General features: G+C 34.2%; 1 protein-coding gene across 1 annotated transcript; it reads left to right on the forward strand.

Moving 5' to 3' along the window:
* The first annotated feature begins 10,874 nt into the window (after window positions 1-10,874).
* Window positions 10,875-78,933, forward strand: LOC124538991 (titin-like). Its single transcript, XM_047116287.1, has 8 exons — window positions 10,875-10,966; window positions 11,806-11,974; window positions 35,219-35,330; window positions 36,331-36,410; window positions 37,134-37,267; window positions 38,444-38,646; window positions 69,240-69,336; window positions 76,300-78,933. Exons 1-8 carry the CDS (start codon window positions 10,900-10,902, stop codon window positions 76,410-76,412), a joined length of 975 nt encoding a protein of 324 aa, XP_046972243.1. The 5' UTR covers window positions 10,875-10,899; the 3' UTR covers window positions 76,413-78,933.
* The last annotated feature ends 65,246 nt before the right edge of the window (window positions 78,934-144,179 follow it).

The raw sequence follows: 144,179 nt of genomic DNA on the forward strand, positions 1-144,179 counted from the left end.
AATCTTTAGGCGCTAAACATAACCAAAGTTATTTTAATTTTTCTAATGATATAATCGCGGTATTATCATAGATAGATTTCTTTTAAATATTAAATCTCACTGCACTTCATTGAATAAGTCTCTACCGTTTCATTGTATTTTAATCGATTGAGTCTTAATACTCTTAGTCTTAATACGGTAATAGCAAGGTGACCTATTTTATTATCTGTGATAATAGCCAGTTCTGTTTTAATAAACGTGTTCAACATCAAGAAACTTGGTCATGAATTAGACCCGAAATACTCTGAGACAAGAATCGATCGCCCCATTTTGGATTTGACTTAAACTTTACATGAATGTGAGCTGAGATGGCCCAGTGGTTAGAACGCGTGCATCTTAACCGATGATTGCGGGTTTAAACCCAGGCAAGCACCACCATGTATATGTGCTTAACTTGTGTTTATAATTCATCTCGTGCTTGGCGGTGAAGGAAAACATCGTGAGGAAACCTGCATGTGTCTAATTTCATCGAAATTCTGCCACATCTGCATTCCATCAACCCGCATTGGAACAGCGTGGTGGAATATGTTTCAAGCCCTCTCCTTAATGGAAGAGGAAGCCTTATCCCAGCAGCGGTATTTTTACAGGCTGTAACTTTACTTTTACATCGCGAAACCTAGGTGAAACATATAGAATGCCTAAAAGAGAACTTAGTACTGATGATTTCCTTAGATGTTATAATTGTTATGCTGTATAAAGTTATTCTGCTAACACTTCAAAGGTCTTTCTAATTCCACAGGAGATTATTGTATACAAATATATGAACACTGCACTTAGTTGGACTCAGAGAAATGTAAATCGAATATGATCTGAGAGTGCTAGGGCATAGTATCAACTTAACAGCTTATCTTCACTTCCTGGTATAGCCTTAACCAAGTAAATATATTATCTTATCAATCTCTACCTCTCAAATGAGTTAATCTGTTTTCTAATGAAAAATTGATATAAAAACAAAAAAAGTTTAAATTTTCAGACCCAGAATTTGAATCTGGAACTCGAGATGTGCAGTTATAAAATAAATAATAAGTTAATACTAGATTACTAGAGGATCACACAAATTCGTGTTTGTTCAATAGATTTTTAAAAATTTCGAAGCGTTAGACATATTTTGCTTTTAATGATATGTCATTGTAAACCGACAACGTCCGTTCGCACGATTTGCATTTGTTTTTTTTAGACAGATAGCGACACTCTCTACGCGGCCAGTAACTTCATCTCTCTAAAATTAAATTCTTTGTTAAATCATAGCAATTTAATAAATTGCAATCAAGAATCCTCTTTCTACATATCTACGACTGGCGCTCTCCAAAATGACACTATCGTCCCATATTCTCTAGGACATAAATTTGCTTACGCTATAGATATATAACATGTTTACTTGGTGGTTTTGCGAAAACATATCTGGCTTGGTAATACTTACGTTCGACATGTTCTACCGCCAATGCTAATCGTTTCTATATTTGTTTTCTAGGTTGAAAGGTGAGTAAACCAGTATAATTAGAGCTACAAAAGACATTAGAACTTAGTTCATAAAAATGTTGGCTTATTGGCGATACAGGGATTGGTTATTATTTCTTACAGCGCTAAGTTAGCAGTGTATTGGTGATGTTTATATTTCTGACATATATTATGTAAAACTATTTATTATCAAATTATATTATGGCGTGCACATAGTTATTTTGTACGATGTCGTGCCAAATAATCCTTACATAAGATAACATGAAAAATAATACTCTTGATTAAAAATGGTATGTTGCACGAAGTTGCAGACTCGAAAATATAGTTCACCTCAATTGTATATTATAATACTTATCAGAAACTTTCTACTGGTTTATATAGGACAAAAAAAGTTTTTTATCTAATTAGTTTAAACATTATGAAATTTCAAATGAGAACTAATTAGATAATTATTAAATAGAAAAATTCTAACCGAACCTCTAAAGTTTTTCCCCTAAAACTAAAATACTAAAATGTCCCTAACGCTGCTCAATTGGTTTTCACTTTTTTTAAGGAGACAGAGTAAAAGAAATAGAGGAAAATTATCGCTTAGTTTTATTTATTTTCTATCACTATCAGACCAATGGTCGTTGAGAAAAAACTAATAGGTATAATTATGTTTATTCATAGAAAAATATATTTTCAATTTTACAAATACGTAACATATTCGAATTCCCATAATACAATTCATATGTATTCGATAAGAAAAGTTTGAATGTCGTACGATGTGGACGGCCTCATATGAATAAACGTACTGTCATTCAAAATAACTTTTTCCTTCGAGAAGGAAGTTTCAAATCTGATGAACGAACGTGAAAGGGTTGAGCTCTCAAGAGACGGTTTACAAACATGACCCAATGCTTTGAGGTTTTGCACAATGCAATTTCCATAGAATCAAAATTTAAAAATATCGGATAGATTAAGGTGAGAAGTTATAAAGGTCAAACTTTCTTGGATTATTGTCCTTTTTTATAATTGAATTTATAAAATTATATTATCACTTAAAGTTATTAGTAAGTAATTGTTATTAAAGAACCTATATGAACAAATAATACATTGATTTAGATTCAAAATTGTTAAAGTTAATATTAAGGTTGGTATGCATGTAAGGCGTATGTTTTAAAACAATGAAATATGAAGCTTCAATAAAACAATCAAGTATTTGCATAACATAATTGTTTATCTGTAAAAAACACCCGCTAGACCCAAACCGATAAGTTATTTAGATGGATAGCTTATTGAAAAATGATAACTGAAATTTAAATCATTTTATATCATTATCAACACCATGTTCCACCTTAGGAATTAATACGACATGTCATTTATACTAGCACCTCTAATTGCACTGGTTTGCTGACCCTTTAAAACATAAGTCAATAATGCTAAGTATGGCTGATTGGCTGTAGACTATGGAAGAATCGAGAACCAACAGCCTAGATGGCCCAGTGGTTAGAATGCGTACATATTAACCGATGATTGCGGGTACAAACCCAGGCACTCATCACTAAATTTTCATGTGTCACCAAACCGCATTGGAACAGCGTGCTGGAATTTGTTGTAAAACTACTTCCCAAAGGGAGAGGAGGCCTTGGCTCAGCTGTGGGAAAATGACTGGCCGTTTATGATGATGATGATGTACAACATGTAACAACTATATGTGATAACCATGACGGCCTCACTAGAAAAAAAATATATTTAAAAAAACACAAATAAAACGGTTATATAAAGCGTTAGGGCTTATAATTTAAATGTCACGGGGATTATAACGTTCCACAATTCATCCGTGAAAGCGTAGCAGCTTTTAATTGGATATATAACTTGGCATAGAATTTTTATAAGCGAATGGCAGTGTGGTGGCTAGCTTGTAGAGTTTTATATTGTGTGTTTCAGAGTTTGAATCAATCCTTAGTGGATTATTTTTCTTTGAGCTTTGATCTCTCTTTGGTCGTATTTAATGCCTTTTTTTTGGCCTATGAAAACAAGTACAAGAATATTACACCTGTGTTTATGTACTTATGCAGTTTAATAGTTCCTGTGCAGTTGGTTTTCTGAGAAATTGTGTTGTTGCAATCACCAGCCATGATGTTTTTTATAGCAGATATTTCGAACTGTTGAACTGTTTATGAGGTTAGTTGTCGTTATGTAGTGGCGTGTAAGAACCAAAGTTAATTAAATAATAACCTGCTCATTGAATTTTAATTATGTTTATTCATACGGTAATGAATACTAACATCATTTATTTTAAATACATTTATGTTTATTTTTTTAATAGCTTAAAGAGGTTTGATTACATTTTGTAATTTATTATTAATTTGTTATTCCTTGCCACTTCTTTTGTTATACGTATTCTTCCTGAATATTTCTAAAATGATTGCTGATCATTATTAGAGTATTAGGCAATTGTATAAAAGTTATTCGTAATATACAAATTCTCTAGTTAAACTCTGGTTAATATTTGGAAATTCAATCTGCGTTTATACTTGTTGCTTTGTTATTGACGAAGTGAGTTGTTTCGAATATAAGTGGTTTAAATTCTATAGACACGAACAAGCGTTACTCAACATATTCGTTAAATTACTGAACGTGCCACAAATTAGAACGAGTTGCGGTTTCAGTGCAAGCGAGTTTTGAACTACCTACATACGAGTACATTCAATGGAAATACGTATGTGTTATAACTTGTTTATATACAATACAAGAGCCGAGATGGATCAGTGGTTAAAGCGAATCTTAACCGATGATTGCGGGTTCAAACCTAGACAAGTACCACTGAATGTTCATGCGCTTAAATTGTGGTATGTGGGTGGAATATGCTCCTTACCTTCTCTTCAAAGAGGGTTGAGACTTTAGCCCAGCTTTGGGAATTTTACAGGCATTTAGTATATATATTACTATAATATGTACAATACAGATTTGAATAACAGTAAAAAGGTGAAAAGTATTGGTGCTAATATTAAAACCTGTCCTAATTTTAACTGTATTGTCAATTTGTTAGGGTTTTGTGCGAACCCGTTTGTGTAGGTACCAACATACATATATTATACCGTCAAGCAGCAATCCTTACTTATCGTGTTTCCGTTTGAAGGGAGAGAGTCACTCTAACTATAGACACATGACATAACATCTGTGTTCCCAATGTTGGTGGCGCATTGGTGATCCAAGTAATGATCAATATTCGTTATAGCGCCAATGACTATCATCATTGGTAACCACTTATCATCTATCTATAAAAAAAACAAAAGAATTGCGCATCAGTTGAACGGTTCGAGCGAGGAATGGCAGAGAGTAAGCGTCCGTATTTTTTGAAGTTAGCGGTTCCTCTTGCCTCCAGCGCTTAGGCTACTTTATTCCGCTCTTTGATTTGCCGCTACACCGGGCTAAGTCCGCCAAAACTTTTCCATCTGCTACAAATTATAAGGAAAAGCAAAAGACGGGGTGGTTATGGGGTAAACACACAATATGAACATTATGTTTATTTAATATCTAAATCAGTCTGTAGTCTGTGTCAGTAACGGGCGTGACTATTTGGTATTATTTTAACCCCAAAATGCATACTGTGAATGCACCATTTTTGAGTCATCACAATGTTTACATTTTTTCAAAGAAAGTCAAAAACGAAACATAAGAATTTTATTAAAAAAAAATATTGTTTTTTCTTTCTGATTTATAAAAACGATTAAACATTATAACGTACAAGGTTTTCTAAATTTCTGAAAAATGTTTTATTTAAATATTAGCCACCAGCAAGAAGCTTAGTCATCTATTTCTCTTATGAAATACATTAGACTGGTAACATGCCATTTATAACATGTTTACATATATATGTAACTAAACATATATTTACTGTATAATATATGATTCATTCTCAGTTAAAGTAAAGTTAATAAAAAAATTCAACATATTATACAACTACCTTATTTCTATCTATCTATATATTTTTGATATGACGAGAACTTCATCTCCCCCAGAGAATTAGAATTGAGATTGCACAAGAAAATGCTAATAGCATTATTGCCTCTCTTTCAAACAAGAATTTTATTTTAGTCAAAGAAAAAAGTTATTGTTGTAACCTAAGTCCATAATGCATCAGCTGCCTGTGAAAGTACCGTCAAAATCGATCCAGTCAACCTACAGACCCGCCGGAACTAACAAAAAAAAATTATAAAAAAAATATACATATTTTGCTATCTGTACCGTTCACACATACATAATTATGCATTTAGTAAAAAGGGGTAATTTTAATATTACAAACAGACACTCACACATATGTATACATTATATTAGTAAATTCAATGTACACATATGTGTGAGTCTATTATTTAGTAGTATAATACACACACACACACACACACACACACACACACACACACACACACACAGACACACACATGTATACGTATAATACACGATTCAAGATAAATAAATAGCATATTTATATTATAAAATAGAATACAATCGTACGCTGTACAATTCCAGCCTATAGATCTTTGAATACGACTTACAAATAACACATTAGCCTAATAGCGTTTTCCGCCGCGCCCTTTTCCTGCACGATCCCAGGCCGAATGTCACAATTACACATGTAATACCACGATGAAATAGACTTCGTAAATTATATTATTACAACGTATCACACCCTTACGAATTCACTAAAGACTCGTTCACATCAATCATTACTTTTTTTTTTTGATATTCTTCTTATTTTATATGCAGTAGTCGCCTGCAGCTTCACTGGTGTTTAAGGGTGGCGGTTGAAATTTTATAGGCAAAAGGGGTTAAAAAGCCTAGCCCATTTCCTTTCTTGGAGATCAAGTTTGCTTCATACCAAATTTCATCGAATTCGGTTCAGCGGTTTAGTCGTAAAAGAGCGACAGATAAACAGAGTTTCACATTTATAATATTACAAATATTACTATTTCATGTAAACAAAAAAGTATATTTAAGATCCATGTTAAAATATTTATTTATAAATAAGACGTATGATAATACAGACTCTACAAAAGACTAAAACGTACGCAAAATTTGTAATTACATTGTTATGTCTATGGATAAAGACACATAAGTTACTAAGGTTTTTAAGTAGAATTTATATTATGAAACTGGCGCTTGCTTTTCCTAAGAATTATTACAATCATTTGAAACATAATTACTAGAGTTATGTGACATAAAGGTGCTGTTTAAAGTATAGTAATTATTTCAACTTTAGTACTAATTCTAGCTGTCTACTCAGTAGATAAACTTTTTCAACATTTAAAAAATACAAAGTCATGTTAGTTAATACCTACAATTACTTAATTAATATATCCTGCTTGGAAATCAACAGGTATTAACTCCACGCTTTTTATCATCTATAAAATCTTGTATCGAATAATGTGCTTTTTTTACCAATGAATTTTTTACAAACGATTTGAATTTACAAAACGGCAAAGTTAAACATATTCTACCGCCAAACAGTTCCCAATATACATATGTATTCCGGTATAAATAATGTATGATACAGTTTAACTACAGGCACAAGGACCATAATAGTTAACTATATACTTAGTTCCCAAGGTGAAATATTCATGTAAGGAATGGTTAATATCTCTTACGCTTATGCTTTTGGTTAGACCTATCAAGTGGCCAATTTGCTCATCCACTATATACATGAGTTATAAAAGTAAAAAAGTAAAGTACCAGCCTGTAAATTTCCCAATGTTGGGATAATACTCCACAAATAATAAACAGGAAACATATTCCACCACGCTGTTCCAATGCGGTGGAATGCACATGTAACAGAATTTCGATGAAATGTGACACATACAGGTTTCCTTACGATGTTTTCCTTCACCGCCGAGCACGAGATGAATTATAAACATAAATTAAGCACATATATATATAGTGGTGCTTGCCTGGGTTTGAACCTGCAATCATCGGTTAAGATCCATGCGTTCTAACTGGGCCATCTCAGCTTACATAAGTTATATATATAATAATTAATTAAACCTCACAGTTATTCACCGTTATTAATTACTGTAAACGCACCCTTATCTGACCGAGGCGAATCGAAAATATCGTCGAATAAAAAAATATAGTAGGTTTGTATTTCATTTCTAATTACGCAAATTATATTTAACTTGAGTGCCTGTTATATTCGTATATTTATGTACTTTATATATTACTTATATAATATTTATATTCATACAATTATTCTGTGACTTCATATAGAATTTCTTGGATACATGATTATTTATCTCATCCTTAGTTTATTAGTATTTAAGTAGGTAAATATTTATATGCATTATTATGTTATGAAGTCTTTCAGCGTTAAGAGCCTGTCAGAATGATTTTCGGCATGTTCATATTTTGATCAATTATTATTTTACATTTAGTAAAATAATCAAATTCAATCGTTAAAAAATCTTATTGGACGGTTTGAGTTTAGATTGTTAAGCATTGTAAAGAAAGTTTAATCGATACATTTATTTTAAGTTGACTTTATTATTTAGATACGCAAAATTTTCAAAACTTCACGCTTATCAAGTGTATAACTTGAGAACACTGAAATTTCATTTATTGAATCATAAATTTGCTTAGAATTTCATTTATCGAATCATATATATTTTTAATCAAATCGTTTTATACTAATCCACAATAACCTAGTTCTTTATTTAAAAACAAATATAGAAACTATATTTAAAGAAAAAGTATAAAAATATATTTACAGTATGTTACATTTTTGTACGTAAATTGAAACACAGAACAATGGGGCCATTACGTATATTCACAGCCTTTGTCATACGAAATTATTTTTCAATACAATAAAAAAGTATTGCAACGATTATATGATGTTGCCAATCGTAATAATTGTAGTAATTTTACATATAAATACTTTGTTCGTGATTAATGATGATTTAAATTCAAGTATTGAAATTAAACATAATGTATTTAATGAATGAGTGGTTTATTATAATTTTAACACTTGTAACCTTTTTGCAAGTTTATTTGGAAATTTCGAACTACATTAAAACCTTTTTAGTATTTTATTGAACTTTTTTTATAAATCGTATTTGTACTAAGGTCTTTGAGGTCGCCAATTATGATTCATTGTATGTTAAGTGTGTATATATATAAAAGAAGCAATTCAACACTTTGTTTTTTTTTGCGGTTTCATGCGTCAAGATCTCAATACCGTCAACAGAATAGCCCCGTGTGGGGTGATTTGCATTTGTACAACGAACCACTTTTTTACCGTCTTAAGGACTGCTGATGGCTGTCATTGCTACGAATCAGATGAGTCTCGGGACTACCTTTATCTTTCCCTCTTATTCAGGCTTCAAAGACCCGTAGAAAGATTACAATATTGACCCATTTTATGGTACCATATCACTATAGCACTCAAGTGCTTCCGCTATTTTAAAGTGTCACCTACACTGAGCGTTCTGACTAAGGATACGAGATTGTGACGTCTCTTAGTGCTGCTATAGACTTCCAATATGTTAATGATCTTTGCTAACATGCATTACACGTATGCCTGAACAAGGAAGAAGCTGTCAAACTTATTTTAATATCTGATGACTGATCTAACAAATATAGAAATTATAAATGCTAAGTACCTTTTTTTTACATTAACAACATGTCAATTTTCACTGCTAGGCTCTCCCTTTAAGGAGATTTTAGAATAAATAAATAAATAAATAAATAAATATGAGACAACATCACATACATTACTCTGATCCCAATGTAAGTAGCTGAAGCACTTGTGTTATGGAAATCAGAAGTAACGACGGTACCACAAACACCCAGACCCAAGATAACATAGAAAACTAATGGTAATCTACATCTACTCGGCCGGGAATCGAACCCGGGACCTCAGAGACCCATGAAAACCGGTGTACACACCACTCGACCATGGAGGTCGTCAAAATATATACGACGCTGTTCCAATGCGGGTTGGTGGAATACACAAGTGGCAGAATATCGATGAAATTAGACACATGCAGGTTTCCTCGTGATGTTTTCCATCGCCGAGCTCGAGATGTATTATAAACATTAAATTAAGCACATGAATATTCAATAGTGCTTTCTTGGGTTTGAACCCGCAATCATTGGTTAAAATGCACGCGTTCTAACTACTGGGCCATCTCGGCTCCAAGTACATATTTAGAGTAAATATAGCTTACTATACAGGTTTTTTAAGTCTTACCTGAAGCGCCGCAACGAGTAGAAATAAAGAAAATTACGATAATCGATTCGATCTATTTATAGCGTATCTACTCCACTTTCTTTATTAAAATTGACTGTAAGCTACGTGATATTTACACATGCTGCGTTCATATCAAGAATGTTGCGACCTATTTTACGTTGAATATGAATTTATAAATATTAGTGCATGCTTAAAATATTTAACTTATTTTGTAAACCAATAAATAAAAGGACACAAAGTTTATTTGTTTTGATATTTTATTTATATTATATATCAAAAATCAGAATATACTTTATTCAAGTAGGCTTTTATGAATCGTCATCTATTTAATATTAAGCGAAGCTACCTTCTTAATTATTAATTAAGGTTATGCAGATACTACCGAGACGGACCGGTAAGAAACTCTTTTCCGACATTGAAAAATAGAAAGTCATCTTCATTAAGTACGATTATATATATATATATGTAATATCCGGCCAGGAAGTCAACTAGTATTAGCTTCATGCTTTTTTGTCATCTATATAATCTTACATTGAATAATATGCCGTATTTACAAATATATTTTTCGCTTTATTAGGACTAAAACACAAATTCACAAACGACAATCAGTTATATATAAATACTCTAGTCACTAATAGAGTATTTTTCGCTTCTTTCCCTTAGGGAGTGTTTGACGAACATTTTTTGGAGAATAACTTTCTTCTTTGGTTTTGATGAGCGAAATTTGGAGGTAGTCTTTAAATACTATATTTATGCAAAAAAAATGTCGCTGAAGTCTGTCAGAAAATAATTCCAATAAATTTGGGTGCACGTTATGCTTTTATTACAAAACTTTCATTTGTTTTTAGGGAAGATATCCTTTTACTCTAGTATTTGAATCAGAGTTCCATATTTGAATCACATCACATACATCACATCATCAGCCTTGTTGTTGTCCACTGCTGGACATAGGCCTCTCCAAGCGCACGCCACTGTGGTCTTTCTCCGGCTACTCGCATCCAGCTCCTGCCTGCCGCCTCACTCATATCGTCACTCCATCGTGCCTGAGGACGTCCTACACTACGTTTGCCGAGACGCGGTCTCCACTCTAGAACACGTTTTCCCCAACATATTTGAATGGTAGATAAATATTCCGTTTCTGTTGCAGAGAGCCTGCTGAGCGGGTAGGATGCAGCGGCATGCACCTCATCGTGCTGCTAATGGCGCTGCTCTCGAGGGCGGTCGCCCCCCACTTACACGTAACGAGTGAGCATTAGCTTTCAATTTACTTTAAACTGTTTACATATTTTGGATAAATTATCTTTTTTTTTATATGGGCCATCAGTAAGTGGTTCATCATCATCATCATCATCAGCCCGTTTTTGTCCACTGCTGGACATAGGCCTCTCCCAGTGCACGCCACTGTGGTCTTTCTCCGGCTACTCGCATCCAGCTCCTGCCTGCCGCCTTGCGTATATCGTCACTCCACCGTGCCTAAGGACGTCCACTACGTTTGCCGAGACGCGGTCTCCACTCTAGAACACGTTTTCCCCAACGGTTGTCGTTTCTACGACAAATATGACTAGCCCACTGCCACTTCAGCTTACTAATCCTGTGGGCTATGTCGATGACTTGTGGTTACCACCACCCATAGACAATAGCGCTTTGAAAAATATTAACCATTCCTTATATCGTTTGGAACTAAGATGTTATATCCCTTGTGTCTATTGTTACACTGACTCACTCATCCTTCAAACCGGATCACAACAATACAGAGTACTGTTGTTTGTCGGTAGAATATCTGATGAGTAGGTGTCCAAGTACCTAATTGACGGTTCAAATATAACGCTCAAATAACTTTGGATACACTATTTCAATACTGAATATTTCAGAATGGGTTGAATTCCATATAACTTTATAATTCCAAATCCCGAATGTCAAAGGGAGTAATAAAATTGTATCGGCAAATTCAACGCCCACGATAGCTGACTAAAACTATTCAAGACTAATTCTATTCAATCTTCCAACCCTCACATATCTGACAACTATATCAACGAATTTCTGTTACCATTAATATTCATATCATAATCCTCCCGTTGTTTCAGCGCCGGCCTCTGACTCAACATATCTGGTGGCGAGCACAATGCCTCCGACTGTATTCAGTGTGCCAATGTCGCCTCGTCGAATGTCAGTCAGACGGGGCAAGGCGGATTCACCGATGTTGAATTACATATTCGACTCGTATGCCACTAGCAATAAGCACTTTCATGACAAGTAAGTATGTTATCATATGTACAGTCAGATTAAGAAAACCTTCGTAAGTTTTCAAATTCATTCCTTTATCGAGTCTAAAACTCTTAGTACCTTTTGAATCTAAACATCAAACCATTGCGACGTTATATGTAATTCCACCGATCGGTGAAGCAGATTATCGCTCATACTGAGCACACGAAAATAGATCTTAAGGTGACGAACCTTTTCTTACCCCGACTATACATATAAACTTTATTACTGGGTGACAATGGATTTGATAGATTATTACTAAGACATTTAAATATTTTTTTCAATACATATAATTTTGAAATTATTTGACAATTTGACAGAGATTTATTCGATTATTTACTAAAATATTTGTATCTCTTTTTTGCTCTGACACGAATAGATACTAATTTATTTAATAAATTATCATACCAAATTACGTTAAACTAAGCAAGCTTGAACTCTAAAAAAAGCTGCTCTTGCCCCAATACGCAATCGAAGCCTCGGGTGCTCACAAGTAATAAAATCCTAAAACGAGTCCACTCTCAGGAACACACAAATACATCCAGAAGAAAAACATGATGTATAAAAAGGGGTATTGCATAATTTGTCACCTTGTTTAGCATGACTTTAAATGCACGTTTACACAAATTATATTATATAACATATAGTATATTTTGTAAATAGCTTCTCAGAAGTGACGAACTGTGGATATTACAGCGCTTGAATTAATTACTCTTCTCGGAAGACACGTTTCGGTCAAGAGAACAGTTTGTTTTTACTGCTCATATCATACATGTTTTTATAGGTATTTCGCTGAATTATATATAACATATTATATGTATGTTTTACATGTTATATTTTCATTTTTAACTAAAAATTAGCTATAGTAATTATATTCAAAAATTTGAATTTGGAAATTTTAAAATGATGATTTTTTTATTTGTTTGTGTAATATTGATAACTGTCACTAAAAGTTAAAACAGGTTATTTTTTATGCATTAAATGAATATTATTCTTACGTATTAGTATTGCTATAAATAAATATTATGCTGAATTTGCTAAAAGATACCTAAGAAAACGAACTACATAAGTCAAAGGTGAAATATTTAGTTTATTTAGCAACTGAGGAAACGGAAATTCCGAGCAAGATATGTCTCAACGAAAATTCTACCGTATTTATCTACAAATAATAAACAAAATAATATTTTCAATTGAAACGGCGTAAAGGATTCAATGTGTTTTCACCTATAAAGTCATTGAAAAACTTTAACATATCGAGGCTTTATTTGCATAGGAAACCTCTTTTGTTAACCAGCAATAAAAAAATGTTGACTTCGAATATTAAAAAAAAAAATTCTATTTGACGTTTTATCTACGATATAATTGATTATACATATACAAACTATTTTGTCGTCTACCTCGTTGTTGAAGTAGCTAGCATGTAAATATGCATATCCCGAGGTACTGGGATTAACCCCGGTTCGGACCAATCAAAATGTATTGAATTTGACTGTTATGAATTTCATAGTAGCATTCCGAAGATTAAAGTTTGTGTGCTTGGTAGTTGTTAGTATTGTTCTGTGCCTTGGAAAGGCTGCTAAGCCTTTGGTCTTGCGCTTGAACTTTCTCGGAAAGCACGCTAAGACGTTAGACGTTAAGCCTCCTTTCGGTTCTATTTGATTATAGCAGTAAATGAACAGAAGCTACATCTGTATCTTGGCACACATTTGAGAACTATTAATGATATATTCTCTAGCATTAACTAGAGGCCCCAATTTCAGTAATATATAGAAGAAGGGAACAATGGATGAATTTGTGTTAATGACGATATGGCTGGAAAGAATAGTCAGACAGGGAAGTATGGAAGAAGAAGTTAAGTTGGGATAAAGGAATGACTTTATAATAGATGATCTATGGAAAATTGAATTGTAGATAAATCTTTCTCTAATTTCAATATAATTATTTAAACCCCAGAGAACTCCAAGGAGTATATATTCTAGAAGTCCCTAGTCGTGATGACCGATTTTCCGATTCCGACTTCGGGTCCGCTCGCATGTCGGCAATCTAACGATCTCGACGACCTCGAGAATAGGCACGTTCTCTGTTACCGCTTAAAGAGTTGCCCAAGCGTCCCGCTAGAGGGAAGCGTGGGAATTTTTTAACGGTTATTTTTATCGTTACAGTTTGTACGTGTGAAGTGTTTGCGTTTAGGTATCTTCAGCGTAGGAAGTGCAGCTCGCTCCGGCGTGTTCGATTGTTCCGTGTGTGTGCGTGTGTTGTTTGTGTCGGGCAGTTAAGGATTGTTTGATTGGGGTAAGTACCAGTGTTACATTCCTTTTTTGCTAGGACTAGGCACACACCTCTGTTATCACCGTAACAGAGCCACACTAAATTCATTTAGGGCTACATTAATACACAACTCCCTGCCCTCTGGGCAGGGAGACGTTAAGAACCCCCGCGGCCACCATGGCCGATACCACCCCACACCCGCTTGAGGGCCTCCTGGCCTATCTCAGGGCTCATCACCCTGAGATCCTGGCAGGCTACGCCCAACAAGCCGCACCAGTGGTCCATCTGGACCAACCGGCCTCCCCGGACCCGAGACCGGACTCCCCCTACCTCTCATCCCAGGAGATGGAGGTAGGCTCTTCCGATTCTGACATTTCAGACGGCTTTAAAACCGTCTCTAATAAGAAAAAAAGAACCAAGCGGAAGGCAGCCTCCCGCAAGGTATCTCCCCCTCCTAAGAGGGTTCAGCAGGAGAGGAGCAAGTCACGCTCCCCCCTGCGCCCTAGCACCCCCACCCCGCCCAGGCCGACACCCGCAACGGGTGTGTCCGCGCCCAGCAGCGAGCCAGCTAGGCAGCCAGCTCAACAGCCGGCCAGCCAAACAGCTGACGCTGCCTCCCGCGCGGAACGCCGCCTCAAGGCGCCGCCCCCGGTTTTCATCCAGGACAAGGCAGCCTGGGAGAACGTTTCTTCGGAGATCTCTGCAAAGAGAATCCGATACACTAAGGCTAAGAATACCGCACAAGGTATCAAAGTCCAAGTGCCCACGTCAGACGACCATAGGCGTCTGACCGCACATCTGAGAGCCAGGAACATCGGCTTCCACTCTTACGCCCTCGAAGAGGAGAGGCAGTTGCGCGTAGTAATACGCGGACTCCCGAGGGAACTCAGCACTGAGTTCATCCTCGGCGAGCTAAAGGCCGACAACCTTCCGGTGCGCGAAGTACATCGTATGTACAACGCGACCACTAAGAAGGCGCTCGACCTCGTGCTAGTCGTCCTTGACCTCTCTCCAGAGGCCAAGAAAATTTTTAACATCCGATCCGTCGGCCACCTCTCGGGTGTAGCCGTCGAAGTGCCTCGCAACAGAGGCGCACCGGGACAGTGTCATCGCTGTCAGTTATACGGGCACTCCGCCCGTAACTGCTTTGCCCGGCCTAGGTGCGTCAAGTGCCTAGGTGACCATGGTACGAAGGACTGCCCCCGCAAGGAGCGCAATCCGGATGTACCACCGGAATGTGTCTTGTGTCAGACACAAGGACACCCGGCCAACTACCGAGGCTGCTCCAGAGCACCTCGACGTAGGGCCAGCGGTAGGCCCCAGGCGAGGCGAGCGCCCGCGCAACCCGCGCAGGCGACTAAGACCCCGCCTACCCCCGCACCCCTACCCCTTGTTAACGCCTGGGACAAGCCCCTGCCTATGGTGCAGAAAACTGCACCACAGCAGGCGCCGACCCCCAGGCCTCAGCAGGCCCCCAAGGCCCCTAAGGCCCCAGCCGCCCCCGCTGTACACAGCGGCAGCATCGCAGACGACCTTAAACTCGTCTGCGACTTCGTAGGGGCTTTCAACCCTAACGAACTCAGAGCACTCGCAGGTAAACTGCGAGCTGCTAATAATAGCCCCCAGGCGCGACTGCAAGCGACAGTCGAGCACGCCGGGCTCATCGACGCCATATGGCGTTACTCAGTCCCCTCCCAACTGCTTTACTAATGGCAGTCCCAGCAGGTAGGCTCAAACCCCGCTCGATAAGCATTGCTACGTTTAATGCAAACGGCCTTAAACAGCAAATGCAACTAGTTCGCGATTTCGTAACCGCGCACCAAACCGACTTCCTTTTAGTGCAAGAGTCGTTTTTAAAACCGAGCATACGCGATCCGAAAATCGCTAATTATAAAATCATTCGTAACGATAGGGTCACTGCCCTCGGGGGCACGCTTATTTATTATAGGAGGTCGCTACATTGCACCCCTATGGACCCGCCGCCGCTTAGCAACATCGAAGCGTCTGTATGTCAGGTGGCAATGACCGGTCATCGACCTATCATTATCGCCTCGGTATATCTCTCTCCTACTAAATTATTGTTAGAAAGCGACATTAGCGCGCTCCTTGCAATGGGTGATTCGGTCATTCTGGCCGGAGACCTTAACTGTAAGCACCCTAGGTGGCACTCTAGAGTACTTAATAGAAACGGTACCATACTAGATGGTCTGACCGCCCTCTCTAAATTCAATTTTGAAATTTTAGCCCCTACAACCCCGACTCGCTTTCCGTTTCTTAACAGAAACGATTGCGACAGAGCAGATGTTTTAGACATTGCTATTTTTAATAATGTGGCGCTCCGCTTGCGCTCCATACATACCATACCCGAGTTAGACTCGGATCATAGACCAGTTATGATACAACTAGGACCTGATCCCACGCCTAATATACAAACTAAGTCGATTATCGATTGGAAAAAACTCTCAGAGCAATTCCAATCGATAGATTCGCCCGCGTTAGATTCGATACCAGACGTAATAGACACGGTAGATGATGCTAAGTCGGCGACGGCTATAGTAACACAATATATCCGCGACGCGATAGATAATAGTACTAGGGAGATTCCCGTGCAACCAGACGGTCGCTGGGAGCTCCCTAGGTCACTAAGAGATTTAATCAACCGACGTAACGCGGCTAATAGAGCCCACGACTCTTGCCCTTCGTACGCGAATAAAAAACGACTCTGGGACCTGCAACGAAAGGTTAGAACCCGAGTTGCAGAGTTCGGAGGCACGCGATGGGACAGACATCTAAGTGAGCTAACACCGTCTCACTTAGCTTACTGGTCCCTTTCAAAAACTTTTAAAATCGATACGGTATCGGACTTACCACCCTTGATCCGACCCGACAATACAGTTGCATTTGACGACTGCGATAAGGCCGAGTGCTTAGCTAGCAACATCGAGAACCAATGTTCCCCTAGCTCACTCCCCTGTGACCCCGAGCACCTTGCGAAAGTTGACTCGACGGTAACACAGCTACTCAATCGCCCCCTTAGTGACGAGCCCATCACCCCGACCACACTAGATGAGGTGAAAAAGATAGTGCACGATCTACATGCGAAAAAGTCCCCTGGACCGGATCGCATCTCTAACAAGGTAATTAAATACTTACCTGCTCAGATTCTTTGCTTATTAGTAGCAATTTTCAACGCTCTAAGCGCTTGGTTCCGAATGTGGCGGATTGAAATCAATCCCGATAAAAGTACCGCTGTCTACTTTCATCGAGGTAATAGATTCTTTGACACCGGGCGTGCTCGCCCGGGGTCAATAACCTTAAACGACAAGCCTATTCCCTGGCGTCGAGTAGTCAAATACTTAGGCGTCACACTAGATCGGAAGCTAACTTTTACACCTCATATCACGAACACAAGGAACAAAGCACTCTTTGTTCTAAGTAGACTATATCCGATGCTATGCAAGCATAGTAAACTGTCCCTTAGACATAAGGTGACACTATACAAAGCATGCATCCGTCCCATTCTCACATACGCTAGTGTAGCTTTCGCACACACTAGCGATCATAACATAGTCCGTTTACAGGCCGTACAGAATCGAAGCTTGCGTATGATGACCGGTTGCCCGTTCTACATGCGCAACGTCGATCTGCACAGAGACCTAGGACTCGACTCCATCACGAAAGTGATGAAAGAAATATCGATAAGATATTTCGATAAAGCATCGAGTCATCCCAACCCGCTCATACTCAATACGAGCAAGTATAGCCCTCAGTGGCACGCCAATGCGATGCATAGACGTCCTAAGGACGTACTATGCGCCCCCGTCGATGCTATTACATCGGCGAACTCTAACTGTCCCACCTACACAGTCAACACACACCGACCCCGCCGGCGGGGTCGAGGTCCCTCTTACGTTATTCACCGTCCGCGCTTAGGCGCGTGACGGTTATCCGAGCACACACTGTCCTCCCTCCAGACGTCGACGGCGTCCTAAGCCGAGGTCCGGCCTCACAGGAGGCACCCTTAGGACGCGCGTACTCTGAGCCCTTCAGTGGGCTCTCATCATCCGGCAGAGTCTTCTGTGACTTGCCACCCCGCCCGGTGACGCTGTAGAGGCCACTCTGGCCAACAGTAACAGACAATTCGAAAAAAAAAAAAAAAAAAAAAAAAAAAAAAAAAAAAAAAAAAAAAAATCGTGATGACCAAAATTGATCAAAAATGTATTATAATCACACAGTTATTTTAAAATAAGTTGATTTTTGTTTAAGATATTGTGTAAATTATGTATATTATAATGATCAGAAACACATTAGAAATCAATATATCTACCTATAGATACCTAACAATTTTGAAAAATGACGTCATTAGGGTAATATTTTGTTTACACTTTACTTAGAAACAAATTCTATATAAACAGACCGTTCCTACCGAGAACTTAAACTGTCAAAACAGCCAATGAGTAATAAATCTATACAAAAATACGGTCAACTGTAAGCCGGTTTCGCTTGTTGAAGGTTCCGTACTATTTTATTCGCATGGGTATTTATAGACCTAACTTTATTTTTAAGTACTAAGTCAACACGACTATTTGAGAACAAATAATACCCCCGTGGTACTATAGTACTTATGTATGTGAAATGATTTTGAAATCTAAAATAATAGGCTTTAAAGTTTTCGTTGTGCTCTCTGACACTTTTTAGATCTATATTTACAAATATGTCACGTCTTCCATATTTTACATCTACATAATTTATATAAAGTACACGTAACATGTAACACAAGATATACACATTCGGATATATATTTTATTCGTTGTGGTATTGGAGGTTGATCTTTCATTCGAAGACGCGCCCCTTAACCCTATATTATCGTTATGAATTAGTGTGAGTGACCCTCTTGCTGTAGTAACTGAATGTTAGAATATAAACAAAATGTATAAGGATAATGAGGATGTATAGCCGAGATGGCCCAGTAGTTAGAACGCGTGCATCTTAACCAATGATTACGGGTTCAAACCCACGCATGCACAACTGAATTTTCATGCTTCATGTGAGTTTGTAATTCATTTCGTGCTCGGCGGTGAAATAAAACATTGTCTGGAAACCTGCGTGTGTACCAGCCCGCATTAGAGCAGCGTGGTGGAATATGCTACGAATCGTCACCTCAAATAAAACGGAGGCCTTAGCCCAGCAAAGTCAAAATCAAAGTCCAAAATCTTTATTCAATATGGAAGTGTTACAGTTGCTTTTTGACTGTCTAAAATCTACCACCGGTTCAGAAATGAACATCTCCGACCTGAGAAAAACCGACGAAAGAAACTCAGTGGGATTTTTTTTTAATTATTTTGAATTGTTTTTTTTTGTAACACATCTGCAAACATTCGGTACTGAATTTACTGGTAGAGCACGCTTTTAGGATTAAGTCCGCTTCCTGTGCTTTACATAATTTGTACTCTTAATTAAACTATTTATTAAATTAGCATAATTTTATTCCATGCTAATTTTATTTATATTGACAGAGGTAGAGAGTCCGTTTTTTCATTGTATATACGAAACCCTAAAAAGTTTTCTTATGATTGCTATGTTTAGAAATAGGGAAGACTAACCAAAACAAATATTTGATTTCGTAAACGCAAAATTAAATATCTATTGCGTGAAACCATAAAAAAAGTATTTGTAATTTCAATAAAAGTAACACGATATTTTGAATATTTTGAAGTTTGCTTTCTATATATAATAAATTATTTACATATTTTGTAACTCATTTTATTTTCCTTTTTTAAATCTATGTTTAAATTTATAGAATTGTAATGTATTGAAAACTTATTATTAGGCCTGTAATTGGAACAGCCCGCATTATAACAGCGTGGTGGAATATGTTCTAAAACCTTCTCGAAGGGCCAGCAGTAAGAAATTTACAGGCTGTTGTTGTTATTGTTGTTGTTGTATGCCTTTAATTACTTTATGTTGAGTGATATGTATTTAATTATACAAATATATATTATTCTAAATTGCTTTCCTGTTAGTATTTTATGGAAACCCCTTACTGAGTGCCATCGAATAATTATTATTCTTCGTCAAACAATAAAATCATTAATATTATTGTTCGGTTCGAAGGCGAGTGAGTCAATGTTATTACAGGCTAAAGGGGCATAATTCATAGTTTCCCAAGTTACGAGAATAAAATACATACTTGTGCACCAATATTTCAACTTAATAAACTCTTTCCTTTTTTTATGGAATAGGTTGGCGGACGAGTATATGGGGGACCTGATGGTAAGTGGTCACCATCACCCATAGACAATGACGCTGTAAGAAATATTAACTATTCTTTACATCGTCAATACACCACCTACCTTGGGAACTAAGATGCTATGTCCCTTGTGCCTGTAGTTACACTGGCTCACTCACCCTTCAAACCGGAACACAACACAACAATACTGCGTATTGTTGTTTAGCCGTAGAATATCTGATGAATTGGTGCTACCTACCACCAAGTAAGTCCTGGGATCCGATTCTGCATTATAAATTAACGTCTGCCAAGGATGATTATCGTTGAAATACTATATATACTATTAAATTTAATTTTTTAAATTACTTCATAATAATTAAATAACTATTATTTGAATACGATAATAACACACTAAATAACTGACAGCATCTCGATTATGCACGTGACATTGCGTAATGCTAAAGTTTGCTCAGAACAGCATCATAACAAATTAGCTTCGTAGTAACTTTGAGGCCTTTTTAAAACTATTGATTTTAACTGTAAAAAGTTGGGTACATCGTATTTTTTAACAGTACTCAGATTCCGCAGAATATTTTGAACTTGAATACAGCTTTATTTACAACTAATACTAAAAGTAAAATAACAAATAAGACATATCATACAGTACAAGATTATACAAGTCAAAGAGCTTGATGGTTATATTCGTTAACTGTCATATTGAATATATAAAAAGAAAATTTGGTTTTGATGAGAAAAGAATAACTACCGTTTCTCTTACACCAGTACTTCTCGGTTAAAACATTCCTAACCGGTGGGAGCTAGTATTATATATTAAGTTTTTTTTGTTTTTAGTGAGTGCTTAATTTAACATTTAAATAATAGCAAATAATTCATTCAATGAGAAAATTTATAAAATGGGCGACACTGAAAAACATCAATAGACTCCCCATTTCCTAGGCTGTCTACCAATTTTAAATAAAAAAAAAAAAAAAAAATTTTCTTAGTAACGTAATTTTGCTATCATCAAATATATAGGATAACATAAGTGGTATATAAAAATAAATTCATTCGCTTCTATTCGTGTAACATAAAACCCTATATCAAATAATTCGCTTTTCGACTCACAATTTCCATCCACTATGTTACTGTGTAAAAATCATCCTTTTTTACTAAACTAAATACAGTTATTACTGTTATATACCTATTTTATACCTAAAAAAGAAACGTTTTCAATTTTAATGTCCTTTAGTAAAATATTTGTATAGAGAGTAGAGTTAGGCAAGTACATTTACTAGGTATATAATAATTTATTATGACGCTCACAATTATACCTTCTAGCGTTGGATCTCCTACTAAGAAGATTATTCAACCACGCTGCATAATATTTTTTAATTTTGATTCAAACTAGCTTATGAACCCGTGACGTTATCCAATTTAAAGTCTACGACAAAAAATCTTCTAAAACTTGTATAAAACTTTTTGGTCAAATATTACCCACTCAGGGTAACAAAATGTTGCATATTCGCCCTATGGGATCAAAAAATTTTTGTATATCTGTTATATCATGTATTTGTACAGTACTGACGCTTGCGCTGATAAGTCTTAGTGTGTGTGAGGCTAATGTTAAAATGAGGATAGCAATACAAAGAACACAAATTACTTTATATTTGTTAAAGCACATTGATTAAATTAATATGGGCGCGCCTTCGTGAGTGATCAGATTTATATTGGGTATAAATGTCATCGATTTAGTATCTTAATTACGATTGGTCAATTTCTAAGGTATTGTGAGTTGGAAATTGTGATAAAATTTGGTATATTAGTAAAGTGACGAACAGGTCACTTCATGGTATTTTGTTACCAATGTCATTGGTGCTGTAAGAAATATTAAGCAAATGACATCGCCAACGCCCACCAACCTTGGCAACTTGGATGCTATGTTCGTGTACAGGCTCACTTTTCAAATCCTAACACATCATAATCCTTTGGCTTTTGTACATTTACTTTGTGTTAGAGCTTTGTGCTCACTGGATTAGTAAAGACCCCTCCCATATGACCAATTCTACTACTAAACAATACTCGAGAAATTTTCAATTTAATTTTCTTGTAATAGTAAGAATTTAAGTTGTAATGTATGTTACACAAAAGGGCTTGTTTAAAGTATAATTACAAGTAATTCCAGCTAATACTAACTCACGAGATCCATTTCACGCTCTAATAGCGAACAATTTCAAACACCCTGCGGAGTTGTACAAGATACATTTACCTTTTTATCTAGTATGTATTTTTTCTTATAATATACCTTAAATCGAACGAAAAGATATTTCTTTTAAAGCGCTTCTTATTGGTTCAATTATTTATACATAATACATAATTGTATAGCATTTTTTTATTATGTAGGATGGCGGACGAGCAAATTGGCAACATGATGGTAGGTGATCAACAACAGCCTGTAAATTTCCCACTGCTGGGCTAAGACCTCACCTCCTTTCGAGGAAAAGATTTGGAACTATTCCACCACACGGTTCCAATGCAAGTTGGTGGAATACACATGTGGCAGAATTTCTATGAAATTAGGCACATGCAGGTTTCCTCACGACGTTTTCTTTCACTGCCAAGCACGAAATTAATTATAAACACAAATTAAGCACATAAACAATCAGTGATATCTGTCGCAATCATCGATTAAGCTGCACGCGTTTTAACCACTGAGCTATCTCGGGTCGAGAAAGTAGGTGGTCACCACCGCCCATAGACAAGCCTTTTTAAAAGATTTATTAACAATTCCTTGCATCACCTATTCGCTACCAACCCTGGGAGTTATGATGATATGTCCCTTGTGCATAATGGTTCACACATCCTTCAAACCCAGAACAAAACAATACTGGGTACTGTTGTTTTGTGGTAGAATATCTGATAAGTGGTGGCTAGTACCACCCTACCTTTTTTGTACATCTGAAATTGTAGGGAATTACTTACTTTTCGTCTCATCTCTGTATAAATCGCAAAATACAATTGAACTCTTTGCAATCTCTGGGTGTCGTAATAACCCTGCATATTCTTCTTACTATTTTCTGTATTGAATGCATCGATCCAAGCCCAATGTTTTTTTTATGGTATTTATATGGTGGCAATTTGGCAGGAGGCTCAAACGGGCATGATAGCATACTAGATAAACTAATCCACCAGCAAATATAAAAAAAGAATTGACGTCACAAGTACTAGGAATCGAAAATCAGCTTCGAACTTTGGAACTACGAAAATATTCTAGCAATTCAGATTTCATTCCCTTGGTCGAATTCAATTTCCGTTATGAAAAGATAAACATACTTCATGCATATTTACACGAAGAATATAGCTTTTGTTGTCGTACGGATTTTGAAATACTATTTATTTGTTATACTAGCTATACCCGCGACTATGCGTGTTGGAATTTAACAAAAAGGTTATTGTTCAATTCGCAGTTTTATTATAACTTATTAATTCTGTATTAGGCAGCTTTTGTGACATTAAGTCAATGGGAGGCACCCGATTTCGCACGATACATGACAGTTATTGAATATTGCAGCGTGACCTTATTTACTATTCTGAAATAATAGTGGCCTAAGTAGTCCTTATTACATCAGTTATATGCCAGTGAAAGTCCCGTCAAAATCTATCCAGCCGTTCCAGACATTTTAAAATTTGAGTGTAAATGAATTGATTGAGTGTAAATTAATCAAAATAACATTTTTTACCATTTGGTCTGTGTGCCTGTCTGTTTTTTCCGGCTAAGCTCTTTTGAGCTAACCAATTTTGACTTCATTTTAACCGGCAGGTAGCTGATATAATAAGGATTAATTAAGACTATAACAACTTTTTTTGTTAAATACAAGCGCGCGTAAAGTCGCGGGATCAACTTCTACTAATATATATCGCACAAGACTCACATATAACGTATGTATTTCACTGCGACATGTTTATCTAACCCTGAAATATACAAAGATATTTGTTTCTCTATGTTGGCTAAGAAAATTGACTCTTGGATCGGTTCGATTTGAAGATCGAAGGGAACTATATCTCAACATTTTTATACCTGAAGTATTATGAAAACAATGTAAGTGCTTTCCAGCGTTCATATTGCTTTAACAACTTTGAGTAGTTTTAAAATATTGCTTTGGACTCTGTATACAGAAAAGGAAATATAAAATATAAGTCTATATAAGGCCGCTGATCCCGAGGTTCTCAGTTCAAGCCCCAGATCGGATCGATAAAGGTTTTTCGGTTTGTTGGAAAAATCTCAATAACAGAATTAGAAATCATTCCGGTCGTGCTGCTTTTTCCATTCAATCGGATTATAAGAATGAGAGAGAAGATATACCACCAGTGTTTACACAAACTTATGCTTTTTAGTGTGTCCTGCGTTGGCTGGTTCCTTTGACACCACATGTGGCCACATTGACAACAATAGGCCAGCATGATATCATCATCATTAACGCCATTTATCGGTGCAGATCGTAACACCCACTTTCACACACAAATAATTTCTTAGTGAAGAGATAGCCCAGGGAAGCACCAATGAATTTTCATGTTCTAAATATGTGGTTTATAATTCGTTTCGAGGTCGGCGGTGAAGCCTGCTTGTGTATAATTTCAAAGAAATTGATCATCATGGTATTTCACTAAGAAGGTCCAATCCTGGTTGCTCATAAAATTCTCAAACGGAGAGGAGGCCTTAGCCCAGCAGTAGGAAATTTACAGACTGTTATTATTATTACTACTTCTTAGTATGTATTGTTATTACAGATTGAAGATTGCCAATAAAAATATTCCACTTATCCATATTCACAATTTTCACAGTCAGTCAGAGAACAATGTAATACTTTTGTGTAACATAGATAGATAAAATGGTGTCACAGTGAGTTTGGATGCATTTCATACAAGGCGTTGAAGACGAATACACGAATATGTTAAAATAATAATCCTTTGAAGTAACTTCCATAAGGAGCTGGTACATTGTAGTTGAAAACTCGAATTCGCCAACAAAAGTTTTACGCTAACGAGAATTGAAACTTACCGTAATTATATTTTAACATAAAACATTTTCAACGAACAATTCGTGTTTTGTTTTTCAATTTTAAAATAACAGAAGACATCTAAGTTATAACTATGTTGGATTTTATTATGATATTCAGTCCCTGATCGAATAATTTGTATATATTTTTTTGGAGTTCTAATTTTTATAATCAGAAAAGAAAGAAGTTCTTTTATTAGAGTGAATGAGGTGATCTTTCCTCTCTTTCTATTAATTTTATCTTTATTATACGTCTTTATGGAATACTTTTTAAACTTTGTTTTGTTGTTGTTTTAATCAATGTTTTTCTACTAGCGTATTTTTGTAGTGATAACTTCTTATGAGAACGTACACCGCTGCGTTACGTAACGCGTTACTGCCAGTCCATCTGTCTTCTCTTTCTCTTATGTATAATACAGCGATGCGGGCTCTTTCTCTCTCCCTCTTACATACAGCGCTATCCGTATTTCGGTCAATTCACGTTCTGTTGTCCCGAGGCGCAAACTATTTTTATTTGAAGTCTTTAACAAACAGTTTGCATACGCGTGTAATACTTTCGGCGTTCGTTTTATTTCAAAAAATAATATTTGTATAAACTACACAAGTTTTCAGCATTGACTGGAGTAATATATTGTTCATTCAATAATAAAAGTTACAAAACTTTTCCCTTTAAGTAGTCGTAGAGTGTTCAAAGTTTGTTGTATTCATTGCGTTACCGTTTCTCATGAAATAAAGTAAATTCGCTGTCAGACTTGCTGTAATAAGCGATGAGCGGATGCCTGGTGTCTGGTTTACGTGTTTCAGTTTGAAGTGAGCCAGTGAAAATCAGGCACAAGAAATTTGACATCTTATATTCCAACGTTATTAGTGAATTGATGATTGCATCTTACAGTATCATTTCTTGTTATTGCGTGTAATTAATGTTTCATATTTCTTACAGCGCCATTGTCTATGGGTGGGGAATACTTACTAACAGGTGGCCCATTTGCCAACCCACGCAAATAAATAAAAATAACAACAATATTTCAGCGTAACGTGCAATTATTTTTCGTTACTACTTATTATATACAGTTACATAACGTGCGAACCACACGTTTCGTAAGTGTACTTTTGTGAAGTAAAGTCTAATCCACACTGAATAACAAATCGGATGATTTTCTTTTTGAATTAATATATATATATAGAGATATCTATTAATATATTAATTATATTAATGCGACAGTAAGTCTTTCTAACTCTGATATTTTTTCACATTTAAAATACTCAACTGATTTTGATAAAACTTGGTGTGAAGTAAACTTTATTCCATATATCTTGGCTACTAAACTCTAAAAGGACTACAAAAAGTCACAGGTGACCACTAGTTGTGTATATTTTTAATATATGTTCATATTTGTATATATTTAAGCATTTAATTTTATTAATTCAAACCTATTTATTTTGTGAGGAGAAGATTTGGAACAAAATTATGTCCCAAACCTTCTCCTCTAAAGGGAAAGGAGGTCTTAGCCCAGCAGTGGGAAATTTACAGACTGTTGTTGTTATTAATTCTTATGTTAATAAAGATGTGTTGTGTATATACATTATACAGGCATTAAAAAACTCATAGAGATTTTTTGATACATAGCTGAATTTCTGATATACGTCGTGAAAATCACGCTGTATAAATCCAAAATGAATATTAAAATATAATTTATTCAAGTTGGATATTAGATGGTAGCACAGTTAGACCGTCATTTTATGAAATTAATTATAAAGTACCGTCGCTGTAATTTGCAGTGCAGTCTTGGCCTTAAATATGCATTATATCGTTATTGTAGATAGTATTAAGCGTAAAAATGTTTTAATTTAAAATAATTTTAATAAGACATTAAATAGAAACAGAAGCGATCCCGGTAATTACAGGCCTATTTCAATACTCCCATCCTTAAGTAAAATTTTCGAAAAAATTATTTTAAATCAACTTCTCGTCCATTTCGGTACAAATGCTATTTTTCATGGTGAGCAATTCGGTTTTAGAAGAGGTCGCTCGACAACTGATGCGGGAATTGCGCTTCTCAAACATATTTACGATGCTTGGGAGAAATCACAGAACGCTATTGGAGTATTCTGTGATTTATCTAAAGCATTCGATTGTGTAGAACACGAAACGCTTCTTTATAAGCTCAAATATTACGGTGTTAAAGGTAAAGCTCTTGATCTCATCGCTTCATATTTAAGTCAAAGAATCCAGCAAGTTTTCATTAATGGAATAAAGTCTTCTGGATCTACGTTAAAAATGGGAGTTCCACAAGGTTCAATTTTGGGTCCCTTTCTATTCCTAGTATATATAAATGATCTTCCTTTCTAGGTTAAGGGTATTTGTGATATAGTGTTGTTTGCTGACGATACTTCGCTGATTTTTAAGGTTGACAGGAAAAAAAATGACTATGACGATGTGAACGGTGCATTATCACAGATACACAATTGGTTTACGGTAAATAATTTAGTTTTGAATGCTCAAAAAACAAAATGTGTAGTTTTTACCCTACCTAATGTTAGCAAGCAAAATTATAATATATCTTTAAATGGTGACCGTCTTGAAGTAGCTGATACTACGGTGTTTTTAGGAATAGAATTGGATTCCAGACTTCAGTGGACTTCTCATTTATCATCCCTAACAGGAAGACTCAGCTCCGCAACATACGCGGTTAGAAAAGTTAGACAACTAACTGATATTGATACCGCTCGTTTAGTTTATTTTGGTTATTTTCACAGTATTATGTCATATGGCATATTACTTTGGGGTAACGCTGCAGATATTGAATCTGTCTTTATTTTACAAAAGAGAGCAATTCGGTTTATTTATAATCTTGGAGCTAGAGACTCTCTTCGGGATGTTTTTAACAGAGTAGGAATACTTACTGTTGCGTCGCAATATATTTACAACAATATCATGTATATTCACAGTAACATTGATCACTTTGATAAAATCAGTGATAATCATTGTATATGCACTAGAAGTAAGGATCAACTTATAACGCCAAGTTTCCGACTCCGCAAAGTCAATGGATCCTTCTTGGGGCAAGGTATCCGTTTCTATAATAAAATTCCGCAGAAATTTTTAACTTTGCCGTTTAGTAAATTCAAATCGTTTGTTAAAAATACATTGGTAGAAAAAGCATACTATTCGATACAAGATTTTGTAGATGATAAAAAAGCGTGGAGTTAATACCTGTTGACTTCCAAGCAGGATACATTAATTGAAATAATTGTATTTAATTAACATGACGTTGTATTTTTGAAATGTTAAAAAAGAGTAACTACTGAGTTTCTTGCCGGTTCTTCTCGGTAGAATCTACTTTCCGAACCGGTGGTAGCTTCACTTAATTGTAAAATGACGATTCAAAAGTGCTTATAAAAGCCTACTTGAATAAAGTTTATTTTGATTTTGATTTTGAAAAAATAATATTATATTTCTTTTCGATTTTAGGAAATCGTGTGAACGTAACTTTTACGTTTTAAGAAGCCATTCTAACTATTTACAGCTTGCAGGGCTATGTTTAACCTATTGGAGGGCCTGGGCATATTAAGATTATATGACGACCTCCATGGTCGAGTAGTGTGTACACCGGTTTTCATGGATACGCCACTCTGAGGTCCTAGGTTCGATTTCCGGCCGAGTCGATGTAGATTACCATTAGTTTTCTATGTTGTCTTGGGTCTGGGTGTTTGTGGTACCGTCGTTCCTTCTAATTTCTATAACACAAGTGCTTCAACTACTTACATTGGGATCAGAGTAATGTATGTGATGTTGTCTCATATTATTTATATTATGGGGCCCGTATGACTTAAACAGAACAGAACATAGATACTGAAAGTAGATAAACAAGTTTATAGATTTATTTTTGTTTATTTCTGTCTGTTTGTTCCGGCTAATCTCTGGAACGGCTGGATCGATTTTGACTGGACTTTCACTGGCAGAAAACTGATATAATAGGTCGTAACTTAGGCTACAATAATGCTTTTTTTTTGTTAAATTGAAACGCATACAAGGTCGCGGGCACAGCTAGTATATCATCTATTTTTTCAAATTAATATCCATATAACTATGAAAAAGTACCGCGTTACAAAAAAACACGTTAATATCTGTTTTTATAAACTCATTTCAAGTAAATATTTCGTTATTATATTCACGTCTAAAACTATTTTTGCATTTGAAAAGCAATGTAATACATGTTGAATTCATGAAAGAAACAAAAAAAATACGTTTTCATATTAAAATATTTCCTCCCTAACAGTTGAATTATGCAGTCGTCTCTTAAAAGAATTTTTCTTCGAGTCGACAAACAAGGCCGCATTTATTTCAATTTTTGTTTTTATAATTTAATTAAAGTTTATATACTATAGGTGGTAAGATGTATGCAAACCCATCTGCTTATGTACCACCATGTATTCAACCCCAAAAACAATTATATTGGTGTTGTATTCTGCTTGAGGGATGTATGATTACAACTACAGTCTAAAGGGATAAAACATCTTAGTTTTTAAGGTTGGTGGGGTATTGGTGTTGCGTGGAAAGGCTTCTCGCGGCGCCGACGTCATTGAGCATTGGTGACCAGTTATCAGATAGTATTCCTACTTATAAAAAAAATACAATACATTTTAGTCTCAGACAGAAATATATCAAAGAAGGAAGCCTTTCTTCCTGTCGAATAGACGATCCGGGATTGACCAGTGTTTATGTTAAATTAATCTTAAACGAGGCAACGTTACGACTTGATGTGCTTAGTTGTTTGTGTTTGTAATATATGTTAATATTGGACTCAATGCTAAATAACATCATGAATAAATCAACATTTGTCAGATGAATTTCTACGAACAAGCCATATTAGAGAATGTTTTTGTGTAATAAGTTCCCAAATTGCGAGGAAAAATTTGTCCAATAGTTGGACGTTTGTTAGATCAAACTTTGGCTAACAAATAATATTCTACATAAATAAAATTTTCGAATAATTGCAAGGAAAAAATTGTCCAATAGTTGGACGTTTGTTGGATTAAACTTTGGCAAACAAACAATATCTGCATAAATAAAATACCGAGTAAGAATAAGTAATTATTAATTGTAATTCCTGAAATTCTACTTCAAATATTAACTCCGACAAAATAAATAGAAATGTTTGGAAACACACCGTAAAGTAAGCGACTCCACGATTATTAGTCACGCTAGTTGGTAATTAAAAGTTAAACTATACATTATTGAACCTTGAAAATTTTTGCCATTTTTGTACGAACTTCGAACATTTTTAAAGTATGTCACAGTATCGAAAATTAATGCTAATTTATAACGTTACGGAAATAATATTTTTTATGTTTCAGGTTATAATTAATGTACTCCTTTAGAATTATGTACAAATTATGTTGAGCATCAAGATCCAAGAGTCGAGATGGCCCAGTGGTTAGAACGCGTGCATCTTAACCGATGATTGCGGGTTCAAATCCAGGCAAGCACCGCTGATTCATGTGCTTAATTTGCCTTTATAATTCATCTCGTGCTCAGCGGTGAAGGAAAACATCGTGAGGAAACCTGCATGTGACAAATTTCATAGAAGTTCTGCCACATGTGTATTCCACCAACCCGCATTGGAACAGCGTGGTGGAATATGTTCCAAAAACCTTCTCCTCAAAGGGAGAGGAGGCCTTTAGCCCAGCAGTGGGAATTTACAAGCTGTTGTTGTTGTTGTTGTTGTCAAGATCCGCTTAACGGAATGTTTTGTCTCTGCATAGACATATCCAGAGAAAAAACATTCTTATTTATTAAATGAAATCAAATGTATTTCAGTTTCGGCAAAGTTCTTTTCAAATAATCAGATTAACATTGATGATATATTGTAAGTACAATTGTTTTTCAATCAGTCCTGTGATGGAACTGGAGCCTAAATATTGACGACATTTTCCTTTCAAAAATATTCACGTAATAAAATAAATAATATTTCTTTTTTTATTTAGTCTAAATATCCCTTTGAATTTATGATAAAGCATTATATTTAAAGTTAAGGTTATTAAATCTGACAAAGTTAATAGACTATATTGTCTGTAATATTGGTCAAGAGAGTTAGTTCGTAAGATATAAGGCTCCAATTCATTGGTTCAAGTTTCAACTTTCTTACGACAAAGACTATTTTTCTGAAGACAAATCCTCATTCGCAGCCCTAAGTCTGGAAATTAGGAGTGTTTACAATCCCGTGTCTTGTCAAGCACGTACACTTTTTGAACTTTTCGCCTTATCTCGGTTGCGTTGGGAAGCAAGTCCAAAGTAACCGGAAAATCTCTTCTTACACCATACTATTTTACTTACTCGCTGACTGTTTAAATTTATATACAGTAAATCAAAGTACTAATAGCAGTCGATTGTATTGTTAATTAGTAGAAGGAATTAAACGATATTATGACATTTGAAGGTGATATATTCTTATGGGAGGCTTCGTTACGTAACGCGTTACGGCGCCAATCTGTCTAAAGTAAAAAGTAAAGTAACAGCCGGTAAATTTCCCACTGCTGGGATATGGCCTCCTCTTCCATTAAGGAGAGGGTTTGGAACATATTACACCACGCTGTTCCAATGCGAGTTTGTGGAATACTAATGTGGCAAATTTTCGATGAAATTAGATAGAGGTTTCCTCACGATGTTTACCTTAACCGCCGAACGCGAGATGAATTATAAACACAAATTAAGCACCTATATATAGTGGTTCTTGCCTGGGTTTGAACCCGCAATCATTGCTTAAGATGCACGCGTTTTAACTACTGGGCCCTCTCGGCTCTCCAATCTGACTAGCATCCTCTTAAACATACGTTATCGATTAGTTTAAGCATTACTCTTGAAAGTCCCAATTAGTAAACGTTTTTTTTTTTATTTGTTAAAGATATGCTTTTATACTTTAAGTTACTGCAGTGAAGATAAGTTTATTCGAAAAGAAACAATTAATTCAACGTAAATAGCGTCGCTGAGTTTCAAGTTTGTTTTAACATTATTAGTTTGATTGTACTTTCCAATTATGTCGCGGTAATAATTCAACACGACAGGTACAATAGGGATTATCTAATTTTTAAAACAGTTGTATGTAATTTTATATACAATCCATTATTTAAATTTTAGTTTCCATATTGAAATCATCATCATCATCAGCCCGTTTTTGTCCACTGCTGGACATAGGCCTCCCCAAGTGAACGCCACTGCGGTCTTTCTCCTGCTACTCGCATCCAGCTCCTGCCTGCCGCCTTGCGTAAATCGTCACTCCTCATATCGTCAAATTGAAATAACCATTACAAAAATAAAAATATTAATAAAAAGAAGAACCGACTTCAAACAAAACACTATTTTAAAACAAATATATATGCACTAAAAAGTAATAAGAATAATTACATATCCAACATATTTTTTAGAGTCCTCCTAGGTAAAATGATATGAAAAACATTAGACTTCTTAAAAGTCGATTTACGGATTTACGACAAAAAAAAAACGGTCCACCCAGTTAAAAGATATGAGGTAACAGACATAAAAAAAAACAGACGAATTGGTAACCTCCTCCTTTTTGAAGTCGGTTGAAAATAAAATTAGTACATAATCACAGCCTTCGAGTTATTATATTCAACAGTTACATAGAACGTATACCGTTAAATCCAGGCAGGTTTAGCATACGTAAATATTAGATATTATTAACGTTTGCCAGTCAGGCACAAGTGCCAGATGGGATGACCACTCAGAAATGAGCTCGGCTGCTGTTCCAATATCCATTAGAACTACTGTAATAAGACCGATGTTAATGAGAGAATTAATTCATCATTTGCAATTAAAATATCCAGTGTCTCTCCTGAAGACTTTTATGTTAAGACCTACTTACTTTTTACTGATAGTAAATTGATCTTGGAAAGTGTTTCTAACTCTTTTAATGTTTAATAAAATTGTAAATGTACATTTGTATGCACAAAGGTATATTATAATTAGTTCATGGATACTAGCAAACCTTGAGAATTAAATGATTGCCTCTTGGCTATTTCATTATAATATAGAAAATTGTATGGCGTTACAGTACGACACAAATTAGACGTAGCATCGGAAAATGCAATGAAATGAAAATTAAAAGCGATAACGACCAATAGAAATAGCTTCCTATCGCGCCATTCGACGCTATTCGTCGCTATAGATTCTCGCATCAATTCAACCCGAGAAAACTAGTGCATGTAAATTGACGAATGAATTAGGTCATATGATATTACAAGTTATTACGTTTGTGTAAATATCATATTCACATTCGGATGTGATCGGTTTTAGGAATTCATGCCGAAGCTATATCTTAGTTGTGTCGTATTATGCATGAATAGACGAAAACTGCCTGTATTTCTCTCGACGCTTTTTCTCAGGTCAGAGTAATTACATTTCCGAATGGGTTTTTACTTTGAATAAATTTGACTACCAATAATGTGTAATGCAATGAATAAATTAAATAGAATTTAAATTTAGAATTTGGCCATGCAATCACATTCTATTTTATTAGTAAAAATAATTATAATATACTAATTTAATAATAAATTATGTCTCAAATATTAAAATCACATATGAAATTCTATATATAATACGATTCTTTCATGTCCTCATTCCATACCAAAAAAATAATCCTTAAAAAATCTCTAAAATTCTATAAAAACTTCAAAAAAAAAACGTAGTTTCGTTTTTTTTTAGTGTAGTGAACTAAAGATAAAAATTATATCTAGGAAACCACTAGACCGAATTTAATGAAACTTACATGTTCCCTAGGTTGTAGTGTACTCAACTTATATTAAAAAAAATATTATCTGACGACTTTTAGTTTTCGAGAAATTCGTGGACAAATATACAAACATACATTTATTAAGCACACGTGCTTGGAAGTCCAAATGGATCATCATACACAAATATAATTTAATTCTAACAGTACATAAATACATGTCGAGCTGATAACCTCCTTTCTTTAAAAGTCGGATAAAGTACTGAACGTTATTTATGTTTTAATATAGCTTAATGAACAGAAGATATGGATCTCGACAGTCACCAAGGTCACATAAGTAGAAACTAGTAGAATAGTTTTCAAGTACTTAAAGTAGCTCTAACATAAGTTAACGATGAAAATCTATGAGGGTACTTGTTTGTATGATATTTGATATATATCCAATCAACATTGGAGGTACCGGGTGCGATTCCCGACCGAGTCGATTGAAAAAAAAAAGTTCATTAATTTTCTATGTGTATTGGGTCCCGGGGAGTCCCACACCCCCCCTACTTTCCATCACTTGGGGGAAACGCGTAATGCGTTCTCCAGCGACAAAAAAAGGGTCTGGGTGTTTGTGGCACCGATATACTTCTGATTTTTCATAACACAAGTTCTTTAGCTACATACTTACATTGGGATCGGAGTAATGTATGTGATGTGTCATATGTATTTATTTATTTTATCTTGGAATAAATATTCGAATAAGTCTTCACTAGCCTATATCCTGCTGGGTCATTAAATTGTTAGCATTATCGCATATTCATAATTTAAATTACATCGGAAATTGAGTTCTATTTTTAAATGCAAAGTAATCAAAGTTGCTTGGATAAAAGCGCGTTGTGACGTAAAATTTACGTTTATATTACAAAATATAACGTTTGTGTACATTGTTGCAGATTTAAAGCGCCATCGTTTGAAGGCGACTTGGATTCAGACGCTTCTATAGATGCGGACACAGGTGCAACTGTTTTATTTGATTGCAGAGTATCCTCATTGAGAGATAAAACGGTTAGTGTGACAAAGGATAATGTGTAATATATTAATGTGTGCTTGTAGTACCATGTCACAGCAAACTGTAATAGCTACGTCATTGTATGCTTTTGTTGTTACTGTATACAGTGTCAACAACTTGTTTATTTGGTTAATCTCGTAAACTTAAGACTGATAACTAATGATCGTTTGATAGCCGAGGTAGCCTAGTGCATATCTTAACCGATGAATGTGGGTTCAAACTCAGGCAGGCACCACAGAATTTACATTGCTTTATTTGTGTTTATTCAGTTCACCTCGAGCCCAGTGGTGAAGGAAAACTTCGTAAGGAAACCTGCATGTGTCTAATTCCAACGAAATTATGCCTCATGTGAATCCCACATTTGTGCAGCGTGGTGGAATAAGGCCCTAATCTTCTAAAGGGGGACAAAGAAACCTTTGTCCATTTTATTATTATTATTTTATCAACGATCGTTAAGGAATCGTAGTTAGTGTTTCTTAATGAAAGTAATGCGTTGCGTCAAGTATATTTGATATCTTTATTTTTTTTTATTCTAAGATAAGTTTGTAGGCATATAGCAACCTATTTTTATTATCATCTAATTTTACATGAATTATTTTGTATCATGTCTGAAGAAGTCTGTAATTTATTTTTGATATAATTATTTTTTATAAAACAATATCATATTATACAGTTATTTGAACATTTTTTACGCTTGCTTTGCGATAGTATGAATTATTAATCTTTTATTTTTATATAGTTCAATGTCTCACTGTTTTTAATTTTTTTAGATATGATCCACAATAAAAATAAAAGTTTCAAACATTTTTACAAGCTATATTATATACAAAGTTTTTACTATCATATTAAAGATAAATAACTTTAGGCTTTCTGTGGTAATATTATAATGAGCCGATATACAATATAAATGGGCTCATTTCAATAAACTATAATACAATCACATATGATTATTTTTGTATTATTGTTGATGTTATGTATTTTAATATATGTTCTTAGGTATCCTGGCTCAGAGTGTCTGATGGTGAAAATCTGGAATTGCTTACAGTGGACTTGGAAACTCACACCGCTGACTCGAGGTAATATTAATTTTATATTACAAATACCATTATAGTTGTAATGGATAAAACTTAAATATTTTTAATTGTATTAAGACTCTTTGTTGATTAGCTGTATAAGGAACTTTACCGTTGAACTCTTACTCTTGAAAAAGTCGGTAAAGTTCCTTAAAATCACTTGGTGGTAGGGCTTTGTCCAAGCCCGTCTAGGTATGTACCACCAACTCATCAGTTATTCTACCGTCAAATAACAGTACTCAGTATTGTTGTGTTCCGGTTTGAAGGGTGAGTGAGCCAGTGTAACTACAGGCACAAGGGACATAACATCTTAGTTCCAAAGGCACATTGACGATGTAAGGAGTAGTTAATATTTCTTACAGCTTCATTGTCTAAGTGATGGTGACCACTTACCATCAGGTGACCCATATGCTCGTCCGCCAACCAAAAACCAAAAGAAGTAATCTCAATAGATATAAAGATTTATACATATTATTTTTCCTTTTATTTAAATGATTTATTAATATATAATTTTTTAATTACTTTCATTTCTTTATCATAAATATATAAGTCATCAAGTAATAAAAACCAATAATGCACTTTTAGAAAAATGACCATAGAACCTTCTTATTTTCGAAGTTGGTAAAAAAACAAAATTAATTCGTCTCCAGACGAACTAAGTGGCTAAACTGAGTTCCCGGTTAGTTTACGACATACAGTTAAGCTCATCTCAACTTACCCATTCAGGTACAAAGTGGATGTGGCAGGTGAAACTTGGAAGCTTACGCTGTCAGATGCCAAAGTGCAGGATTCCGGTATGTACGGGTGCCACGTGTCAACCCACCCTCCGATGCTGAAGCGTTTTCAGCTAGAAGTTCATCGTAAGTATATTTTATCGAAATAGTATTAACGATTTCATCTCAAGAAACATTTATGACTTACCGTGCCATACCGTGGAGATACCCATTATAAGTTGAGATGGCTCAGTGGTTAGAATGCGTTCATCTTAACCAATGATTGCGGGTTCAAACCCAGACAAGACTTAATATTCATGTGCTTTATTTGTGTTTATAATTCATCTCGTGCTCGGCGTTGAAAGAATGGTCTCCGTGATTGAGTTCTGTACATCGGTTTTTATACAAACGCAAAGACATGATGTAGAAAAAGTTCATTAGTTTTCTATGTTGTCTTGGCTCTAGGTGTTTGTGGTACTTTAGTTACTGATTGTCCATAACACTAAGCTTTAGCTACTTACATAAGGATCAGAGTAATGTATGTAAATATCAAAAGAATATAATTTCATTAGTATAGCGTTATTGTAAGCTTTTGCAATTTTTTTGGCCAGATGGTTCACTATACTGATACTAGGACAGGCACCACGGAATTATCACGTTACATATGCAAGTTTCCTCTTTCCAGGATTAATTAGAAATGCTAATTAAGCACATGAAAATTCAGAGGTATTTACCCTGATTTGAATCTGCTGACTCGTTCAGATTCATTTTTAAATACATATCATTAACAACCTGTAAATTTCCCACAGCTGGAAAACCCTTTGAGGAGAAGATTTGGAGCATATTACACGCTGTTCAAACGCGGGTTGGTGGATAAACATGTAGTAGAATTTCGTTGAAATTTATTACATGCAGATTTCCTCACGATGATTTCTTTCACCGCCCAGCACAAGATGTATTATTATAAACACAAATTAAGTACATGCAAATTCATTGGTGCTTGCCTAGGTTTGAACCCGTATTCATGAGTTAAGATACACATGTTCCAAACACTAGGCTATCTCGACTCGTTGATATCCATGTATTGAAAAATATATATATTATAATATGTTATACCGTTCTAGATAAAGAATTTCGTTTTACTTAATCTGCTTTGCCTAAAAAAAAAATCATCTTACTAAAATCTTTTATATACAATCTGAGACTAAACAAAAAATCACACCAAATCTCGAAAGATATATAAAAAACAAAACTAAGCCTTAACATAATCCTTTTACGTTGTGAAATATTATTTTGTATATTATACAGCCTTGTTTTTTCCAGCTCCTGAAATGAAAATGAACAAAGAGGCTTTTCTTGAAAGCGGGGAGACTCTTTCGCTTAAATGCGCGGTATTGCATCTAAGTCCCGGTGACATGACGCCGGAATTGCACTGGTATAGAGGCAACAATACCACGCCTCTTGATGAGATTCGGGGAGGAGTGCTCGTCGAAACAGACCTATTAACCCTCACAAGCCACCTTCAAGTAAGTTGAACAAACAAATTTGTATTTTATTTTGCTATTGAATAATGTATTTGCTTTGAAATAAAAACGATATATATTTGTGTGTTATTAAGACACAAATTGGCTTAATAAACGAACAAAAACACTCGATACAATCTATACATATAATAAAATTGTAGTGTATGTCTCTAATATTAAAATAGCCCTTTTTTACTCAATGCATATGTAAATATACCAAAATAACATTTTTTACGATTTTTGTCGGTCTGTCTGTCTGTTTGTTCCGGATAATCTCTGGAACAGCTAAACCGATTTTGACGGGACTTTTACTGGCAGATAATTAACATAATAGGGCTAAAGTAACTTGACTACAATAATATTTTTTTTTGTGATATTCAAAGGCGTACTCGCGGGCACAGCTATACAAAATTATAATTGATGTATGTAATCAAATGAATTAAATATTATTAAAACAAGAGTAACAGCTATTTGTTGTATTTATATTAAATACGATAAAATAAATGTTTAGAGAACAACGGGACTGATATATTATGTATTAATAGAAGTCACTTACTTACTTAAGTCACTTACTGAGCTGAGATGGCCCAGTGGTTAGAACGCGTGTATCTTAACCGATGTTTTCGGGTTCAAACCCAGGCAAGCACCACTATATATATGTGCTTAATTTGTGTTTATAATTCATCTCGTGCTCGGCGGTGAAGGAAAACATCGTGGGGATACCTGCATGTGTCTAATTTAATCGAAATTCTGCCACATGTGTCGAATATGTTCCAAACCCTCTCCTTAATGGCAGCTGTGGCCTTAGTCCAGCAGTGGGAAATTTACGGGCTGATACTTTACTTACTCAAAGTAATAAAAATAAGAGAAACAGCTATTGACATATAGACAAAACAAGACTATATAATAGACGCAAGATGATGATAATTTATTGATAACAATATTTGAAATAGAACAGCTTACTCGAGCAAAAAAGCCACATAATATACATTTAGTAACCATTTTATGTATGACAAATGAGTCTTGACGACCTCCGTGGTCGAGTGGTGAGTACAACGGTTTTCATGTCCGCCACCACTCCGAGGTTCCGGGTTCGATACCCGAGTCGATGTAGATTATAATAAGTTTTTTATGTTATCTTGGGTCTGGGTGTTTGTGGTATTGTTACTTCTGATTTATATAACACATGTGCTTTAGCTACTTACATTGAAATCAGAGAAATGTAATGTAATATTTATTTATAGAAAACATATCAACTTTATTTTAATTTAATTTTCACATAGTATTAATAAAAGTGTAGATAAATGTTATCTATTATAACCTGAAATTAGAGCAATTCGTTTTAAAAAAATGTTATGAGATGTTTTGTTTTGTTTTGACGAAGGGCGTGAGCGATGCATTAGCACAGAGTAGACGGTTAGCAAACATTTTTTAATGTCTCATTTTTAAAATTCACGGTAAAAATTCTTATGCTTGTAATTTTGAAAAATATATATCTGACTAATTATTTACAAAGCTAATGAGCAGTCCAAATAATTGATACGTTTTAAATTTAGTTTAGTAGTAGTAAAACTTGACTACATATAAATAAATAAGGTTATAAAATCCAGTTCAGTCATTTGTTACAAATAGCTGTATGCGAAATTGTATCATGTATGATACTATTATTAAGATTAGCAGATGTACACAGTGTGTTTGTTTTTGAATTACTTCTTGACTGTGGTGTAAAACGGTCATCCGAAATCACATTTCAATAAAATTTCAAGGTCTAAATTTAGATCTTTAGAGCTATGTGTTTATAATATATACATTTATAGATGATAAAAAAGCGTAAAGTTAATACCTGTTGACTTCCAAGTGGGATATATTAATTTAAATAATTGTATTAACTAGCATGACTTTGTATATTTTAAATGTTGAAAAAGAGTAACTACTGATTTTCTTGCCGGTTCTTCTCGGTAGAATCTACTTTCCGAACCGGTGGTAGCTTCACTTAATTGTAAAATGACGATTGAAAAGTGCTTGTAAAATCCTACTTTTTCCAAAACATATTCTAATTTTTCAGGAAGCTACGCTTTACATATATTAATTTATACATCAATAAAAAAAAATACAATATAACTGACAGAAGGTATAGAAGTATAGAACACGTTTGGTATGAAATATTATTTTTTAATAATGATTAGCTTTGAGAATTGCGCTGTCACAGAAACGGTAAAAGAAATGTTATTAAAAACTCGATGAAGCCATCTCGAAATGAATTTTCGTCTTTCATTTTCCTACTTTTGTTATTCTTTGTTACTTAATTACTTTCTACCGTTATATGGAAAAACTTTCTACGATTACCCTTTAAGAATTCTTAGATTTTTATGAGTATAAAGTTTCCATTACATACATATATAATTATAATTATATACGCAAATAAATACATACACTTGTATATATGATGATAGGGTTTATAAAATTATAAAACGATATATACAGGTTGATAATTGACGGTAGGGCAAGCACGCGAAACAGTACTCAGTATTATTGTTTTCAGGTTTAAAGGGCGAGCAAACTAGTATAACTACAGGCATAAGGGACTTAACATCTTAGTTCCCAAGGTGAGCGCATTGGTGATGTAAGGAATGGTTAATATTTATTACAGTCCCATTGTCTATGGACGGTTGTAACCACTATCGTATGATCTATCAAGATAGGTTGAAATTATTTTGGTTCACGAAGCATAACTTCTATAAGATCGAGTTCAAGAAAAACACAAGTGTATATTTAGTATTCACTAAGTCCAGGACCGGTTTCAAACTATTTTATATATGTAATAATATAATTAAAACTAGTTTTTAATGATCCTACCTTACCTTTCATAGAGTTCCATTATTATACATAATAGTATATGATACTTTTTTCCATTATATTCAAAATTACTTTTAAGTGTTATTTCACTTGTTTGTAGGTCTACTGAGTTTCTTGCCGGTGCTTCCCAGCATTTTTAATATTAAACATAATCCAGTAAAATTACCAAAAATGGATATATATTTGTGATCATGAATTACTTAAAGTAAATTTTGAGTTAATTATATATTTTTATTAAAAACAGATCACGGATTCGATTGAATACATGCCGAGTGCTCATTACTAAATAATAATATGATGTAGTTTCGATTTAAATTTCAGTGTGAAATTTAATGACATTTTTTTATGCCTATAAATTGTTGAATACATTTTATTTGTCAACGTAATTAACAAAATAAAAAATGATTAAATAAAATAGATTTTACATGGTTTTGACGACGATTCTTAAAATTTTTGGTAATAGCACTTTGTATAAGGCTATCCAAGCTCATCCAATAAGCTTAAATTAAGTATATTAAATCGGACATGACAGAGATAGAAAATGCGAAAGACAGAGAAAGGGCATTGGAGAGGGCATAACGCGTTTTGCTTAAGTGACGATATCTGTCAGTTCACTATAAGCTTCAGTAAATCACAATAATCAAAATAAACTTTATTCAAGTAGGCTTTTACAAGCACTTTTGATTCGTCATTTAACAACTATTTTAAGTGAAGCTACCATCGGTTCGAAAAGTAGATTCTACTGAGAGGAACTGGCAAGAAACTCAGTAGTTAGTCTTTTTTTTACAATTTAAAATACGGCCATGTTAGTTAATTACAATTATATATGTATGTAATTTATCCTGCCTAGAAATATACATAAGTATACATAAGTATTAATTCCAAGCTTATTTATCGTCTGCATAATCTTGTTCTGAATAATATACACACACAACACAAATAATAGACACTTTTCAAATCACTTCTGAAATAACAAGGATTAAAAAATAAAACCGAAATAACCTCCTTACTTTTAAGTCGGTTGAAAATATAGTCTTAGAAATAAGACCGCAAGCTATTTTTTTTAAAAAAATTGAATACAACCCTCAAAAACAAAACAATTTACAAAACGAATAGACTTGAAACCAACAAAACATAAGACCTCCGAAAAAAATTACGTATCAATCGAATAAAAATCCTAACGTACATAACGAAACAGAGATGTTCAGCCGATGACAGGCGAACAGCGTTTTTCCCACACTTCTATCTCCCTCCTACAATAGAGTACATATAGCTTTACAGATTTAGAACCTGCAATTCTCGATTAAGTTTTCCATCCACTCGGGCGTCTTCGATCGGCTTTTCTATATGCAAAATTATAGTATTTATACGCTAAGGAAGCTCGCTGGAATTGTATTAGCATCGGAAAACAATACGACTTCCTTCTATAGAGTATTTTCTTTTCCATTTAGATTTATGAAAGTCAATATCTTTGAAAGATAATTTAATTAGACAAATTACTTATGTGAAATTTCACTGTTGAAAATATTTTTTCAAACGCAATTTGAGTAATGTAATATTTTATGTGTAAAAAGTAAAGTAACAGCCTGTAAATTACCCTCTGCTAGGCTAAGGCCTCCTCTTCCATTAAGGAGAGGGTTTGGAACATATTCCACCACTCTGTTCCAATGCGGGTTGGTGGAATGCACATGTGGCAGTATTTCGATAAAATTAGACATATGCAGGTTTCCTCACGATGTTTTCCTTCACCGCCGAGCACGATATGAATTATAAACACAAATTATTTACTACAATTCAGCACGTAGCATAGTTTTGATGTCACTAGACTCTGATATCTCCCTTCTTAAAGCTGGATTCTCAAGAGTAACCATCTAAAACCTTCGTCGTGCGTTAAAAATGTTATCAAAATATGGATATCTCAGAAAATATTCAAATGAGTCAAAAAATCTTTGGAAGAAAGTTTTTAATATAAAAACGTTATATCAAAAACAAATTACAAAGTCAAAATCTTTATCTATTATAGAAGCGTTAAACTTGTTTTTTGACTCTTAAAATTCCACCATCTGTTCGGAAATAAGCGCAGACCTGAGAAAAATTACGTAAGATACCAATAATTTTCAATCGACTTCAAGAAGGAGGTTATCAATTCGTCTGTATTATTTTTGTATCAATAATTATAACTACACTATATAATTTAAATAATTGTATTTAACTAACATGACTTTGCATTTTTTAAATGTAAATAAGGGTAGCTACTGAGTTTCTTTTCGGTTCTTCTCGGAAGAATCTACTTTCAGAACCGGTGGTTCACTTCACTGTAAAATGACGATTCAAAAGTGCTTGTAAAAGCCTACTTGAACAAAGTTTATTTTGATTTGATCGTCAATCGACTTTTAAGTAATTTCATTTTACTTATGAGGAATCTAAAAAATATTTTGAATAAACAATTATTTTTTATTAGTGTTTAGTGCATATTAATTTGTTTTAAAATGTCGGTTTTTCTTGTTGTCAATCTTTTTATTTATATACATTTTTATTTCAAATGCAGACGAAATTTTTCAATTACTCATACACTTTATTTTCCTCTGGATTATAACTTTAACTCCGACAAAGTCGAATGCAGAAGCGATACCCAAGCATAATATTATGAGTCTTGTTTTTAAGTTGTTCCACTGTTGAATACGAGCTGTCTGCTTCTCTGTAAGAAAGAAGTTAGCATAAAGTCGTACATGCGCTGAACGGGGGTGAAACTTTCTGAAGGCAAACTTCACACATCTTCAACACATGCATGGTTTCCCGCGATATCTTCTTTCAACATTGGAAAATCACTGATTATTACACGACGTCGATGTGTCAGACGTTCGTTCCCTGGGATTACCTTTGTGTAGTAGTCTAACTATTTCCATACTGGACTAATACTGCTTCTCAATCTATAGTGATATTATCAATGTGAAAGTTATTCTCTCGCTATTTCACAACCAAACCAAAGAACCGATTTTGATGAAATTTTGTATGAAGCAAATTTGAACATCTTTTTTACCTAACATATGAGAAACAACGACGTAAAATTCGAGGGAAGGCGTGGGAAACTACTAGTGCCTAATAAAGTACAATATATTATTTACAATGACTTAAATCAGTCATTGAAATAATAGCTGATCAAGATTTAATGTCATGAAATACTCTGATAATAAAACAAGTGGAAACAAAATCAATACAATAAAAAATCCGATATCACAGTAGACTACGGTATTTCCGAGTTTTCTATCCACATATTCCAATTTTTTGTTTAATAAACAAAATCCGCAGACCATAATCCATGGCTGCAGCTAATTATTAAATATAATTAATAATAATATAAAAAGGTTAAACATCAAAATAACATAAAAGTATCGAAATATAAACTAAAAAACTATTTTCATTTGATTAATTTCGATCAAAGTTGATTTATACTGTAAATAAACGAAATTGAAAAATTCTATAAAACGTACCGGCTTTTTTTAATTACGTTCGTTCGAAGTGTGAATTAAATTACTAGAAATTAAATAGATAGATATATTTACAAAATAGATTAAATTCTATGTATTTTAATTAATCAATTGTATAACTAGATAGTAGTAACTTTGCGGTGTGATTCTATAAGAATTCACTCTGTGAACTCACTTGTAAAATGTTGTCAACATACTTACAAACACAAACAAACATGATACGTGTATACAATAGATTTACAATAATTATAGTCATTGTCGAACGTCAAATTCTGATTTTTTTCTTCTAGTCGAATTGTTTCTTATCTTATACAAAAATACAAATAGTCGTTAGCGGCTTCACTCGCATTTTAAGGTGATCGATGTCATATGTTAGACAAAAAAGTTGTGTCAAAATTTTTGACAAAATTTCATAAAATCCGATTCAGCGGTTTAGTCGTGAAAGAGCGACAGACAAAATATAAGACAGAGTTACTTTCACATTTATAATATTAATATAGATAGGGCTTTACAAATGCTCCCAATATAACTCTCACAGACTGCCCGATAATAACTGCCCCATTAACCGTAACCGCGAAAGCTACGACGTATATACAAAAATACCTAGTGTCCATAAACATAACGTATTAAAAACAAATTCTCTTAATATGAAGAATATCCTCTGTATTCCCCGGTAGCCTGCTCATATTATTTATTATTAGTGTTGAGCTTTATTCACGGTAATTTTGGGTAGATACCACCCACTACCAAGTAAATATACTCAGTATGCTTGTACTTCATAACATTTCAATGTAAAAAAATGATTAAAATTTCATATGACGCCAATGTGTGACCCATCCACATTAGAAAAAAAAGTTTATAGTGTATTCATAAGTGTCAATTGAATTATATGTTTTTAATTATTTGGGATGTCGTAATGTTAAATTGCCAACAGTATACCAATTGTCAATTTAGTTAATTGGTATAAGTTCTGACTCATGATCCCTTCGACAACAATTTATACAATTGTACCTATATAGAATAATAGTACAATATTACGTCTAGCAAGAAGAGATATAGATAATCTTATTTCCTTTTCTAAATTGATATTTCAGACGATATTACTAATAAATTCAATGTATCGAGATACGTTTATACACACAATTGAAGCATACTGAGTAAAAAGTAGGTAAGGTAGACGAGAAAAAATTTACCATACGTTTGAATCATAATATATGTTATATAGGACAGGGTTAAAACTCAGCAGGGCTTGCTAGAAGTTTCTTTTGTAGCACATAGTATAAACGGAACACTCTGTACATATTCATCAGTTGGCCAAAGTTTTCTCCTTTCAGAAGATTTGGCGCTAATTCTATCACGCTATTCCGATTGGGTTTGGTGGATACTTGGCCTGACTTTATCGTAATTGGATAACTGCAGATTTCCTCACATCGATTACTTTTTATATAAATTAAAAACACAAGCTAACCACATGGAAACTGGTTCAAAACCGCCATCATCAGTCAACTTGTATGCTTTCTAACAAGTAGGCAATTTCGGTTCCCAAATAACATATAAGGCGGACGAATAAATGTATCATCTGATGGTAAATGGTGGGTGTGATATGGCGTTGGGATTAATTGGTACGGATTGGTTAGAATGTTGGTGCTATCAGAAATATTAACTTTTCCATACATCGCCAATACGCCGCCAACTTTGAGCATTTTATCCCTTATGTGGTAAATCTGGCTCGCTCACTCTTCAAACTGAAACTCACTAAGCATTACTCCTTATGAGTAGAATATGTGATCAGTGGCAGTTTACCGAGCTGGGTCTTATAAAACCCTACTACCAAATAAATTAGCACTGTTCTCTTCTTACCACTGTACCGTTTCGGGTCGGCAATATGAATCCATTACACACAAAAGCAAAAATATATAATATATGAGAATGTTTACAAAAGTAATAATAATATTCCACTAACAAATATACTAAAAGAGCTATGAAAGAAATGAGTGCACAATTAAAACAGAAAGTTGTAAAAAAAATAGTTCAAAAATGTATTGTTCACCAGCTCGCTTTGCAAGGCGTAAATTAAAACATACCGACCTTTTTTAGAAGTGAAACTTCGTTGAAAGAGAGTCGAATTTTAATATGATCGCAACTTTTTCATTTGGAATATTAATCCGTGAGCAGAGATGGCCCAGTGGTTAGAACGCGTGCATCTTAACCGATGATTGCGGGTTCAAATCCAGGCAAGCACCGCTGATTCATGTGCTTAATTTGTCTTTATAATTCATCTCGTGCTCAGCGGTGAAGGAAAACATCGTAAGAAAACCTGCATGTGACAAATTTCATAGAAATTCTGCCACATGTGTATTCCACCAACCCGCTTTGGAACAGCGTGGTGGAATATGTTCCAAACCTTCTCCTTAGAGGGAGAGGAGGCTTTTAGCCCAGCAGAAGGAAATTTACAGGCTGTTACTTTACTTTACTTTCTATTAATCCGAACGCTTCCCCTAAATAAGTTTAATTCCTTTTTTTCGTATACGTAACTGACGAATTCTCTTCCCCGTATTTAGGATTTGCAACAGGGTAAATGATACTTTTTACATAGGACAGAACTAATAGATACCGGACGAGATGTATTAAGTCAATTTGCTTCTTGCCCGGATTTGAATCTAAATCCATCAATCTTTAGCCACGATAACATCTTCAAACTACTGGTTTTAGTTCTGAAAGGAATGTCCGATATATTTCAAGAAGTCTGTTCGGATAGAGCAGCAGTCACTTCGAGTATATGTACATACATATCTATTTAAAGAACTGGGGCATCTGGTCACTGTCCAATAGAAAGGGATGGCTGATATTTCTATCAATAGTTAGAGTTTCTTTCGCCGATTCTTCTCAGGTCAGGGTGTTTTTGCCGAATCGGTGGTAGCAGTGGCGGATTTACCAATAGGCTAAGTAGACGGCATATTTAGAGGGGCGGCAAATTTAGCCCAAATTTGTTATTATTTTACAGAAATTAAAAAAAACTTATAATTATATGTATACACATTACGTCCGTAATCCATATACTTGTCACCAGATAGCGGGTTGGAAAAGTAATCTAGTAACTGACAGAATTAATATCTAGTTTATAAAATCATTGTAGTAACGGGAAAAAACCGATGTAATGAGGACGATAGTATACAAATCATAAATGTTGCAAAAAAAAGTAGGGGCGGCAAAAATTGAATAGCCTACTAGCGGCAGATTTTTTAAATCCGCCACTGGGTGGTAGTGTTTAATTTGACTGTCAATAAGCGAGTGTAATGATTCCATATTGAGTAACGGAATTTGAGTTTGGAAAATATTTAAAAATAATTATGTCAATATAATAAAACTGCAGATATCTATTGTCGATGGTAGCAACCCTATGTTCGTTAACGCATCCACAATAAGACCTTAACTTCTATAAACTAAGATGTTATTTCGTGCTTGTATTAGCTCAGTCGTTCTTTAAGTAAACAAAAGGCATAATATTTAAACTTATAGTTTTAGTGGGCATTCATACAATACTCAGCATGAATAAAGTAAAGTAACAGCCTGTTAATTTTCCCCTGCTGAGATAAGGCCTTATTTTCCATTAAGGAGGGTTTGGAACATATTCCACCACGCTGTTCCAATGCGGGTTGGTGGAATGCACATGGTTTCCTCAGGATGTTTTCCTTCACCGCCGGGAAAGATGAATTATAAACACAAATTGAGCACAAATATATAATGGTGCTTGCCTGGGTTTGAACCCGCAATCATCGGTTAAGATGCACACGTTCCAACCACTGGGCCATCTCAGCATGAATACCTACTTCTTCAAACCACTCAGTCTATTTACATGATATTTGATATGGTGATAGTTTGTATGCAAGAAAGACCTTCTTTAAAGTGAAGTGACATCGTGTGTACTGTAAAGTTTTACTAAGTTATTTCGCGGATTCAGTTTAATGTAATACTGTATATACTAACGATACTTTTATTACAATAAAAAACTAAATATATCTATACGTTTTCGTACCTAATTGAATCCTTTGTCAGACTAATCTTGTAAACGTGATCACGTTTAGGTTACGTTCCCTAACTAAGACGTACGTAGCATATTTTATTACGTTTACAAAGAGACGAATTTAAATTCGAAACATGAATAGTATTTAAATAGACGATAAGGCTGAAAAAATTACCTTTTTGTGATATTTTTAGCAATCAGAAGGAAAAATAATTAAAAAAAAAATAATTGAAACAACCTAAAGCAATTTATTTGAAAATAATCTTAATTTTTAAAAATAATTCAAATTGTAATCAAATTTTAAGCAACCACAAAGTCACAAACAACCATTAATTTCAGATATGACAAACACATAAATAAACACAAAACCACAATTACAAATAAACGGTCTTACTTGCTAAATACTGAAAGTACCGACACTCTTACCGACCGACGACTGATGAGAAAGTGACCTGCAGTCTATCGAGCGTTCGTTTTTATACGAGTCGGAAGGTACGCCAACTACCCGCAATAATTTCGGCTTATAATATATTTAATTTATGGACGTTATAATGAATGGAGTGGACAGAGGAAAGAATGAGTACATAAGAGGAAGTTTGAAAGTGGCACCGATAGCCGAGAATTTATGTGGAAGGCGGCTATCATGGTATGGGCATGTTATGCAGAGGAATGAGGAACATTGTGAGGAAGGTCTTGAGCATGAATGAGGATGGATATAGTGATGGGGAAGACCAATGCAACGATATATGGATTGTGTGAAAGATATGGCTGGAAAGAATGTTACTTGTGAGATAACGAACTTAAGTGAATTGGGATAAGGGCAGCATGATGATGATGATAATTTAATTTTAGAACGTTAAATTAAATGGATTCAGTTTATGATTACATAGAACACGAAGAATAATTCCAAGATTAGCCTAACAGTAGAAATTTTAAAGGCTGGTATTATTATTAATCTGGTATTGAGTAATATAAGATGTATAAATTAATTACCATTTGTTAACATAAGAATTAATAATATTAAATGCTTAAAAATATACAAATATGAACCAAAACTAGTTACTGTATAAATCTTGACCGCGTGGAATGGTGCCAAGAATGCTAGCTACCATTGAATCGTAATTCCGATCCTCTGGGCAAAAAACGAACCAGCCCTCCTGTCACCAGTGGAGGCATGGAAGAGGTGCTATACTTTTGATGAAGCCTTTTGCACCACTACTGCAAGGGCCAAGGGTTTCGATAGCAAATGTATAAAAAAGTAATTTGATATTATACACGAATATTTAGTTCTTTATTTTGCTTCAGCTTTTTCTGTATTGTTGGTTCAATTATATTTCATTACATTATTCCCAAACGCCTTTAATTGTGTGTGTAATTTAACGTACTATAAATACAGCAAAAGGTACTTCATTTTAGACCGGTGGCTTCATCCACAACACTTCTCAATTCATGTATTTATTTACTACTAATAGTCGCCCGCAGCATTGCTCGCGTTTTAGGGTGTTGGTAGCCAAAAAATTAACCTATGTCCTTACTTGGAGTTTATAATTACTTCATGCCAAATTTAATGAAATTCGGTTCAGCGGTTTCAAAATCAAAAATCAAAATAAACTTTATTCAAGTGGGCTTTTACAAGCACTTTTGAATCGTCATTTAACAATTAAGTGAAGCTACCACCGGTTCGGAAAGTAGATTCTACCGAGAAGAACCGGCAAGAAACTCAGTAGTTACTCTTTTTCAACACAAAAAAAGTACAGTCATGTTAGTTAATACAATTATTTAAATTAATATATCCTGCCTGGAAGTCAACAGGTATTAATTCTACGCCTTTTTTACAAAATCTTGTATCGAATAATACGCCTTTTTTACCAATGTTTGGTAGTGAAAGAACGCCAGACAGACAGAGTTACTTTAACATTTATAATGTAAAAATATAGATTAAAAAAATATTTTTTAAGATTTTTTTCTTAATAAAACAAAAACCCACAAATCAGATAACAATCCAAGTTTTACAGATGATATAATACGATCGGATGAAACGATCTTCCGGACTTATCCGCTGGTATCTTTTAAGTCACAAACATTGCTTTCATAAAACCCAATTGATCCTGGACTACAAAAGATTCTACTATAAATAATATACCATTTTCTTTTCATTCAATTACATCGGTAAGCATCAGAATCAATGAGTGTATAAACGGGTTTCGATTTTTATATAAAGCAGAATATTGTTATTGAAATTTTACCCTTATCTTGAATGTATTACGAGTCATATGTATGTCGCTTGTTAGACTTCCGTAAAGGAACCCCTTTATTCAGGGACCATTATGAGGTTATTTAGATTAAATTTGATTTGGAAACGGTTATATTGTTTAATATTGCTGTTCCGCAGTGTTACCGATATTCCTGACTTATTTAATTTACGTCTTCCAATTTTGATAAATGTTCTATGAAAGGCGTACTAGTCGACTATCGATAAATTCGTTATATAAACGATCGATAACTTTTGTAATATAAATCAGTACAATATCTATATTTTAAGTATCAATGAATTCGACAAAAGCATGAAAAACATATATGTATTAACAAAAATTTCTGATATATTAGCAGACCTTTGAATTTTATCAGGATATCCTTAGTTACATCAACAACAACAGCATTTAAATTTCCCACTGATGGCCCAAGACCTCCTCTCCTTTTGAGGAGAAGGTCCGGAACATATTCCACTATGCTGTTCCAATGCGAGTTGGTGAAATACCCAAGTGGCAGAATTTCTATGAAATTAGACCCATGCAGATTTCCTAACGATGTTTTTACGGCCGAGCACAAGATTATAAACACAAATTAAGCACGCAAATATTCAGTGGTTCTCGCCTGGGTTTGAACCCGCAATCATCGGGTAAGATGCACATGTTCTAACCACTGGGCCATCTCGGCTCAATTAGGCAGTTCCTAGTTAGGCTTCAATGATGATGAATGATTTTTTTTAATCTGGTTTAATTATTAAATTATTATTATATCGATATTATCAGTATGAGGTTTTCCTAGTTACGTTAGTGGTCTATCAAAACGAATACAGATGTGGAATTATTCAGACAATGTTCACAGACCACAAACCTTTTTATATAAATGTTTATACTGTAAATTTAAATATACATAAAATATTTATAATCTGTGGATAACCGATGACCATTTGTAAAGTGGTATGTCATTAACAGAATGCGGGGAATTTAATCAGCAATTTATTCCATATTTCGACACGACATCGTTCAAATAGTTGGGAGATTGGGAGATCACCTCGGCCGAGATAACTATGAACGTGGGCACTCATAACCCCAACGCTCAAAACTTTTGTCATTCCAATTCATAGATTACTAACTTTAATACTCCTTTCGGAATTATAGTCTAGGGTTTGTTATTATAAAAACTAAATGTACTTAATATTAATTACATTGTGTAAGCTCGTCTGGGTCGATAGCAACTATCCCGTGGCGCCCGCAATGAGACGGTGAGGGTACCGCTGGTTTTTTAGTGGGTAAACCCGGTGGAACTGGGCGCACTCGGCCCTCGGCACCCGGGGAGTACCCCCCCACTTTCCATCACGTGAGGGAAGCGCGTAAAGCGTTTTTCCAGCAATAAAAAAGGGTCGATAGTAACCACCTAGCATAACAAATTCTTCTAAAAAGCAATCATTAGTTTTATTCTGTTCTGATTTGAAGAGCTCATTAACCAGAGTTACTAAAATCTTAGTTCACAAAATAGCTAGCGGATATTTCTTAGAGTATAAATGTCTAGAGGCATTATGACCACTTACCATCAGGTGGCCGTTATTTATATGACCTGACTACCTCAACCTTTACTGCTTCCAAAATAAAGTTAGTAAAAATATACCATTCAAATATAATTTGATAAGCTGAGATGGCCCAGTGGTTAGAACGCGAGCAATTTAACCGATTATTGCGGGTTCAAATCCAGGCAAGCACCACTATATATATGTGCTTAATTTGTGTTTATAATTCATCTCGTGCTCGGCGGTGAAGGTCGACATCGTGAGGAAATCTGCATGTTTCTAATTTAATCGAAATTCTGCCACATGTGCATTCTACCAACCCACATTGGAACAGCGTGGTGGAATATGTTCCAAACCCTCTCCTTAATGGAAGAGGAGGCCTTAACCCAACAGTGGGACATTTACAGACTGCGACTTTACTTTTTTTTTAAATATAATTTTAATGACAATACTTCATTTACACTAGTATTATAAATGATGAAGTAACTCTGATTGATATTTGCAGTCAAAATACTGAACCGATTTTGATAAAATTTGATATAACTCAAGTTCAAACTCCGATTCATTACATAGATCTTTTATGGCCCCGAAATGATGACAGAAGCCACGAGCGATATCTAGACTTAGACTTCTATTATAACACATTCAAGTGAACTAGTAATTACGTTCGTAATAATAGTTTACGTTACAGAGAAATGGGTTACAGACAAAACAAACACACGTAACGATTAGACCATTACGCCGGCATTGCATTAGCAGTGCAAGCATTAAAGCACCACTGTAAAGTGAGAACTGTTTTCTTTCCGAGTATAAAATGTAAGAGATATTTGATTCAGGTCTATAGATAGTCACATGGAGAATCCATTTAGTATATTATAATTTAAATTATATTCATTTTCATGCATATGAATATTTGTAATAAATATACCTCTCTCTTTTCCTCTAAGGATTAGTGCTTGCGTTCTTGGGCAAAGCTCACATATTTTTCATTATCTTTATGTGTGTGAGTAATTCATCGTACTCTTTACAGAATAGTAGAATTTTCTCCAACATATGAGGTTGATATTAGAATAGCACGCTGTCTCTATCTCTATTATATTCGAAAATTTAAAGTCTGACTTTTAATTCCTTCATATTTTAATAAATAAACAAGATACATTCATTTTCTTACAAATATAAAAATAATCGTGTTGAGGTACGGCACTGCATATAGTATATGTACATGTTTTACTTATATCTTCTTATACGTTGTAAATTGATACAATGGGTTTTTTATGCACTTACTAACATAAAACATTTTTCATCATTTAATTATAAATATTATAGCTCAATGTAGTTGGGGAGAAAATTACCGAACTACGTTAAGTTGAACTAACAATCAAACAAATATACTACGATTGAAATACAAAAGCTTAATATAACAATTTTAATGAACTGTGACGTATCTATAAAAGATATATATTTTAAAAATCAAAGAAAAATCATTGTTACATTAAAGAAAAATAAATAAAATACGCAATGTCATATTGTACTCAACCAGTCCTACTAAATAATAAACGTTGCTTAAGCATGCAACTCTCTCATTCTTCCATCATTGATTTTATATTTGAAAGAAGAAGACACAGTATTTCATCAAATAACCCCTACAAAACATTTATAAGTAAAGTCGTTTACGTCCAACGTAACAGTTACGTCACATGCTAGTAACAAATCTATTACTTTTCTTTAAGCGTCATTAACCCCCATCAAGATAAAAGACCATTTAGTTTTTAGTATTTATACTTAGTTTCGAGGATATTAAAAGACTTTTACAGGACCCAGGAGAAAAAAAGGCGTGGCAAGTGCCGTAAGATGTATTAACATAGGGTAGGCTGTGTATTAGCGGAAATAACGCTTAGATAAAAATAACTTAAGCCGAAACGACACAGTTGTTAGTACACGTGCATTTGAACCGAGAATGGCGGGGTTCACACCCAGGTAAACACCTCTGAATTTTCATTTGCTTGTGTCCATAATTCATCTCGAGCTTGGCGATGAAGGAAAATATCGTGAGGACTCCTACATGTGTCTAATTCCAATTAAATTCTACCATTTGTCTGTCTGAATCTACCAACCCGCATTGGAGAAAAGTGGTGGAATATACTCTTAGCATTCTCCGCAAAGGTAAAGGAGGCTTTAGCCTTAGGTCTTTAATATTTTTAAATATAGGGCGAGGTCTTAATTATATACAACTCGAATACCCATAATGGCAGCTAGTAGGCTCAAGTTTAAAACCAGAATGTAACAAAAGATAGTTATTGAGTTTTTATAGAAATTGAGAAAAAAGTAACTGCAATGGAAATTAAAATTTATAAACAATACAATAAAGTACAAATTAAATAAATATTCTTGGTTAATTTTCGTTCCGCTCGCACACGAACCACACCTTATCTACCCTAGGCTTTGTAATTTAGCTCTGTTCCTTCCAAATTGCCGTAATATATTATAGCGGTAAACCGTATGTGGTGACTTAAATATTTTCTTGAACACATGTAACAGTAATACATGACCACGGATTCATGACAATAAAATGAAAATAAAAACGAGTTAAACGCAATATTGACTAGAGCACAGTTCACCAGACAGAGATAAACAGAAAACAACAATATTACAAATGTAATAACAGATTTACGACTTCGGTCAACTCTCTTTTCCATTAAAGGTACGGCACCCTAAAAACATTAAGGTGAAAAAGAAACTTAAATTGATCAAAAACAAAGAAATTTTTTTTATAAAACTTTTGTTTGATAAAGAAACATATACCGACATACAACTACACACACGTGCCCAAATAAAATGAATTGTTATTTTAATTCACTACATAGATTTGTAAATAAATAATTCTTATTTAAGATTTTGATTATTATTTTTTCGTTTCATATTATAATAAGTATTTTTTTATGGAATAGGTTGGTAGACGAGCATATGGGCCACCTGATGGTAAGTGGTCACCATCACCCATAGACAATGACGCTGTAAGAAATATTAACTATTCCTAAAATCGTTAATGCACCACCAACTTTGACCGAACTAAGATGCTATGTCCCTTGTGCCTGTAGTTACACTAGCTCACTTACCCTTTAAAGAAATACTGTACTGTTCTTAACGGTAGAATATCTGATGAGTGGGGGGTGGTACCTACCCAGGCGGATTTGCACAAAGCCCTACCACCAAGAAAAGTAACAATTATGGGCCTAAAATCTGGGAAGGAATGGACTTCCAAAATACAGCCTTAGCTTGTATAGAATTCAGGGCTAGTATAAAACAGAATTAAACAAAACTTGTGTGAAAAGAAATAAATAATAGGTAATATAATGACTAAGCCTACTGTAACCAATTTACTAGGAGAGCTCGTGCAACCGTCTTGCAGGCTCATGGGAAATAATATTTTAGTTCCAATGTCTAGCATCGCATTGACGGTGTAAGGGACGGTTAATATTTTGTCAAAGTACCAATATGAGCGGTGTCAGACCCTTATCAAATAACCATTTATTCGTTTGTTTTCCGAGGACATTTTTGTCAAGCTTTAATCTCGGATCGCGAAAATTTTGAGTCGTAGCTGAGTATGAAATATTAAAAAATAAATAAACGCACACTTGTACATTTGAATAGATCTTTCATAGCAAGTCTTGTAGACTGGCTGCCTTTGCTGAAAATCAGTCTCAAATACACCAACAGTTCAGTCAGTTTAAATGCACCAATCGCGACTTAAGTAAACTTTCCAACGTGTCACAACTACTAATATGCAGGTATTTGCATGTTAAAAGTATGTAAGACTTTTAAATGGGGAAGCATTACATGTTCTAGAAACAACAGATTTCAATACAGACTGCACTAAGAAGTCCCCGTATAAATAGAAGATTGACAAATACTCAGCTTTGAAAAAATAGACTATTGACTGATGATGACACGACTTACCTAGTTTATTTTAGTTATATTCAAATTATAATGTCTTATACTCTGGGGTAATGCAGCCGATATTAATACCATTTTTGTATTGCAGAAGGTTATACATGCAGTACATAACCTGGGCATAAAAAAATCATTAAGATTTTAATTGACAAGATATTAAGATAATGTTACCTTAAAAAACTGTTATTAAATTAAACTGTTATCTCAATTTTCTTTTGATAATGTTGTGTATGTACAAGAAAACAAACACGTCTTTATTTTTCAAAAAATGTCAGGTATAATATATAATAATACTAATATATAATAATAAATAGGTAATATATAATAATAAACATTGCATTGCAGGAGCGTTTCTTTGGTCGCCTGAAAAAAGTACTCAAAAGTCTTTTATCAGGTGGCAATAAGGTTCGCGCCTTCAATGGTTGGGTCATGCCGGTCTTGATGTACTCTTTCGGCATACTCAAGTGGACTCAAAAAGAACTAGACGCCTTGGATAGGAGAGTCCGTGTCCTGCTGACTGCATATCGAATGCATCATCCTCGATCTTCGGTGATGAGATTGTATATCCCACGGAGATATGGTGGCCGTGGCTTTTTAAATGCCAAGACCCTACATAACCGTGAGGTATACAAACTCAGGGAGTATTTCCTCCACACTGACTTGGATATGCACCGAGATGTAGTTATAATGGACAAGGGGCTAACTCCGCTCTCCTTAGGCAAAGAGAACTGGCGCAAGCCTGTAGTACTAAGTACTGAGAACCGCAAGGAGGTATGGAAGAGCAAGGAGTTACACGGACGCTTCTATCGGGCCCTTCATGGACCCGATGTGGACTTTATGGCATCCGTATCTTGGCTACGGTTCGGTAACCTATTTGGTGAAACCGAAGGTTTTGTCTGTGCGATTATGGACGAAGTTATCATGACGAACACTTACCGGAAGTATATTGTGAGGGATGGCACGGTGGACATATGTCGGGCGTGTCACACTCCGGGCGAGTCCCTTAGACATATTATTTCCGGTTGTTCTCGTCTTGCTAACGGAGAGTATTTGTACAGACATAATCAAGTGGCCAAGATTATCCATCAACAACTTGCACTTCGATACGGTCTTGTGGTAACAGAGGTACCATACTACAGGTATGCGCCCGACCCAGTTCTCGAGAATGGTCATATCACACTGTGCTGGGACCGATCTATAATCACTGACAGGACTGTTGTCGCCAACTAGCCTGATATAGTGGTGATAGATCGGTCGGAGCGCCGCACGATAATTGTTGACATCACCATCCCTCATGACTAGAATCTCGTGAAGGCTGAGAAAGATAAACAAATAAAATATCTTGACTTAGCTCACGAGGTTGTCGACATGTGGGATGTGGATACAGCAGTTATTGTGCCGATAGTTGTTTCAGCGAATGGCCTAATGGCCAAGAGCCTCGACCAACACCTTAAGAGGCTCTCGTTAAGTAGCTGGGTCAAGGGCCTGATGCAGAAGGCAGTACTCCTCGGCACGGCTCGTATTGTGAGGAAGTTCCTCTCTCTGGAGCCCTGACCACCGGTGGCTTGGACCCTGTTCCCGCCACTGGTTGGCCTCTGTATTTTATATTTTTAAATATATTTTATTTGTTTGTATTTTATATTTAAAAATGTAATATTATATGAGAGAAAATAAAAAAATAATAATAATACTAATAAGCCCCCCAAAATCCAACCTTACGTCCGAGTCGAACACCAGACCACGTGGGGGGCGGACACGCATACATCTGAAACTTATGCGGCAAACAAGGCTATGGTAACCCATCAAACATGGAGCAACATTCAGAGAGATTACGTAGAGGGCCGCTACCCGGGGGTCGCCGGGGCACACCTGGAGCCAGTGCTGGGTGTTACAGCATGCGATCCACTGGCGGTGGGGGACTGAGCAGGCGGGTTCCCCCCGAACAATTATCTACAGCCGACAATAGTTTACCCGTTATTAGTACTATTCAAAATTCTGCTGTTAGTTTTAACAGACCAACTGAGGATGTTTCGCAGGGAGCCGCTAGCTCACAACCTGCGACCACCAAGGCTGGTAAACCCAGAGTACGCATGAAGTGGGACAAAGAAGTAAACTTGTTTATTATGCGTACTTATCTTTATATTACAAAATTAGAAACTGATAAAGTTATGTACCCTAAACGGCTATACGACAAATTTAAAACACAATATCCGGATTGGAATGTAAGTCAACAACGTATCGCAGATCAGAGAAGAGTAATAATTAGAAATAAATTAATAAGTGAAGATGAAATAGCACATCTTAAATCAGAAATTGCTGAACAATTAAGAAGGGAAGCGGATTTAAATAATCAAACAGATACATCGTTGCATTCACCCCATTTACAATCACAACCGTTAATTCAGACACACAATATAGTTACTACCCCTACAACTTCCAATATTACACAATCTGATGCTTCTACACAGACAAATTTAACATCCCTAGTTCACGATATAGAAGTACAATATACTCAATCTATATCCTTAGAAAACCCACAACAAGAAAACATTGAAGAATTAAAGAATCTTTTAGAAACAGCACTAACTAAATTTCAAGGTACTGATCCTAAAACCCGACCAAAATTACCGCGATTAAAAGAGAGTAAATTACTTCATGATCTGATTTACACATTCAACACTCATATACTACCTACCTTTTTTTCATTAGATTCCGACCTACTGCATTTACATACATTAATATATTGTTCAGCTTTAGTAATAATAACAAAACTTGGCTATAAAATTAAGTCAGGAAATATAGAAGATTCAAGCATACAGAAGAAAAAGAGCTATAAGCCAGCATGGGAACATAGATTAGAAAACGATATAAAAAAGCTTAGAGCAGACATTGGTAGGTTAACTCAATATTTAAAAGGCAATAGATCTAAAAAAGTAGTAAAAAAAGTAGAGGTAATATTTAAAAATACCAAATTGCACACTATCCACGAACGAGAAAACAAAAAACCAGAAGAATATATCGACACTCTTAAGCAGAAACTATCTTTAAAATCACATAGACTTGCAAGATACAGGAAAGCACTTAATAGAAAACAAGATAATAAATTATATTGAACCAACGAAAAAGCTTTTTACAGGTCATTGAATAGTTGTACCTCGAATAATACAAACAATGAAGAACAAATACCAAATAAAGATGAACTTAAAAACTACTGGGCAGGGATTTGGGAAAAAAGGAGTGACCACAATTTACAGGCAAAATGGATTGAAGAAGAGAATCAGAAGTGGGGTTATATGGAACAGATGGAATTTATAGAATTAAAATTAGATGATTTAACTGAAGTTTTAAAGAAAACGAAAAATTGGAAAGCTGCTGGAATTGACCAAATACATAATTTCTGGTATAAAAAGTTTACGTCATTACATGATATTCTAACAAAAACAATTTCGGACCTAATTAACTGTAGAACTCCACTCCCAAATTTTATAACAACCGGCTTGACCTACATTCTACCAAAAAACCAAAACACCCACGATCCATCACAGTACCGTCCCATAACATGCCTACCAACAATATATAAAATAATCACATCCTGCATTACCAATAAGATAGTCTCACACCTGGAAGCACATAATGTAATGTCAGAGGAACAAAAGGGATGCAGGCGAAGCCACAGAGGATGTAAAGAGCAATTAATTATAGATTCAACTATACTAAAACATTCAAATAAATTTAATAGAAATTTGTATGTCACATATATAGATTTTAAAAAAGCTTTTGATAGTGTCCTACATTCATGGTTAGTTCAAATTTTACAAACATATAAGATTCATCCTAATATTATTAAATTTTTGAAGGAGGCCATGACTAATTGGAGAACCACAATAACTTTAACAACAAAAACATCTCAAATCTGTTGTGACGAAATCCATATTAGAAATGGCATCTTCCAGGGAGACTCTCTCAGTCCTCTGTGGTTTTGCCTCGCCCTAAATCCTCTATCTAGAATACTATCAGATTCTAAATTTGGATACCAATTAACACGTGACATAGCGGTTTCTCATTTGATGTACATGGATGACATAAAACTATTTAGTAAATCTCTGAAAGAAATGAAAGAAATGATAAAAATTACAGCGCAATTTAGTAAAGATATAAATATGAATTTTGGCTTAGATAAATGCAAAACTTTAACTATAAAGAAAGGAAAATTAATTGAGAAAAATTATGAAATAAGTGAGGAAATAAATATATCCGAGATGTTAGAAGGGGACTTATATAAATATTTGGGTATACTTCAATCTAAGGATATTAATCACTCAAAATTAAAACAAGATCTTACCACTGAGTACATCAAAAGAGTAAACCAGCTGTGCAAAAAACATCTTTATTCGCGAAATCTCATAAAAGCAATAAATACTTTTGCTATTCCGGTCCTAACCTACTCCTTCGGGATAATTAAATGGTCTCAGACAGATATTAAGAATTTAGAAATAAAAACTAGAGTCACGCTAACTAAACATAATTATCACCATCCGAAATCAGCTATAGAAAGATTAACGTTGAAAAGACAATTAGGAGGAAGAGGGGTAGTTGATTTAAAAATACTCTGGCAAAACCAAATCCATAATATTCGAAATTTTTTCTACAATAAAGTAAATACTAGTAAGATACACGCAGCTATAGTAGAAGTTGATGATAATTTCACACCGTTAAACCTAAAAAATAATAATAAAGAGTTTAAAACTATCCAAGAACAAATAAATGAAAAAATTAAAGATTGGAGAAGAAAAGAACTACATGGTAGGCATATCCACGATCTAGAGCAAAATTTCATAGATTTAGATGCGTCAAATAAATGGTTACAAAAAGGTTACCTGTTCCCCGAAACAGAAGGCTTTCTAATTGCTATTCAAGACCAGGTTATCAATACAAGAAATTATAAAAAATATATACTTAAAGAATCAATAGAATCAGATTTATGTCGAAAATGTCACAAAATGTCAGAAAATATACAACATATTACAGGAGCTTGCCCTACTCTAGTTCAAACAGATTACACCCATCGCCACAACCAAATAGTTCACTACATACATCAAAAACTTGCACACAAATATAACTTCACAAATACTCCACTAAAACCTTACTATGAATACCAGCCCAACCCCGTTTTAGAAAATGAATAAATAAAAATATATTATGATAGAGCCATTCTTACTGATAAAACGATTCATTACAATAGACCGGATATAACTTTAGTTAACAAATCGTCTAAAATAATTTATCTTAATTGATGTTTCTGTTCCAAACACACATAACTTATTAAAAACTATTACGGAAAAGATCAATAAATATACAGAATTAAAAGAAGAAATAATTAGAATCTGGAATTTAAATAAGGTTTTTATTGTCCCTATCGTGCTTTCCACTACCGGAGTCATACCTAAACACTTACACCAAAGTTTAAAAATTCTTGATCTACCACCTCTCACATACATCACCATGCAAAAAGCTGCTATTTTAAATACTTGTCGAATAGTACGTAAGTTTTTAGAATCTGATAATGAGCTGACTGACTGTACTGACTGACTTTTTCACTCCCCAGATACACTTGGTCATTGACCCGTGTGACTGGAATATTTGCCCCATCATTTGGGAGATAAATAGTCCAAAATAAAATACTAATAATACTAGGAACAATTATCAACTTCTTACTTCAATTTCAGTGTTAGTAACTGTTGTCGGACAATGTACGTTTTAAAAAAAAACCAATATTTTTTCCCTTATTGATTTAGTTTTTGTTTTTCTATGATAGGCTTTTGTAGTACTTTGAGAATTAAAAAAAATTAAACTGTCAGTACGCTGTCATTGTGAGTCACGTCTATCAAGTTTTTAGAAGTTATTTGAACGTGTTGCATACAGGTTTTATTCGAACTAAAAACCTTGTCATACTATGAATGTGTTTTCAGATAGTTCCTTTTGCAAATAAACAACCCAAAATATAATATAAAAAAAATCGCCAGGAATTTACTTCAGAGAATACTATAAATGATTATAACAATTATCTTTAACTAGCGACCCGCCCCGACTTCACTCGCGTGCAAATAGTACTAAATGTACTACAGTATTTGTTTATTTACGATATCACATTAGAAACTTCTAAAATTATCATTTTCTTTACTGTATTGTCCATGTATTATATACAGAAACCTTCCTCTTGAATCAGTCTATCTATTAAAAAAATCCGCATCAAAATCCCTTGCGTAGTTTTAAAGATTTAAGCATACATAAGGATATAGGAAGAGATAGCGACTTTGTTTTATACTATGTAGTAAAGTATAAAATTAGTGGTATACTTGCAACAAATACATTTGTAATTAGCAGGCGTTGTAACGTATTATTAATGTATTTGTGACTAATAAGCGAACATTATAATCCGCGATTATCGAACCTGCATTAATTAGTATCACAACGCATTTAATATACACATAATTATTATAAATTAAAATAGAAAACCACCAATTCTGCTCGTAATTTTACACACATTTGAGGTTGTTTCATCTCGCAAGTCGAGATGGCCCAGTAACCGATGATTGCGGGTTCAAACCCAGGCAAGCACCGCTGTTTCATGTCCTTAATTTGTCTTTATAATTCATCTCGTGCTCAGCGGTGAAGGAAAACATCGTGAGGAAACCTGCATGTGACAAATTTCATAGAAATTCTGCCACATGTGCATTCCACCAACCCGCATTGGAACAGCGTGGTGGAATATGTTCCAAACCTTCTCCTCAAAGGGAGAGGAGGCCTTTAGCCCAGCAGTGGGAATTTACAGGCCGTTGTTGTTGTTGTTGTTGAGGTTGTTTAGTCTGTGTTGGGTAGTTTATGTCCTTATCTGCCTCGTTGTCGCAAATCCTGAGGACCTGGGTTCGACCCCCAGGTGGGACCGATGAATGTTTTTGGGTTAAAAGTAATCATAATAATCTGATGATGTAGATTTCCGTGACTCGGAAACCACGTAACGATGCTATTCTTGCTCTTAAACTCTTTCCGGTTAGTACGGATTTGCCTTTCCATAGATTTATAAGAGTATACTTACTACAGACTATACATACTTCATCCTCCTGTCCTTATCCCAATTTTATTTAGGGTCGGCGCAGCATGTCTTCTCCTTCCATACCTCTCTGTCGGACGTCATCTCACAAGTAACATTCTTTCTAACCACATCGTCTTTCACACAATCCATCCATCATTTCCTTGGTCGCCCCCTACCTCTATATCCATCCACATCCATGCTCAAGGCCTTCCTCACAATATGTACCTCATTTCTCCGCATTACATGCCCATACCATGATAGCTGCCTTCCACATAACAGACTATACATACTTGTTGTACACTAATTATTATAGATCGATTTCATCTATACTAATATTATAAATACGGAAGTAACTTAACAGATTATTGTCACTTATACCGCTGAACCGATTTCGATGAAATTTTTAATGGATATAGTTTGACATCTAGTTAAGGACATAGACTACTTTTTATAAATCACCCCTCGAGTTGTTATAGTGAGGATAGTGGTCTGTGTATGAAGTGATTAATAAATTAAAAGCAAGAAAAGCCACAGTTTCAACAAGTTCTAAATGAGCTTAAGCGACAAATGCCATCCAATGAAATATACTGAAACAACCATGCGCCTTTGTTTCACTCTGGAAGTATAAAAAAATAAACCGTCAGTGCAATGTCACTGGCAGTCGACTCTATTGTTTGTTCGTTAAAATTTGCTTTTAGCGAGTTAATTCAATTATTATATACCGTCTATGTATACGAATATTTTATTATTTAAATACAAATACATGATAAAGAGCCATGAAAATTTTTATGTTGATTCTGTGCAAATCAAAAAGTAAGAATGTTAGTTGTGAGATAATGTCAAGTATGGAAGGAGAAGACATGCTACGCCGACCTCAATTAACATTGGCATAAGGACAGGGAGATCATGATTACGCAAACCCGTCTGAGTACCAACGGTAGCTTGCGAAAGCGATCCCGTGATGCTCCCGAAAAGACGGAAAGAAAATACTGGTTTTTTAGTGGGTACTTTGGTGTACTAAGTCTAGACGTCCTGATCATTGGAGTACCAGTCAGGATTGCTGTGTTTGGACTTGAACATTATAGCTCCCAAGTTTGGTGTTGCATTGGCTATTTCAAGATTTATTCATAATTCTTACAGCGTAGGTGTTGGTGATTTGGTAATGAATCGATCTCTTGCTATGTTTATTCATATTCAATTAATTTGATCGAAAAAGACCCGTTGAGTTTCTTTCACCGGTCAGGTCAGGTTTCCTGTTTCGAATTGTGTGATAGTGTTTTATTTGACAAGCAATTAGTAAGTTTAATGGATGTATAATGTATATTCCTCACATCGTCAATGCGCTACCAGCCTTGGGAACTAAGATGTTATGTCCCTTGTTGCCTGTAGTTACACTGGCTCACTCACCCTTCAAACTGGAACACAACAATACTGTTGTTTAGCGGTAGATTATCTGATGAGTGGGTGGTACCTACCCAGGCGGGCTTGTACAAAGCCCTACCACCAAGAATGAATTGAATTTAATTCATCTGTCGATTTTATTTTAATGTCTAAGTTTTTGAGTTCGATAATATCCCACTTCCATTTGCATGCACCTTATATTATAAAAATGATTCTAAGGCTCCATTACGTAAATACACGAAAGACCAGCAATGAACGTAGTGACGTCATCGAAAGGCTTTTTAAATATAATTAATGATCCCTAAGGAACTACGAAGTAAATTATTTTAAACTAAAGAGGTTGTAGTATCGTATAGAGGTATTTTTTTTTTAAATATTTTGTATGAAATATTCTCAGTTAGCTAGTGATTAATAGTATCAATTTTGAAATGATTGATGAAATTCTTGTTAGAAGGCTAGTCTCTTAATTAAGATTTGAAGTTTGACGAAAACTGATTTCGTAGAGATTTAAATTTTTATTTAATTAAAAAAACAACAACTGTAAATTATTTAGTGTTAATTGATAACAACTCGCGCAGGGTTTAATCTATAAAAACGGCAAAAAGTCATGTCTGTTGTATGGGGGCTCCCCTTAAATTGTTTTATTTTAATTTAATTTATTTTTAAAGTGAATACACAATTGTGAAACTTTTGATTAACTATCACGGACAGAAAGATGGAGACTAAGTAATACAGAACTAAAAAAATGTCATAATACAACATTGACTACAGAAAATAATATTTAAATAAGGCCTTATTGGTTCTGGGTGATTTAGTAGATTTCCTATCGAAAAAAAAACCAAAAACATTTTTATTAGTTGACCGTTTCGTGGAACTCGCGAAATTAAATAATTTCCGCAAAGTTCCCGAACAATTTCCATAATATTGCAGAGTCATAGCTCATTAACATCTATTTTTCTTGAGAATCGTCGAACTCTCCGAGACGAAAATTATGAAGATGCCTTTGGATATTCGGACAAGCAATGAATAAAACATGAGGCGATGACAAGCGGACGAAATACAATTTATACTTCGTCATTTCGGCAATTTGTTTCAAATATTAATAACTTTGGCGCTTACGCTTTTATTCTTATCCACTGATATTTTAAGATATATTAAAATCCTTAGCCAGAATTTGAGTGAATGCTTATGTAAGACTAGCTGTGCCCACGACTTCGTATGCCTTTGAATTTGTCTGAATTTGTATTCATATTTCTTAAATAAAAGTAGTAGTAGTTATTCCTTATTACATCCACTATCTGCTAGTAAAAATGCCGTTAAAATCAGGCCAGCCGTGCCAGAAATTAGCTGGAACAAACAGTCAGACACAATAAAAATTAAATCAATGTTATTACATTTTTTTAAATTTTGTTCAGTTCCAACTAAAGTTTTTTGAGTTTAAGCTGTGAAAATCGCTCCAAAATATTTTTTTGTATTGAGAATTAGAGATTTTCGTCACTGGCCGAAACCGACGCGATTCAGGTATGAAGCGTATCAGAACTGACCAAATATTTTCGCCGACAATTGTTGACGCTAGTGTCAGACACACTTCTGGCACGGTCATGATACACCGTTAAGCGTATGTATGTGTGAGTTATTATGGAATAGCCGATAACAGCTCACCCACACACTTGCTTAAAGGACTTCAAAGTTAAATATTCCACTGAACCGCTTTGACATATCTTAAATCAGGGTTATCGAGGCGATGTAGATACGTGATTCGCTGTTAAAGCGTACTTCTTCTTATATTATTATAGTGTTGGTACTCAGACGAACAAATAGGTCGCCCAACGTGACCACCATCGCTCATATCCATAATCGCCTATATTTCTCGTAGGGGAAACGCACTACGCGTTTCCCCTACGAGAAGTAAGGGGTATGTGGGACTCGATGGTGCCCAACATGACAAAAGCGTTGTGGCATACCGAAATACCCACTAAAAAACAGCGATACCATCTCCGTTATTTCAATGGGCGCCACAGGATCGTTATATCCATTATCCCCTTAAGAAATATTAACTACTCCTTACAACAATACTGGCAACTTGGCAACTCTGTCATGTCCATTGATCCTGTAGTTACACTAACTAGCCTTTCAAACTAACACACAACAATACTGTGTATTATTGCTTGACAGTAGAATAATTGATGAGCTTTGTACAAAGCCCTACCACCAAGTTACCACTCGAATACCGATTGATATTTATGGTCATTATTTAAAATTAACTAAGGTTGAGTTTGTTGTTGAATATTAAATTGATGTTGAAGGTGAGTGAAAATTCAACGCTGAAGCTGAATAAAGTATTTACCAAATGAGGTTTATAAATCAGGCCCATATTTATATGCTTTGCATTAATATTATGAGAACCTGAAAACCCTCATCATCACTATCGTAAGCCACTTTTTTATACCTAACACCTGACAGACAAACTCTTAAAATAAGAGCGGATCCACGGGTCATGACTAGTATTAACCATAACCAATGTCTGCCTTTAATTAAGTAAATTTACCATATAATTCTGACGCAGGCTTTTCTTACACAAAAATTACACGGTAAAACAAAATTTATACAATATACCGATTATGAAAATTCGTACGGTGTAAGGATAGAATTTTCTTACATCTCATTTCGCTGACTAAATTGAATGCGTGAATATATAAAACATAAGTGTCGTAGACAAAAAAAATATGGAAACCGAGCTTCGAAATTACTGAAATTTATTCCGCTTAGGTGAATTTTTTTATACAATATGCTCAACCTTTCCGCACAGGTGCAATGAACGTTTCTAGCCGAGATATATTGATTGCCTTAATCAGTCTCTTTGTTAATCATTTTTAAGTAGAACCTAACCTAAAACCTGACTTCGCAAGGGTGCAATGCAGATACTACATACACTACCGAATTTGTTTATTTACGACATTATATTAGAAACTTCTAAAATTGTCAGCATTTCTTTACTATATTGTTCATGTATTATATATAAAAACCTTCCTCTCGAATCACACTTTTATTAAAAAAAAAACTGCATCAAAATCCGTTGCGAAATTTTAAAGATCAAAGCATATATAACGACTTTATTTTATACTATGTAAATATTAGTGATTGTTAAATGTTGAAAATATCAGTTATTATTATATTTCAATTCCTAATTGATATTGGGAATAGTGCACCAGACGGTAAGCCATCACTTTGTTCGTAGACATTGGATCTGCAAGCAAACCAGACAGAATTATATTATCACTGTACTGTATCTCAGATGTTAGTCTGTGTCTGCCATTAACTCGCTCACCATTTCAATCGTAATACAATATTGAAGAGTCTTGGTATTTGATATCGTATTGATGATTATATTTATTCCAACGTGTATTAATTAAAAACTATCTATGTTTGTTAATAGACCCATTGGATGTTGCTATAGTATCAACTTTAATACAAATTTTAAGATATTTAACAGCACTTGTATTGTAATAAAAAATTAATTAAATAATTAATAATTCCATATTATTCATGATATTCTATATTAAATATTCCTAATTCAAAATTAGAAACAGTTACTAAACTAAAAATTAAAAAATATAAATGTACGATACTACTGGACCGATTTTAATGAAACTTACACTACTTAACTTAGATCGAAAATTTATTATGTATCTCAATACGACTTCTAAGAAATATGAGGACAAACATGCATACAAACACACACTTACGAAATTAAGCCCACGTGCTTGGAAGCCTAAATGGATCATCATACTCAAATATAATAACCATCAATCAACCTCCTTTATTAGAAGGTGTTTCAAAACAATCCTTTCTGATATTACACACATTTTAAAAAGCAAATGTTTTAAATGAAATTAGAACACAATGAATCGATGATATGCGATCATTGATACAGCTTCTAACATCATTATCAATTCATGCCAAGCAATATTTTAAATGTATTCCTCTTTGCAGGTGGCACATCTTAAAGTAGAAGACGCGGGCAACTACACCTGCGCTCTGGAAGCACCTTTATCGATAAGGACAGTTGCGAGAGTTCATGTATTACAAGGTTTGAACAAATTTCCTTTAACAACTACTCTTTGATATAAGGCCTCTTTTGCTGGCAATTTTTATTAAGTAATTAATTTACCTATATTTATTTGTTATATTAGTAGTTATATAGTTTAAATTCGGAGCCGAGATGGCCCATTGATTAACGCGTGCATCTTAACCGATGATTGCGGGTTCAAGCTCAAAAGCACCACTGAATATTAATGTGATTAATTTGTGTTTATAATTCATCCCGAGCTGGTGAAGGAAAAAATCGTCAGGAAACCTGCATGTGGCTAATTTTAACGTAATTCTGCCACAATATGCTCCTAATCTTCTCCTCGAAGGGAGAAGAGGCCTTAGCCCAGCTGTGGGAAATTAACAGGCTGTTAACGTAACGTAACGTAAATTAGGAGGCCAAAATTCTGGTAATGTTTGCCTTTAAGTAAAAACTGGTTTGGTGGGTAATATTTTATCCGTCACATCAAATTATCAAACAATTTTCATAGACCTATGTCTTAGCAATTCTACATATACATATGTTATCGTACTTAGCTAGTTTTTAAAGTTTATAATGACCGATATTAGGTCAGTCTTCATCCAGAAGATTTGATTTTACCAATATTCAACAATATATTAACAACATGCTGATATTATTAAAGCAAAATAAAATCTATATTATATAAAGACCAAATCGCTTTACGCTTAAAGTAACATTCGATCAGAAGTGAAATAAACAACAATATGAAAATCGAAAACAATCGAAAATTCTGTTTATTGATAGCGATGGATATTGTCCCACGGTATCATCCGACAGACAATTTAACGCTGCATAAATTACATCGTTTATACAATATCAAGGATCAACAATTATTGCAGCGCTGCAAGTAGCTTGAAATCTGCATGTTATTTAAATGAAGTTACCGATATGAATTTCATGAAACTTGTTACAATTGGATCGTACATTTATGCATTATGAGCGCATTCGCTTCGTTAACGATGCTGAGTATTCTTTTGTTAAGTTTCATCATGATTAACAGTGTACTACTGTTTTCAAAAAGGAGGTTGGCTGTTGGCATCCTTGGTTTTAAACGATAATATACTGGGTCAATCAAGGGACTCATATCGCTTCTTTCTTTTGATTGTTGAGACGCATGCTCGTGGCTAACACCGGCTCCTAATATAACAATAATTATAACTACATTATATAACCGTAAATCGAATTTTAAGTAGTCTAATATGTTTCATTTCATTTTACTTAGAAGGACTCTAAAAATATTTTGAATACGCAATTATTTCTATTACTTTTTAGTGCATATTAATTTGTTTTAAAATATTGTTTTGTTCGAAGTCGGTTTTTCTTTTTGTTAAAGGTTTTATTTATTAAACTATTAAATATTTGGGATACAAAATGTATTTTTTATACGTTCCGGGTATGCATATAACTCCTCTTCACCTGATGGTAAGTCGAAGTGGAGTTCAAACGCGAGGGCGACCAGGACAGTCAGTAAGAATGAGCTACACTAGTCACCCTCGCTTTGCACGCAAAATGTCTCTTCGCGCCTCGTTTGAAGGCACATTTTTAAATTTAAAATATAAGATAGTAGATACTCTTTCAAATTCATAGGGAATATGAGTTGGTTTTAATTATAAATTAAAATTAATCATTAAAGCAATATATTCGTAAATACGTATTAGTCCAAATAAATTTTAAACACAAATCGAGCTAAGTTATACATAGACGGTCATATTGCTGATAAAGCAATCTCTTCCAGACGACCTTTGCGTAAAGGACCCTACAATAACGACGATTTAACTACATATATACATGAATATATGTACCAAAATAAGATATAAATACGTAGTGATATAATTAATACATTTGTAGGCACTGAAAAGGTTTTATATATTGTACGTAAAATCTTTATTTTTTTAATACACTATTCAAATATTGTTTTCTATTGCATATACACCAATAATTAACGTTATCAAAATAGTTGATAAAAATAATATTTATCGTTACAATAGATAATCAAGTAAGGTTTCCCATGACTAATGAACAAATGTCTGTATACAGCTCGTCGACGTTTTTTATATGTACTCATATACCATATATATTATATATTTATCGTGTTTTACTTGGTATTGGGGCTGTTGCAAGCCCGTTTGGGTAGGTGTTCCGGATTGAAGGGTGAATGAGCTAGTGTAACTACAGGCACAAGGGACATAACATCTTAGTTACTTCCCGGGGATATAGGAATATTATATATATTAATAATATTCTTACAACGCCATTGTCTTTGGGCGGTAGTAATCTATATCATAAAAAAGAGTTCCGTGTCTCGGGAAGACTCTCCTTTTGGTCAATCATTTTCTTCTATCCATGGGAATCCGTACTACTTGTACTAATTTTAGGTAAAAAAAAAAAATTCTAATTGAATTTTATTTTCTATGACTTCGTATTTTGTAGTCAATTCATTCGAAACGGCCGGTTTCATTAAATATTTAGTTGCCACCGGAAATAGCATTGAATCGTGAAATCTGAAACATAAAGGAATATTTATGTTTAATCAACTCGATAGTACAGAATTTTTCATGACTGAATCCAAAAAATTACCTGTTGACTAATTTTTTATTAAATTCTCATACTGCATGTTATCGTACTTTTATTATTTCGAGAAAAAGTTACCATAATCAAGAACGGTGACATGTTTACCACCCATCACGCGGCTTACAAATAAAAAAAATATGATCTACTAGGTTTCGCTTGCGTTTACATTACTTTGCGTTAACATTTTTGGATAGGCTGTCACGCTCGTTAACATTCTTTTTTTATAGCATAGGTTGGCGGGCGAGCAAAGGCCTAGGCCCCCCGATGGTCACCATCATCCATAGACAATGAAGCTGAAAGAAATATTTACTATTCTTTACATCGTGCCACCAACCTTGGGAACTAAGATGTTATGTCCCTTGTGCCTGTAGTTACACTGGCTCACTCACCATTCAAACCGGAACACAACAATACCGAGTATCGTTATTTGGCGGTAGAATAACTGATGAGTGATTCGTCTTGACATTACGAAGATATGGCTTGCTTTCTTTACAATAACATATGTTTACTTGTCAAAGTTAAAAAGTCCACATTTGTTAAAACCTTGCATTAATTCGTTGCGGATGCGAATTCAGAAGGATAAATCTGAATGAATGCCAATATTTGGCATTTACTCAAGCCTATGCGGATAATCTTGAAACCTCTCTTATCTACCCAGACGGGTTTGCGCAGAGACCTAGTACCAAGTAAATATGTCTTTTGTAATTAAATATTATAATACAACGGATGAGGCAAAATTTAAAGCCATGCAAATGTGAGCGTCTCAAGTATCCAACGATTTTGTCGGCTAAAGTTAGTAAAGCCAAGTAAGCTGGTAATAATAATCACTACATAGTATAAAACAAAGTCGCTTTCTCTGTCCCTATGTATGCTTAAACCTACGCAACGGATTTTTATGCTGTATTTCTTAGATAGAGTGATTTGAGAGGAAGGTTTTTGTATATAGTACATTCATAATATTGTAATGAAACACTGATAATTTGAGAAGTTTCTAATGTGATGTCGTAAATACACAAATTCGGCTGTACATTTAGTATGAGCTCTGCACCTTAGCGAAGCCTGGGCGGGTCGTTTGTAATTTATATAAGACTTTCATATATAATAATCGTTAAGGAATAAATTTAGAGAAATCAAGATATTGACTGTTGCTTCTCAATATATATTCTGCAATTTTATGTATGTACGAAAAAATATTAATGATTTCATGAGAAAATGTGATACTCATAGCATTGGTACAAGGAACAAACACAAACTTGTTACTCCTGTTACTCGACTACATAGAGTCAGTAACTCCTTTGTGGGGCAATGTATACGGTTTTACAACAGGATCCCAGAAAGCGTTCAAAATGCCTCTGTTGCCAAATTTAAGAAAATTATTAAGGAACGCTTGTGTGCAAAAGGTTGCTATACAATTAATGAGTTTATGATCGATAGCACACCTTGGGAATGAAACGATCGCCTCCTGGCTATTTCATCTCATATTAAATTGTTTAAATAATATATGAGACAAATAAAAAAAAAAACCCGCTGAGTTTCTTTCGCCGGTTCTTCTCAGGTCAGGGTATTTTATTTTCCGAACCGGTGGTAGTGTTTCAATTGACCATCAATAAGAAAGTGTAATGCTTCCATATTGAATAAAGTTATTTGAGTTTGAGTTTGAGTTTGAGTATATTCAATGGGTTTTATATCTTTATTCAACTAGGAAGTGATATTGTGTACTCATATGGAATTGATTTTTCGAAATATATTACTTTCCAAGTTTTCCTTTGATATTTAAAGAAGTTAGGTTACTTTTACAATGGTGAGGAATGGATTCAATAGAATCCTTTAGAAAATTTTTCACTTTATCTTCGATTTTTAAAAATATTCAATCATCATCCTGTCCTTATCCCAATTTTCTTTATATGAATATGAATAAATATTGGACAAATTCACATACGTTACTCTGATCCCAATGTAAGTAGCGAAAATACTTGTGTTATGGAAAATCAGATGTAACGACGGTATCACAAACACCCAGATCCAAGACAACATAGAAAACTAATTAACTTTTCTACATCGACCCGGCCGGGAAGCGAACTCGGTACGTCGGAGTAGCATGAAAACCGGTGCACAAACTCGACCACGGAGGTCGTCATTTTGGGTTTGGGGACGATGCTGCATGTCTTCTTCCCATACTTTTCTATCTGACGTCACCTCACAAGTAACATTTTTTCCAGCCTTATCGCCTTTCATACACCCATCGTCTCTTTAATCTTTAAAAATATATAAATTACTGTTGAATAATATTGACCTACAAAAATATTTACTTTATAAATAAGCTAAAATAAATTAGCCTAAAGTCTATATATCTATACAGGAAATGAAAATGCTACAATTGATTAAATTTGAACAAATAATACAAACAATTATGTAACTTTATATACACAATGTGGCCAACCTAAATTCGATGTTGATGAAGCTCAACTATATAGAACACTTATACGTTTACATATAAACTAGCTAATCAAAATGTCGTTAAGATACACCAAGCAAATTCTAAATAGTCGACTCGAACTAGCTATTCGAGATGGAGAAGCTGGACTGTAAACAGGATGAACCGAATATGTTAAGTTTAAGATTAGAGAAGTAGAAAACAAGGCGAGACTAAACTTTAAGCTCCGAGACGATGCTGTACAAATCTTAAAAGTAAAGTTCTGCTGGAGTTAAGGAATTTTAAAAACAAAATGTGCCCGAATATTTTTAAATTTAGAACGAGATAAAAAATGGAACGCAATCAATGATAATATTATAAATGCGAAATAAACTGTATTTGTGTAAAGTTCCTTTTTTAAATTCACGACTAAGGGGTAAGATTTTGTTCCATGGGAACAGATCTTAAATGTAAAGTTCTGCTGGAGTTAAGGAATTTTAAAAACAAAATCTAAAAAAAAGTTTAGTATATCAGTTTCTGTTTCATGAAAAACAAATGAACCGAATTTGATAACGTTTGTATGAAACAATATTGAACTTTTAGGGAGTACATTTACTACGTTTTATTAGAAATAACAGACGACCGATCGTGAGGTCTTGTTTCGCAATAATAATCGCAGAAAAAAAGTTAACCTACATGACATATACAATTTTATAATTTTTTATAAATTCTAAAAATTCAAAACACTTTTAGTAATAAATGTATATTAAAAGTTTTTTACTAACCATCGGAATATGAAGTAACTTTATTATTTAGGATCTTATAATTTAGAGCGAGATATTATGCCTAATGAACTTGTGACCCTCCTCCTCCCTGTGACCCTCCAATTAAAATATACAGGGTGTGAAGTTTGCGCGTGACGTATTTATCGGTAACGCCCCATTGAATAAGGTCAACTACGTATATCCAACTTTTATAATGCCATGAGTGACAATATATATATATATATATATATATATATATATATATATATATATATATCGTTGAACCGTAACATACTTCTTACAAATTAACGCATTATTTTTCGGGCAACTATAATCTATCGAAGTAACAACAACAGCCTGTAAATTTCTCTTTGCTGGACTAAGGCAATCTTCCTTTGAGCAGCAGATCTCGAACATATTTGACCATGCTATTCCTCAACAACAGCCTGTTGGAACATATACCACCACGCTGTTCCAATGCGGGTTGGTGGAATATACATGTGGCAGAATTTCTATGAAATTTGTCACATTCAGGTTTCCTCGCGATGTTTTCCTTCACCGCAGAGCACGAGATGAATTATAAATACAAATTAAGCACATGAAACAGCGGTGCTTGTCTGGGTTTGAACCCGCAAACATCGGTTAAGATGCACACGTTCTAACCACTGGGCCATCTCGGCTCAACGCTGTTCCAATGCGGTGGAATACACATGTGGCAGAATTTATATGAAATTAGACACATGCAGGTTTCCTCGTGATTTTTTCTTTCACAGCCGAGCACGAGATGAATTATAAACATAAATTAAGCACTTAAATATTCAGTGATTCTTGCCTGGGTTTGATCGCATTCATCGGTTAAGATGCACGCGTTCTAACCACTGGGATTTTTCGCCCCAAATTTCGGTTAACTTATAAAAACTCTAACCTAAATATTACGAAACTACTTACTTACTAATGTTTTATTGTGTGTTCAATATGTTCACATTTTTTTGTTAGTGTACAATTAGATTATTATCTTACAGTATTTACAATTTTACGATGATATAGTATGTACTACAAAAAAGTAAAACCACACATACATAAAGAGCATATCGATAGTTAGGTTCATTAATATCATATAAAAGTTACGAATATAACATGTAGAATTTATCAATTTATTGACTGATAGATAACATGCCTTATTTTGTTTCACAGGATCTAGTCTTGCTGAGCTGCAGAGTGGAGTCAAAACCACAACGAGCTACATGAGTCTCCTGCTTACATCTCTTCTTTTTATCCTCGGAACTCGTCACGGCGACGTAAGGTGACCTCTCTAGATCGGACAGACAAATAAGAAAGGCTGGATAACGCAAGAATTTCTTTGGGAACAAATTAATATTAATAAAGCGTCGTCGAAATTTATTCCGACGATCATATTTCAGCTTGATGAACGAAATATTAGAATTATAAACAATACCGAATGACGCGAAATTTATCAAATGGAGGTCATTTGAAGTTTTAATGAATATTTTCATGAGAGCGTCTTGATGCTTGAAGTTTTGACGCTTGTAGAATATTAAATTGTGAACATAATCGGCTACTTTCGTTTCGGGAAACAAATTATGTATTACCGTTTTTATTAAATACGAGGCCAATGTTCTGCAATTAAAAATTGTTAAATATTATTTTATTAATACATGGGATAAGGTTTCATTGATTCGGTGAAATAATTCTTAATTTTTCAACTGTGAAATACTTTTATGAGAATTGATAATAATTGATTAACAGTGAAATTTGAATAAGTATTCGTTATATTTCGCGTCTATTGGAGATCCAATATACCGTCTTGAATAAATGATGGGCGGATATCACGGGTTCAAATCCAGAAAAGCATTTGTTTGTTCTTTTTAAATGCTTAATTTATGTTTACAATCAAATTCCAAATCACAAACGTGCAAAAATCGGGTGCAAAAACTTTCTAGATATGTCGAATTAATCTCTAAATATATGATCTAATTTCTTGCAGGCAAAAGCTCTTCTCCGAGCTTTTACTGCGCCATGGCCACGTATATTTTAGTAGTTATATATATTACTATTTGTTAATTTTGTAGTGAACGTGAAACTCACTCTATTCTGGTAACTGATTGTTAGTTATGAAGAGTACAGTGTAAGTTCTATTATTATTAAAAAAAAGTTATAAAATCAGTTATTTATTTATAATGAATTATAAAGGTAAGATTTGTATAACATTCGAAACTAATATCTGTATAACTTCGACTCAAAATCATTTTATTCAATTAAATTTAATTGATGGTATTATATGATAATTTCTAAAACGACGTATCTCTCATCGACGATATTTATAATTTGTAATATAAAAAAGTTAATCAAGAGATTCGTAAAATACTTGATCACAACAATTTAGAAGTATTTTGTTTCTTTGTCGAAGTAAACTCGACTAAAATTATGAACGTGAATTTTTTATTTTTGTTATTCGTCTAGTTTTAAGAATTAAGGCCTCTCTTATTACGAAACATTTTTCTTTTTGACATTTATGTAAAGACGTTATTATGATGTTTTGTTGAGAGTTGAGATATTTTCTTAAAGGATAATCCTTTGGGTATCCAAGAAAAAAATGGCTACACTTGATATCTCAAACAAAATGCCTTAATTGTTTAGTTATTTAGCTCTCGTTACATACAAAGACAAAATGAAAATGTCGAAACAGCTAAAACTTTTTTATACTATTATAAGCCTTATTATCAAAAAAGTTCTACTTAAAAGGAACATTTTACGTTGTACACAAATTCAACCTTGAATTTTTTAACTTATGTTGATGAAGCTTCACTTAATACTTTATCTTGTCGTTTATCAAATTAATGAAATTAAATTACCTGAGAAATTTTGTTAGTAGACCTATAATTAAAATGCAGTAGTTAATTAGGTCAGTGAGGGAAATGTAAACACATAAAGTGGCTAACTTCGAGGCTGTGGAGTTTGAACGACCCTTCGCATGTTTACTTTGACGATATAACTAATACACTTGTGACAAAATAGTGAAGTATTAATTTTTAATGAAAATTTAATAACGTAATAAGTGACAAAAAAAAATTTGAGCAGATTTGGAACCTATATCACTCTTTAATACGGGTTGGATTCAAATGCTGCAAAGTGTGATTGAATTTAGACACATCTTCTACGTTTCGACAAGCACGAGATGAATTACAAACACAAATTAAACACATACAATTCAGTGGGTTTGAACCCGCAATCATCGGTCAATCGAAGCCGAGGAAACTCAGGTTTTTAGGAAACCTCTACTTTAAAAGTTTTAATGGAATTTACTAATTTATATAAAAAGATACAGTATACAAAAAATATATCAAATGAGTTACTATTCTCGATTTTAGTTTCAAATACGCTTGTGTAATTGAGCGAAATGTATATGTATTTATTAATACATGTTATGAATATAAACTCTAGATTTACCAAAATTTATTGTGAATAAAAAATATATAAGAGATTCCCTTGTCCAGTGTTTCAGAACTAATGATCCTTAGCAAGCCGTTACTGGATTACCGTCCAAGGATCGAAATCGAAAATGTAAAAAATGTACAGTTCTAACATATCGCTAGTAAAGTATTTTGTATAAAAATATTTTAAGTAGAAATCTCTCTTCATTTTTCAAATGCTGTGTAATAATATATCACTTTTATCTTATCTTACACGAAGTTGAAATGCTTTTAAAATTTAAAATAGAAGTTAAATGTACATCTTACATTGTTATATATTTAGAAAAGATTTATTAGAAAAAATATCAAATTTTAATGTTAAATTGTAATTAAATAAACTCGCATATCATACTTGTTAAATTAACAAATGTTTATAAAATATTGCTTTAGATTAAATTATTTACTTATAACTACAAAATCTACATTAGAATTCAACGACAACGGCTTTTCTTTTTTTTTAAAAAATTATTCGACCGATTTAAAAATACATCTAAAGCATGTTAATAACAAAGATATTGATTGCATTATTTTAAGTAAGATAACATTGTGCAAGTAAGTTAATTCGATTTCGGCTGTTATTGAAGAAAAGCCAAGTCAAGTTAATATATGACACACACGTTCTAGGCGAGGCACATATAATTTAATTTTTGATCTGAATTTCGCTGAGCTGCTTACAAAGGCTGTTTATTTTAGTACAACAAATATCCTTTGGGGTTTTGTTAAAATAAAACAAAAGAGAAATTTAATAATGAAAATGAATATTTTTATACTTTGTTACAAAGAAGGTTTTAATAATTATTTTTTTATATAAATAAGCAGAACAGTTGTGGTCATTATGTTCAAATTTACGTTTTTCATCGTCAATACATGTAAGCATAGCATCGCATATTATGTTTCACTATTTTTTCATATATTACAACAACAGCCTGTAAATTTCCTCCTGTAAAGGCCTCCTCTCTCTTTGAGGAGAAAATTTAGTGCAATTTCCACCACACTGCTCTAATGCGGGTTGGTGTATAATATTGGTCGTCGATTTAGCGCTTATATATACAAATTTATAAATTAGAACCCATGTGTTATTTTAATGTATAATCTATATTATTTAAGAGTTTCATTAAAATCCATTGAGCAGCTTTTGCGTGAAAGTGTAAGCAATATATAGACATACAAAATTTCACCTTATTTGTTTAGACGCGTGTATTAGTAAGTAGTGTGACTAATTCTCCTTTATAACTGGTACACTCCCATTTGTTTCTTGGCAGTAGTTTAAAATAATAGTTGCTTGTACTAATTTCGAAGGAGCTGAATTAAGCCCAATCATCGGACATTCGTCTCTCTGAAGAATGAAATTTTTTGTCCAATAGAAGGAGCTAAATTCAGAAACTTCGGGTCCGATTTGAAAGAATATTTATGTGTTATATAGGTCATATACCGATGAAGGCTATACGATATATAATATCTTACTAACCTATAGGATTGGAGTATCTATGAAGTCTTTCAAAAACAGAAGATAATTATCCCTTTTAAGATCTTCTATTGCGTTCGTTACGTAAATGGTAAAGTTTAAACATCAAGTTTGAAACAATGTGTTATATATTCCAGTGAAGTCGGACGAGATGTCTAGATCAGAGCGTCAATAATACTTACAAATGATTACTTTATCGCAATCGAATAGAAGTTAAACTTCACAACAACAACAATAGCAGCCTGTAAATTCCACTGCTGGGCTCTCCCTTTGAGGAGAAGGTTTTGGAACATATTCCACCACGCTGTTCCAATGCGGGTTGGTGGAATACACATGTGGCAGAATTTCTATGAAATTTGTCACATGCAGGTTTCCTCACGATGTTTTCCTTCACCGCTGAGCACGAGATGAATTATAAAGACAAATTAAGCACATGAATCAGCGGTGCTTGCCTGGGTTTGAACCCGCAATCATCGGTTAAGATCCACGCGTTCTAACCACTGGGCCATCTCGACTCGAAGTTAAACTTAATCAACAAATTTTAGTTCAAATCAGACGCGTTTGATCAAAGTTAGATCTGAATAGATTCGGGAACGTATCATAGTTTTATATGTTATAATACTTCGCCCCAAGGATTTATATATACACCTACTCAGATATTTCAAGACGACAAACTCCTTGGTCGAGTGGTGTGTACATTTTTTCATGGATACGCCACTTCGAGGTCCCGTATTCGATCCTGGCTGAGTCAAAGGAGAAAAAGTTAATTAGTTTTCTATGTTGTCTTGGATATGGATATTTGTGGTACCGGATTTTCCTCCTGATTTACATTGGGATCAGAGTATTGTATGTGAAGTTGTCAAATATTTATTTATTTATTGAGAATCTTCCATTATTAGTAACTAGTCTCTCCACTGGTCATCTCGCTCCCCTTATTCATGTTTGCCTCCCTTCCATTTTCCTAACAAGTTTAAAACTATGTTTATATACTTCGTTCGAAACATATCATTCGTATTAATTGGACATCGTCTGTGAAGAAGCGTATTGACAAACCCAGTCGTGTGTAATGTAACATTACATCCATGAATACGTCAGGACGTATTTCATTGAGCACACTTTTAAAATCACAGCTATTGCAATGAAAATTCAATGTCGTGTTACATGAAAAAGATAACATGTTCACATAAAATGACATTCGAATCTGACATTTATATGGCAAAGTAGCTGTGCTAGAAAGAGATAAATATATGTTTCAGAATATCGTCCTGCAATAAATACACGTTTAGTACTTTATTGCTTTTTATTTCACTTGTTGGATATAAAATCTCGCACTATGTATGACGGACATTTTAAATTAAAGCTGGGTAGTGTAGTCTACGTATTTGATATATTTTATGCATTTTCTATTTGACAGACCTATATATATATGGAGTGGGACTGGTTTATTATTATTATTATTATTTATGACACTTCTAAATGGATGTTCCGATGTGATGTCTTTATATGTTTTCAATTGGGTTCCTTAGCGATTTAGATTGGACTGCGTAGATGACGCACTGATCGGGTTCCAAGATATTTTGTTTTATTTATAAATCGGAACTGTCTAGTAATATTATATCTACGTAATTTTATTTTAACGGTAAAGTTTGGCCAAATAAATGCTATTAAGACAAAAGAGAACATGATTACTTGTAATTAGTTGTGTAACTGGATTACAAATATGTTTTAAATAGATTTTTATCTTTTAATGTAATAAATCAAAATTAATAGTTGTAATATATTTACATATCTCTTACGATAAGAATTTTAACAGAAGCATTACCATATTTATACCATTATACGGTTCATATTCAACATGAACCAATAATAATACACTTTAATCCCCTATTCATACATTTTGGAAAATTCTTCCACAGTGCCCACCAATAAAAAATCCTTTGCAAAATATCACACTGTTAATCGCATTGGTTCAGACGTGGAAATGCCAGTGAGTTATTTTAAAATTTCTTTAGTAGACAGATTGTACAGTCAGAAACAAAATAAAATAATTAATTTGTTGTTTTTTTATTATCTTGTTATACATTACATGGAGACTAAATCATAAAATGTTCATTCCTTCGGTAAAAAACATGAAATAATTATTTTATTAAGGCTTTGATAATGAGTCAAGTACAATTGCATTTTACAAATCTTTATTCTGCAATCGAAAAGGCAGTTTATGTATATAATGAATCTAATAGAAATCTTAAACCAGAGCTCATTTAACAATTGAAAACTTGACACGAAGAAATTCTTCATTTTGTATTCCTAACGCTTCGCTTAAGTTCCAAATTACTAATTAGCCCTGCTCTTGTTTTTAAAAATGACTAATTCTAAGAACACCAGACAATTAAGCGTTCGGTTATGTCTTATTACCATAACGAAAAACATCAAAACATATCGCCTTCTAGAATGTTCTCGTACGTTCGAGAAAGTATTTCAATCTTCGTAACAATATCACTAACTTCAAGCAAGCAATATGTACAAACTTGTGAAATTGTTATTGTGTTTTATACACTCAGAATTTAAATTGGTATACTTCGCGTATTATTTAGAAAAGTTCTGCTAAGAATTTAATTTCAATATATTTCTCAGTGAAAAGTTCGTGTTTTGTTTTACACGAGGTATCATTAAAACTGTAAATTAATTATCATATGTATAAGGAATCCTATGAAAGCACTTCGAAATTGTAAAATAATATATAATGCACTTATATGTAATTAGTAGATTAGATTATTCGTGTAAAGTTTTGATATTATATCAAGTTAAAATATCGATGTTTGTAATGATAAAAATTTATGTTATATTTTATTTGTGTGCCTTGATTTAAATGATGTAAGGAATATAGACGTAGAAAATATTGAATTAGATTTACATGTTAGATTTACAATAGTTCAGTTGTAATATTTAATATTAATTAAATAAAAATTACATATCGGTGCTTTTGTTGACTGTACGGTTACTAAGGATTGCGACAGACTTGCGCGACTGCCTATCAAAATCCCAACTAGTATGGGTGTTGCTTTATCAATGATTCTCCAATTGCTCAGACGCGCAAGTGTGTTCTATCCATGAAGATTACTAATGTAATATTGTGATATAAGAATTTTATAATAAAACATTTACAAATCAAACTTTTGTTTTATTATGTCCGTTATTTAGAACTAATTTTGAATTCAGAATGCCAGTGTTCCATATTTGAATATATTCTACAAGAACAAATTTTAATCAGTATACGATACTAATGAGATACGTTATATCATCATAACATCTTGGCTAACCAGGGTTGCAAATGTTTGAGCCAATGTACATGGGCGTTGGTTGTCACCGACAAGGTATTGGCCAATTTGTCTTTACACTTACCTATATTGATAAAATGCTACAATAATCATAATGTAATAAAGAGAAAATAAAGTAGGTCGGTAATAATTATCTAATAAAATTCTGACTTTATACAATCGAATTTATTAATTATATACATTATCAATCAATCAATCAAAATAAAATTTATTCAAGTAGGCTTTTACAAACACTTTTGAATCGTCATTTTACAATTAAGTGAAGCTTCCAACGGTTCGAAAAGTAGATTCTACCGAGAAAAACCGGCAAGAAATTCAGTAGTTACTCTTTTTCAACATTTAAAAAATGTTTTTTGTATCGTAATAGCCTCAGTTCGAAGGCGAAGATGACGGCGATCTTCGCCTTCGAACTGAGGGTCAATAGAGGTGTGATTTTCACATACAATGACATACAATACATTTACTCGTAACTGATTTTGTGTTCAGCAGAAAAACGTGTAGAATTATTTACGTACATAATAAAATCCTATCAATTATACCTTTAAGTACATTTTAAAAAGTAAATCTATACTACTATACTAATATTATAAATACGACCAAAATGATACGACGAATAAAAATATATATAGTATAATAGGAAAAACAATGATTTCATTAAAATAGTATAAAGTACCGCAGAAAGTATTACCGACATGTCGAATTATTAGTGTTTAAAATAACTTCTCTTTTTTTTTAACTCATTCCCTTTGATTATTGATATGAAAACATATTAAAAAAATTGCAGATACAGGAACGTAAAATGTTACGAACAATATATTTTTTCATCAAACGAGATAGAAAGATCAACTTTCAAGCTAATGGTTTTAATAAAAACTTACAAAAAACATTAATTCCCCCCCAGAGGGCAGTCGAACGAAATAAAATTTATGAAAGTATATTTTAACATTTTTATTACAGGTCCGACCTCGTCCCCATCGCCGGAGACCTTCCCGTTCTGTTAATAAAGTTTTAATTTTCTTGATACAATTCTTTGTATTGCTTAAACTTTTATTTATAAGATACTAGCGGTCCGCCCCGGCGCACGGGTGCAATACAAAATATACTACAGAATGTCTAACTGATTTTTTTAAAGACCTTTATAATCAAAATGTGTACTCTTTCCTTGAAAGGCCGGCAAGACTCCTACAGGCAGCCCGGTGTTGCAGATGTCCATGGGCGGTGGTAATCACTTTCCATTTGGTGAGCCTCTAGCTTGTTTGCTCTTTCTTATAACAAGAAAAATGTTTTGTTATTCCATGTCAGATGCGTCTTTGTTATAACACGTTTTATACTGACTTCACGGAAACGCGTTCAGACGAGATAAGAAGTATTACATATCTGTCTCCTGATTCTAAGCTACTTATCTAACTAAATTTTCAGCCAAATCGGTTCATCCGTTTTTCAGTTATAAGTATATCACCACTTTCTTTTATTTATATAGATTTTAATTAAAATTTCCAATGATATTATTCTAGCCCCAATCAAATTCTGAGTGAACTATACTTATTAATTTCTAATCAAACAGCAATACAAAATTTAATTACGTGGTAAGGCTTTACCGTTTGGCTAGTTTGGAATTTAATCTCTGCCTTAAGATTCCGCCCAATCTTACAGCGTTCTTGTTATGGAGGTCGACAAACCTTAAAATATCTAGTACGACACAACGTAGATGTAGCATCGGCTAATTCAATAAAACCGATTACTGCCGATTTTTACAATCAATAGAAATAGCTCCCTATCGCACCATACGACGCTATTCGTCGCTAAAGATTCTCACGTCAGTTCGACCTGAGAAAGCAAGTACACATGTCAAATTGACGAATATATTAGGTCATATGATATTACAAGTTGTTACGTTTGTGTAAAGATCATATTCACATAAGAAATAAATATTGGTAATTTAAATTTAATTCGGATGTGATCTTTTTACGAATTTTGCCGATGCTATATATAAGTTGTGTCGTAAAAGAGTATATTTTGTAACGGAATTCTTTTATGAGATATTCAAAGCGAGACAGATCATTGTGTGGGCGTGATATGGAACAAATATAAATGTACGTTTCATGGATTCTTGATTTTGGGATTATTAAATAATATATAGTGTATGTGTGTGTATTTGATGTGTCTATAAAAAAATATTTATACTCAGTGATACTACAAGGAAAATATTACAATAGGGTAACTTAATCAATTTTTGAACACGGTGACTTTTTATCATCGGTGACCTTTTATCTACCGAGTAGCTACAATATCACATGAAAAAAAATGACAACTCGAAAGTATCTCGGCAAATATACTATGTTCTAACAAATTACATAATCGAACTGAACTTATTCCTTAATTAAATATATATTTTCTTTACTTCAATCTTTATTTATTTGCATTAGTAAAATTTAACCTCATTTATTATCGCGTATGTATGTGTAACGTATGCATATGTACTCCCACATGCATAAGCGACGGGATAGATATATATATATCCCGAACGTATCGAATAAAACTTACCGCCACTTGAGTATTTCATCTGTCTCGAGATTGCCCGAACGAGATTGCTCTTTAGCGAATCGGACGATTTCATCATTCCGATGTTTTCTTTGTTTCCTCATTTTGTGTGGAATAAAGTTCATTTTTATTATTTAGGTCAGTATTATTATCATTTTTGTTCGATAAAGTTTACATACAGCAACAACAACAGCCTGTAAATTTCCCATTGCTGGACTGGCTATCTCCCTCTGAGGAGAAGATCTGGAACATATTCCACCACGCTGTTCTAATGCATATTAATGGAATACACATGTAGCGGAATAAGTATTAAATTAGACACCTGCATATTTCCTCATAATGTTTTCCTTCACCGTCGAGCACGAGATTAATTATACTCGTCAACACACAGTAAGCACATGAATATTGAATGGTGCTTGACTTGGTTTGAACCTGCAGTCATCGGTTAAGATGCACGCGTTCTAACCACTGGACCATCTTGGCTCACGAAAGTTTACATATTGTTCTTGAAATAATAAATCAGATAATATCTGCCCTAATCATTGTTGTAATCTGTTTTAGCTTCAGAACTACGGAAAAGTTACGTTATTTCTGAGTCAAGTTGATTCCTGAGGGTATCAATTATATTTATAGTATATCATTTTATTTATTAATAGCCCTCATACGACGTTGGGTCCCTAGTCTATATAAATATTACAAATATGTTATATTTGTTTGTTTATACATAGGAAGTAAAGTAAAGTAAAGTAACAGCCTGTAAATTTCCCACTGCTGGGAGAAGGCCTCCTCTTCAATTGAGAGGGTTTGGAACATAATCCACCACGCTGTTTCAATGCGGGTTGGTGGAATGCACATGTGGCAGAATTTCGATGACATCAGTCACATGCAGATTTCCTCACGATGTTTTCCTTCACCGCCGAGCACGAGATGAATTATAAACTCAAATTAAGCACATATATACCATATGTATATATATAGAGGGGCTTGCTTGCATTCTAAAGCACTGGGTCATCTCGGCTTGACGTAAGTAACATTAATAAATAATTAATTATTAATTAATTCGTTTCAAATATAGTGACATTGTTACGTATCAAAGCGTCATCGCTATATTTTGTTTTTTTCTTTTTGATTAGCTAAACATAGCATACTATAACACTTGAAAAAGATAAGCGCCATCATTTATGGTTTATGGTGGTAACCATAAATTTTACTACATATATTTTAGTAAAATAAGTTTATTGACACCCAAAAATAGGCACAAAAAGGCTTTTTATAATTTTAATGGGATTTATGTTAAAGAAATTTCTACTGATAGAGCAATGCTTATTACACGAAGACCTAAATAAAAGTTTTCAATTATTTAATAAAATAGAAACACGCAAAGTTAGATACAAGAAAAACTGTCAACAAGTCTTAACTGCATATTCCTAGAACTTCGTAGTTCTTGGCGCAGTAATGTAGCAACAAAATAATCGTTTCTACGTAATATCTGATACCAATTATAAAAATGAAGTTAAAACAATTAAAGGTCTTGAAATGTCAAAACTGATAGATTAATGTTGAAAAGCAAACAAATGTAACGATGTCAGAGGATTTTATTATCGTACTAACTTATTCGAGACCATTCTAGAATACAAGTAAACTGTGTCAAACGAAAAAGAACAAAAATCTATATAGCCAGTAAACAAATAATAAATAAATATGAGACAACATCATATACATTACTCTGATCCCAGTGTAAGTAGCTAAAGCCCTTGTGTTATAGGAAATCAGAAGTAACGAAGGTACCACAAACACCCAGACCCAAGACAACATAGAAAGCTTATGGTAATCTACATCGACTCGGCCGGGAATCGAACCCGGGACCTCGGAGCGGCGTACCCATGAAAACCGGTGTACACACCACTCGACCACGGAGGTCGTCAGGACATGACATTGTTTATATTAGACATTGTTTATATTAGACATCTCTAATAATGACCTCTAATAAACATCTTATATACCTCAAGTATAATGATAGATAGATAGATGATAAAATAGGTAACTTACCTTTGTGACGTATATTTTATTATATAATTTTATTACATAAATACTGAAATATAAAAGTTCCAACATTTAATAAAATAGTCTATTATCAATTAGTTCGTCATATTTTAGAAAATAGTTCAATTCTGTAAAGCCGTCATTACATGAACAATATTTTAAAAATTAAACGAGCTCATTTACCTTTTTATATGTATTTAATTTTTCCACGAGATAAGCATAAAATAGTTACTTCATACGAAGTTTAAGATATTGCATTAAAAATAACTAATAAAGCACACAGATATGCTAGACATATTATTCTTACCTTATAATTGAATTGATTATCTACAACTAAGATCACACATAATTTCCTCTTAAATATACAAAAGTTTAGTTACTAAATATAAGGGCTTTCCTAAATATTTTTGGCGTTTATACTTAATTATACAGACTTTATAATCGGCTATAATATTTTTTCAGTCAGGTTTTGATGAACACATACACATAAAAATTGTATTAAAATTTTTTCGTAATAAATTAATGTCATAATATTTTAAATACATTTCAAGTACAAAACATAAATATAATTGTATGTCTATATTTCAATTATCACCATCATAAATACCTTTACGTAATTTCGTATCACATCCTAAAAGAAATAAATATTCAAGCACGCTGCTTCCTTTTATATAAGCAGATATACAGTCGTCGGTTTTTATTTTCCAAATATTCAGGTATTCTTACGATATTTACCTTAACCACCAAGCACGTGATCAATTGTAAACACGAATTTATCCCTTGAAAAAATTCGTGACTCTTACCCGTATTTGAACCAGCAATCAGTATTCTATCCACAGAAACATCGTCTTCTACAAACGTAGTCATTGGCAAATTAGTATCATGTTGGGAATTTTCTAGTTTAAAAGAGACATTACAATTAGGAGGTCAATTAGAAATTGTAATAAATATTGACAAGGTAAAATATTTTTAAAATTTATTTTAGGTCACAAATAGCCCAATAAATTATTAAAATAATAAAACGAAAATAAAAAGAATTAGAACACGAAATCAGAGACTTGATACAACCATAAATACAAAACGGGTTATGGGTTACACGAATGAATACTTTTTTTTTAGTACATATAACGTTAAATTTATCCAAGTTTTCACCGATCATCTGGATCTCATTCACATTCTCATCGATAATATCAGTTTTTAAATGGTTTTCTCTTAAATTTACGACTGTTGTTTTCGTATTTATTGGTTTAATGTTGAGTATTTAAGTCAAATTAATGTTTTTGTTACAGATAATATTCTTAAGTTATTCAAATTATATCTGTGTTATTTTAACAAAAAAAAGTAATCAGATATCGGCAAATGACATCATCTACTGTTAATTCCCTGCAAGATAACTATTTCTATGAATGAGGAAGAAAAATACCCAAATATTTATCCTTGTGGAACCTCTTTGTTTTTTCGAGAAGATTTGCTGGTATTCTGTTAATGATACAAATACAATTTTATAATCTATCAATTGATATTAAAAATAAACTATTTAGACTAGATTTATTTAAAAAGCCTCATTTTCAAAAGTACCATTTTGATACTATCGTTTCCTTTCCACTGAGATATATACATCAATGCAATGCAATTGTTTAAATGCTATTTCTCTCTGAGTGTTTCTTTTTTGAGTCGTCTGTTATCGTGAAAGAGTTTTCCTTTTGAATTATGCAAAAGTTCACGTTGTTTGAAAAGAAATCCTTCCTTTCGTCGGATCGTAAAGTATTTTTGTAGTGAAAATCAATTCTGGTTTACGGAGTAACAGTTCATATGGTACTTGTGAAACATCAACAAAAAAGAAGCTCAAACTCAAACTCAAACTCAAATAACTTTATTCAATATTGAAGCATTACACTTTCTTATTGATGGTCAATTGAAACACTACCACCGGTTCGGAAAAGAAAATACCCTGACCTGAGAAGAACCGGCGAAAGAAACTCAGCGGGTTTTTTTTTTTTTTTTTTAGTTGTCTCATATATTATTTAAACAATTTAATATGAGATGAAATAGCCAGGAGGCGATCGTTTCATTCCCAAGGTGTGCTATCGATCATAAACTCATTAATTGTATAGTAACCTTTTGCACACAAGCGTTCCTTAATAATTTTCTTAAATTTGGCAACAGAGGCATTTTGAACGCTTTCTGGGATCCTGTTGTAAAACCGTATACATTGCCCCACAAAGGAGTTACTGACTCTATGTAGTCGAGTAACAGGAGTAACAAGTTTGTGTTTGTTCCTTGTACCAATGCTATGAGTATCACATTTTCTCATGAAATCATTAATATTTTTTCGTACATACATAACATTGCAGAATATATATTGAGAAGCAACAGTCAATATCTTGATTTCTCTAAATTTATTCCTTAACGATTCTTTAGCTCCTAGGTTATAGATTGCGCGAATAGCCCTCTTCTGTAGCACAAATATAGTATGGATAGCGGCTGCGTTGCCCCACAGCATAATACCGTATGACATTATACTGTGAAAGTAACTGAAATATACTAAGCGAGCCGTATCAACATCGGTACATAATCTAATCTTTTTGACCGCGAATGCCGCAGAACTCAGTCTACTCGCCAATCCGTTAATATGGGGGCCCCATTGCAACTTGGCATCAACAGTAAGGCCAAGAAACTCAGCAGAATCAATTGGATCCATAGATTCCCCGTTAATGAGTACATCGGCTTTTACATTATGTACATTTGGTGTACTAAATTTCACAATTTTTGTTTTATTATTATTAAGCCTAAGATTGTTTACGCTAAACCAATTTACTATATCAGCTATAGCATTGTTTACGTCGTCGTACTGTACCTGTTTTCTATTAATTTTAAAAACTAAGGAGGTATCATCAGCAAACAATACTATATCATGTTTGTTCCCAACAAGAAAGGGCAAGTCATTTATATATGTGAGAAACAGAAAAGGTCCAAGAATTGATCCCTGAGGGACCCCCATACCAACTGAGACCCCAGGAGACCTATTTCCTTTAACGTCAACCCTCTGAATTCTATTGTTAAGATAAGAAGTCAGAAGGTCAAGCGCACATTCTCTAATTCCATAGTGATAAAGTTTCCTGACCAGAGTCTCATGTTGAACACAATCAAAGGCTTTGGATAAGTCACAGAAAACCCCTAAGGCATCCCGTGACTCCTCCCAGGCTTCATAGATATTCTTAATAAGCTCGATACCAGCGTCTGTTGTCGAGCGACCCCTCGTGAATCCAAATTGTTTACTATGAAGCAGATTATTTTTGTTAAAATGTTCTAATAATTGATTCAGAATTATTTTCTCAAATATTTTGCTCAGGGTAGGTAGAATCGAAATTGGCCTATAGTTATTGGGGTCTGAAGAACTACCAGATTTAAATATTGGAATAACTTTACTATGTTTCATCAGGTCAGGAAATATACCACGTTGGACACAACTATTAAATATTAAAGCAAGAAAAGGTGCAATTACATCAATAATCGAATTTATCACCTTTAGAGAAATACCCCATAAATCAGCCGTTTTCTTGATGTCTAGTGACTTAAAGGCGCGTATTATGTCGTTGGGGTTTACAAGGGTAAAATTAAAGTTAGATTTACAAGCTCTTACATTTTCTTTCATCAATGACTCGGCAACATCTGGAGAAGATACAAGTGACTTAGTTGTCAAAACTGGTATGTCAGCAAAAAATTTTTCAAAAACTGTAGCAACTTCCTTTTGACTATTTACTACTATATTATTATAATTCAGGCTCAATTCGGAGTTGCAACTGCCAACTCTACCAGTTTCACAATTAATAATTTTCCAAGTCATTTTTATCTTGTTATGTGCATTCTTAATTTTATTTTTTATAGTTAAAGATTTTGCCAAAAAGCACACTTTTTTAAATAATTTAGAATAGTTACTTACATAATTGGCAAAAGTGGCACTATGATTGTACGTTCTTTCATTGTAAAGCTCATACATTCGTTGCCTACTTTTATGAATTCCAATAGTCGCCCAATCACTGAATTTTAAAAAGTTTTTTGTATTAACTGTTTTAGAAGTGAATATAGATTTAAAACTGTTTTTAATTAATTTAAATAGATTGTTATATAATACATTGGGATTATCACTGAAATGTATGTGAGGGAGATTAGCCATAATATTACTTCTAAACTTCTCAATACGACTTGCGGTCAAAGGAACAAACATTATCTTTTCAGAAGTACTTATTTTTTTAACATGAAAATTAAATAAGGCTTGTTGTCCACAATGATCTGAACTTAGGTTATTAATAATAATTTTGTTTTGTGGAATATAGGTAGCAAATATGTTATCAATGCAAGTTGCTGTGGAATCTGTTATTCTAGTTGGTTCTAAGAACAGATTTACCAGATTATATGAACTTAACAAAGATCTGAATCTAATACTTGTGGTTGAATTATGCAATAAATTTATATTAAAATCTCCACAAACAATAATTTCTTTATTAGATCCAGATAACTTAGATAGAACATTGTCCAATATATTTTCAAACAATTCATATAATCCACTAGGGGGCCTGTATACGCATACAACAATGACACGCTCAAGCTCTGCACAGGCTATTTCTATAGTTTGCTCAATAGAAAGGCTCACAATATCTTTACGTTCTTTAAATTTTATATTTTTACACAGGAGTATTAAAGAGCCACCACGTATAGCTTTATTTCTACTGAACAGACTAGCAATCTGGTGCCCACTAAAGTTAAACATAACCTGATAATTTAGAAGCCAATGTTCAGTTAAACACAAAATATCAATGCCATTACAGGTCAAAAATAATTCAATTTCTAAGTCTTTCCCTAACATTCCTTGAATATTTTGGTGCACCAGATTTACAATATTTTTGTTATTTACTTTCTTATTATTTTTATTGGCTTCTATAGTAACTATTTTTTTACAATTATAGTTAGAATTATTATCGTTGCCAGAGACTACCTCTATTGTCTTAGAACTTAATTTAAATTACTTGGAACATGTTCCAAAATATATGGTCTTAAATTGTTATTATTATACTGCTCAATAGAAGCAGTTGTCTGGTCAACCAAACCATTGGTTGATTTTTTAATAATAAAATATGATAGCAAACTAGCTATCTGTCTCTTATAAAAATTAGATAGGTGACACCTATCACATGTCAATATACAAGAATTATAATTAATTATGTTATTAATGTCAATTAGTATTATTTTATTACATATATCATTTTTTGTTACATAATAAGTATTTGACATGATATGTAACATATTATTCAATTTAAATCTAATAGAATTTTCCTGTGGCACATCTTTAATATAAGGAAATGTGAACATGAATATTCTATCCACATTTAAATTTGATAATTTAGAATAATAATTTTCAAGAATTTTTTTGTTTACATTTCCCCTTCTCCCAATTAATATAATTAGTGTAGTATTGGGACAATGAGTACTATTCAAAATACTATTCATAATATGTGAATAACTTGCACCCGGCATACAATAATTTGATACTGATTGTCCCTTACACATGTCATTGAGCCATGTTTCTTCCCAATTCATCACTATAGATTTTAGTACATTTTTTGGTGGGAACATGATGTGTTATGTTGGGTATGGCGCTGTCATGAGCTGTTGACTGAGACAAGGACACTGCATCATTGAGCAGCCCCGAACCATCCCCAGAGACTGAACGGCCCTGACAACCACAAGTATAGTTTTTTATAAGAGAGTCAAAGCGCTCAGAATTGTATTTACTCAAGTCTAGAAGATTGTTCACGGCAGCAATATGACTAGATATTTCTTTTTGAGACATTTCATATTTTTTTGACATTATATCTAAAGAGTTATGTAAATATGTTATCTCAGCCTGAAGAGCATTCACATCAGCCTCATAACCTTGTCTCATTACTTTAACATTCTTAGAATATTCAATGATTTTTAGTCTGAGTGTGTTTCTTTCTTTATAAATTTTTTCATAATTTAAGCAATTATTTCTTGATTTTATTAATTTTTGAGTTTTTTTAATATATTTATTAATTTTAACATATTTCTTTAATTTATTTTTACCAAATACTAAACTGGAAGAGCCGGAGTCATCACCAGTCAAATCAATTGTTGTGATGTCATTGGTATTGGTGATTGGGGACACTAAAGAGGCTGAATTTCCCACCAGTTCATCAAATAGACACTGGGTTTGAGAGGCCTTTAGGTTTAAGCTATTATCTTCCAATTCAGAAATATATAGTTGGGCCTTATGTAATTTAATTTTTAACTCATTGGTGAGCATGAGGGCTTGCTCATACTCATCTCTGCAATTATCAAACCCACTGACTATTTGTTGCAGATTATTTCTTTGTTCTTCCATATCTAAGTATTTCAAATGTAACTGAGAAAGCTCAGTTTTTAGATTATTGTTTCTATTAAGAATTTGCAAGAATTCTTGTTCGTTATCATCCCTTTCTTTTAGTAATAAATCACACTGTGTCCTGGATGCCTTTAGTTCCTGGAGCGTCAGCTGGAGTTGTTCCTCCGCCTGACGTGCCTTGATACTACGAGTCATCATATTTGATTAAAAAAAATAGAAGTTGTATGAACAAATAATATAACAGTAAGCAGTGTGATCAATCAGTTAATAATATTTAGTATGTAAATATTTTAAAATGGGTTTCTAAGGTGAGTTAAAGGGATAATAAGAAGTCGAACAAGAAAACTTTTTAAATTGAGTTCGTTACCTGCGTAATGTCAGCTGACGAACACAACACAAAAGAAACACTATGCACAATTAACGCACGACACTCAGTTTATTGTTATATTTTATATATAACTGATTAATACATTGATTAGAATGTAAGATCAGAACTAATTACAATTAATTTAAAATATAAAATAATTTTAATTTATTGAGAGAAGTTTTTTTATGACATTTAGTAAGTGTTGCCACAGGAAAAAAAAAAATAAGTGAGATAAAGGTGACTAAACATGACTAGTATTATTAAATAGTTTCGAGTAACTTGTGAGGAGTAAGGGACGGCAGGTAAAAGGTAAATATCTTATACAGTACCTCTGACATATCTGAATGTAGAATTTGTGATGATCAGTTGAGCAGCTAAGGCGTAAGCGATCCTAATCAATCATCGAAGAGACGAGCGAGTACCATTAATTTCTTAGTGTGTATTCTGATGTACTAGACGTCCTGAGCCTACCGTAACTTGCCATTTCCGTGTACTTGGGCGAGTTAGGCATTCTGAGCACCAGTGAGTCCCGTATAATACCTACTCCTTCCTTCCTACTTTATGAGAGGGAAGATCGTAACATGAGAAGAATAAATAAGGTCGTATAGGCAAAAATCTCATAAATAATCACTTTTAATGATATAAGTCACAGTTAATGAATGTTTACAGTTTACTTATTTCTATAGACTGTTTCAAATGGAATCATTTATATTCAAATTTTAGATAAGATATTCGCCGCAGAGGCCTGTATTAAATATGCAGCTTCTCTACCTCACAAACGACCATTACACCCAATCTATTCGGGCTTAAAATAATGTAACTATGTTGTAAGCATACACGCGCACCAAAAATGCTTATAAATTTCCAACTTATACTTTATTTGGTCATATTTCTAGATTTATCGACATTTTACCGACATCTCATAATTTTCGGTATTAAAAAAGCAATTTGAAACTAAATTGAGCGAAGTATTTAAGAAAATTTACACGTAAATCAAGTGTTTATTGCGTGGCGAATTTAAATGAGCACAATTTTCCGGTGTTTCGTTATAAATTAGGAGCTTTCGAGTCTACGCTGTTGGATGCCGGCCAACATCAGCGCTGAAAGACGGACGCCTAATACTTTACTAGGCTGCATTCTTCTCTCTAAGACTTCTCTTATAATTAACAAGTTTATCCTACTTTATGCATTTAGTGTGCTGCATTAAGAAATTTCTTAGGTTTTCACCGTAAGAAATGTTAACTCTCCCTATCACGGCCAATATACCAACGTTGGTAATGAGTCTGCAGTGTAGTTACAATTCCTTAACCCAGCTTCAAGCCAAAATACACCCAAGCATTTGATGTTGGCTGTAGAATACGTGATTACTTGGTAGTACCAAAACGTACGGGTAGATAATTTTTGGACGCTATATTAGTAAATTATATATCAATGTTAAGCATCATGTATATTTCAAGCATTCCTCTGTATATATGTTCTGATTTATCTAAGAACCTATTGACGTGATACGAGAAGATTGACACATGATAAGAACATGCTTAGGTAACTAGCGATCCGCTTACTGTTTATTTAAATGAAATAAAATTTTAACAAAAAAACCGACTTCAAACAAAACACTATTTTAAAACAAATAAAAATGTACTAAAAAGTAATTGCATATTTAACATATTTTTGAGAGTCCTCCTAGGTAAAATGAAATGAAAAATATTAGACTACTTAAAAGTCGATTTACGATTATATAACGTACTTATAGTTATTGTTATATTTACCAAATATTCAAGTAACCCATAAATAAAAGATTCGACCGAGTATTGCTAACGTGCTCCTCAGAATTGTTCCGTTCCCTCCCGTTCCCTTAATTTGTCATGGATACTATGCTCAGAACCTTACCAAACTTTCACCAAACTACCCTTAAAGTATATCCTTTATAATTTTAAAAGAATCATCAAAATTGTGCCAACCAATTTTGAGTTATTCACCTATTTATCGCGCACATACATAATGAAAATTTAAGACTTATGTCGTTTTCATACGGATACCATCATCGGAAAAAAAATAAAATTAAAATGGGACCCCACGGGAAGCACTACCTTTCAAACAAAAGAAAAATTATCAAAATCGGTCCACCCAGTAAAAAGTTATGAGGTAACAAACATAAAAAAAAAATAAAAAAAAAAATACAGACGAATTGATAACCTCCTCCTTTTTGAAGTCGGTTGAAAATAACCAATTATGGTTTATTTACGAAGAAATACATTTAAGTTATTGAAAATATGTTCAACAAATATAACATTGAATGTAATTTTGTACACAGACAGATAAAAAAATCTCATCGTCAATGATCTTTCGAAAGCTCTCGAATGTCTGTTGACATTAGCTGTAATAATGTTTGCTGGTCCCATACATCACGTGATAGATACTCGGCAAACAGAAGGTAAATAAGGAAAAGTAAATAAAAAATCTTTTCATATCGAAGAGTTATTATTAGATGAATAAACTAAATAAGCAGTCAAGTCTTGATTTTAACACAAAATCTAAAATAATAATTCAGATACCAAAAACATTCTAGAAAATATGGAAAATCCAAAAGTGTACGAACCAATTCTCGATAATTCGAAAAAAGCAAACAAATCTACTAAATACCGCAACTCAAAGTTCGATGACAAATATAGATGTAAAAATGACTACCTTTTTTTTAACACTTGTGATACCCATGTGGTCCCATTTTAATTTGGTCCAGTTCTGATGATCCATATGAAAACCATATACATAAGTCTTGAATTTGCATTATATATGTGCGCAATAATTAGGCGAATAACTCCAAATCACGCCAACTAATTTTGATGATTTTTTATCGGAAAGGATATACTTCAAGGGTAGTTTGGTGAAAGTTGGTTCGGTTCTGAACATGGAATCCAAAGAAACGGAACTCTTCAATTCTGAGGAGCACGTTAGCGATACTCGGCCGAATCTTTTATAGGTTATTTGGATATTCGAGTGACCTTCCGTAACGTGGTTATGGTCAAGTTATTATCATAGTTGAATATGATAATCACTGGAACTCCTTAGTGGCTCACAGTGAGGGTGCGATATGTGGCAGAATTTCTTACTGTCTTTAATCAAATTTTAACTGTAACTGACCAGCTTAATATAATCAAGCTGATACGGTGAGTATGATATTTACGATATTTTTCCCAATTCAAATTTTTGTCATGTAAAACCGCATTTTCGAAATCCTATTTTTGCGTTATTTGCAAGTTTTGAATTTATCCTAGAACGAATTTTATTCTGTTTACATAGACGTTCCGTTTTTGTTTGTATGACTATAAGTATGCACCTATAACTATTATTCTAAGATAAAATTCACAAAACTTATGAAACAAATAGCTTTATTCCGATGTACGACTTTTCCTAAATCCTCAGAGGATACCTAACCAGTTCTTCCATCGTATCTATCATTGAGGCTTACATAAATCTTGAAGTGACCATAAATTATTATTTATCAGTACCAAAGCGGGAAATACTTTGTTTTGTCAATATAATGGAATAGTAATACATTGCGGGCTTTAGAAAAATCACTGTTATCTAAAAAAGATTATTATATTAATTTCAAACATAATGTTAATTTCAATCTTACTAAGCAACTCAAGATATTCAGTTGGTAAGTGCATGTTATAAATACTCGAAATATTTGAAGGAAAGCATACGATCGACGGTACTGTGCCGGTGGATTCACGTGGGGAAGTGTACTCATGGCGCACACTACGTAAAAAGACCTGCAAATGTTGCTTTCTGAAATGTTCATTGAAATTTTAAGTAGAAATAGTACTAAAATTTACGTTCATCGTGATTGCTATTCCAAATGTGGAATTCGGAATTTTATAATATATCTTCCGTTCATAATAATTATACTGTCTCTTTCACCCTTAAAAAGTAATAGCATAATCAAAGTATTGATACCAAACTGTTGCCTCTTTTGTACAATATTAGTAATATTTCTAAATGGCTATTTCGCAGCTAACCTTAGTATATTATGTCATTTGGGTCTGCAGATACAAAAGATTACCTTTCATATTGGCACAGAAAAATCCCAAGTATTTCTGTTCTGATACCATCTGGAAAAGATTAAGGTTCACAAAAATACACAAATATCTTCAAAAACATACTTTTGCCCTTTTTTCTCTTTATTAATTTATTTTGTCAGTTATTGTACGTTATCGTAACAACTCGGATAGAATAGTATTGATTTTTAGGAAAAACATCATTTGTTACTTTTAATATTACAATACTTTCTACAATACAATACTTCTATATTTATTAACATAAGAATTAATAACATTAATTGCTTAAATATATACAAATATGAAGTAAAACTAGTTACTCTATAAATCTTGATCGCGTGGAATGGTGGCAAGAATGCTAGCAGATTTGTTGAATTGCAATTCCGATCCTCTGGGCAAAAAACGAACCAGCCCTCCTGTTACCAGTGGAGGCGAGGTGTTATAATTTCGATGAAGCTTTTTGCACCACTACTCAAGGGCCAAGCGTTTAGACAGCAAATGTTACCCGTAACCTTACCCGATTATAACATATATATGTATATATAATATATAAACGGCTTTAAAACATAATAATAAAGACAGCTTCAGAACCATCAGTCCAATCAGCCTGTCAGTCCGTCATACAATAATAATAGGTCTGATCGTAAGCCCTTCTTATTTAGCGAAACATCCTTTTCCAAAAAACTATATCATTTTTTATTAATTACGAAATACTAAATGGGATTACGATATATTTTTTTGTTAAAATTCAATTGCGTTACAATTTCATTTTTGTAACTTATTTTTACAATGATATATGTCGACCGAGCCACGAATCGCCGCAAATATTTTGGCATAACTGTCATTGTGGTGCTAACGTGAATTGCAAAACTTATAACGTTTTATAATTTAGTCGTTCTAAGTTTGATGAATTAAACTATGAATGTATAAAAACTTCGAATTTATGCATAAAACAAGCGTGGGCAGAAAATACCCACCACGGTTTCACCCACATACGTTATGGGTCCGGGAAGACAGGTTCACAAAGATTTTCTTTTCTGAAGAAACTGTGACAAGCATTGTATGGACACGAGGAGGAGAGGAAAACTAATAACACCTGCTTCCGACTTCGCAAAGTTAATACGTCCTTCCCGGGAAACGGCATTCGTTTTCTATAATAAGATTCCACAGTTATTTTTAACTTTGCCTATTAAAAAAAAACTTATATAAACACTTGGATATATTACTGATAGTAAGATTATATTAAAATATAATTGTACTTTACTGATATCCTGTCATACTCTTCAACCTTTTTCTGGTTCTTCTCTATAGAGTCTTATTTCCGTTGGTACTAACACTCATTCATTACTGTAATGTTAAGATTCAAGAACACTTTCATGAGCCTACTTAAATGAGGATTATTTTGATTTTAGATTCAATTTAGTTGGTGTTAGTTTTATCCTTGGCATGTGTAAAGTTAGAGTATAGGTTTTTTCACTCAAAAATGCAACCAAATCCGTTCAGACATTTGTGAGTTATTGAATAACAAATATCCAAACATAAACACTTTTATATTATTAACATTCATAGGATCTAGACACGTGGTAGCGTGTCAAGCCAAGTTCAAGTAACAGAACTGGCGTGGAGCTCCGTATTTATAACACTCGGTTCACAAACCCCTATCACACAGCTCTACCATGACTAAGTATTGTTGTGTTCCAGCTTGAAATAAAAGAGATGCAGTAACGACAGGTATATAAGGCACAAATTATGTAGAACAAGTATTATTGATTAACGCGGTATAAGAAATAGTTAATATCTATGAAATTATTAATACAGATGGGAAGCACCTTCGTTTGCCTCCCCCCCCCCCATTAAATATAATAATAACAGTAACAATTACCATTATTTATTTATTTATTTATTTATTTATTTATTTATTTGGTAATCCAACAGTTTCTATACAAAGTTGATATATTGACTATTATATAACATATAATTAAATCAAAAATGGGTTACACAGGTAACTTAAACATATTAATAACTAGAAGACGGTGGTAAAAGTAAAACTTAAAAAAAAATAAAACCTGTTACTTCTGTCATCTGTCACCAAATACCATTTCAAGTATGAGATTTTTTTTTATTTTCGTTATCTGTTTCCAATAATAAAACCTCTTTCTATCAGCCATGTTTTGTTTATACTTCAATCCCCTCGTGTGTTCTCAGCATATAGGTTATTGTATTTACCGATAGAGTATTATAGGCCAGGAGGTAACGTTATTTTTCGTCGCAAAGTTTTGTTTTATTTCATAAGTATTAAAAATCAAGATAGGAACCATCTATGGTAAAATCTTATTCAAATAAATAAATTTACTACATATATAGAACTTGGTTATCAACCATCACGCATTGGAGCATTTATTGTTTTAACTTTAAAACTCATTTTCAAAAAGTACAATGTTGGCACATAAGCCGTTTTTCCTTTTCACTGACCATGCCAGTATAGATTATTGAGTAATTAATTTCAAACTGAATGATTACTATAAATATTTTTTCTGTTCATAGGCAATTCTATATTAGAAGTAAAAAGTACTGCTCGTATATTTCTTATGTAAAAACATAAAACAAAAGTAACTTACGTCTTTACTTAATCTTCGTCGGAAAGTCTCAGCATAAGAATATTTGACTTGCTGATATTGAAATGCTGTTTTCGTTGAGCTCGATACATATTTTAAGAACGTTGAAGTAACATACAATATTCTATTGATTGAACATCGTTTTTTTTTTTAATTCGCATCAATACATAGTATCAAACAAAGTCGCTTTCTCTGTCCCTATATCCCTATGCCTAAATCTTTAAAACTACACCACGGATTTTGATGCAGTTTCTTTTAATAATTACGTTGATTGAAGAGGAAGGTTTATATGTGTAGTACATGCACAATATATTAAGAAAAACACTGATAATTTTAGAAGTTTTTAAGTAACGTCCTAAATTTTTTTGCGCTTAAATTGAACGTTGCATCCGTGCGAAGCCAGGGTGGGTATCTAGTAGGAAATATTTTATTACATGTAACTTACAATTTTCTTTGTGCAAGTCTGCTTGGATAAGTACCAACCACTCATTAGATATTCCACTGCCACAGCAATATTGTTATGTTCCAATTTGAAGGGTGATCCAGTGTCAGGTAAGCAGCATATTGCGCATTGGAGTTGTATGGAATGGTTAATATTTCTTTGGGCACAAATCTCCACTCTCTATAGGCCTATTTCTCCACCCGCCTATTTTGTATATTTAAATCAATGTGTTTTTTTGTTACAGTATCGTGTATTTCTTCTTTATTTTTGACGAATGAAACATATAATTCGTTCGTATATTTCGTTGCAGTTTATCACTTAGCTTGTGTTAGGAGTAGGTACGACAATAGCCCAAGTGGTCAGGATTGATCCTGTAACTTCTACTTTTCCAGGCGGCCCAGAAACCGTTGTGCTATTGACGGTTAAATCCAGGTCCAAATTTAAATAAAAACCACCAATTCGATCGATATACTTTCTTAATAAAAATAATAAAAAACATTTAATTGATACTTTGTTTAAATGTTACTATTTTATTAAATCGAAAAGTTTTTGCTCACAAAATATTCAGTTAAATTATTTTTTATTAAATCATACTCTAATACTCTAAGACAAATAGGTTCAGCAATGTGGACGGTAAATAATTAATAAATATCAAAAGTAATGACGGTACCACAAACACCCAGACCCAAGACAACATAGAAAAATAATGAACTCTTTCTACATCCGACTCGGCTGGCAATGGAACCCGGAACTTCGGAGAGGCGTACCAATGAAAACCGGCGTACACACTACTCCACCACGGAGGTAAAAAACACAAAAAGAAGATTTTTGATGTTATGACATAACATGCTAACAACCGACAACCGTTGGGGAAAACGTGTTCTAGAGTGGAGACGGCGTCTCGGCAAAGGTAGTGTAGGACGCCCTCAGGCACGGTGGAGTGACGATTTACGCAAGGCAGCAAGCAGGCAGGAGTTGGATGCGAGTAGCCGGAGGAAGACTACATTGGCGTGCACTTGGAGAGGCCTATGTCCAGCAGTGGGCAAGATCAGGCTGATTATGATGATGAACATGATATCTATTAAGAGGACATGTACTCTTAAGTCAATTACAAAAAAAACTAAAGCACGTACGAAACTGCGAAATTTCTATCACATCACATTCAATAACAGTTTGTATAAAGAAAATTTCAAACGATATCAAATTAAGTAACACACGCAAAACTTACGATTAATTTATATAAGCTTACCTTTTTCTTTTGATCGGTTATTATAACAGGCAATTACATTGTTCCCGTTATTTCTTTGAAGGCTTTTGATAGTCTTATCGGTAAATTAAACTGTCATGACGCGATGTTTTTCCTTTTACTTGAAATTCTTGTGAACTCTTGTATTTATTATAAGGGTTATTAATTAAAGATATACACTTAATTTTTAAATATATTAAGTTAATTACGGTTTTTTACTTATCGAAGATTATTTATTTTATTACAACAACAGTCTGTAAATTTCTCACTGCTGGGCTAAGGTTTCCTCTCTCATTGAGGAGAGTGTTTGGGACATATTCCACCACGCTGTTCCAATGCGGGTTGGTGGAATGCACATGTGGCAGAATTTAGATGAAATATGACACATGCAGGTTTTCTCACGTTTTCCTTCACCGCCGAGAGCGAGATGAACTCTAAACACAAATTAAGCACATGAAAATTCAGTGGTACTTGACTGGGTTCGAACCCTCAATCATCGATTGAGTTGTTCGCGTTCTAACCAGCCAGACAGACAGACTGCAAAAAAATTGTTAAAAGTGTTATTTTGGTATATGTACCGTGTATAGGTACATATGTATATATGCATCGAGTAAAAAAGGGCTATTTTAATATTACAAACATACCAATTTTATTATATTGTATAGATTACCGATCTTGACGAATGATTATAAAATAGGCTTTTACACAAAGACACACACTAACACAAGTTAAGCTTGACATTTGCGTTGGAAGTCAGAACGATAGCCATGATGACAAATCTTGCTTCCTCAATGCTGGTCTGCCAGTAAACCGTTAAGCTCTCTAATCTTCAAGCAATCCATCAATCAAGCCGTATTCAAGCAAAATCAAAAAATACTTTGTTCGAGTAGGCTTTTAAATCTTTTACGAGACAAACTTAGTTCAAGGTAACAGCCGGCCTAGTTTGTAGATTTTACTAAAAATATTGGCAATCTTTAATTTTTCATTTTGTTCTTATAGCTACAGTGCCATAGTAAACAGTTTTATTTGACAGTACAATGTATATAATTGATATATTTAATTATAAAGAAAAATTAATTAAGGGGTTTTGAATTTTTTTTTGTATATTTATGAAATTAATGTTCATCTGATGGGAAGTGCTCAACACTACCCGAAAACATTAATTTTGTAAAAAATATATTATGCAAATCACGGAAGCACCTCTAAAAAGTGTTCGCGTCTACGATTTTTATTTTAATGATATCCATATTATATATACATCTAAATTAATTTAATTTTAATTATCAATTTTTTTCCATATATCAAACCTTTTTTTATAACATTTAAAAAGAGAAAATAATGTGTAAAATCAAATGTTCTGTGATCTCCTTTTGTTTTTTTCTTCACTTACTAACTACTGATGACAACGAAACAATGTATATATAATTAGATTGCAAGAATTATTAATGTAAACTAGTTTTTAAAAAAATTCATTGTTTATTTGTGTTCAGACTCCAGGGTCTAAAAAATAGACAATAATTAAACCATACTGATTAACCCGTAACAACAGATACTAGGGAACTGCTACCCAAACATGTTTAGACGTGGTAAATGGACACGAAGTGAATTCTATCTATGTGTCTGTCCCTATATAAGATCTTTAAAATTACACGACAGATATAGTTTCTTAAAATAAAGATTCATACAAGAGGAAGATTTATATGCATAATATATGCATATCATATTAAAGAATCATTGATCATTTTATAGGTTTCTAATGTGATGTTGAAAATACAGACTTTGCAAACGTTGACTGCACCCTACGAGATTGATCAAATTAATGCATACAGTATTATTGTACACCTTAAAAAGATTTGAAAAAAGTCAGCCATGATGTCTATTTCTAAGGTAACCCACAATAACCATTTTTTGTCTCTTCTATCTTTTAATATGTATTCAATTTAAGCACCTCAAATATACTGTAAATTTAATACAGATGGCCTTTAACTGAACGTAGTATATAATTACATTCTCTAGTATATTTATTATCAACAATGCACTCGTGCGAAGCCGGGGCGGGTAATTAAAATTAAACCAATATTATCTAAATTTTATTTGACTTTAGGTAAAAAAAACGCTCGTGCATTTATTTGTATTATATTATTTATATATATACTACATATAAATCAACGTAAATCAACTTTGTTTAGTCTTGTGTTTTAGGGTCACTTAAATCGTAGCGCATATAAAATTAATAAATTAGAACTTAAGCTTCATCCGTTTGTGGCGTTTGGAATAATTCTTATTTCGAAAAATCGATTGAAGTCAAAATAACATGGGAATAGACAGAGATAAGGTGATAAATATTTATATTAACGAACCTTACAGTAAATTCAACGAATTGACAGCGGAGCTCTGAGCCAGCGAGTACTACTGGACGAGCTCAGAATTCGAAATTCGACACAGTTACATTCAATAGCTTGAACTCTGATTTTGATTCTGTTTAGTATTTATTAAGATCTTAAAATATTGGTGATACACATTAAGTTCAGTTGTTTGGTTTTATGTTGTATGTCATAAGATAATTAAATAGTTATTGAATATTCTATAAAATTTTGAAAAATGCGTATTCCCGAAAATTAGCACGACGTGACGAACAAGAAACTCTTTAACTGCTGAGTTTTTTGTCGATTCTAATTGGGAGAATTAACAGTGAAGCTACATTCCGAATGTAGCTTCACTGTTAATACAGTTCTATAAATTATGATATAAAAGTGTTTTTTTTTATTATAGAAGAAAATACGATGACTTCAAATGGTCTGACTTATATTTCGATTAAAAGGCCCGTTACATTTTGCTGCTATTAATTTAAATTATACACCTTCAAGCACGATAATATATAGTTATCTAGTTATATAGTTTATATTATTAAAAAAAAAGTAAAGTAACAGCCTGTAAATTTCCCACGGCTGGGCTAAAGGCCTCTTCTCCCTTTAAGGAGAGGGCTTGGAACATATTCCACCATGCTGTTCCAATGCGGGTTGGTGGAATGCACATGTGTCTAATTTCATTGACACACAAATTAAGCACATAAATATAGTGGTGCTTGCCTGGGTTTGAACCCGAAATAATCGGTTAAGATGCACGTGTTCTAACCACTGGGCCATCTCGGCTCATGTATTATTAATTTAAAATAATTTCCGTAATTTGCTTCTATCGCACTACCTATTGTACTCAGGGTAAAACCTTCATTGAGGTTCTAGTTACGTCGAATGAATTGTGAGGTACATACAAATATGTCAACCCTTATCAAATCGATAGACAATCAGTGTCAAGCGTTCTGTGTTCGATGTAGACTTAAAACGTATTTGATTGACATAATAGGTTCTATGGACAAAATTTTTTTTTTAAATAAGAACAACTTCAGTTTAATAAATAATATGAGTTATTTAAAATAAGTTTTTATTTAAATTTACAAAACAATTAATCTTTAAATAATGACCGCTTGGGATGGACAGCGAGAATGTTATCACTATTTCCCGGTTCCCGTATTATCCTGCGACTGGCCGTTTCATTCATTTTCTGACTTTCATTCTCGTCTATTCTGAGTTTTCCATTGGCCAGGGCGTTAACTAGCTTTTTATATTTGTTCAGTTAAAATGTGGTAAACTCTGCAGTTTTTTTTTTATTTATTTTTTTTAATTCCCCTTTACTCAGAAGTTATGGAAGACGTATTTCAAATCTCCTATCTTAATAATCACGTAATATTTGTCCTACACCTAAATTTTTTTCCCGTGGCGTTGTATATGTATGTATGTGATACGCCACTGGGCTGGAGCTTTAAATATTTGCTCACATACTTCTGCCCGATAATATTGAATTCGGTACAGTTGGCATGTCTCCGATGCGAATAGCTACCGTGACTAAAATTAATGAAGTTGACATCATCCAAGGCCGATAACTACAAGTCCCCGCTCTTGCAGATGTCCATGGGCGGTGGTAGTCACTTTCCATCAGGCCTCCTGCTCGTCTGCCACCTACGTGACTATAACATAACATTGTAAAGAATTAGATATGTTTAACTCAAAAATTAGCGAATTTAAATTTAGTTGACGGCATATCATAAAACTATAGCAGTTTCACTTGCATTTTGTGCTTTCTGTTTTTGTTTTTATTTTAAGGGGAAACTTGATTGATTTATGTTTTTCTTATATTTGTTTTTTTTTACTATAAGGTATAATTATAATTGTTTGTTTCCCAAATAAATAAATAAAAAAAAGAATATGAACTTCTAGACCAGTAAAAAAATTAATCATAATATAAATTCAGATATTTACATCGTAAAACTTTTACGTAAATATTTTCTTAGTTCGAAAATTTTCAACACCTTTAATTTCTTTGTATAATTCAGAATCCATTGTGTTATTAGAATCAACGAACTCCCGCGGGATCGTTGGATGCGAGGCGAAACTGTTTTGAAAGGAAACAATGTTGAATTTTCTAAGCCATTATTTCCCTTTATAATTGAGCGAGGGGAGTGTACTCGTGCTAGGAAAATTTGGCTATGAAAATGTGTGTAATTAACAACCTGCTATTATTTATTGTGACTAAATTATGAAGTACACTATTTCACTAGTATTTATAGCATTTTTATGCTCTTTTTAACTTTGTCGTCACATAATATAAATAATTTGTAAAAAAGGTAAAAAATAATTATTCAATATAAGATTATGCAGATGATCAAAAAGCGTGGAGCTAATACTTGGTGACTTCCAGGCAGGATATATTACATACACATGTAATTGTATTTATCTAACATCACTTTGTACTTTTAAATCATATATAAAAAATCAGAATTTCTTGCCGATTATTCTCAGTAGAATCTGCATTCCTAATCGGTGGTAGCTTCATTTAATTGTTAAATGACAATTCAAAATTGCTTGTTAAAGCCTACTTATATCGTGTATATTTTGATTGATATTGACTAAATCCTATTCCAGAGCACAGTGTAAAATCCATATTCGCCCATGTCTTGCACAAAGTTTATAGATACTAGTTAAAAGCAGATATACTAGTTATAACCGGTTCATAATTGCGAGCGTAATTGTAAAAGAAGTAGTGAAAATAAACTTGAGCTAACGTTCACCAACTCCAATCTTAATATCTCTTTTAGATTACATTTTTAACTGCCTCGTTAAGATCTTGTGGTATAACTGCATATGAAGAAATCTTACGATAGAAATCCTGTTCGAGCCAGCAAAAGTTATATAAATATACTAGCTGAGCGCGTGACCTTGTACGCGTTTGAATTTAACAAAAATAAATATTATTTTAGCCTAAGCTACCTCCGGCTATATCAGTTATCTGCCAGTAAAGTCCAAGTCAAAATCGGTACAGCCGTTGCAGAGATTGCCGGAACAAACAGACAGACGGGCCGACAAAAATTGTAAAAAATGTTATTTCGTTACTTTGGATGTACCATGTATAAATACATATGCATTGAGTAATAAATGGCTATTTTAATATTACAAACAGACACTCCAATTTTATTATATGTATAGAAATACTACTTTGTATCAAAAGAGTGTTAGTATCTACGCGATCTGTTCTGCCAGTGATCTGTTTTATGGTGTCAAATTAAAAGATTAAGAAGACAAAGAGTGCATCTGTGTGCGGACAAACACAGCTAACTAGTTGAAGATTGAAGATACGTTTGTATGAAATCAGACAACGTCAGATGTTTGCTAGAAAATTCCAAACTATAAATTAAGGTATATTTACCACAACTACGCAAAAGCCTATTCTCTCCTCTTAATCCTCTTAAATAGAAGAGAGTTTTGAAAGAGAGAAAGAAATGTTTATTAAGACAGTATTATAAGTATAAAAAATTTAAAACAAAAAAAAGTTAAACAACAAAAATAAAAACATATTAACCAACTATAACTACTCATTAACTTAATATACACAAAAAAACAACACAATGATACGTGTCCTAAAGGTTACCATTCAGCTTCCAAGTTGGGTTCCAAGAACCCAACGCTGATTTTCAATGGTACCCTGTGTGGTTGTGACGGGCTGAGATAATATATGATAATATATTTTGGAACTTTTTTATTCTATCAATCTGGTCTAGTACAGGTTGTTAAAAATGTGTGGGTTACACAAGAAATATTTACAACATGGCCAATCAAGAAATGGCTTCTATAAGCCGTATACTCGTAGTATGTAAACTAATCAATCAATGTTATAAATCCCGAGGACATATTTATTTGAAGAACTCAACCGAAACTATCAGATATTCCAAAAAGTCGTATTATGAAATTGTCCATTACTGACATTTCAAAGATATGTTTGGATTCTAAATTTGCTCGTGACATAGATATTACCAAAATATTATATATATTTGTATAATATAATATATTTGTTAGGCAAAAAGTAGCCTATGTCCTTTCTTCGAGTTCAAGATCTTTTTTATGGTATAGGTTGCCGGACGAGCATATGGGCCTCCTGTTGGTAAGTGGTCACCATCACCCATAGACAATGAGGCTGTAATAAATATTAACTATTCTTTACATCGTCAATGTGCCACCAACCTTGGGAACTAAGATCTTATGTCACTTGTGCCTGTAGTTACACTGGCTCACTCAGCCTTCAAACCGGAACACAACAATACTGAGTACTGTTATTTGGCAGTAGAATAACTGATGAGTGGGTGGTACCTAACCAGACGGGCTTGCACAAAGCCCTACCACCAAGTTTGCTTCATACCAAATCTCCTCAAATTCAGTTCATCGGTTTGGTCTTGCAAGAGCGACAGACAGGCAGAGCTACTTTCACATTTATAATATTAATATAAATAGATTGTATATTAAAAAACCATATTAAAAAATAAAGGCGACGTGTAAAAGCTTAAATATTATCGCAAAATGTAGAGTCATAGTTGAAATATAATTTAATTAGTATTTACAACAACAAAGGTCCTAGGTCTTCGTCTAGTGGAATGTTAAACACATATTTACTTTCAAAACAGATGTAAATTTGAAGTTGAGAAATGAGCAAGTTGCAATAGCTTACAACAAAGACCAGTTATATCACTAATATATTTTAAATATACGATGTACATATATCTTTATTTTAAACTTTCGCGACAATGTATCGTCGTGCAAGTCCATTTTGATGGTTATTAACCACCTTCATGGTGGTTCTACAACCAAAAAAATAGTTATACTAACAATAGCTTTTATTAAATTTGTGAGGAATGATTCAACCTTCTTAAAGTACCAATGTGTTTAAGCGAATGTAATATTTTCATGGTGTCTATTTTTATAAATATGACGAGGCTGTTTAAAGGCAATGGCCAAATTTCCGAGGCCACCAAAGGAACATCTGATAATGAGCGGGCGGATTTTACGCTCTACCGCCTTTTGGATGCCTTTTTTATGGCGTCATGTTACTAGAGATCCCTGAGAAGCTGGTGAAATGATGTTACAGCAAAATTGACTCGCTTATAAGAAACAAATGAAAGTTCTGATACATGTAAAAGTTAATATTGCATAATATAAGGTATTCAAAGAGAATTCCACGTCCTTATATTTAATGAAACATTTTAAAATTTAATTATTCAAAAATCGAATTCTCTCGTCGAAACAACAAGTGTATAAAACCTTTGTTGAGATATTCAACCGTAAATATTTAACGTTTAGTAATTAATAAATCTATAATTTAAAAACAATATTGAACAATTAATATTTCGATACGATAGTAGTGTATTAAACTCGTAGGTCTTTGTAGGTAGATATCATCTACCCGTCAAATATTCTACCGATAAACAGCAATATTCTAAATAGTTGTGTTCTGGTTTGAAAGTCGATCGAGCAAGATGCAATACAGGCACAAGGGACATAACATCTTAGTTTCCAAGGTGGCGCATTGAAGTTACAAGGAATGCTTAGTATTTCATACAATAATATCTATGAGCATTGGGAAACTTGCCTTTACGTACTTGATATATATCTGTTAAAATATAGTATCAATAATACTAATTCTGCTTATATACAAAATCAGTATTAACTTAAAAAGGTAAAGTTACTATTTAATAATCATCATCAAACAATCGTTATCCACTGTTGAACGGAATAAAGGAAGCTTTCCTAATCTAATCGGGTGTTGGTACCTTTTTATTGACCATACACTGTCATCAGCATCCACCCATACGTCGTCATAACTACATACATAACTATAATATGAAAATCGAATTTGTTAGGGTCAATAAACTATACCACGTACCGGCAAGCGCAGCGTAGGGCGTCTCCCCGCGAGATGGACCGACGATCTGCTCAAGTCTGCGGGATATTCCTGGATGCAGGCCGCTACTCACCGGTCAAGGTGAAAACCATTGGGAGAGCCCTATGTTCAAATCAAAATAAACTTTATTCTAGTAAGCTTTTACAAGCACATTTGAATCGTCATTTTACAAATAAGTGAACCTACCATTGGTTCGGAAAGTAGATTCTACCGAGAAGAATCGGCAAGAAACTCAGTAGTTACTCTTTTTTAACAATTAAAAAATAAAAAGTCATGTTAGTTAAATACAATTATTTAAATTAATATATAGTGCTTGGCAGTCAACAGGTATTAGCTCCACGCTTTTTTATCATCTATAAAATCTTGTATCAAATAATATGCTTTTTCTACCAATGTATTTTTTACAAACGATTTGAATTTACTAAGCGGTAAAAGTTAAAAATTGGTAAAAAAGGTACAAGCAGTTTCTAGTATTTTCTGTAATAAGATTGGAATCTTTTTACACAATTGTATGATTGTGACGAGCTGAGATGGCCCAGTGGTTAGAACGTGTGCATCTTAACCGATGATTGCGGGTTCAAACCCAGGCAAGCACCGCTGAACATTAATTTCATTTTCATCCTAAATTGTGTTTATAATTCATCTCGTGCTCGGCGGTGAGGAAAAACATCGTGAAGGAACCTGCATGTCTAATTTCATCGAAATTCTACCGCATGTGCATTCCGCTAACCGGTATTGAAACAGCGTGGTGGAATATGTACTAAACCCTCTCCTTAATGGAAGAGGGGGCCTTATCTCAGCAGTGGGAAATATACATGTTACTTTACTTTTTTTTAAGATTGTGACGTAAGACATTTTTCTTAAATAAGCTATAAAAATGTAACGTAATGGTTAATTTGATCTACGATTCGTATTTGTCATAGAAATATACTCGTAATGACTATATGAAAAAAATGTTTGTGCTCGTTAAATTAGACTTCTATTGTGACTAGGGAAACAAATAACGAATGAGTCTGTTATGTATTTTCATTTTTTGTTCGTACATGTTTTGACAGTAAATTGGTCTATTCGTAGCGCAATTATATTAATTCGTATAGCAACATAGCCGAGATGGCCCAGTGGTTAGAACGCGTATATCTCAACCGATGATTAACAAACCCAGGGAAGCACCACTGAATTATATTATTATATTATGTGCTTAAGTGTTCATAATTCATCTCGTGTTCACCGGTGAAGGAAAACATCTTGAGGAAACCTGAATGTGTCAGAGTTTCTTAGATTTTATTCTAGCATTTGGAACAGTGTGGTAGAATATGTTCCAAACCTTCCCCTCAACGGTAGAGAAGGCCTTAACCCAGCAGTGGGATATTTTCAGGCTGTTGTTGTTGTTTATTTATTTTATTTAACACTTTTTGTACACCACAATTACAATTACAAACGATTACAGAATACACAAACTAAAAACTAATGGTGAAACAAAGGCGGCCTTATGGCTTACTAGCCATTTCTTCCAGACTACCTTGGGTTAGAAAGTTGTCTGTGGAAGACAGTGTTGTTATTGTTGTATGGCAATAATAATGCTATCACTATCGTTGTCCTTATAAGATAGCTTATTTTCAAAGTCTTGAATTCGTTAAGTTTTGAATCATTGTTAAAAATTCTCACGTAAAGGCGCCTCTAGCCTCTTCCAGTCATGTGGGTTTTGCCATTGGATTAGGTTATGAGACTAAAGTGGAAACTTTACACGTGTAGGCGAAGTACTGCCTCGGGCTGGGTGCCTTATTGGTCTAGTGGCTCGGTATAAGGACACAGATCCTTCAAATCAGACTACAGACTGATGAAAATGTTATTTAATATTTTTGTAATATATACGATAGTCAATCTCAGAATCTGAAAGTTGAAAGCACGTACCAAACTGGGGTCTAAACCTCTTCTAATCGTATAGGATTTCCCATTTCATAGTGCGTTGATAGTTTTAGAGAGATCAGTATTGATCATCAACCAATCATGACGTTCGTGCTGTTGATGATCATGATAAAAATTACCGTGATTTTTGTAATAATATATAGTTTCTTTGTAATCCAAAATTTATATTAAGTGGGGTTATCCCGGATAAGGTAGTGTGTCATAAAACGTGCTGACAGCTGATTCATTTAACTCGCCACCGTCGCACAACGCAGACATTTTCTAACCTATTGGCTTTCAATCCAAATTAATCAACCAAATCATATTATAGTTTTTATATTTTTAATTAGAAATTAAATAATAGTGTACTAAATAATTACAATGCATTGTTATTTCTGATATTCTGCCATTATCATGCCCACCATGGAAGATAACAGCCAAGAACAATTTAAAGGCCTTATTGAAATATATTAAATTTGCAGTTTTCATTTGAGCAATATTATATGCCGCAATTTGTTTTAAGCTTTTCTGAATGAAGCCAATCAAAACAAAATGCTGATGTGCATCGGCTGCCTGGCAGGAGGCCAGCTATTTGATCAGTCTTTTAGAAACCGACAGAATACCTTATTCTGTTGCTATTTTAAAAATAAAATCGCTAGAAATAATTAAGGCTAAAATCATGATTTTTATTTTCTGGCCTCCTAGTCCTCTATGACTATAACGATATTTTTAATTCGAATTAAGTAATCAATTGATTTTTTTTTAACGAAGACGTTAATAATTTTCTCCCAAGCCCTTTAAATAAACGTAAACAATATCATTAAATGATACCGTCACATTGATTAACGATTCTATAAACAGCGACTATATATGGGTAGTTCTACAAATTATGGACGAATTCAAGTCTGATTTCGGCCTGACATTTTTTATATATTCTGGTGGCGGAATTCAGTCTAACAATTAAAGTACAGTATCTTTTATTTTTTTATAAAGGGAACAGTCAAAATATTATATATTTTTTGTTTTATGGCCATTTAAATAAAACGAGCTACAAGAAAAACATATTCCATATCTTCAATTTCACTTTTAGTAAAAATAAAGTGTCACACCAGGGCAGCGATTTTGAATAACTACGCAGAACTCACTTAGGTTAGTAACATCACCTCTACATGCTACGACATCATCGATATTATTAATAGGATCTTCTCAGGATCCTGGATATAGATAGATGACATTTTTTGTCTCCTTTATAGGTACTATCAACTCAACGGAACGGTAAAGATGCACAACTAATAGTCTAGTAAATATTCCTTAATTCAATAGCGAACAGAATACTGATATAAAACCGTAGGGACAAAATGTAAACAAGATTTATTAAATATTTTTTAAGAAAATCCTATACTAATTATACTACCTGCCCAGGAAAAATAGTAAGCTTACCCAAATGTCACGACGCACTTTGAACTAAAATTTGTACGAGGGACGCAGCAGAATCCTGAGAATTCGACACTTTGAACAATGATTTTGTTCAGAAAAGTAATTGTAATCTTAATTATATTTAGTGACCAAACAATTGTAATTAATAATATTCCATGTAAAAAATATTATTAGTAACACTGCTTTTTACATATTTTGGCTGAGCCGCCAAAAATTCCTTAGTTTGTAGAACTCTGATCTCTGACTCCGATCAAAATTGGTCCAGTCTTTCCAATTTTTAACCGGAACAAACAAACAGACAGACAAAATTTAAAACAATGTTATTTTGGTACACCCATAAGTACCATGAGACTTTCACTGGCAGTAGCTGATATAATAAAGAGTAACTTAGAGTATAACAATATTATTTTTGTCAAATACAAGCGCGCACAAAATCGCACGGCTAGTAACATATATACGTTATAGTATATGAAAGTCATAGGTAATTGACAATAGCCCAGAGGGCTAGGATCCAGACCTCCACTTAACTGGAGTGTTATTACAACGCTGAACACATAAAAGTTAAAATGGACTTCCATTTATTTAAAAGTTACACACAAGGAACTAATATGAAGTGTGGTTTTTATTGAAATAGATTTATATAAAAGCTTTCGAAATTAAATTAAACCATTAAATTACTATCGATATCAAATACGGATTCTGATAAGAACAGACAGGAAATTATGTTTAATTCCTGGGTTACTTAAAGTTACCCAGTACATTAAGTAGTTATTATATTATACCCGTTTTTATCGTTTCACTAATATTAATATGCCGCCTAATAGACCTGAGGTATTTAATTCCTGGTTTACTTAGACTTACCCAGTGCGTAAAATAGTTGTTATATTAACCCTGTTTTTATCGTTTCACCAATATTAATATGCCGCCTAAAAGACCTAGTTTAGGAGCAGAGATGACACAGTGGTTAGACCGCGTAAATTATAACCAATTATTGTGGATTCAAATATAGGCACCAATGAATTTCCATGTGCTTTAATTGTTTTTTTAATCCATCTCGTGCTCGGTGATGACGGAAAACATTCCGAGGAAACCTGCATGTGTCTAATTTCAGTTTTCAAATTTTCAATTCTGCCACGTGTGAATCCACTAACCCAGATTGGAACATGGAAGAATATGCTAACTTCTAACTTCTTCTACAAACGGTGGGGGGGGGTATTGTAGGCCTTAATCCATAAGTGGGGAATTTACAGGTTGTTACTAATAGTAATATGTTTAAGTTATATTTAGTGGCTAACATATTAATTTTTAACATCAATAATAATATTTACCATTTTTATCATCATAATAATTAATTAACAATAATATTCGGAGCGGAATAAATAAACATGTACGCGATATCAAGATATCAATTTAATTGTAAAGTTGGAGCCAGACAAGAGTAAAATATTGTATCTTTTGTTTTTCTAAGAATGTGTTATAAAAACCTTATATTTATCGACTGGCAAAAAGAAAGACTACTCTGCGAACTACGGTCTTTTTGCAATAATCGTAGTAATACACAAACTTAGTTTTCCTTAACGAGCTTAAAAATCGACCTCGAATGGCAAAGTTCAAATAATATATGTTCAAACTTCACACATATATACAAACGGCAGTGCCATACTTATGCAGCAATTTGTTTTTGATCGTAAGTGTGGCACTGGCTTGCACATAAATTGTTTACAAAATATAAATGGCTATTTTATAAAGAACTATTAATTATTTTTTGTAAATATAACAAATATATATTGTTATGTCAATATTTTCATTTTGCACAACACATTTTGCTCCAATTAGGAAAATTAAGGTAAAACATCTACCCGCACCTTGGCTTACTCAAAATATTAAAAATATGATGGCAAAACGTGATAAAGCCAAGAGAGTCTCTAAAAGGGAACCTACTGACCTCAATATTGCGACGTACAAAAAATTGCGAAATCTCTGCAATAGGATGTGTAGAGATGCTAAACGCCGTTTCATCCACTCCTCCATCGATAAACTGACCACTTCACAAATGTGGAGATTTTTTAACTCCTTAGGCGTGGGTAATCCCTCAAAATCTTCTCAACATTCATTTGATTTGAATTCTCTAAATAAACATTTTTCTACTCCCCCTTTAACAATTTCAGCCTCTACGAAGGCTGAAACATTGTTAAAGATGGCGAACGCCATCACGCCTGATTGTATTCCTTTTAATTTTCATACAGTCACAGAGAGCGAAGTCAAGAGAAGCATCCTGTCTATCACTTCCAAGGCGGTTGGTAATGACAACATTAGTCGGGATATGTTAATACCTGTCCTTGACTCTTTAAACCCTGTTATTACTCACATTATAAACTTTTCCTTTGAATCCAATACCTTTCCAACAGTTTGGAAGTTAGCACACGTGATTCCTTTACCTAAAATATCAAATCCATCTTCATTTTCACAATTTCGTCCCATCTCTATTTTGCCTATCCTATCAAAAATCCTTGAAGACGTTGTACGTAAGCAAATGTCAGAATTCCTAACACATAATCATCTCCTTAGTCCTTTTCAATCCGGTTTCCGTTCCGGTCACAGTACTTCCACCGCACTGCTTAAAGTCACTGAAGACATTCGCTTTGCTATGGACAAAAGAGAGTTTACTATTCTCATTTTGCTCGATTTTAGCAATGCCTTTAATTCAGTCGACTTTGATGTATTGCTTGGTATCCTTCGCTCACTTAACTTTGCTCAGCCTGTGATTGATTGGTTCGAATCTTATCTTCGTGGTCGTCGGCAGATGGTAAAGTCTGATGAGGCTTCCTCGGACTGGGCTGATCTCTCTGCTGGCGTTCCGCAAGGCGGCGTACTTTCTCCTCTTCTATTTTCAATCTTCATTAATGAAATTACCAAAGTTATTTCTTCTCACTACCATCTCTATGCAGACGATTTACAACTTTATAGACACGCCACCTTATCAAATCTGTGTTCGACCATACATGATATCAATTATGATCTTGCAAAAATTAAGAACTGGGCTGCATCCTTTGGGCTTCTTGTTAATCCCTTGAAGTCGAAGGCACTGATAATAGGTACCAGACAGTTACGTAGCAAGATTAATTGGGATATTGTACCATCAATTGTCTATGGTGGAACTAAAATTGCATATAGTGACCAAGCTTGTAATCTGGGGCTAGTTATAGATTGCAATTTATCATGGAGAGCTCAGGTTAACGAAGTCAGTAAACGTGTCCATTTCTCTCTGCATTCTCTAAAACGTTTGCAGAACTTCCTTCCTTTCAAAACAAAAATTTTACTTGCACAATCCCTTCTTCTTCCCATCCTGGACTACGCTGATGTTTGCTATCTTGATGCGAATGATGAGCTGCTTGACAAACTAGATAGACTTCAAAATTTGTGCATTCGTTTCATTTACGGTCTGCACAAATTTGATCACATTTCTCAATATCGACGTCAGTTAAAGTGGCTTCCTATCCGACTTCGCCGGAGCTTGCACATTTTATCGCTTCTTTTTAAAATATTAAAACATGGTAGCCCTGATTACCTACATGAGCGTTTTCTGTTCTGTCCTGCTCGTGAAAGACCAGTACGCGCATGTGTGGCGTCGAAAACTCTTGAGGTACCATTTTTTAATACTACTTCCTATGGTAACTCGTTTTCCGTTGTTGCCGCTCGCCTATGGAACTCTCTTCCCGATAATATTTTCTATAATAATGTTACGATAAATTCGTTTAAAATCAGAGTCAAGCAACACTTTCTTTCCACTTAAGTTTAATTTATTTTATATGTATGTATTTATATATATATTTTTTTTGTATCTATGTACGTTGAATGTATATATATGTATATAATAATATATATATATATATATATATATATATATATATATATATATATATATATTATTATATACATATATATACATTCAACGTACATAGATACAAAAAAAATATATATATATATATATATATATGTGTATATGTATATATAGGTATATATTATTGTATTTATTTGTATTTAGTGTGTAATATATTAATTTATCGTTAAGTCTACTTGAATTTTATAATATAAAACTAATTGATATTGTACCTACACCATAAATCTGTACTACAAATAATCTCCACTAGATTCAGGGTTTCTGGAAGAGATCTCTTGTTAGAGATAAGTTATCCCTATGTACACATTTTTAATGTATATAATTCTCTTTATATTCTGTTGGTACATAAATGAAATAAACATAGCCTGGCCTAACTGGCAAATCCAACATATGTATACATGTATATCTACTGACACAAAAAATACCGTTTAATTTATTATGTTACATATTTTATAAATTATATTATATATCTTGTAAATAAATCTAGATAAAATTCTAAATTGTAATGTAAATAAATAATAGGCACGGGCTCATTTTTTCTTTTTTTAATGGCATAGGTGGCAAACGAGCAGGACGCTCACCTGATGGATAGTGACTACCACCGCTCATGGACATCTGCAACACCAGGGGGCTTGCAGGTGCGTTGCCGGCCTTTGAGAAAGGAGTAGGCTCTTTTCTTGAAGGTTCCCATGTCGTATCGGTTCGGAAAAACCGCCGACGAAAGCTGGTTCCACAAAGTGGTTGTGCGAGGCAGAAAATGTCTAAGAAATCGCGCTGTTGTGGATTTTCGGACATCAAGATGTGAAGGGTGAAACTTAGAATTTTGACGAGATGTCCGAAAACTTAAAAGAAGTTGCATATATTTATGAGTAAAAGAGTTCTTATTTTGAATATTTGTACGTAAGTAAAGAAATAATAGGCATTTGCTTATTTTATTACTTTTTAATGTATTAATTAATCATTAACAAGTATTTCTTTAATAAATTATCGAGTAGTCCGAGGTACCGGGTTCGAGCCCAGTCGTTATTAAGAAAGTTCATTAATTTTCTATGTTGTCTTGGGTCTGGGTGTTTGTGGTACCGTCGTTACTTCTGATTTTCCATAACACAAGTGCTCTAGCTACTTACATTGGGATTAGTGTAATATTTCTGTAAATATTATATTTCTGTAAAAAAAATTGTATTACATTTCATGAAATCATATTAGTAAAGTTAAAGTAAAGTAACAGCCTGTAAATGCACATGTGGCAGAATTTCGATGAAATTAGACACATGCAGGTTTCCTCACGATGTTTTTCTTCACCGCTGAGCACGAGATGAATTATGAACACAAATTAAGCATATATATATATATATATTTATTTATATATGGGTGCTTAATGTATGTGCTTATAGTGGTGCTTGCCGGGGTTTGAATCCGCAGTCATCGGTTAAGATGCACGCGTTCTAACCACTGGGCTATCTCAGCTCGAAATCATATTATTGTCGATAAAAAGGACGTATGTATGTGTATAATATATATATATATATATATATATATATATATATATATTTATTTATATATGGGTGCTTAATGTATGTGCTTATAGTGGTGCTTGCCGGGGTTTGAATCCGCAGTCATCGGTTAAGATGCACGCGTTCTAACCACTGGGCTATCTCAGCTCGAAATCATATTATTGTCGATAAAAAGGACGTATGTATGTGTATAACTATGTAATGTGTAGTTAGTTATGTAATTAGTGAATGCACGGCTGCTGATCTGGTTTCAAGGATATTATTTACAAGGAAATTATTCAGACTTAGATAGAAAAGTACGGTATACTCGATCAGAATACCGATTCGCATAGTCATAAGTCGTTTACAGAGTATTGTCTGACTAGACACAATAATTCACTTTTTATTATTATTTATGTAATATACGTTTTACGTTTGTAACGCGTTTTGGAGATAAGTCAAATTCCGTGGTGTTAAATGATGATGATATTTGCTATACAGTCATACTCAAAACCCCTCTCTACTGTTTCTGTATACAATTTACTATTTTCATTACTAATCCGACTTTTATTGTGATTTTAATAAAACCCATACTGCAAAGTTTATTTCGACAAATATAATTTCGACGTAGGTATCTCCATCAACTGTGTAACGGTGTGGTAGGTAACCAGCTATGGGACAACTCTTACATAAATCGATATTTTTTTAAATATTATATTTATACTAAAAAGGTAATCAATTCATCTAGAAATCGTAGATTAATTGATTACCTTTTCAGTATAACTAAATACAATAGATTACGTACAATAAATCAGGGTATCGAAAGGATACTCACAGATTTAAAAAATATATTCGTCACTACAACATGATGGTTAATAAGCCTTTTTGTTTAATGTTATATAACAATAACGAATCTCATTGGATACACATATAAACCATGATTAATTAAAAAAAAAAGTTAAACTCTGACCGGAGATTATATACAAGCTACATATATCGAAATGTCAAAGACTATAGGCATGTGCTGAGAACGATTATTACGAAACTCCACCCCTAAGGGGGTAAAGTCTCAAGTTCAGCGAGTAATATAATAAGTCTCTGCGTACACATTAATCTGTAGAACAGAAGTCGTTCTTCGTATTCGACTCGCGCGATCCTCAAACATTCGAATATTATATCCGTAGAGATATATTTTTTTTCTCAATTCAGATCCATTTCATCCCTTGAAAATAATATCTATGATGTTTTGCTTGACCCTCAAAAATGTATCCTAGCATTTTGAACGAATATTAAATTTAGGTTCGTTTTTATAAAGCTGAATTTTTATAAGCTTTTTTTGTTTGTTTTCTACCGATGATTGCGGGTTCAAAACCAGGCAAGCATCGCTGAATTTAAATGTGCTTAGTATCAAAATCAAAATACACTTTTGAATCGTCATTTAATAATTAAGTGAAGATACCACCGGTTCGGAAAGTAGATTCTGCCGAGAAGAACCGGCAAGAAACTCAGTAGTTACTCTTTTTCAACATTTAAAAATAACAATCATATTAGTTAAATACATATATATGTATGTATGTAATGTATCCTGCCTGTAAGTCAACAGGTATTAATTCCAAGCTTTTTTATCATCTACGTATTATTTGTTTGTATTCTAATTTCTAATCTCAATAAAAACATCGTGAGTTTAACAGTATATGAATATACAGTGAACCCAATAGAAAACTCGACTATGTAAGTCAACTTGGCATTTCAAGAGCAAGTAAAGTTTGAAATGGTTTAAAAATGCTTGTTCAAAAAGCCTACGAAAAAGCATGTTTTGATTTTGAGAAGTTTTGCAGTCAATTAATTCCCTGTTGAGCGGAGATGGCCCAGTGGTTAGAACGCGTGCATCTTAACCGATGATCGCGGGTTCAAACCTAGGCAAGCACCGCCATATATATGTGCTTAATTTGTGTTTATAATTCATCTCGTGTTCGGCGGTGAAAGAAAAACATCGTGAGGAAACCTGCATGTGTCTAATTTCATCGAAATTCTGTCACATGTGCATTCAACCAACCCGCATTGGAACAGAGTGGTGGAATATATTCCATACCCTCTCCTTAAAGGAAGAGTTACTTTACTTTTTAATTCCCTGTTAGAGTTTGAAAATTATTTCGCTACGTTAAGTGTCCCTACTACTCTTACGTCTGATTCCTCTTGCAACAACAACAACAACAACAACAGCCTGTAAATTCCCACTGCTGGGCTAAAGGCCTCCTCTCCATTCCATTTCCTCTTGCAATTCCATCAACATATGATCTTACTTATGCTTGTGTACATACTTGTGTCTTATAATAAGAGAGCTATGACTTGCTTTGGACACATATCGGTTGAGAGAGAAAATGATAGCGCGTAAGAGTAATTAAAATACAAAATATTTTAGTAAATTTATAATCTTTACATAATGAGGAACCTTTAGAACTTTATGGTATACATAAGTAGGCTGTAAGAAGGTATGATTGTGAATAAATTATGTGAAAAATGTAATGAGTTATGGCTGAAAAAAATATTTGAAAATGCGTCAAAATTTTTCAATTAACTGTTTGTTAGTGCAAGCTTTTAATTGATTTAAATTCCATTAACAATTTCAACAACTGTTCTAGAAATAAATACCGAAAGCACGTGAAAATGTTTGATTGAAAAATATCATGAAAACGAACTTCAAATTGAACTTCAAAGTTTTCTTTAGGCCATTATTTAACTATTCTTTGAAGGTATTATTTGGAATTCCCTTTGAAATTAATCAAATTGTTTTATTGAAAAAAATGTTTATTAAGTGAAAAGAACTTTAATAACATTCTTTGTATATTTCATAATATATATATTAGACATTCGATCAAAACCGAAGTATAATGATCGATGACCGCCATGGTTGAGTAGTGCGTTAACCGTTTGTCATGGTTACGCTTCTCCGAGGTCTCGGGTTCGATTCCTGGCCGAGTCAATGTAGAAAAATAATCAGTTTTCTATGTTACCCTCTACCCTGGGGATGGGTGTTTGTGGTACCGTCGTTACTTCTGATTTTTCATAACACAAGTGCTTTAACTACTTACATTGGGATCAGAGTAATGTATATGATGTTGTCCAATATTTATTTATTATAATAAACCTTAAATACTAAGTACTTAATTTCATATAAAAAAACATTAGCTGACTAAAATTTTTATAGTAAATAGTAAAAGTAATATTACAGAATCGTCTTCTTATATTTCGACGTAGGTTCCCTATTTATTCTAATGAGTTTATTTTTATTTTTTTAATTTGAATGTAGATCAAAACTACAAATTGAATTTCAAAATTATTTCACCAATATTAAGAATTGATCCTCGAAATGGTTTGCCTTTTGAAATAATTATTTTCAGGTGCACCTTTATTTTCATTATAGTGTGCCTGCATATTTTTATTGTCGGATTTCATAAAAAATATTAAAATTAATCCTAGCGATATTTTTGTGCAAGTAGAAAATAGAGACAACTATACTGCCCTCCTAATTAAGATGACCGTAACTAACATTTTTATGAAAAATGAGTTGATAATTGATTCGGAATCAGCGTGTTGAGATCTACAATGTCTTCTTAGTGATATTTTTAATAAAACTTACACAAACCGAGATAATGTTTATCATAAGCGCCGTAATTACATATTTTTATATTTGTTGCTAAATTTTAAGACCGTAAGATCGCCTACGTTCGTTATGCTTAAAATGTTTCAATGAGCTTGATCATTCGTTAAAAATGTATACCAAATATAAGCGCCGTAAGATGTCATACCGCTGATATCTAAACCACGTTCATTAATTGTGCAAGGCTAATACTAAACATAAAAACTGTAACAAACAATTTACGGTCCTTTTGCCTAGTAATGGTAAAAATTACCGGACTTATTTACTACTGAAAACTAGAATATTGGATCTTACCGTTTTCAAATGTATTGTCTGATAACCAATTTGATATCTTTTCTTTATAATATTGCTACATATAACTACCGTAAACGCGGTGATACGTCTGTTATATTTTGTATTCATATTATGGGTTTTAAGACGCGAGGGGATGAGTTACATATCTGCTTAGCGGTCGGTGCATAGACAGATTTCGTCGGTTGTGCGTGCATTATTTGAATGTGTGAGGCACGAGAAAACATAAGTTAATATTGGTTATCTAGTTTAGCTTAGTTCTATGGATATTCAGAAGATATTTTTATTGAAAGAAAGAAAGAAGAAAGAAATATATATTGGATTATTTTGTTGTATTTTGGATGTAATTGCTTAATACGATTGTATTTTAGTTCGCATGAAATGTAAATATAGCCAAATTTGATTTGTTTGTGATAGTTTAAGTAGTGTGATAATAAGACTATAAGTATTTTAAAGTAAGTACCTATTGTATAAAATCCTTTTTGTTTTGGTGTTATGCACATTATAAACATTCGTTTCAAATGCCTTACTGTTATACAAATATTATATTTTTGTTACCGTCAAATGGCGTTCCAAGACCGATATGACCAAATACTTTAACTAGTCGTTAATTAGCTTTAGCTTTAGCTTAATGTCATCTTAATCCTTACACAAAAGACACAGGAAAAATAAAAAAAAATTAAGTGTAGTTAATATTTCCACATTATGCTAATCCTAGTTATTTTCCACATTGTTTTTAAAATCATTAAAAACAATGTGGAAAATAACACAACATATTCACTTACATAATAAAGGGGTCCTTATTTATTTTACATAGGTACAACATTTAGGAAAACATTATACGATAAACATTTAGGCAAAAGGAAAGAAACTAGAATTAGAAAAAGCAGAATATAAATCAAAGACAAATACAGATATAAATGACCAAATGATAGAGACTAGGAAAGAAGACGCCAAAAATATAAGACCACCTTAAGAACTAAAATTTATGTTTTTTATTTACTCTTGAATATTTTTTTCTACTACTGATTGGTAATTAAGAGTAAAGTTACCGCTTATATGACTAGTAAGCTCTTAAAAATGTTTATTTGTTAAACACCGTAACAGCAATTTCTAGATATAAGAACCGTAACCCCGTCACATACGGCAAATAAGCTTAGGAATTGAACAATATAAAATTAAAATTAACTACACATAAAAATTATTTGCTAATTAAAAAATAAACAAATGATTATATCTCATTATAATTAATACTACTTCAAAGGGGAGGGTCATTACTATCCAATGAAATAAAAGAGAATTGTTTTTTTCTTAAACTATAGCAGTGACACCAAATTTTCGATAAAAAACTTTAAGCGCCATTATCTCGAAATCATGTTTTGTGCAGTTACGGTTGTCTCAATTAGGACAGCAGTATATATTCCAATCAAATTATTAGTTATTAATAATTATAAAAAACAACATGATTGTAATAAATCATGCAGATGACTTACGAAGAACGTTCATTGAAATCACAAACGAGATGACTCGTTCGCAACAAATGCGAATACTATGACACAAAATCTTGTGTGTAATAAGAAGCTAAAAATCGCCAAACTCGTGTAGTCAAATTGTCTAACCACACGTAACAGTAAACCACAACTGAATTAGTCAGTGATCGCATTTCCCAGTCGACCCGAATACTGAACTCTTGGGGCCGTGTAAAACCAATTCCCTTCGAAATGCAACGATAAATTCCGGTCTGCAAAAAAATTGCGATACCATAAATTCGTTAGCAAAAAATAACTTTATGCGATGAAACAGTAAAAAAAGCAACACCTGTTTCGATGTGAAATTTGTGTTTCTTAGCTCATAAGAAATAATGTCGAAGGAAATCTGTTAAAAAACAAAAGAGGTCAAATTTTAAAGAACACTAAATCAAATTAAATAGACCGCCCCAACAGTTTTGCGTGGGAAGGCAATGAGATTTACTTAATTCGACGTTTAACTTTGTACTAGTAATTAAGTTATAAACTTTTTTTTAAGTTTAAAATAAGTAAGCAGATTAGAAGGTCGATCTGATCGTAAGTGGTCTACTGATCATACAAATGCGACACCAACCTTGGAAACTCAACAATTTTTAGGAAAAAAAACATAATTTACTATGCACTGCTGTTTAACAATAGCATATGTACCCAAATCCTACCCTAAAAACGTAGCTATAATATGTAAAACTCTGAAAATTTGTCACTAACTTTTCACACATCAAAATAAAAGTATAACCCATACATACATGCTAGCAATAGATGTTAGAAGAATACTAACGCATGGTAAATGGGGCCTTTTCCTGTGAGGAGGAAAGTTGGTTTACCTTTCCTCCCCACAAGAAAAGGTAAAGGTAAGGTACAAACTTTATGTTAGAAGTTACATAATAAACACTAACCGATGGTGAATAGTGCGAAAAACCACCTTTCCTTTTTCCACCTCACAAGTAAGGTAAATAAAGGTAAAGTGGGTAAAGTAACCTTTAAATTTTGCCCTATTAGACGATGACCTCGTCATTGCTTAAATGCAGAATTATTCAAGATGTTTTCCTTAACCGTTATTCACATGATGAATTATAAACAGATTCGAAATCGCAGTCATCGGTCAAGATTATCATCTAACCAGCCCACCGGCTCTTAGATAGCTAATACATAGCTTAAAACCATGAGCAAAACTGACGTTTTTTTCCATGTTTATGAATATTAAAAACAAAAAAAACGTAAAAAAAATTGGTTGCAAAAACTCGCTTCACATCTAGAATTTCGTCACGGCAATTTGACGGAGCTTAATTGGGAAAGCACTTTGGACACGATAATCGAGGAGTTCTCGTTTAAAGCGCTAGTTTTCGTGTTAATTATCATGTATAATGGCTTAACTAAGATAATGATACCTTAAAAGCACTTTAAATTTATATATTTTTAATTTAATTTGGATAAATATTATAAATATAAATAAAATTTTAACAAAAAGAAAAACCGACTTCAAACAAAACACTATTTTAAAACAAATAAAAATGTACTAAAAAGTAATAAAAATAATTGCATATTTAACATATTTTTGAGAGTCCTCCTAGGTAAAATGAAATGAAAAATATTAGACTACTTAAAAGTCGATTTACGATTATATAACGTAGTTATAGTTATTGTTATATTTGGAACCGGTGTCAGCCACGGGTACACGCTTCAACAATCAAAAGAAAGAAGCGATACGAGCCTCTTGATTGACCCAGTATAATATTGTATAAAAGGTAATTTGTAAGAAACATATTTCTTAAAGTATTCTCGTATTGTTTTTTGATAGATATAGTGTAGGTTGGCTGACACCGACTCCAAATATAGCAATAATTATAACTACATTATATAATCGTAAATCGACTTTTAAGTAGTCTAATATTTTTCATTTCATTTTACCTAGGAGGACTCTCAAAAATATTTTAAATATGCAATTATTTTTATTACTTTTTAGTACATTTTTATTTGTTTTAAAATAGTGTTTTGTTTGAAGTCGGTTTTTCTTTTTGTTAAAATTTTATTTATTTTTTGATTTTAAGTGAAGCTGATGTAGACTAACATTTTTTTTTTAATATGGATAGATTAAGCGTGCCGTTTATATGAATCAGAAACTACTTCGGGGACAATTTCAAAAGAAATTTTCGAATAAAGCAGAAATAGATTTTCGAAAATGCGGCTTTAATACATCATGCGGCATAAACTACAAGGTACCACCCTTTTTTTTTTTTTTTTTTTTTTATTACGCTGGAAAAACGCTTTGCGCGCTTCCCCCACGTGATGGAAAGTGGGGGGGTGTGTGGGACTCCCCGGAGCCCTGCACGCCGAGTGCGCCCAAGTACACCGGGTTTACCCACTAAAAAACCAGCGGTACCCTCTCCGTCTTTCGGCGGACGCCACGGGATCGCTTACGCATGCTACCGTGACGCCCTGACGGTCGGCCCGCTTATACGGGCCTTCAACAGCTAGGGGGGATTCCCAGGGTACTGGGACCCCCCCTGGTCCCTACGGCGCCTATTGAGGCGGAGAGAGAAGATGCGCGTAGCGCCTTTTCCTTCTCCCCGGTCGTCTTCTGCGGAGCGAGTCAGCGGCGGCATCTTTTTCCCGCTCCCGCTCCGCTGCTTCCTTCTGCGACATGACACTTTCGCAGAAGGAGCGCATCTCTGACCAGCACACCTCGCTACCGAGCATGGTGTTGATAACGCTCGGTAGCGAGAGGTCTCCGCCCATAGTCGCCGCAAGGATGTGCCTCTGGGGCCCCCACGCAGCACACTCGTGCAGGGTGTGGTACGCCGTGTCCACTGGCGCACCACACTCGTGACAGGAGGGTGACTCCTCCCGCCGCGCTATCCCGTGCAGGTACTTACCGAAGCATCCGTGTCCGGTAAGCACCTGCGTCATTCTATACGACAGTGTGCCGTGCTTCCTCTCGACCCAGCGACTCAAGTGGGGACGGATCGCCTCCACTGTCGCTAGGCCCGCCGTGGGAGTCCCCAGATCCTCCTGCCATCGGGCGATCAGGGCTTGCTGGGCTAGAGCCCTGATCCGCCCGATCTCCGCCGACCCTGGACGGTCGCCGCGGTCCCTCGCCTCGACCCGGAACCGGTACACTTCCGCGAGCACCTCCGCCTGGAGCTCCCAGGGCGGATCGCCCGCGAGAAGTGTCGCCGCAGTCCACGACACCGTACGGTACCCTCTGATGCCTCTCACCGCTATGACCCTCTGTGGCTTTCGCAGCAGAGCCCGATTTTTAGCGGTGAGGGCGTCTATCCAGATCGGGGCACCGTACAGCGCCATCGACCTCACTACGCCGGAATAAAGACGCCGGCATAGCGACCCCGGCCCTCCCACATTCGGAAGGAGGCGACCAAGAGCGGCAGCGGCGTTGATGAGCCTTGGGCCGAGATGAACAAAATGCTGCCCGAAGCTCCATCGTCCGTCCAGAATCAGGCCCAGATACTTCATCTGGGCCTGCACCTTGATAACCGTCCCCTGGACGGTGATACTCGCCCCTCGTGGGGGTCCTTTTCGTGGACCGTGAAAGAGGAGGGCCTCCGTTTTGGATATGGAGACCCTCAAGCCCAGCATTCCCATGCGGTCCACGGTGAGAGCCGTTCCAACTTCGGCAAGGCGAGCCGCCTCCCGGAAGTCCCGTCCAATCGCCGTGACGAGAGTGTCGTCAGCATAACACAACACCCCCATCCCGGGAAGGACGGGAGCCCGCAGGAGCCAGTCGAAACCGACGTTCCATAGAATTGGGCCGACGGGCTGCGAGGACCTTCTCGAAGAGTTTTCCCGTCTCGTTCAGCAGCACAATTGGCCTGTATGCCGAAGGGGAATCCAACGGCCGACCTTTCTTCGGCAACAGGACCAACTTCCCTTCTTTCCAAGGCTTCGGAAACTGCCCGCTGCACAGACACTCGTCGAATAGCTCCCGAAGCCTTGCACCTAGGTATTCCAGGGCGTCGCACAGAATACGCCCTGGAACCCCGTCCGGACCCGGCGCCGTCTTCCTGGCCCTCAAGCGACCGAGGGCCATCTCCATCTCCCGCTCCGTAATCAGTGGTGAAACCACTGGGTCTTCGGTCACGGAGCGGGGCGCCATCTGCGGAGGGACGTGCTCGCCTGGATGGGGGAAGAGTTCCCCAACCAGGCGAAGGAGGAGTTCCGGTGGCATCGTCTCGATGACGGGGGTGCCTTGGGTGCGGAACTTCCCGCGTACACCGCGGTACGGGCGCCCCCACGGGTCTCGATTGAGGCCCGCCAGAAGTTCCTCCCTGGCCTTCTCCTTGGCCTTGCGTATCGCCAGCTGCAGCTCTTTTTTCAGCTGGCGATAGGCGTCCAGCAACTGTCCCTCCAAATCCGTGTCGAGGCCGTTGCGTCTTCGACTACGGACGTAGGCCCTCCGTGCCCGACAGCACGTCGCCCGAAGGTCGGCGATTTCGGGCGACCACCAGTATACGTGTCGGCGCGGAACTCTGCGCCGGGTCCGAGGCATGGCCGCATCGCAGACTTCCTTGAGTGAACTGCGCATCCGGCCTGCCAGCTCCTCTACGCTGGCGCCCTCCCTCCTCGCTGCGGAACCCCACCGCTGCACGATTGCGGCCTCCTTTACCAGCTCTCGATCGACCTGGCCGAGAGACCACCTCGGCAACGTGGTCGGCACACTCTGGGGTTCCGCCGGCCTGCGAGAAGTGGAGATCTCAAATCGGATGTACCGGTGATCCGATAGAGTCTCCACCTCCTCCTCCACTCTCCAATCAACCACTCTGCGTGCTACGACAGCAGTGGCGAACGAAACGTCCACCACGGAACCCCCGTGATGGCGAACGCAGGTGTGAACCTGTCCCCTGTTGAGAAGGGACAGGTTGGAGAGCAGAGCCCACGCCTGGACGGCCCTCCCTCGCGGATTCGTGACAGGGTTACCCCAGGCACGCGACTTCGCGTTTAAGTCGCCGAGAACCATTATCGGTTTCGGCGACTGCCTGGCCACCGCAGCTCTGACCAAGCCGAGATAGGTCTCGAACTCAGCCAGGCTGCAGTTAGGGGAGAAGTACGTCCCGACGACGACGTACTCCCCCCACTCCACGACTACGTAGCCCGAACCCCTTTCGATGAGTGAGAGGGGGGGGCCCGTTCCGCTCCTCGTGAGGACCGCTACGGTGTCGTCCAAATCTCCCAGCCAGTGAGGTAGGGAAGGGACGTAGTAGGGTTCACAGGCCACCGCCAGGTCTACCTGCCACTCCGCCATGGACTGCAGTAGAAGATCCTGAGCCCCGGCGCAGTGGTTGATATTCGTCTGAAGGAAGCTGAAGTCTGCGCTCATGTTGACATTGCAGCTTCCTCCTCAGCCTGGCGTCGTCCGACGTTATTGGTAGTCTGAGTAGCGAGGGCCACCTTACCTTTCGTGATGGGGGGGCTACATTCTTTAGACCCCATCACGTGCCCGGAGGGCTTGCCGGCGTCTGCGCATACTACGCAGCGCAGCTTCCCGGTACATGTAGACGATTTGTGTCCATCAACGCCGCACCGGTAGCAAAGGCTTCCTCGTTCCGCACTGAATGGGCAGAGCAACCTTGTATGGCCTAGACCCATGCACTTGTAGCAGCGCAGAGGGCGCTGCTCCATCACGTACACTCTGGCCGAGCTCCACCCAACCAAAAGACGACCGGTGTCAGCCAGCTTTTTTGCCGCAGTTATTGGACAAGACACGAAGACCATACCCATGGAACCAGGTCCTCGTGAAATATCCCCGCACCTTACCGTTTCAGCGGGGCAACTCCCCTCGCGAACGACTGCGGCAATAATTTTATCTTTAGTGACGGAGTCGTCTAACCCCGTCACCTTGATGTCCACCTTTCTTATGGGGCGAGCAACGTTGGCCACTCCATCCAGCACCGTACGGAGCTTGTCGGCTAGTTTCTCTGCCTGTTCCGTCTGTGCTTTCGGCAGCTCCAACACTCTGGCCCCCGTCGCTGAGCGTCGAACTTTGAGCCCACCATTGATCCCAAGGTCTTGGAGTTTCACGCTCTGCTCAGCGCGCTCCAAGACCTGAGCATACGTGATGCCTTTCTTCTCCGCTTCCGGCTGCAGAGTTAATACCACTGCAGCTGTACGAGGCGCGGACAGCTTAGGCTTAGTTGCTTGTCCTGCCTTAGGCACCATAGGCGCAACTGTGGTGGTTGCAACAGTCGGAAGGGAAGCCTGCTTTCCCTTCTTTCCCTTTTTAACCACAGTGGACCAGGACACCTCCTGGACCATCTGTGGCGGAATTATCTCCGACGTAGGCTGGACGCCTGAGGGACCAGCAATAGATGCCGTCGGAACAGCAGGTGGCGCCCGTTTTGGCGCGTGTGCAGCTTTCGGCGGTGGAGCAGGCTGGACAGCCTGCGTGTAGGGCGTAGCAATCTGCTGCACCACCTCCCGCCTCTTATCCGCAGCTAACGGAGGGCGATGTATTTTTGCGGGAGGCAACCGTTCCTCTAGTGCGGCAAACCGTGCGTTGATCATGTCGCCGACCGAAGAAATTATGGAGGCTTTTAATCTCTCCATTTGAGCATCCTGTGCCGAGCCGGAAGCATCACTTGCCCCTGCCACCTTGGTCCGCATTTCTGCAAACTCGCGGCGGTGAGCCTTTACCTCGGCCTTGAGGCTGTCCACCTCTTTGCGCAGGCGGCCATTATCGGCACGGAGCTTTTGCGTCTCCTCGGCTTCTGTCCGAGCTGCTAAGGCGTCTACAATGCCCTGTAGTGCAGCCGCCGACTCCTTCAGCCTCTTTGCAAAGGCACCTTTTAAATTGGTGGACTTTTGGGCCACCTCCAAAATTAGGGCTGCGCTTCGGCCAGCTTGTGCCCGGAGTTCCTCTGCTCCCATCTTCGTGGGATCTTCGGTGTGTACATCCGAGGATGAGGATTCCTCGGAGTCCACGACTACCTGTGGAGCGTCCTTTCGAAACGCCCGACTACGCAGGGACCGCTCGAAAGCCTCCTCTCTGGCCTCGCTGGCCTTGGCTTTCAGCTCAGCCTTTGCCCGAGCGAGGCCACTACCCTGTCCTTTCGCGGTTTTGCCGCGAATCGCAGGCTTGCTCTTCGCAGCCAACCTCATCTCCGTCTCCGTTTCAGAGTCGGAGTTATAAATAGCAAGGCCCCCATAAGGCCGTTTTCTACGAACACAAGGTACCACCCTCGAATGAGCTGTAATCGACCTCAGTAAAAAAAAAAAACTTTGCAAAAGAGCTATTCGTATGCTATGTCGTACATCATATACACAAAATTTGATTAAAGACAGTAAGAAATTCTACCCCAAATCGCACCCCAAGTGTAAGCCGTTTAGGAGTTCCGTCAATACATAGTATAAAACAAAGTCGCTTTCTCTGTCCCTATATCTTTAAAACTACGCAACGGATTTTGATGCGGTTTTTAATAGATAGTGTGATTCAAGGGGAAGGGTTGTGTATATAATAAATTAACAATATAGTAAAGAAACACTGACAATTTTAGAAATTTGCAATGTGGTGTCGTAAATAAACAAATTCTTTAGTATACATATTTAGTATCAGTTTTGCACCCGTGAGAAGTCGGGGCGGGTCGCTAGTTAATTATAATATTCGATTATGACAATTACATGAACATAACCACGGTCCGGAAGGTGATTTAAATATCCAAGTAACCCATAAATAAAAGATTCGACCGAGTATTGCTAACGTGCTCCTCAGAATTGTTCCGTTCCCTCCCGTTCCCTTAATTTGTCATGGATCCTATACTCAGAACCTTACCAAACTTTCACTAAACTACCCTTAAAGTATATCCTTTATAATTTCAAAAGAATCATCAAAATTGTGCCAACCAATTTTGAGTTATTCACCTATTTATCGCGCACATACATAATGCAAATTTAAGACTTATGTCGTTTTCATACGGATACCATCATCGGAAAAAAATAAAAAAATGGGACCCCACGGAAAGCACTACCTTTCAAATAAAAAAAAAATTATCAAAATCGGTCCACCCAGTAAAAAGTTATGAGGTAACAAACATAAAAAAATAAAATAATAATAATAATAATAATACAGACGAATTGATAACTTCCTCCTTTATGAAGTCGGTTGAAAAGCCGCGATGGCCCGGTGGTTAGAATGCTTAAACGATATGAAACCCTGGCAAGCAACACTAAATATTAACATGCATAATAATTCTTATATTATTTATTAATATTACCCACTGGAGAAGAAGGTTAAAAAAAATATTCCACCACGCTACTCCAATTCTCGTAAGTGGTCACCATCACCCATAGACAATGACGCTGTAAGAAATATTAACTATTCCTTACATCGTCAATTTGTCACCAACCTTGGGAACTGAGATCATATGTCCCTTGTGACTGTAGTTACACTGGCTCACTCACCCTCACACTCACCCAAACCGAAACACAATAATACTGCGAACTGTTGTTTATCGGTAGAATATCTGATGAGTAGGTGGTACCTACCCTGACGGACTAGCACAAAGCCCTACCATCAAGTATTTAATGCATTTCGATTATGACAATTTCTAATATGAGATCAAAGGTATTTCGAGATACATAATCACAATTATAAATCCTTCTTCGTAATCGACCTACAACATACTGTAACTCGAAAAACTTCGCAATAAAACGTTTGCTTTATAAATGATACCGCAGTCGCCTTTTCTAGAAAAGTGTATATTTTCTACTTAAGTTAAAACGAAATAATTGCTTTAATTTTATTACGTTGGAAGTATTAACTCCTTAGTTTTATTTATTGTTTCAACTCAGATTATAAACATAATTTATAACAATTGAAGAAGACTTAAAGATTAAAAATGTACATTTATTTTCATTTTCTCTTCGAGATTTTAATAAAAGGATTAAAATTATGCCTTTAATTAATTGTGTTTTCGAATATTAACCTGATTTTTTTGTTTTAAGGTATAAGCAAGAATACTGAGTACTATACATTACTTATTAATAAATGATCCTTCTTTATATTTATCAACCAACCTCAAAGAGGATGTTATCAATTAGTCTGTATTTTTTTTCACCGGCTCCAGACATAACAATAACTAAAACTACATTATATAATCATAAATCGACTTTTAAGTAGTCTAATATATTTCATTTCATTTTACTTAGGAGGACTCTAAAAAATATGTTGAATACGCAATTATTTTTATTACATTTTAGTGCATATTTACTTGTATTAAAATAGTGTTTTGTTTTAAGTCGCTTTTTCTTTTTGTTAAAATTTTTATTTATACAATATGTAATAAAATACTTTCAGTTATGTTTAATTCTAGTAATGTTTGACACATTTAAGGTAAACTTCAGTTTTCTTCATGAAGCAGTATACAAGCTCAGAAAGATGTGCCCAATATTACAGTGAAACTCCTAGTTATGTGTTTTATAAAAAATATAGAAAAAGGTTTCACATTTTTTTTATTCTTATAATTATAATTTTAAAATCAATAAATTTAATGCAATACAATCCTGTCACGTTGTATTAATATCTTAATCATAATAAAATAATTAAAATCCCTGCAAGAACCAACCAGTTATATATGAGCAAAGCTTTTAATGAAATGATAGTGGTTTAACAAAGATATCCCTGTTTAACAATCGACCAGCGTTCAGTTCTAAATTGTCTCGGTAAAATAGCTGCAGACGATTTTTCTTTAAACTAAGTACCTATTAGTATTTAAGCCAACTACATCGCATCTAATAAGGACAATCCATTAACCTAGTTTCATGTGTATAATTTTATATACACATAAGCTATGCCCGCGACCTTTTACGCGTTTGAATTTAACAAAAAAAATGTAGCCTAATTTACTCCTTACTATATCAATTATCTGTCAGTGAAAGTCCCGTCAAAATCGGTCCAGCTGGTACAGAGATAAGCCAGAACAAACAGACAGACAGACAGAAAAAAAATAAAAAAATAAAAATTTTTGTATGTACCGTGTATACATACATATTGAGTTAAAAGGGCTTAATTATATATTATAATAAATTACAAATAAATATATGTATAGATAAATGGTGTTATGTGATCGTAAGAGATCTTTCATAATACTAATTGGAATAACTCTGAGTAAAATGTTACATATATGTAATAATAGAATTTTTCACTAGATGGCAATGACTGTCACTTAGATCGCGCTATTAAAGTGTCATTACACGTTCCTTAAGCTAGCATATTTTTTTGTATTGACGAGTAAAAAGTACGAGTGATTATACGTGTTAAAACAACAAGTCTTTCATTTCTAACAAACTAATTTTGTTAGGTTTGGTCAAATGTGTTCAGGTTTAAAAGGTGAGTAAGCTGGTGTAATTATAGGTACAAATTACATAAAATTGATTGCCAACGTTGGCGGCGCGTTGGTAATAGATTAAAATCTCATACGGCACCAATGTCCATTTATGCAAGGAAAGTAACCGGTAGTAATACACTGATGATTGATACACCAATTCAAAATAATGGAATTTGACTTGTATGTTGTTTATAACTGTTTATGGCTACGGACTTAAACAGACTTAGGTGATTGAGTTCCTGTTTTAAAATTTAAGCTGTTTTAAAATAATCAAGTGTAAATTGAAATCAAAAGTCTTAGTTTTATTTAATAAAAGTGCTCAAACTAAAACTAGAACAAAAAAAAAACATTTTTTATTAAGACATAAGTAACAGTGGTGATAAGTAACAACACTTTTTTAAACAAAGTATTTGGAATTTACACTATCGCACTTCACCATTCTGGCTCATACGCGGAGAATCTTATCCACCATGGTTTCCCTACCATGTTTTTCTATGCCGACGTAAATTAATTTGTCTCTTTACCATCACTACTTGGACCATATACCTCCAATCCAATTTTTTTATAGACAACAACAGCAGCAGTGAAAATTTCCCACTGCTGGGCTAGGGCCTCCTCTCCCTTTGAGGACAAGATATGGAACATATTCTCCAACGCTGTTCCAATGCGGATTGATGGAATACACATGTGGCAGAATTTCTATGAAATTAAATACATGCATTATTCCTCACGATGTTTTCCTTCGCCGTCGAGCACGAGATTAATTATAAACACAAATTAAGAACATGAATTTGCAATGGTGCCTGCCTGGGTTTGAATCCACAATCATCGATTAAGATGTACGCGTTCTAGTCACATTTTAAACGTTAGATATTTTACATAGGCTGCTCTTTTAGGATTTTTATTTATTTTAATTTATGTCCAACTTTAAATATTGTTATTTATATTCATTCTGTATTCAAAATGATATCATAAAATATAATGTACCGTACCCATACAACTCTGTTTATAAACGAGCCTTTATTTCTGAAGATGTAACTCACATGTTTAATATAAACTTGAGTCCTGAAATAATGTTTCCATATTTCAGAAGATGGCTTAACTTTTTTATATATATAATAAATGGAATAAAGGAAATTTATGAAACTTTTTATTACGACTGTTAAAAAGTCAAACTGATTACGAAAAGTAAGTTACTGTAAGTTACTGTAAGCATCTTTGCTTTGTCTTAAGAGACCAAGCAAAGATAAGATTTTGGAGATTAGTCCACCATGCTGTTCCAATGTGGGTTGGTGTGGAGCATAACTTGATTCCACACATCCTGGTTGCTCGGCGATGCCTTCGAACTAAAGATTAATAGGAAATTTAGGGGTACAATGGTTATTTCCATTGAGTTACATCAGTTGTTAAAAAACATATTATAAAGTACTAATTATCACCCGCAGCTTCACTTATAATTTTAAAATTGTATGTCTTATCCGTCCTTGGGGTTCCATCTTGCTCATAACAACATTTATCGAATTCTGTTCAATGATTTACATAGACAGACAAAGATCACGTTTATAATATTAGTATATATTTATAATATTGTTTAATATAATAATTAAGTAAGATAATATAAAACAGACGCATATGTTTCGTCAAGGATATTTTGTTTTCACTAAAATAGATATACAAATACCCATTTCTCCTTGGATTGTGAGTGATTTATTTCGCCCAAATCCTTTGGAATATACAACGAGTGTGTAACAATATTCTCGGGTACTTTATCTAAAAGTACTAGATGGAAGTAAGTTTGGTTTTCATACGGACTAAACATACGTTTATGCTAATACTAGCGGCTTGTCCCGACTTCGCACGGGTTGACGTAAGTTTTTTTTTATGTTTTTAACTTTTATCTATATTTTTTGTTGTTTTTTCGATATGTTTAACAATTGTCCTTCTATTACAAATTATTAACACAAAAATACCTAAGGTTAGTGAAACCCGCATGAAAATCCGTTCAGTAATTTTGGAGTTGATCGCGAACATGCAGTCAAACAGATGCGGCAGGGAACTTTGTTTAATAGTGTTAGTTTTTAATTTCTAAAACAGTATAGACATCAAAATATTATTACTTTAATATACGTTAAAATGATATGTAATTAAAACAATAAAATTACTTAAATTACCGATATAAAATATATAACATAATATGTATTGTTAATACTATTAGAATTATCTCTTTAATACGAATAATGTTTATAACTTATTTTTTTATGTGGTTTTATGTTGAACTAGTAATCTCTTTGTATGCCTCAGTAATGATTAAACCTAAAAATTCTATGCCTTAATTAAATAAAAGAGCAATTTATTTCACGTGTATATTTTTACAGTTATTATAATATAAATCAGAAAGAACGTATAAATTGAATAACATTTTAACGAAATCAACTTTTAAGCTTTGTGATAATGAGATTCGATAACTCGTAAAGAAAATTTCCGTTAGTCAGCCTCGTTTCCTCGTTCGTAGGAAGTTTTAATTACTGTTTATTTAGCGTAAATAAATTATAAATATTAATAAAATTTTATTTATTAGGCTCTTATTAGACAGTGATGGCTCAATGGTTAGAAAACGTGCATCTTAACCGATGATTGCAGGTTCAAACCATGTTCATGTGCTTATTATGTGTTTATAATTCATCTCGAGCTCGGTGGTGAAGGCAAACATCGTGAGCAAACCTGCATGTCTAATTTCATAAAAATTTTGAGAATTTTCACACCTTTTCCTTATTGTACAATGTTTACCTGATTAGTGATAAAATAAAATGATTTTAATTTTAAAATTAAATTTTAAATTTAGAAAAATAACATTCCTCATAATGATAAGTATTATATTCACGAACATCAGTTTTTTTAATTACGCAACAAATCAAAGATAGATAGATATAACTATGTATAGACAAATTATTAAAAATATTTATATTGTGTATACATAAAGGCAAATTAAAATATATATATTTCATTTAATTTGAGATTTTTTTACATATTCCATCTCGCGTAACACTATTAACATACACTTTTCCAGTACACGCGGTGTAATTTCACTGGCATGAAATATTCCCCGTGACGTCACTTCCGCCTTCACTCTGAGCACTTGTAGAATATAAAATATCTTATCTCGAAAATTTTTCAGTCTGATCCCCTATTTGCATATCGTTATAAAATGCTTAAGATAGTAGCCGATATATAAAAGAGCGTTTTGAAGTTTTACAAATATTTTATTTCAAAGTTAAATTCTACAGTGTTGAAAAATCGTAAGAATTTTTCCTATTATACATGATAATTCCCCTTCCATTTCGAGGAAGATAAGAGTTCCACTACGCTCCAGCGTTCCAAGTTAGGATACACACACGGCAGAATTTCATCGGACATATAAATATTTCTCACAATAATTTCCTTTAAAATGAAATAACTTTTTTAAATTAACATAACCCCCATATTGACCAATAGTTAGAACACGTGAAGCTAATATGCCAAGTCCAATTCTTAACACGCTTTACTAAGACTTGACATAAATATTTTGTATAAAACTAGGACGATAAAAATTAACTAATCATAAGTCAAACAGAAACAGCCTGTAAATTTCCCACATCTCTACTTCCTTTTCGGAGGTTTGGAGCTTATTCCATGCTGCTCCAATGCGGGTTGGTGAATAAATTAACTTATCATATTTTCTTTAATATGAAAGGCCATGAACACTACATATTAATATATATAATAAAATAAAATCTTCGCGTTTGTCCTCGTATTATTATGTCTGAACTTTTGAGGTACATACGGTACGAAGTTTAGGTGTATAAATATAGATTTTTGTGTGAATTGACTCTAAATGAAGTGCTACTAAAATATAAGAAGCGTCACCTCTATGATTAAAACGTCTTATGTGCGTTCTTATTCTACGAGTACGAAACCAGGATAGATGGCTAGCAATTATATTTTATGAAAGTACTTAATATGACTTTTTTTATCGCTGGAAAAGCGCTTTACGCGCTTCCCCCACGTGATGGAAAGTGGAGGGGGACTCCCCGGTTAACTGGACACCGAGTGTGCCCAAATCCACCAGATATATCCACTAAAAAACCAGCGGTACCCTCAACGTCTCTCAGCGGGCGTCACGGGATCTCTCACGCGTGCTACCGTGACGTACTTAACATGACTGCACCAAGTTGTCTAAAAGCATAAATACTGCGAATAACATATTCTAACAAGAGTGATACGACGAAATAAGTTTCGAAAATATTATTTCATTTTATAAATTAATTTATAATATTTGAGCACGTGAGTATATTTGAGAATAAAACACACATCGATAATTGTATACGTAAAGTTTATTTATATACATGACAAAAAGCATAGTTCTATTATTTCACAATAGTAGATTCGGTGACAAACATTCCGTAGAATCTCTGTATTCTAAAATAACATTCAACATACATTCTTGTAATAGAAGTTTAAGCAAAATGTCTCTTAAATCTTTGTTTTCAAGTATTATCATGTTAGATACTAAGCGTCGACTCTTTACTGCTGTCACGCGAAGTGGTCGTTTGTATGTTGCAGCTAAGCCTTTAAAATGTAACTCTAAACTGGCTTATAGTTTACCATATATATTCAGTTAACGTATATCTGAATTTCTAAACGTAATTTTAATAAATAAGACTGTCTTATGCAAATCTAAAAATGGAACGTCAATTAAATTATTATAGAAATAGGCTTACATTCAAATATCTACAACCGATTTTCTTTAATCGTTGCTGAGAACATTCTACTTCAAGTCACCCGAAAACAAATTAGTAGATTTAGTTTAGGAGCTATGATGCCAAAGTATAATTTATTTTTATTGCATAATACGCTTTATTAAAGAGGATCGTAAAAATAGTTTTAGTAGAAATCGCACACAACCGGTTCCATATAAAGAACTCCCCCAATTCTTCTCGTAGGTGTCACAAGAGTGCCTTAACCTCTAGGGCTCTCTAATTACAATTATATAAATAAAAAATCCAACCCAACGAATTTACGGGCTAGTTAAAATACAGAAGTATATCCTTAAATGTTTTCATTGAAAACAATATATTGTATTGGAACATTTTCAAGTTCGACTTTGTAATTTTACTCTGATCTTTTAATTAGAGCTTCGAATTTACAAAACTTAAAAGAGTAAAAATGATCATTTCATCATACACGTGTGTCTCGGGACGCCCGGCAGAAATGATAACTTTACTCTGTCCAAAATACGGGTAGTTCTGTATGTTAGAGTGAGAGAGAAATAGAAGCAAAACGGACGGATAAAAAGGGAAGCAAGACAGACTGATGCTGTAACGCGTTACGTAACGAAGCATTTTACCCCAAATAAGAAGTTATTATCACCAACAACACACCCAAACACACAACAAATGATCTTTTAATACGGAAAATACTCGTAAAAAAATAATGTCAGATCCCATCCTATAAATCACGATACGTGGACATGTTTGAACAAATATTTCTCTTACAGTATCCAAATCCAATTTAAAGTAATTTATTTATGTTCAACAGATAAATTCGCAGTTGATTAATTTTGTTCAAACATTGTCTGTTAGTAATTTAATTGAAGGCTTCTTAGTTTCATATTTGCTTTTAAATTTTAATAAGAAATAAAATATGATTTGAGATATAAATTAACGTCAAATATCATATTTTTGGTATTAATTGGGTTCCTTGGAATCTATAACTTTATTAGAAATCTGCTTGTCTCTTTGTTACGCTTTTAAAACTAAACCGCTTAGTCGATTTGTAAAAAATTTGAAACCAGATTAAGCCCCAATTTTGAATTTAAAAATGGAACGTGAGGATTCCATTTTTGAAAATAGTTACAAAATAAGCATACCACGTAGTAAGTCGAGGAGTGTCGATATGGCTCAGTGGTTAGAATGCGGGTATCTTAACCAAGTTGTTGTTACCAAGGGTTGATCAAGTTGAAGTCCAGTCAAGCACCTCTGAATTTTTATGAGCTTCATTTGTTTTTTATACTTGTGTGCATAAATTATAACAAAAAGTAATATTTCTGAACTATTCCAATTTATAAAGTGTAAATATTCTAACACTCAATTTTCCGTTTATTATGTAAGAAAAATATCAAATATCAGAACATTCAAAAACCTACCATCTATACCTACTAATATTATAAATGTGAAAGTAATTCTGTTTGTCTGTCACTCTTTCACTGCCAAACCACTGAATTGAAAGAAATTTTGGTATGAAGTAGACTCAAACTCCAAGGAAGGAAATAGGGTACTTTTACCAAACACGTCATAACTAACCCCTAAAATCCGAGAGAAGCCGCAAGCGACAACTAGTATGAATAGCTGCCGTAATTGTTCCATCTAACTTCCTATCCGTACCATTGCTAACATTCCGTTCTTGATGCAGCAATTACGATCTGGCCTCTGCAATCACTTTACGACCGAACAATTAATACATTGGAAAACTCATTAGAATACCCAGCTTGACTTAACTTTGGTGTCGATTAGATCCCAGGAGAAGAGAAGCCCTAAAACTTCTTATCAGCGGAAAACGTATGCAATTTATAATAATACTAGACTCGTTAGACTTTGTATAGGTGCAAAGCTGATACTAAATATACTACAGAATATTATTATGTACCAAGTTCATAGCTTTTTGTCATTGCCTGCATTCTTAATCTGAAATATCTTCGATAATATTCATTTATATAATATGCTGTAAATTGATGTATAAATAATATTTTTATCTATATGAAATACGCAATGTATTAGAGATACTTTATTAGATAAGGATTAATGCTGTATTGCTTTTAGAATTAGTATTAAATTCAAATGCACACAAAATTAAAACAAATAAATAAAAACTAGTAGTATATTTCTTGGTGGCAAGGCTTTGTGCTAGCCCGTCTGGGTAGGTACCACCTATCAGTTATTCTTCTGCCAAATAACAGTACTCAGTATTGTTGTGTTCCGGTTTGAAGAGTGAATGAGCCAGTGTAACTACAGGCACAAGGGACATAATATCTTAGTTCCCAAGGTTGGTGACACGCTGAAGATGTAATGAATAGTTAATATTTCTTACAGCGTCATTGTCTATGGTTGATGGTGACCACTTACCATCAGGTGGCCCATATGCTCGTCCGCCAATCTATACCATAAAAAAATATATATATAGATAAGCATTTCGTCAACAATATTTGCCCGGAGAAGCTTAAACGATACTGAAATAAATATATGAAGGACGTTTAAAAAAGGAATTTTATTATTATTGAAATAGCTGATATTTTGTACGGAACAGTATTTTGATATGCATGAATTGGGACTTACCTCTGTTGGATTCACATGAAAACTTCGTTAAACAAGTTTCAACTTTCGTGCAACTGTCATTTTAAATATTTTAATCCATTACAGGGCAATGTTTTGTGTGATATGGGATGACATATATTTATTGCATTTCAAAAAACATAACTATAGCAAAGTTATTTAGTATTATCTGTTACTTTATTGCTTTGTTTTTACAAATAATGAATAGAAGATTCCTTTGCATTTTTCCCCGATTATGTTTATATGAGTAATAAATGTATTTAATCATGACATATAATTAATATATCATGATTAAAAAAAGTATGGTAAAAAATGCCTGCGTTACAGGCAGTTTAATTTTATTTTAGATAAGACCAATACCTTGTAAATAATTAGATTAGTAAGGTCTGTAATGTATCAATCAAATCTTCATAATAAGGATTTTATTTTGTAATCTTTAAAAAACAATGATGTGTCATCAGGTTATATTATATCCAGTTATGTATACGAAAAATAGGATAGGACTTAAAATTGATCCTTAAAACTCATTCTTATTGTTTCTAATCGATGGTAAATTGTACTAATTTTTTTTTATTGAAAACGTGACATACATTACTCTGATCCCAATGTAAGTAGCAAAAGCAAAACCCAGCACCAAAGCAACATAGAAAACTAATTAACTTTTTCTACGTGGACTCGGCCGAGTATCGAACCATAGACCTCAAAGAGGCGTATCCATGAAAACTGGTGTACAATGTACATACTACTCGTTCACGGAAGTCGTCGTTATAAGTAACAACAAAAAGTACAATTGACGTTTATTTAATTTATTTTAAATATAACATTTCTATATACGAACTTATAAAAGTATAAAACATTTTAATATAA

This window comes from Vanessa cardui, chromosome 21 (assembly GCF_905220365.1).
Source record: "Vanessa cardui chromosome 21, ilVanCard2.1, whole genome shotgun sequence".
NCBI classification, from domain to species: domain Eukaryota; kingdom Metazoa; phylum Arthropoda; class Insecta; order Lepidoptera; family Nymphalidae; genus Vanessa; species Vanessa cardui.

Excerpts from the sequence above, each read along its gene's own strand:
- LOC124538991 (XM_047116287.1), top strand. The coding sequence starts at position 10,900 with ATGCACCTCATCGTGCTGCTAATGGCGCTGCTCTCGAGGGCGGTCGCC. Across the intron at positions 11,975-35,218 it reads AATAAGCACTTTCATGACAA|ATTTAAAGCGCCATCGTTTG; the intron begins GTAAGTATGTTA and ends ACATTGTTGCAG. Across the intron at positions 35,331-36,330 it reads CCTCATTGAGAGATAAAACG|GTATCCTGGCTCAGAGTGTC; the intron begins GTTAGTGTGACA and ends ATATGTTCTTAG.